The sequence below is a fragment of the Xenopus tropicalis genome, chromosome 8 (assembly GCF_000004195.4).
Source record: "Xenopus tropicalis strain Nigerian chromosome 8, UCB_Xtro_10.0, whole genome shotgun sequence".
Classification (NCBI taxonomy): Eukaryota; Metazoa; Chordata; class Amphibia; order Anura; family Pipidae; genus Xenopus; species Xenopus tropicalis.
Genome location: NC_030684.2, coordinates 109,819,667 through 109,948,565, shown reverse-complemented (window position 1 = coordinate 109,948,565; position 128,899 = coordinate 109,819,667). Strand labels below are relative to the sequence as shown.

General features: G+C 40.3%; 5 protein-coding genes across 8 annotated transcripts; 2 read left to right on the top strand and 3 right to left on the bottom strand.

The window, feature by feature from the left end:
- Nucleotides 1-22,288: 22,288 nt before the first annotated feature.
- susd6 (sushi domain containing 6) lies at nt 22,289-41,975 on the bottom strand. 2 transcript variants are annotated; one of them, XM_012968377.3, is made up of 6 exons: nt 41,820-41,975; nt 37,827-37,998; nt 28,670-28,867; nt 28,438-28,576; nt 25,697-26,124; nt 22,289-25,494 (listed from the first exon to the last, which is right to left on the bottom strand). In XM_012968377.3, the coding sequence occupies exons 2-6, from the start codon at nt 37,948-37,950 to the stop codon at nt 25,469-25,471; spliced, it is 915 nt and encodes a 304-aa protein (XP_012823831.1). In that variant the 5' UTR covers nt 37,951-37,998; nt 41,820-41,975; the 3' UTR covers nt 22,289-25,468.
- A 13,946-nt stretch (nt 41,976-55,921) lies between these two features.
- ccdc177 (coiled-coil domain containing 177) lies at nt 55,922-61,255 on the top strand. The gene is made up of 2 exons (XM_002935330.5): nt 55,922-56,161; nt 58,675-61,255. The coding sequence occupies exon 2, from the start codon at nt 58,677-58,679 to the stop codon at nt 60,714-60,716; it is 2,040 nt and encodes a 679-aa protein (XP_002935376.2). The 5' UTR covers nt 55,922-56,161; nt 58,675-58,676; the 3' UTR covers nt 60,717-61,255.
- A 6,745-nt stretch (nt 61,256-68,000) lies between these two features.
- plekhd1 (pleckstrin homology and coiled-coil domain containing D1) lies at nt 68,001-90,872 on the bottom strand. Its single transcript, XM_004917235.4, has 13 exons — nt 89,222-90,872; nt 88,950-89,043; nt 86,691-86,780; nt 86,483-86,559; nt 82,925-83,016; nt 80,978-81,030; nt 80,437-80,531; nt 79,658-79,751; nt 77,756-77,928; nt 76,798-76,930; nt 75,783-75,927; nt 72,588-72,731; nt 68,001-69,477 (listed from the first exon to the last, which is right to left on the bottom strand). The coding sequence occupies exons 1-13, from the start codon at nt 89,368-89,370 to the stop codon at nt 69,320-69,322; spliced, it is 1,497 nt and encodes a 498-aa protein (XP_004917292.1). The 5' UTR covers nt 89,371-90,872; the 3' UTR covers nt 68,001-69,319.
- An 11,258-nt stretch (nt 90,873-102,130) lies between these two features.
- Nucleotides 102,131-119,951, bottom strand: slc39a9 (solute carrier family 39 member 9). Of its 3 annotated transcripts, none has more exons than XM_012968276.3 (9): nt 119,842-119,951; nt 119,440-119,635; nt 117,346-117,463; nt 110,962-111,070; nt 110,326-110,511; nt 110,026-110,094; nt 109,658-109,743; nt 107,663-107,797; nt 102,131-104,447 (listed from the first exon to the last, which is right to left on the bottom strand). In XM_012968276.3, the coding sequence occupies exons 3-9, from the start codon at nt 117,439-117,441 to the stop codon at nt 104,217-104,219; spliced, it is 912 nt and encodes a 303-aa protein (XP_012823730.1). In that variant the 5' UTR covers nt 117,442-117,463; nt 119,440-119,635; nt 119,842-119,951; the 3' UTR covers nt 102,131-104,216. The 3 variants fall into 3 exon arrangements, with proteins under 3 accessions (XP_012823730.1, XP_012823729.1, NP_001008193.1); XM_012968275.3 differs by having other exon boundaries at nt 102,134-104,447; nt 119,370-119,635; NM_001008192.1 differs by lacking the exon at nt 119,842-119,951 and having other exon boundaries at nt 103,865-104,447; nt 119,370-119,474.
- An 88-nt stretch (nt 119,952-120,039) lies between these two features.
- On the top strand, nt 120,040-126,064 carry erh (ERH, mRNA splicing and mitosis factor). Its single transcript, XM_002935331.2, has 4 exons — nt 120,040-120,147; nt 120,357-120,444; nt 124,810-124,930; nt 125,616-126,064. Exons 1-4 carry the CDS (start codon nt 120,145-120,147, stop codon nt 125,716-125,718), a joined length of 315 nt encoding a protein of 104 aa, XP_002935377.1. The 5' UTR covers nt 120,040-120,144; the 3' UTR covers nt 125,719-126,064.
- The last annotated feature ends 2,835 nt before the right edge of the window (nt 126,065-128,899 follow it).

Below are 128,899 nucleotides of genomic sequence, written 5' to 3'. Positions count from 1 at the left end.
GGCCACCATCAGAAATCACGGGGCCCCTCACAAAAAAATTTTCTGGGCCCCCCTCCCACAAATACAAAGGACTCACAAACATGAGACATTGGTAGCCAGCAGGGCCCCCCCTAGTACATTGGTAGCCAGCAGTGCCCCCCTAGTACATTGGTAGCCAGCAGGCCCCCCCCTAGTACAATGGTAGCCAGCAGTGCCCCCCCCTAGTACATTGGTAGCCAGCAGGCCCCCCCCTAGTACATTGGTAGCCAGCAGGCCCCCCCTAGTACATTGGTAGCCAGCAGTGCCCCCTCACAGTACATTGGTAGCCAGCAGGGCCCCCCTAGTACATTGGTAGCCAGCAGTGCCCCACCTAGTACATTGGTAGCCAGCAGTGTCCCCCCCTAGTACATTGGTAGCCAGCAGGCGCTCCCTAGTACATTGGTAGCCAGCAGAGCCCCCCTAGTACATTGGTAGCCAGCAGTGCCCCCCCTAGTACATTGGTAATCAGCAGGGCCCCCCTAGTACATTGGTAGCCAGCAGTGCCCCCCCTAGTACATTGTTAGCCAGCAGGGCCCCCCTAGTACATTGTTAGCCAGCAGTGCCCCCCCTAGTACATTGTTAGCCAGCAAACCCCCCTAGTACATTGGTAGCCAGCACAGCACAGCCCCCCTTGTCTTGTGCGGCTCCTCCGGCGATGTTCTTCATTCCGGACAGCACTTCTGAGTGCCGAAAGACGCCAGGCCCTTTTATAAGGTTGCGCCCCATGCGTACTGACGTGCATGTACGCACGGGGCGCGACCAATAGGATTTACCGCTGACCACCAATGACAGGGGCCCGGAATTGATTAAAGGGGGCCCGAGCTACTAAGAAAACTGTAGCACCGCCGGGCCCCCTTTTAAAGTTAAAATCGTCTGGGCCCGGGACGACTGTCCCCCCTGTGCCCCCTGATGGCGGCCCTGCCTATGGCAGTCACAGCCACTGCCACCAATGCTTCTCAAAGACAAAAGCCCCCAGCCAGCGATAAGGCTAGGCGGGCTACACACAAGCCCCCACAGTGGAAGTCCGTGCCCCCACTGCATCCCCTTGCCCCAACACCAGTTGCAGTCCCTTCCCCCACCATACCCCCTAGCCCGGGACCCCTTTTTGCCACGGCCACATCCCACATCAACACTGGGCCCTCATCTGGCTTATTGCAGAGGGACCACAGCATGATAGAATTTGAAGAGAGGGAGCTTCCCCTGGAGGAGCTAGAGGACCCACTCACCCTGCCTATCCCCAGACCACATCTTCTCCACACAACTGGCCCTTTCCCCCCCCCCCCCCCCCATTCCCTGCCTGACTCTGCCATCTCTGAGTTCTGCTGCCACCACCCCTGCTCCCAACCAGTCACTCCCAGCAACTCGTGGGAACAACAACACCTCGGTTTCCCCAGGGTAATGGGACACGCAAGCGCCACTATTCAACCGGCGCACGTAGTGCGGTGTCAGACAGCTACCCAGCAATTCTTTGCTACGTGTAAGTTCAAACACGAATGTAACTTCTGCGGCGGGGCCCACTCGGCCCTGCGATGCTTTAAAAAAACCAGAGTGCCACCAAAAATTCCAACAGGCATTCGCGGCGAGGACGCCAGTGAGCATCCAAAAGATGTCGCCGTGGCTAGACCGGTACCACAGGAAGGGGGAGGCCACGTTAATTAGGGACGGCTTTACCTACGGCTTCTTCATCCCATTTACACCTAATTCCCAACCTATGTTTGCAACAAACCTAAAATCAGTCCCTGAAAACAAGGAGGTAGTGGCAGCCAAGCTGCAGAATGAAATATCGATGAGCCGCATGGCCGGCCCGTTTGCATCCCTGCCTTTCCCAAACCTACGGGTTTCCCCTTTGGGTGTTGTCCCAAAAAAAGAACCCGGAAAATTCTGGTTAATCCACCACCTTTCCCACCCAAAGGGCAAATCGGTTAACGATAGTATTAGCAGGGAAGCAGTGGCCGTTTCGTATGTGTCCTTCGACCGCGCGGTAGCATTAGTACATGAGGCAGGGATGGGTGCTCCTATAGCTAAGTCGGACATCTAAGTCGGACTGCTATCACCTCTTGGGTTGCCAGTTCGAGGGCCAGTTCTATTATGACATGTGCCTCCCCATGGGCTGCTCAATATCCTGCCGCTACTTCGAATGCTTCAGTACCTTCCTTGAATGGGTAGTCAGACAGGAAACTGGCCATAACTCAGTCATTCACTACCTGGATGATTTCCTGTTCGTAGGCCCCCAGTCAACCAACGTGTGCCAACTGCTGTTGAGCACATTCCAATTTTTCATGCAAATATTTGGAGTCCCCCTGTCAAAAGAAAAAACGGAGGGGCCAACCACCGTTTTATCTTTTCTTGGCATTGAGATTGACACAGCAGCACTGGTCTTCCGCCTCCCCGAAGACAAACTGCAAAAGCTAAAGGTGACAGTATCTGAAATCCAAGCAGCAAAAAAAGTGACGCTCCGTAGCATGCAGTCCTACTGGGCCTGTTGGTCTTTGTTTGCCGCATAATGCCCATAGCACGCGTTTTCTCGCGGAGGCTATCCCTATCCACGAGGGGTATGAAACAGCCCCATCACTTCATTAGAATTACAAAGCAACTACGTGAGGACCTGAAGGTCTGGCAAACATTTCTAGAAAAGTACAATGGTCACACCTGCCTCATGGACACTGAAGTATCCAATGAGGAACTGAGCCTGTTCACCGATGCGGCTGGCTCCACAGGATTCGGAGCTGTTCTCGCTCATAACTGGTGTGCAGAGCAATGGCCAGACAGCTGGTCAGCTGTTGGCCTATGCAGAAACCTAACCCTACTGGAGCTATTCCCCATAGTGGTAGCGGTAGAGCTCTGGGGAAAGCGAATAGCAGGAAAAAAGATATGTTTCTGGACAGATAACATGAGCGTAGTATTTGCCATAAACAGGTTAACCTCCTCATCCCTTCCGGTACTCACACTGTTGCGACACTTAGGGGCACATTTACTAACCCACGAACGGGCCGAATGCGTCCGATTGCGTTTTTTTCGTAATGATCGGTAATTTTGCGATTTTTTTCGGCGTCTTTACGATTTTTGCGTAAAAACGCGAGTTTTTCGGCGTCTTTACGTTTTTTGCGTAAAAACGCAAGTTTTTCGTAGCCATTACGAAAGTTGCGCAAAGTCGCAATTTTTTCGTAGCGTTAACACTTGCGCGCAAAGTCGCGCCTTTTTCGTAGCGTTAAAACTTAAAAGGCGCGACGTTTCGCGCAAGTTTTAACGCTACGAAAAAATTGCGACTTTGCGCAACTTTCGTAAAGACGCCGAAAAACTTGCGTTTTTACGCAAAAAACGCAAAGACGCCGAAAAACTCGCGTTTTTACGCAAAAATCGTAAAGACGCCGAAAAAAACGCAAAAAATACAAAAAAGTCGCAAAATGTTCATTTCCAATCGGAATTTTTCCAATTCGGATTCGAAATCGTGTCTTAGTAAATCAGCCCCTTAGTGTTGTGCTGCCTTGAACTTAATATATGGTTCTGCGCCCGGCATGTGCCAGGTCGTGTCAATACTGCTGCTGATGCCCTTTCTCATTTTCAGTGGTGGACCTACAGGGAGCTGGTGCCAACCGTGGTAGAGGAGGGAGCAGCATGCCCAGCATTCCTTTGGCGACTGGTGGAGGACAACTGCTGAGCCTGGTTAGGTCCTCCGTAACCCGAGCAACGTGGCAAGCATATGGTAATGCCTGGTGTGAGTGGCTCCCGTTTACCAGGGGCAGGGACTGCGAGGACAAATCCCAATTAGGCGACAGCACTATTGACTACCTCCTAGCTCTGCGAGCCAGGGGTTGGTCAGCAGTGTCCGCAAAAAGACGTCTCAGTGGCCTGGCCTTTTTCTTCAAGCGGTTAGGTTGACAGGATGTCACCAAGCAATTCATAATTAGGCAAGCCCTCAAGGGCTGGAGGCGCGAAATTAACAAAGGAGACACACGCAGGCCAGTGGATTTCCGACTGCTACAGTGCATGCAAGCCCCCCTGCAGGTCATTTGCAAGTCTCAGTACGAGACTGCACTATTCCAGGCAGCTTTCAGCCTTGCCTTCTTCGGAGCCCTTCGCATTAGCGAGCTCGTCCCCCAGAGCGCAAAAAAGCCAGGTGGCCTGAAGCATAGTGACGTGATAATAGGCCAAAATTTTATAAGATTCCGGATAGGCAAGTCAAAAACGGACATTTTGGGGAAGGGCTGCTGGGTAACTATTTCCGCCATCCTCAGCACCACTTGCCCAGTAAGATTGCTCAGCGCTTTTGCGGAGTTAAGATGGGCTGGCACGAACTTCCTGGCCCACGAGGACTGCACCCCGCTTACCCGCTATCAGTTTAGCCGTATTTTCAGAAGATGCCTGGAAAACCTTGGTTTAAATAGGGAGGAGGTCGGTACGCACTCCTTCAGGATCGGCGCAGCGACCGACGCTTACTTACAGGGCCTCAGCGAATCAGCTGTAAAATCAGTGGGGAGGTGGAAATCCGGTTGTTTCAATACTTATATCCGCCCTAACCTGATCGTTAACTATTTTTCTTCCCCCCCCCCCCCCCCAGGTTGCAGTACGCCAGTAGTTCTTTTGTTTGGGAACTCCTACCTCCGTCGGGCAGAGAGGCGGGCCGCAGTTCAGCCAGGCGGCAGGAACCTTGGTTTTCAAGGGGTTGACATGGTATGGAAGGGGATTAAAGGAACAGTAACACCAAAAAATGAAAGTGTATAAAAGTAACTAAAATATAATGTGCTGCTGCCCTGAACTGGTAAAAGTTGTGTGTTTACTTCAGAAAGTCTACTATAATTTATATAAATAAGCTGCTATGTAGCCATGGAGGCAGCCATTCAAAGGGGAAAAGGCACAGGCACATAGCAGATAACAGATAAAACACTATTGTATTCTACAGAGTTTATCTGTTATCTGCTATGTAACCTGTGCCTTTTCTCCTTTTTTCCAGCTTGAATGGCTGCCCCCGTGGCTACACAGCAGCTTATTATATAAATTATAGTAGTGTTACTGTAGCAAACACACCAGTTTTACCAGTGCAGGGCAACAGTGCATTATATTTTTATTACTTTAAAGCTCTTTCATTTTTTGGTGTTACTGTTCCTTTAACGTTTTGAAGTGGCTGCAAGTCCTTCCGGAAGTGTTTGCGTTCAGCAGAGTTTACAATGGCCCGCTAGTACTAGTCATCCATGCAGGAGGTAACGACCTAGGAGCTCTAAAAGTAGCCGATCTCATAACGCTGATTAAGTCGGATCTGGACCGCTGTGCCTCCTTGTTTACTGACTGACATCCTATGGTCAGAAATTGTCCCTAGGCTGGCCTGGAGGGGAGTCCGGGACCCAGCTGCGATAGATCGCGCGCGCAGGCTGCTTAACGTGAGAATCTCCTGCTTTGTTAAAAGTAAAGGGTGGGTAGCATGGCGACACACTCACCTGGAGGGTGAAACATTCAGATTCATGGCACCTGATGGAGTACATCTTAATGATATAGGTCATGATATTTTCCTATCCGGCCTACAGGATGGCATTGAGCGCGCACTAGGCCTCTTGGTGGGTGTATTTGATTGGTTGTATTTGTTCAGCGTAGGGATACATGAACTCCTCCTGGCGGGGGGTAGTCCTTGGTCATTTAAGTTCTGATGTTGCCTTATGGCTTCTACATGGCCACTGCGTTCGCAGTGGCCGGCATTCGTTAACAAAATGGTTTAAGATGTTTGGAAAAGTTGAATATACATGGCAAGGACTAATTTTGGAGGTTGTATTTGATAATAAAGCTGTGGCTGAACTCAACCCACACAACGTTGTCATTGCGTCTTTTGTCAGCTAGGTGCAACGGGCAAGAGTGATAATGGGAGGGAACAAGTCTCCACAGTCAGTCCGGTGTTACTGCCATCCACTCCGGGCTCCTAGTAATCCCCTGATCCCAAAATGCCTGGGTCTGCCTGTAGTACTAGCACTTATTTGCCAAACCCATTCTGCTGCTGTGCAACTCCCATTACCCCTTGTTACCAATGTTATTAATAGGGAAAAAAGATAATAAATAAACAAAAATTTGACACAAACGGGATGGGAGAGAGGCTAAATTGGAGTAAGTCCTGAAAACATATTGGTGGGGGGTAGAGAGCTCTGGGTTGGCTGCATATTGAACATCCCTTATATAAAATGGTATTGAAGCTAATGGGTCTTGTTACTAAATTAATTTGGTGCTGCATCATTGCTGCCAGCCAAACTATTCTTGCCAGCCACCTTCTCCTTCAACTACTCCAGGTCTGGAATCTGGATTGAGATCCAAAACAGGCCCTGACATTTCCAGTACTCAGAGACCCAAACAGCCCCCACCAGCCCAATAAATAGTGAGTGCCTATGGGATCTTACAGCAGCCCCTCTGGCATTTGCCAGAACCCACAGATTGCCTGACCCACTTTTACCCTGGCATGTGTAGTTTAATATATGTACATTAATATAATTGGAGTTGCCATAGTGCTGGCTTTGCGGAAGTAAAATAATGTACTTCTAGTATTCAGTGATACAGTGCTTTTGCATCTTATTATCTACGTCACCTCCTTCATGCTAATATCCCATATAAATTGTTTCTTTATGGTGAAAATTCTCTGGAGAACTTTTCTCTTGTGTGGGGAAAATACACTTGTGAATTTGCACTGAGAATTTAGGCCAGGAGAAAATTTCGTACTTTTCTATCTCAAACTATGTCATGTGTTGTGGAAATATGTCTGGTGAATTGTGATGAACTTTTGTCAATTCGTTTACATTATTAAACATTAGTAAACATGTCCCAGTGTCTCTGGGGCTTCAGTGTTTCCTGTTCTACTGAACTAAACAAATCATTCAGGTATATGGCTCGTAGCACCCACTAATGATCAGTATAATGAGCTGGGAAGTGATATTATGTCAGCACCATGCCTTGCCAGTAACAGTGCTGCGTCATTGTACTCTGTATTATGGCTGGGTCTTTTCTACTGGGCCTAATAATGAGGTGCTGTAGATAGTATGGTAAATAATATATACACATAAGCATTACAACTTAGAACTTAACACTGGCAAAATAGAGGGGGGGGGGGGGTCCATTAAGCAGCAACATCTAATTTTAAAGGCAACAGTATCACTTTGTATTTGTCCTGCACCTGCAGCCGTTGATATTGACATTTAAAGTTCATAAACAGCTGAAGGACCATAGATTGGTCAAGGCCTTACAAAATCGGTTCTGCCGTACCCACTCTCTGCCAGCAGTAATGACAGCCCAGTCACCAGTCTGTGAGCTCCACCAGAAAGGATCACAGTTCACCTTACCAGATCCAAGTAATGGAGGGATGAGAGTGGGAGTTCCCCCAGTTCTGCAGGGCAGCTGCTAGCAATCGTTTCAATAACTTTCTAACCCAAATTTGATACAATCATTATTAAAGATACTCTTTGGTCAATAGGTTCCAGGGCATGTATGAAAATCTCTCCTGCCTGTGTGCGTCTGACTTTACAGCATGAACATATGCAGTACATAATATTTACTGTTGCAAGATCTTGCTCTAAATAATAGATGTATGGAGTTTTGCAATTTGCCTCAGTGTCCACTAGAGGGTACTTATTTCTCTTATTTGATGATTCTGATGTAATATTTAATAAAGTAGTGTTTGATAAAATATTAAAGTGTGAACTCTCAAGATTCCAAGTGGGAATCTTGTGTGGCAGGCCCTTGGGTGACTTGAGTGACTGGGTGACTGATAGCCCTCAACAGGATTTCTCATCTGTATTAAATACCATTAAAGTGCAGAGAGGTTTGTGCATTTCCCTGGTGGATGTAGAAAGAAGCTGCTGAGAGCCCTGAATCCCTTATCAGACATCAGATACAGACAGGCTCTTTAGTGCAATAGCAGCTGGTCAGGTAAATGACAGCAAGGGCAGCTCTGCTTGGGACATTGCAAGCAGTTCTATATGCAGATAGGACCGTATTTATATATATATATAGAGAGAGAGAGAGAGAGAGGGCAAAGCTTAGCTGAGATAATTATTAAGAAACAAGACGTTATGAAGATACTATTAATTTTTTTTTAACACAACATTTATTAAGCGCCAACATAGTGTTGGGGGCAAAACCTTAATGCGCCCAAGGCAGAACATGGATCACCACAACCCCTCGTCACTCCCGATCCTCCTCACTTCCACACTCCACTACCCCCACACAATAAATTTCTCAGGTTTCTCAGTTTTAACATTTGATGTGTTGTCTCTGTAATGTTTTCAAATAAATATAAGGTTTAAAGGATTGCAAATCATTGCATTCTGTTTTTACTTATATTCTACTCAGTGTCCCAGTTTTTTTTTTTGGAAATGGTGCTGTCCAAATGGCAGGCCCTAGCGCAGCAAAAATCTGGGGGCATGCTGCCCGCTGCCTGCATCTGCACTGGGGACTGCAGCCAACCAATAAGGCAGTTTGTGTGAGGGGGTGGGAGATGCGAGTGTAGGGGGAGCGAGCGCACCTGGGGGGGAGGGCAGAGGGGACAAGCGGCCTATAGAAAATGGAAAGTTTAAGAAAAGAAACAAATATCTGGAATATTAGAGCAGAAAATGCTTGAAGAAGAAAAAAGGTTGGTATACTATAAGGATGATATGATAGTAGGAGAAAATACATAAGAAAATATATTGGGAAGAAAAGAAAGGCAATAGAAAATGAATATGTTGTTTCTTATTTAATTTACATCTGTAATGTATATGATTGTCGGACCATGCCCAGGTTGCTAGTAAGCCTAGTAATGCCTCTGTTGGTGATGCAGCAGGGGCATGGCAGTTAAACTATATTTCATGTTGTAATATGACAGCATTGTGCTATGTTGCTGGTGGAAGGGCTGCTTAGTGACAGTAGTTGCCAGAGGATACTTACAATGCCCAGTCAGCTCCTGAATGCAGAAACCAGCGTGTGATTTGTATTCTTATTTGTGGTCATTATCAGGGAATATAATGGGGCAAAGTGCAAATAAATGGAGCACTGTTTTTTTTTTCATTTTGCCTCTTCTTTCCATGATAAATGAGGTAGCAGCATCCGCTGCTCACTATATAAAAAATGTACTTGTGGTGCCAGAAACCACTGAAGCTATACTAATGAGCTTATGTTGTCAATACCTGCTTCCTCTTTGTAATTGGGGTGCAAGTATCCACTTCCTATCAATATAAACTGTTCCCCCTGCTTCTCACTATAACATGTGTTTGGGATATCAGTGCCCACTGATTTTATTTTTGTATAATCTCTTCTAGGTGCCCAATTTAATCCAAAACAAATGATGATTTCTAAATATGACAATTATCATTAGTATCAATGCATTATTTTTTAACTAACCCATTTTTTTCTCAGGGACCAGTAATAATGACAACAGAGAGAACTGTTGTTTTATACATCAATCATAGACTGCATATTAGGGTATATTATCTCCCAGTATTAATGTGTGGATCAGAACCCATTTCTCATCCTGACCTGATTTCAGTGGCTGTTAAGGCAGGTCTCACTTGCCATCATGTTGTGGGACTTATTTTATTTGGATATATAGGCATTCATACATAGGCATTCTATATAACTGGCTTTTTAGCCCATTTATCAAACTTACCACAATCGGGAAAATGTTCAAATAGATGCCAAATTGAGGGTGCATCAACACCATTGCTAAAAGGTACTTGTGCCCATACAGACTCCATGCACTGCTGCAAGTATTGCTGGGGGCACCAATGTGCATGCCTGCTCTGATGAATTAAAGGAACAGTAACACTAAAAAATGAAAGAGCTTTAAAGTAATAAATATATAATGCACTGTTGCCCTGCACTGGTAAAACTGGTGTGTTTGCTACAGTAACACTACTATAATTTATATATAATAAGCTGCTGTGTAGCCCCGGGGGCAGCCATTCCAGCTGGAAAAAAGGCACAGGTTACATAGCAGATAACAGATAAGCTCTGTAGAATACAATAGTGTTTTATCTGTTATCTGCTATGTGCCTGTGCCTTTTCTCCTGAATGGCTGCCTCCATGGCTACATAGCAGCTTATTTATATAAATGATAGTAGACTTTCTGAAGTAAACACACAACTTTTACCAGTGCAGGGCAGCAGCACATTATATTTTAGTTACTTTTATACATTTTCATTTTTTGGTGTTACTGTTCCTTTAAATATAACTGCACATATTGATGCAAGGGAAAATGAAATAACCTCCAGATTAGCCATGGCAGTAATTCTAGTTGCATTTGTGTCAATAGCTGTTACTGACTGTGCCAAGTGAATTGCAGGCTAATGTCATTAATAACTCTGTGTGCATTGGTGCTCTGGAAATGAGACTTTCTGTCTAAGTGGTGTATTGTCCAGGTTAGCTACAGAATTTTCAAACCTTACCATTTGTGCCAATGGATTTCTTTCTTCATAATGATGAAACATTATTTACCCAGTCGTGCAGCTTTAGTTATTTGTAGCGCAAAAGTTGAGATCTTTCTGTGTTACTTATAGTTAAAGGTTATAGCATACCCCTCCCATGGAAGGAGAAATAACAAGCGCAAGCCAGAGGAGGGAATCAATTTTGTTACATTTTAGAAAGAGTGAAAATCTGAAAACATTTGCAGTTTGTGATTTATATTTTATTCTCACTATTAATTCATGGTAGTATTATAGCAGGTAGGGCCAGGTGGGATCAAACAGCCTTTATTGTTGTGGCTATTTTGCAGTTTTAGATACAGAAATGTTCTGATTATCAGTATTTTTAGTGTGGACGAGTCTTTATTGTCACAGGTTTATTATTCTTTATAATCTAATTTTAGTATAATAAAAAAAAATATAGCTGTAAGCAACTTTCTAATATGTATTAAAGAAGAGTCATTGAAGCTATCATAATTTGTGTCAATAGCTGTTAGTGACTGTGCCAAGTGAATCGCAGGCTAATGTCATTAATAACTCTGCGTGCATTGGTGCTCTGCAAATGGGACTTTTTAGGTGGTGTACCAACCAGCTTAGCATTTGTGCCAATGGATTACTTATGATGCCACTTTCTTACCCAGCTGTGCAGCTTTAGTTATTTGTATGACAAAGCTGGGATCTTTCCTTGTTGCTTATATATTTAAAGGTTTGTACCATACCCCTCCCATGGAAGGAAAAATAACAAACGCAAGCAAATGAGGAAAGAATTTTATCAGAAAGGTCTATGTAAATACAGCCATAAGCACTCACAGAAACGCTGCACTGACTTCTCTATCAAAAGAAACAGGATTTTTTGTCTCTTTTTTTCCTGCACCGGAGTCTGTTTCTTAGGAATGTGTGATCTGAGCCAATCAGCAGGAAGCTTCCTCATAGTCTTACTAACTGTGCATGTACTGGGGTCTTGGTGCAGGAGCAAGGCATTATGGGAATTTTCTTTACAGAGTTCAGTGTTTTTTTTTTTTCCTATGAAGCTTCTGATCATCTGAACAGGAGAAATATGGGGAGACTTGAGATTAACTCTTTATTAGCCTTTTCTTCTCCTTTAAAATTTTAGAAAGAATGGAAATTTGAAAAATATGTTGTTTGTGGTTTATATTTGATTTGTGCTATTCACTTATGGTAGTATTATAGCAGGTAGGGCCAGGTAGGATTAAGCAGCCTTTGTTGTTGTGGCTAGTTTGCAGTTGTATGTAAGGGGAATGTTCTGATTACAGGTGTGGGACCCCTTATCCGGACACTTGTTATCCAGAAAGCACCGAATTATGGAATGCCCGTCTCCCATAGACTCCATTTTAATCAAATAATTCAGAATTTTAAAACTGATTTGCTTTTTCTCTGTAATAATAAACCAGAACCTTGTAATTGATCCCAACTAAGATATAAATAATCCTTATTGGAGGCAAAACAATCCCATATGGTTCAATTAATGTTTTATTGATTCTTTAGTAGACTAAAGGTATGGAGATCCAAATTACGGAAAGACCCCTTATCTGTAATACCCTTGGTCCCGAGCATTCTGGATAATGGGTCCTATACCTGTATCATTATTTTAAGTGTGGATGAGTCTTTATTGTCACTGGTTTATTATTCTTTATTATCTAATTTTTGCAAAAAAAAAAAAAAATATATATATATATAACTGTAAGCAACTCTCTAATATGTGTTAAAGGAGAGCCATTCCTGAACTGTCATGAAAGTTTAATAAATACATTTTGTAGTGTGATAAAAATTCTAACCTATAAAATCTGATCAAATGTTATTTCTTTTCTTGTCTATGATATAAATAACAGTTTATTTTTGTGTTCCTCATCTTAACACATTTTTCCCTGGCTGCAACAGACACTAATGCTGGGAGTGACAGACAGATTTCAGCAGGTCTAACTGCCATTCCAGCATGGGTCCCCATTGTGCAGGGTACTATTGACTAACAAGATGCTCTTTGCAGCTGAAAAATAATGCTGGAAAATAAAGGTTGGGGAAGCACACTAATAATGGTTTTTGTTACTATTACTATTTTAAATAAAAATAATTGTAGTTATTGATATTTTTGGTTATTTCTAAGTATGGTCGTGTTTCTGTTAGATTCTTCTTAGGAATGTATTATGTTCATGTAAATGAACATATACAAAATGTTTTGACTGCTGTGAAGGTTAAATACAATAAAAACAAAGAATGTATTATGTAACGGTTATGTGAAGTACAAAGGGATTTTAGTAATCACTTAATTATGGTTGATGTTTATGTACAAAACGAACAATCCAGTGTTTTTATTCTTTCTAAATTGATTTTTGTGGGTAGTTATGTGACTTTTTACTTTTATTTAAAAGAAACAAGAAGTGATCCTAACAGGTAGGTACTCAATTGGCTGTGTGAATAAAAGAGCTGAACATTTTCCATTTACCCCTTTGGTTAACTCTTTTACCCCCAAGTACTTTCCTAATATAGTAAATGTTATTTATGCCTTTCAGATGTCCCAGGAGAGTTGCATTATTCAGTTTTGTTTTTGCAGCACTGCTTAACTTACAGTAAATACCACAGTAAATATATAACCAATACAAAAAAGAACAAATGGTTTGTTCTGAAACCAGAGCTGTTTTTAGGGGTCTGAAAATAAAAGTGACTTTCCTGGTCTCTGGATATAGTGGAAACCCACACAGCAACTATACAGTAGGTTGATATACAGGAGTAATAGATGTGGTTGCCGGATGGCAGCAGTAACTCTTTATATCAGTGCAGCCAATCAGTAACCCTTCAGCAGTAGAAGTAAAATCTAGAGGAGGGTGCAGTTAAAATGCTATTGGTAAGCCAACCATACTTGAAATATGAAAATATAAGTCTGATGTTCCTGTGAAAAGAACCAAGAGTAATTCTGCAGTCACAGACATATGGAATTTAAATCAAGTTGAATCTAGAGGTCAGCACTGATAGCAGCATCTGGTATGTGATTTCTGGAATATAATGGCCCCACGCCATAACTGGAACATTCCCCAGTCTTTTTAAGGTAATGGCCAGTGACTGTAGATTATTGGTACTTTTTGCCATGAGCATACACATTCCTCAACACAGGGTAGGGGTAAAGATTTGTGTGCCAAGACAACGAACAAGGGATGTCTCCTTCTACAACCTTTGTACCTTCAGCTGTTTTTTTATTATTGTTTTACACATGCAAACAATGCCTATAATTACAGCCTATTTTAGTCATAGACATTATAATAGACAACTGCAACCTCAAGCATGATTCCCACCGGTGGCATGAGAATATTGCCTACATCCAAGGTACTCTGAACTGTATGATTTGGGTTTATATAATTATATTGCATTGCACCTTCAAATAAGCATATCAGTATATCATACCTCCCAGCATTCCCCATGGCTAATAATCTGTGTTCCCTCACAAGTGTTTCCTTACCAACATTTCCATTTGAAAAGAGAAAATAACAACTACACCTGACAGGGGCTGCACATATTTTGCAACATTTTTCAATACTTATCACTAATTTTTTCTATATCTTTCTGACCCAAATGAGATACAATCATTCAGCTGTTCTCTAGTCAATAGGTTCCAGGGCATGTATGGAAATCTCTCCTGTCTGTGTGCTTCTGACTTTACAGCACGAACATACATATGCAGTACATAATATTTACTACTGAGAGATCTCGTTCTGAATAATAGATGTATGGAGTTTTGCAATTTTCCTTTGTGTCCACTAGATGGTACATAGTTCTTTCTTTTTTTTTTTAGCTATTTCTGTACAGGGTTGCCTGGCACTTCAGTTTTCTGAGCCTTACAAGTCATAGTTCTGGGTGCATAAGACAACAAGAAAACAGGTACACTTTATACATGGTATATTGTTCATGGCATTGCACCACGTTGTGCCCAGTAATAGTAAATGAACTGTTGGATCTCTGGTCACAGAGTAGTAGCTTTCTGCAAAGCTACTGAACAAACATACACCATCAAAAATCACAGCTTTTTATTTTGGAAAGAAAGGGGACATTATCTACAAAAGAAAGTACAAAAGAGGCTCTTTTTATTTAATTGTTTAATAATTCACTAAGTAAAGGCCTTCTGTGAGCATTGTGCCTACATGTTTTTCATATACTTGGACTTTGCTAAAGCGTTTGATACAGTTCCTCACAGAAGGTTAATGATCAAACTGAGGAATATTGGCCTAGAACATAATATTTGTAATTGGATAGAGAACTGGCTGAAGGATAGAGTACAAAGAGTGGTGGTCAAAGGAAAATTTTCTAATTGGGCCATTGCTGTTAGTAGAGAACCACAGGGGTCAGTCCTTGGTCCTTTGCTTTTTAACTTGTTTATTAAAGGAAAAGTAACACTAAAATTCTACCCTGCTCCAATAATTGCCCTGTCCTTCCCAGCGTTTATTATTTTAAATGCTTTATTAGAAAATACCTCGTAAAATGTTGCAAATACGCCAATACGGCAATCCAGAATCCACTATGCAACGATCAACATCTCCTCCTAGCCTTCCTTATGTACAGGAAGTGCAAAGTTATTCACTTTGAAAGAAATAATATAAACGCGAGTTATCTACTAAATGGTAGTTTGTTGGGGGTATCCTTAAAGTGGTACTGACACCAGAAATAAAATCTTTTTTTACATCTATCATAACATTGTCTTTGCATGAGCTTTATAATTTTGCCATAAAAGTATTTCCTGATGCTTTTCCATTCCCTATCTGATCCCCCATGTTCTTCTATGAGGGGGCGGCCATATTTGTGCAGCAGTAGTCCGTTAGCATTAGAAGCTATAACTGACAGGCTGAGAAGGGACAGTCAAGTTGGCAAAACAGTCAGGTTTAGGGACTTCAAGTAACAATTACATACAAAACCAGCTCTAACAGTGAAAAAAGATCAACATGACCTATAGGTAACTTTTTATGTAGATTCATAATTTGAAAAGTCATTTTTTCTTGTCAGTATCAGTTTAATGGAGAAGGATCTGGGTTTTTTTGTAGATAACAAGTTGTCTAATGCCAGGCAGTGTCATTCTGTGGCTACTAAAGCAAATAAAGTGCTGTCTTGTATAAAAAAGGGCATTGACTCAAGGGATGAAAATATAATTTTGCCCCTTTATAGGTCCCTGGTAAGGCCTCACCTTGAGTATGCAGTGCAGTTTTGGGCTCCAGTCCTTAAGAAGGATATTAATGAGCTGGAGAGAGTGCAGAGACGTGCAACTAAACTGGTTAAGGGGATGGAAGATTTAAACTATGAGGTTAGACTGTCGAGGTTGGGGTTGTTTTCTCTGGAAAAGAGGCGCTTGCGAGGGGACATGATTACTCTGTACAAGTACATTAGAGGGGATTATAGACAGATAGGGGATGTTCTTTTTTCCCATAAAAACAATCAACGCACCAGAAGCCCCCCCTTTAGATTAGAGGAACGGAGCTTCCATTTGAAGCAGCGTAGGGGTTTTCACGGTGAGGGCAGTGAGGTTGGGGAATGCCCTTCCTAGAGATGTGGTAATGGCAGATTCTGTTAATGCCTTTAAGAGGGGCCTGGATGAGTTTTTGAACAAGCATAGTATCCGAGGCTATTGTGATACTAATATCTACAGTTAGTATTAGTGGTTGGTATGTTTATGTATGTGAGTGTATAGATTGGTAGGTATAGGTTGTGTGTGCTGAGTTTACTTGGAAGGGTTAAACTTGATGGACTCTTTTCAACCCTATGTAACAATATAACTATGTAATTACACTGTTTATCAAGGAAAAGGTGATGTACAGTGTTAGCCAGTCAAAAATGTTTACAGGGTAACCCTTTTGAAATAAAAAATAACAAAAGTGGTATAAAGGGGATACCTTTATTGGCTAACTAAGATAACCATAGCAAGCTTTCAGAACATTCTAGTTCCTTTTTCAAGCTGATTACAATGAAGCTGTGGTGCTCTCTGATATATATACAACATTCAGCTCATAGATCAAATAACCAGAAAAAAAGAATATATGTGTGGAAGGTGTTAACAAAGTCATATAAACGAGGGGGGGGGGGGCGGGGGGGGGGCTGCAAGGGACAAACAGATACAAACAGATAAGGTACAGGATAATGTGGATCAAAGTGACTTGATATAAATTAGGGTAAGTTACTGAAGTGTGAAGTGAATGGAATTCCATGTGATTAACTTGCCCAGTGTCTCTACAGATGTTGGTATTTCTGGCTGGGTGCAGGCAGTTCTTAATCTATATAATTTGCCATAAATCCAAGGCCCAGGTTCAGTCCCTTCTCCAGAGAGTTTTCATCAATTTATACTCCCAAACCTTCCTTTCATTCTCTGTTTTAAAGTTTCCCTTAAGGACCAAAATTCTTAAATCGTTTATGGAGTGGTGAGGGCTGTTAAAATGGTTCCCTACTGGTGTGTCCAGTTTTTTATTTGTTATGGTAAAGCAGTGGTGTGTATTCCTCTTTCTCAGGCTTTGGCCAGTCTCTCCTATATACAGTCCTCCTGTTGGGCATCTAGTGCACTGTATTAAGTACACCACGTTGGAGGAAGAACAGTTGTACTGGCCATGGATGTTGTATTCCTCTAATGTGTCCGGAATCTGTATTTTGTCTGAATTACAGACATGTGGGCAGGTTTTGCATTGTTTTTTGCCACAGGGATTGGTTCCATTTCTGTTGGGTTGTATTAAGGCACTTCTTGAAAAAGGAACTAGAATGTTCTGAAAGCTTGCTATGGTTATCTTAGTTAGCCAATAAAGGTATCACCTTTATACCACTTTTGTTATTTTTTATTTCAAAAGGGTTACCCTGTAAACTGTTTATCAACTAATGCAGTTTTTTCTGCCATGTTTTATCATGGTTTCACTGAGTTTTAGAAGATGCAATTAATACCATTTCCAAAAAAGTATGGACATTGTGCAAGATGTAAATAAAAAGAGAATTGGATGCCAGTCATTTAAACCCTATATTTAATTGCAAATAGCACAAAGACAACATATCAAATGTTAATGTTTTCTGAGGAGACCTATTGCCGTAGCTTTAAAAGTGAAATGTTGTCCCATTCTTCATATAGGCCTATATTTCCTAATACAGGATTTCAGCTGCTCAACAGTTCAACGTTTCATTTGTCTTATTTGTCCTTTCATAGCGTGCAGTGTGTAAGAGCTCCGTGTAAGGGCCGCGGTAGACGGGGAGATTAGTCGCCCGCAACAAATCTCCCTTGTCGCGGGTGACTTATCTCCTCGACATGCCATCCCACCGGCTAAAATGTAAATCGACGGTGGGATGGCATGTGTGGCACCGTGAGAGGAAACTTCCGCGATTTTGGGAAATCGCGGCGCCGCATGTGCCTTCCCACCGGCGATTACAAGCTGGTGGGATGGCATATCGGGGAGATTAGTCACCCACAAATCGTTAAAACGACATATAAATGGGGCAAAAATGAAATTTTAAACAATATTTTTTCCAAACATTAAAAATGGAGTAAAACTCAGTGTAACTCTTCCCGTGTTAGATGAATTCTCTGCTCATCTGTTCTGCTTTGTTTCCCCCAATCTTTATTTTCCACCTCTTGTAGGGGCACCATTGGGGAGATCAGTAGCATATGCATGGGGATTAGCAGCCTACTGTCAAAGGGACAAGTTTCTGTCTAAAGGTAGCCCTACATGGGCCAATTCTAGCTGCTGATATTGACCCGTCTATGCATGCATGTACACTAGAGGCCAAACTGGGAAGTTGGGCTACTTCACATGTTCCTAGTTGAAATCCACGATTAGTGATGAGCGATTTTTTTTGCCAGGCATGGATTCCGCATTTCATCATTGGCAATTTTTTTTGCAAAACTGCCTCAAAAATTCACGAGATGGTGGGGTGGCTCTACAGTTCTGGATGTACAATGGGCTACAGTTAAGTTGGGGAACTGGTGAGTTTGGGGGGGGGGGGGGAGAATCTGTACACTGGCACTAAAACTACACCTTCTCCAAGAGGTTTTACTTCCCCTGACAGGAAACAACACCTACTGGATATACCATATCTCATGCGGTGCTTCATTCATCAACTGAGATGAGAAATTGACTGAAATTTTAGTTTATAAAGCAAGTGTTCTCTCATATTGGCCTTTAAAATAGGCAGGGACTCTCTTCTGTGAAAGGCACAGTCATTATTTCCAGGCACAGGTACAGCCAAGAGTCACCTAATGGCAGACTGACAGAATTAGGAAGAACCAAAGACAAATTCACAAAAAGTGTGTAAAATGTCATTTAAAATGTGACAAAATGACCAAATGTAAAAACTCTGTTTAAAAGACAAATTCACAGAAGTGAAGATAGGATTTGTTAATAAGGTGGTAAATCGACAAATCTATCTTCACTTTTATTGCGTCTCAGTATCACCACTTTTGTGAAACCCCCCCATGTGAAACATCTCACCAACTGGCAACTGGTCAGTAACATGACTGGGACTCTGAGAAGTAAAGATGGGAGTGGTGCTCCACACTGCTCAGGCAAAGATTGCAACAATTTAAGAAGTTCCTCAAAGTGATATTGCAAGTATTTGGGGATTTTATCATATATTGTGTAACAGTTCAGAAGTGTTGCTTGTTGTTGGGGGCGGATTGTTGGGGCACATTGAGGGGCCCACAAATCTGATCTTTGCCCAAGGCCATGCCATTCTACCTTAGCCCCCCAACTGAATCGAGCCTTGCTAAAGTTGATGAGACCCAAGTTGTCAAATTTTAAGCAATGAATTAACGCAGTTTATAGCAATGCTGCATATGGCAACAAAATTGTTCCTAAAGTTGAACAACAGCCTTTTTCAAGTGCTTGTTAGAGAATACTGGAAGTTGTATTTAAACAAATGGCATGTTACAGGTTAGGCAGCACAGCTTTATGGGATTATATATATATATTATATAATAGACTAGGGAAGCAGGTAGTGAACATACAAAATTACCTTTTTGGTCTCTCCAGGCTGGAGCCAGTGCACTGCCCATGTCTTTGCCAGGCCAGTTTGTTGCATGTAAGGCCAACACTGGTGTTACTGAGACTTCATTGGCAGCTGCATTATAACATCACTACATAGTAACTGTTGTCACACTATTACCTGCAGGTTCCAGCAGACCAGAGATGGTAGATCCTCTGCCTTTTCTCCTTTATCCATTTATGCAGAATTAATAACAGGTTTTATCATTTAATTCCACTATGGTCTGTTTGCACACAGATGCACTACGTAAGCCACAGCTCAGACACAAGTTCTGTACAAACATTGTTTAAGCAATGAAAAAAAAAAAATCAATCCTTCCTGCAGGCTGAGCCATTTTGGAAAAGGGCATGAAGCTAAACACACTGCAAATGGCACTGATAGTGCATACAATTGCTAAATAGTATTTTACAAGTGGGGGTGTTGGGATTTAGGACCCTGTTATAGGAAGTTAGTGTATGCATAAATGTACTAGCAAAATATATTTAGGTGTCTGTTTTCTGAGAATTTTGTTTCTTTGTACACTCAATCTTCTCCATTTCATCTCTTGCTTCCTTTATTAGTATTGGTGCTTCCTAAATTCTTGTAAACAATTTGCATAGGTGCAGAGCAATGTTCTGTCAGTATAATAGCCTAGAGAGGAAGCAGCATTAGCAGCAGCTGTACTCTGCACCTGTAGCCTGGTTACTGGAGATAAATAAGCATGATTAAGCACTGGTGGGAAATAGGCTGCTATGTAACATAAGTAAACTCTGAGTACTTAGTACAGGTATGGGACCTGTTATCCAGAATGCCCAGGACCTGGGGTTTTCCGTATAAGGGATCTTTCCACAATTTGGATCTCCACAATTTAAGCCTGCTAAAAATCATTTAAATATTGAATAAATCCAATTAGCTTGTTTTGCCTCCAATAAGGATTAATTATATCTTTTTGGGATCAAGTACAAGGTACTGTTTTATTATTACAGATAAAAAGGGAATCATTTTTAAAAATTAGAATTATTTGTTTGTAATGGAGTCTATGGGAGATGGCCTTTCCGTAATTCGTAATTCTAGATAATGGGTTTCTGGATAAGGGATACCTGTAACTAAGATTCATTCACCAAAATACAATATATTTAGAGTAATAGGGTGGTTAGTAGGGTAGTTTCCTTGCTCTTTCTGATATAATAGCTTATTTATATAAACTGCAGTAGTCTTTTTGAGACAAACACACCAATTGTACCAGTGCAGGGCTACAGTACATTATACTGTAATTCATTTTATACACTTTCATTTCTTGGTGTTACTATTTCTTTAAAGGCACGGTGCTGGCAGCAATTTCCCTTGGTACCGCTCACAGATCTGTTATGTGCTATGTAAGAGCAGGATGTACCGATATGATGAGTAGGTAATCTTTATATCTAAGTACAGTGGGACGTGGGCAGTGTCACATTGCTTCCTTTGTATTTAATATTTTGTGTGTTAGTGTTTATAACAGTGTGCTCTCTTACCATAAAGGTGGCTACTGTTCTGATTATTAATAGAAATACACTCTGTTTTTATATTGTGGCTTTTACACCAGTGGCATAACTATAGGGGAAGGGTCTGTTCCCTCTGTAAGGGATTCCGCGGGAGATGCACATAAAATCGAGAGTCACCCGCAATTTCATGCCATGGATGACCCACAATTTTTTTTCACATTGCAGGCCACGTGTGATTAGCGCCCTTAAAAGGGTCAATAATTAGATTGCTAGTATACAGCCCTCTCCTACACCCTTTGTTATGTTAGTAAGAGTTCATTATGCAGGGGAGTTGCAATCTGTGCATTGGTAATTAAATTATCTACATCACAAGGGCCAGAAATGTCTGCTTGCCCTGTTTAACTCAGAAATAAAAACCATCATGAAATATCTCAGCACAAACCCTATTTATTGCACTCATGTTGCACAAGGAGGAAGGGGGTACACTGTCCCTTTAATAAGTGAAAGAAATAATGCTTAGCTGAGGCAGAGCGACGTACGGCTCCTTTAAACAACATAAATGTATGAAATGTCATCTTCTAATATGGCAGGAAATAACACAATTAAGGCATATAATTCATGTGTAAAATATAATTATAACTGAAGGAGTTAGATATGACTCCCTTTAATTCATTACTAGGCTTCCAGTAAATACAAGTCACATGACTCTTGAACATAGACTTCCCCATAATGCTAATAGGCTGTGTCTCATTCTGAGAATTGTCTGTGTCATAACTATTGTAATTGTCATAGAATTCTTTATGCAGTGTTATAACACCAGTCAGCACCAAGTATAGGATTTATGGTAATGTAGTTGAAGAAGAAAATGTGTCTGTTTTGTCCTCCTGGAGTTCAGCTGCCCCATAATAACTCAGTGTGACTGCCCCATACCCTACCCTTAAAGCATTGGGGGGTCCAGTACCCTTGGAAAGTCTTTCTCGACACATGCCGGCCACAATCATGTACAGTAATAAGTTGTTCCCTCCTGCTCCCAATGGTTATAATTATATACCCCTCTCCCTTCATATTTAACCATCCCTATTCTGCCCAGACAGAGGACCCATCTGTGACTGTGCTCTATCTAAATGTTAAGGCTGGCCATACATGGGCCAATATAAGATTTAGGCCAAGTTGGAAGCCTACTGGCCCCTGTGTGGGGCCTCCCTCATGCATTTGAGGAATACAGCTTGCAACATGTGCGTCTTCCTCTTGTATCACTTAACAGCCCTCAAAAGGTATTTTAGATAATCAAAAAGCATTACCATTCATTTTACTAATAAAATAGTTATCCTTTATTCCACAGAGAAGGCAACAGGGATCCCATAATAGTCTATGGAGACACCTAAGATATCTAATAAACACATGACATTGTCACTTCAAAAAAAGATTTAATTATTCTTATTTAGAAATGCAGTTATATACATAGAACAATTACAATTAAATTACTTTGTACAAATATTAAAATACTATGATCAGCCCCACAGCAATGCCAGGGTGTGATTTACTTAGGGCCATTGCTCTGACACTGTAGGGAATTCCAGCCACACAGACAGGCACACAGCATGCAGCGTGCACTATAGGTCATGTGCAGCCTGCAATGCTCAATGTTACAGTCAGGTAACAGGCAGCTCGCCACAGGGCTGTATGTCCTGGGATATCACAAGCGTGTGTGTACAGCTCGTACAAGCCAGATACCTCTGGGTAAGGGATTTAAATTCACTTCCCCCAAATACACAAGAGGGAGGGGTTGAGGAAAGAACAAAATAAAATCACAAAAGAAAGCAAAAGCCTCTGTTAGAGATCCTGCAAACAGGTATTTACACGTACAAATCAGTGAGCAGCGACACAGTTCAGGCAGACAGCCTCATATAATGCTAATGAAAATATTGCACATCAGAATCTGGGGCCTTTAACAGGTGAAGCGAGAGTGCAAAGGAAAGTGAATCTAACAAATAGTCACCTGCACCCTTTATACATATTAAGGCTCATTTATGAAAACAAGTGCAATGCACAAAAGAGCAGAGCATCTTTTTTACCCGCTCCATAGCATACTCCACAACTTGCCTGCGGTTTTTACGGTGCAAATTAGAATTGGCTTTGGTACATTGTGCATAAGTTATTGCACAGCTTTTTCTTAAAGTAAATGCCTTCCCTTCCGCTGCTCCAATGGACATGGCACGGGATTCAGTTCCGTGTGTAGATGCAGCACATTAAAGGAACCCTGGAACCTCAATGACGGTATTAATTCCAGGTCTCCCCTATAGCCATGCACCCTGTACTTTGCACCTTGAGTGCAATTCATTTCTGAACTGGCTTACTGGCCTAAGCACGAGGCACATGTATGGGTGCAACTGCCTTTGGTAAGATGTAAAGCATGCAAGATTTTATTCACATTTTAGTACATTGCACTTAAATTAATAAATAAGCCTTAAGTTTAAGCTGTTGCTTATGTAGAACAGTCTGTGCATAACTACAGTCATACATACAGGAATATGCCAAACACACTATTCACATGTGTGTTGATAACGGGATTGCAGATGCTTCAGTTTTAAGGGATACAGGACAGGAGCAAACTTAAGAGAATGAGAAGAAACATTACGTTTAACGGCCAACTGTAATGGAGTACATTGCAAGCTTTCCTACTCACTTTTGATTGGATAATGAGCCTATATATCCCAAACACTTGCTTTGCACTCCATTAATAGGTATAACACACATACCTTCTCTGTGATTTTCTAAGGCAAATCTGTTTCTGTTTCCAATTTATTGGCTTATATACTAACATCCTCTACTATAAAAGAAAATATCTTCTAATATACACACAGTGGCATAAAAATCCTATTTTCTCCATTACTCCTCCCTTTCCATATCTCACACTCCCTTTTAGATCTGTAGATCTTGCATTTCCAGCCCATCAAGTGTCTGCTCCTTCTTTCTCTCCGGCATATACTGCTGCTCAGGGGACATACCATTATCTTTTTCTACTTTCATGAAACCTTAACTCCATCCCATTCTTAGTAGCCCTGCAACTCAGCCTGGGCCCTCTCCAAGGATCTTCTTGATCTTTCCTGGTGAACCTTGCTCTTCTACCTATTTCCACTCTTGGCAGGCTCGGTTTCTCTCCTGACAGTCATGGCACCTCTAGTTTTTACTAGTCCTCTCCTGGGGTGCCCTACCATTTTCCTGCCTAGTCCCTTTTGTAGCAGGCCCCATGCCTCACCTCAAAACTTCTTGGTAGTTATGTTCTACTTCCAAATACCTGTTTGGAGTGCACTGACCCTTTCCTATGCACTGCATGCATCTGTTTTCTCTCCTGTCAGGCCCTGCACTTCTTCCCTGAATTTCTCCTAGCAGGCCCTGCACCTCTCCTGATGGATTTGGTCAATAATTCTATTCTTGTCAGGTCATGGCCCTGTCCTTCTCCCTTATGCTAGGCATCACCCCCACCTGCACTTCCCATGTCTTTCAGAGGACATCATTCAGAATAAGTAATTAGATTACAGGGTCTTTCCTGGTACACAGTTACCAGGGAAAAGGGCTGGAAATGCAGACCACAGTTTTCTACAGGCTCATATACAGAGATTTATAAATACTCAGTCATATAAAGCATTCATAAGCATTTGCATTCCACTTCACACCTAGTACTGGAAAGAGACTGCCTTTTCCTTCCATGAGATTTTCAAGTTTCTATTAGCAGCATCAGGAGACTGGGTGTGTTACAGTTTCCCCAAGAGTATAGAAATCCATGCACTTACTCTGCATTTCACAGAGTCAATTTGAAGCAAAATTTCCGGGCAACTAAAGAACTCAGAGTATGATGTTAATTCTGTAAAGTCTCTAATTCTTTGTAGAAGTTTTACAAAAAAAGGCGAATGGCTTAGTGAATCAAGATCCATGGAGCATTACAACATACCCCTTAGCCGCTATGTAAATGATTTTGCCTTATTTACCAAGAAGCAAAAAACATGGTGTATAACTTCAGCAAGCTCAGAATGCCAACATGCAATGAGGAAAAAAAAAACCTCAAGAGTTGTGGAAAGATGCATGCTAAGGACAATAATGGTGAGCCCTCATTCTTAGAGTGTAATGGAAGAAAATAGTTGATTTGAATAGGAAAAAAGCAACGGAGAAAGCGGACAACTGCTAAAGGTCAAGAAAAAAATGTTGCTCACAGGTACAGCCTGTGTACTGAAAGAGAATGATACCTGTACAGGAGCTGAACTACTGATGTGCTGGGCCAGCCAAAAGCAACAATTTATAAGGGATAAGTGCCAGGCAACATTAGATTCAGCCTGCCTCATTAGGAGTTTTGACATTTACATCTTTATATAGTCTACAATGACACACACATAAGGGTTTTACACCTCTGCAAGCAGCCCTCAAACTGTTGGCTCCACAGTGCACTTCCCTTGGAGCTCAGATTGTCTGCCCTTAATGAAGGCTGGAGAGAAGACAGAGAGGCACACTGTCAGGAACAACTGCTGAAATAGGAGTGCAGAACAGGACGATGAGGAAATCCTGCAGGGTGTTTCAAGGAGTCTATGGTTATCAGGCTTCTTTGAGAAGAGGAATATCTGGGGAGAAAAATCAGAGATAAGCAAGAAGGCTCGTTAAGAGCAAATACACAGAACAGGAAACAGTAACCACACAAACATGAAACACACAGCACCGGAAGTGTAAGGCATGCAGGCAGAGACACATAAAAAGTGTTACAGAAGAAACCACAGCTGTCAGACAGGTCATAGAACGGGCTTTATATAGCCTCATGAAACTCACCATCAGTATATTCTTCAGAGGACAGGGACAGCAGGCTCTGCACATCACTGCTCTCTGAGTCTGCACCTTCCCTTGATAGAGTCTGACTTTCTGCCCCAAGCACCCATTGAGAAGAAGAAGCCTGGTGGACTAGCACAGTTTCTGAGTGCTGTGAACAGCCAGCAGAGCTCTGACTGGCATGCCCATGGCTGTGACCTGTAGTGCCCGAGCCAGTCAAATTCCGGCCTGTAGTGCTGGAGCTGCAAACTGCTTGTTGAATATCCTGTTCTTCACTTGGCCCCTCTGATAGCACAATCTGTACACGAGAACTGGCAGATGGGATGCAGTTACCTGCACTACCATACACTGCTTCTTCGTAGGAAGGCAGAGCAACCTGTACGCCATCAACCATAATGGAGACCGGTTCTCCGGGCACACATGCTTCACGTCTGTGGGGTAAATAATATGTAAGAACACAGAAACCTTACTTTAAAGAGAAGACCTAACCGTAGCTTATACAGATCGAAAAAGGCTTTAGTTGAGACACACATGGCACACCAGTGGAGACACGTGCCAATTGAAACTGTGCTCTCCCTGCAGTTTTACCATTGCCCTCAATATATAAATTATTTTGAACTGGAAGGCACAAACAAACCCAGAATACTTGGTTAATTAGTCTATGACCACATGTTAAATGGTATCCTCTGCAACCGGTGCAATCCCACCAGCTGTAGACACCCCCAACCACTAAATGAGCAAATGAAAGTTCAGTATCTGGTCATGGGACAACTACCATTGGCATCACTAGCCAATGATGGAAAAAATAGAAATATTAAGAGCTTCCTACTCCTACCCCTCGATCTGAACTCTGATACGGGGCATTTCATATCAGAACCATTATACTGCACATTTATCTTATGTGGTGGAAGATCCCATCGGGCCATTAGTGACCCCAGTTACAGATACCCCACATCATCTGAAATTGCACCCCTGAATACAAGACCCTCTAATTTAAAGAATGGGATTATGGACGGGTAATTCTGACACAAAGCTTGCTCACAGCTTGACAAGTGGGACAGGTTATGTTATAGTTTATGAAGGAAAGGAGCATTCCACCAGGCATTAAGGCAATTGCCTTTATGGAATTTATTATAACATATTTTTTAGTTTGGGGTACACCCCATTCCTCAGCAGAAGGTCCTTAGTTGTACAACCCGAGGAAGGGGTGTTCCTGAAAGCTTGTGTTGAAAATCTACTATAAATTACTAAAGTTTTCTCAGTTGGGTTTATGTGGTAAAGGTGCATAAACATTATCTGAATTTCCAGAGATAAATATACATGTATTTTTTTTTCTATACCAACATACCTGATTCCATAAATTGGAAAAAAAGATGATACTCCTGTGAGTAATTTCCCAAAATTCCTTAGGCACACAGTGTAATGCAACCCACCATTGTCTTGGTCTACTGGTAAGGGTCAAGACACGGAGCTACTTGTAGCAGCTACTTTTTCACGGCTATTAAACTCCATATATAAAATGCCAGCCATAGACAATACTGAGAATTGCCTCAGCTAAAACACACATAGAGACAAAACAAGTAGCTTCTACTAGTAGCTCCATGTGTCTTCACCCTAAGTTATGGCTTCTTTGCAGAGAATCTCTGCTTCACCCAACATGGAAAGCAAGAGGACTTCATTTCCAAGACAGCATCACTTCACAATGAAACAGGATAAGGGAGGGTTGCATTATGTTTAAGCCTAATGCCACATATGAAGCAGATTCTCAGCTTGTGGACAAGCAGGCCTAGAATCTGCCCCTACGCTTCAAAAATCGTTTGAGGAACCGCTACTTGTGAAGAGAAATCAATATCACAGGTTCCTTTTAATCTGTGGAACACAGCATGTGGCTTTTCTACACAAGCCCAACCCAATGAGTTCAAAGAGGTTTTATTTTCTCTTTAATGTGAGATAGAGAGCTTCTTCGTTTCATGAACTATAACTGGATGCTGTGGCATGGAAACAGCTTTACGGCTGAATGCACACTATAACATTAAAAAATAAGCATTGTGCCAATGATATACTATTACAGAGCATATTATTGCTGTATCTGGTTTGTTTTGGGAAAGCTACTATAAACTCCCTTTTCTAAAGAAAAAGTCAATCTTTTTTTAAAAAAAAACAAAAAAAAAAAAAACCTCAAATTACTCTGTACAGCCCCCAGAGTAACATACCTTTCTCTCTGCATGTAGATTTATTTAGTTTCTCTATTACAAGCAGCTATATTAGTTACTTCCTTGTCTAGTTTGAAGCTCTGCCCCCTTTTGTTTAATGGGCACTCCTATCCAACTATGATAACCTCAAAGAGGTGCCTACTGCACATGTCTGAATGATTTTTATTGGAGCCGAGGCAATGAGCATCCCCAGTAAGCACCTCTTTGATGTGTTCATAATCCGAGAGAAGGAGTGCTCAGAAAGCAAAAGGGAGCAGCGCTTCATGCTAGAAAAGGAAGTCAGCAAAAGAGATGCAGTTAAGATGCTAGTAATAGAGAAATAAAATAAATCTGAATGTAGGGAGGAAGGTATATTATTCTGGGGGGGGGGGGGTAGATATATGACTACAGGATACATTGTTCATGACTAGGGGATAAACTCCTTTTAATACATTCTGTACATTTTCTATGTGGGCTAAAACTGTTATCTTGCAGTGTATTAAAGAAAATATTTGTTAATAGACAGTTTTTATGGGTGTAAATATTACTCACCTACTGTGGTGGAAAGACTTAAGTTTGGGCTGTAGCAGCACAAACAGAACAATAAGTAGCAAGATCAAGGCCACAGAGCTGGCAGTAGAGGCAACTATGGAGAGTGTTGGTACCCCAAGGCTGGAATGAGTATTTGTATCTAGAATCAAAGATAAACCATTCAAGTTACCAGTACAGAAAACTGTGGGAAGAGCATGAGTAAAAGGCATACTGACATCAGCCAGGGCCTTACCTTGATTAAGCCTGCAGCTGATCCCCATTGGTGGGCTCCACACTCCATTCTTGCAGGTTAAGAATTTGTAGTCACCCTTCAGCATGTAGCCTTCTGCACAGAAGTACTCAATCACACTACCAGATGTTAGAGGCTGTTCACAGTGTGGTGGATGACACAAGAACCCCCCATTCTCAGGTTCTGGGGGTGGAGGACACACTAGACAAAAGCAGGAATAGCAGAGAGTGAGTTATCAACGCTGACAACATTCTAAAGACATTTGCAACACAATAGGACTAAACAAAAATATCCCCTCACTGTACCGGAAAGTACTCCAACCACTGCACAGTTACAGTGCCCATTTAATTAGGAAGACACAATGCAGAGCCAATAAAGCTGGCCACACATGTGGCAATTTTCGATCTTTCGTGCGGCCCCAACCCTCCACTAACGTTCAGGGCTGAATCGTCAGATATGAAGGTAGAAAAAAATAGGATTTCTACCGCCTTCTGCTTATTCAGCCCTGAACATAGATTCTGCTCGGGCGCATTTAATGGTGCCCAATCAAAATCTTTTAACCCGCCCGATCGGCGAGTCATCCGATATCTGCCGTCTTCTGCGATATCGGTCGCCTCGCCGAGTTGCCATATATGCACCGAATATCATATGAAGATATTATCGGTGCATGTATGGCCATCTTAAATCTACATTGGTGGCATAACATGTATTCTCAATCATTAAAGGTGAAAAGGGATTTGGGTGATGCTGGAAGGGCTGTTTATGGTGAAACTGCTATGGGGCAGAGGGCAGGAAATTTTAGTTAATAAGAACCAAGGAAAGCGAAAGCTATCCCTGGCTTATTATTTACAACATGGGCTACAATGCACCAACAGTGAGTTTAAAGGAAAAGTAACACTAAAATTTTTTAAGTAAAAAAGCTATTCTACCCAGCACCAATAACTGCCCTGTCCTGAAAACCACTTAGTATTTTAAATGCTTTAATAGAAAATACCTGCTAAAACTTGGCTTCCTGTCAATTGAAGTATGGCAATACAGCGAAGGAAGGAGCAGCAATAACTATGTGACGATCGATTGATTGAGCCTAGCCTTCTTTCTGTATAGGAAGGAGTCAGGCTAGGCTCGATCAATCGATCGTCGTATAGTCGACGCAGCTCCTTCCATCGCCGTATCACTGTACTTCAATTGACAGGAAGCCAAGTTTTAACAGGTATTTTCTATTAAAGCATTTAAAATACTAAGTGGTTTGCAGAATAGGGCAGTTATTGGTGCAGGGAAGAATAGCTTTTTTACTTAAAAAAATTTAGTGTTTCATTTCCTTTAAACTCACTGTTGGTGGGGCATGTAAGAATAATTACCATGAAGAGAAAGGAGTGCCTGGGTCCCAGGACAATAAGCCTGCGTCACAATCTAGCACACAGAGGTTGGGGTGAACAGGGAAGAATGCTGAGGTCTTTGTATGCGACTGACTGAGCTCTATAAACAAAGGGCCTGTGTATTAAGGAGGAGAGAAGCAGCAGCGCAGAGAGAACGCTGGAATGGGTGCAGACAGGATGTGGCATTGCGTGTCAGGAACATGTTTTGGGAAGGGAAGATTCATGCAAGCCATGTTTATCTCCCATCCAACAGATGGCTTGTATCCTCAGGACTCCCCGTGTATATGCACTGTCCAAACAGCTGACATTTGCCAGTCCCCGACTGAAGCTACAGAAAGCTGTCTAAGCAGCACTAACTGCGATCTAAAGAGGCCACACGGAACGGCAAATGCTGAGTCAGAGCAGCTGAGAATTCACAAAGCTGCACTCCAGCTGATAAACTAGCCCAGCTTTGGGGAATGGACCACACTCTAGCATTAAAGGCACACTAACACCAAAATAAATAAAGTCGCACTAAGGAGCCCCCATCAAGTTATGCCCTCAATTTACGCAGAGTGAAAATATAGGGATTTTTACCTTTCTATTAATTTTGCTATGTTATAGACCTATTCTAAGCAACTTTCACTCTGTCTTTCTACAATTTTTGCATTCTTTTTAGTCCCTCTCCTATCAGCCTTCCATTATATATATATAAGCATTACAGGGCTATGGTTAAAAAATGAGGGCAGTAACCTTTGCTCCTCTGGTACTCTGGTAGGCCAGTCTGACTTTTATAAAAAAAAAAAAAAGTGTGTTTATGCGACAGCAGTATCTGTCTATAACAAAGCAGTTCTGTGCTATTTCAACTCTCAATAGAGGCAGCCCCCATATACAGGAAACATCTAAAAAACAAATACACATGTTTCTTGCTTGCCTCATTGGGAGTCTAATTTTCTTTCACACTGCAAATTAAACTGGGATCCCATGTGGCACAGAAAGTCCCCTGTGTCTCACAGACAGATGGCCGGGTTAAGACACTGCCTAAGGGGTCAGCAGATGTATATACTATGACCCTCTCATAGCAGCTGGCAGCAACCGACCCACAGACAGTCAGGCATGTGGCACTTCCATCTATGGACTAGAGTCAGCAGACAGCAAATTTAACAGAAAAAGAAAGGGATTCCCCTCTTCTATACTGTATTATTATTTTATTTAGAAATGTATTTAATTATTTAGAAATGTATTAAAACTGAGCACATTCATGTCATAAAAGGGATTCTGGCATGATTTTTATGTTATACTTTTTATTTCTAAATTACACTGTTTACATAGCAAATAATTCACTCTACCATTTAAGATTTTATTCTTGAACCAACAAATGTATTTTAGCTGTAATATTGGTGTGTAGGCGCCATCTCAGTGCATTGTGCCTGAGTCTGAGCTTTCAGAAGGAGCCAGCGCTACACATTAGAACTGCTTTCATGTAACCTATTGTTTCTCCTGCTCCCATGTAACTGGAGGAGTCCCAAGCTGGACTTGGATTTCTTACTACTGAGTGCTATTCTGATATCTACCACTTTTAGGGCAAGGACACATGGGGGGGGGGACTAATCCACCAGCAAAAAACTGTGCACGATTAGTCGCAGCGACTTACACAGTACCCATGGGCGTCCGCAGAAAATTTTCCAAGGGGGGGCAAGTAAGCTAGCATCATCCTGCAACAGATAAATATATATATATATATATATATATATATATATATATATATATATATATATATATATATATATATATATATATATATATATATATATATATATATATATTTTTTTTTTTTTGCAGGATGATACTAGGGGAGGCTAAATATGGCCCATACACAGACTGACCTACAGCTAATGTGACACTTAGTGGATTCGCTGCTGACGTAAAAAGTTAACCTCCCAACTACCTCTTGCCGTTCCCACTGACTCCCAGGGATACTGTACAAAAGTGCGGGTGGGGGTGCTTTTTTTTTTACCCTAAAATGTTTAGTATTAGTAGTAAAAGTATTCATACGCGCACTTCTGTTAGGGGATCTGCAAACATTTGTGTTTGTGATCAGTTAGCTTAAAGGGGTAGTTCGCATTCGAATTCACTTTTATTTTTAATGGTTTTTCAGTTATTTAGCTTTTTGTTCAGCAGCTCTCCATTTGGTATTTCAGCAGCTATCTGGTTGCTAGGGTCTTATTTACCCTAGCAACCAGGTAGTGATTTAAACAAGAGATGGGAATATGAATAGTTAAGGGGCCTACTTGGAAAAATAAGTAATACAAAATTATAATAATAATAAAATTGTAGCCTCACAGAGCAATATTTTTTGGCCCCCATTTGAAATCTGTATAGAGGCAGAAGAGAAAGGCAAATTATTCAAAAAAATTAATTAGGAAGACCAATTGCAAAGTTGCTAGGAATAGGCCATTTTATAACATACTAAAGGTTAACTTAAAAGTGAACCACCCCTTTAGATGTGTTTATGTTAGTTTTATAGCAAGAAAGGCAGTGGATACTGAATCCCCATTATATACAGTGAGATGCAGTCCGTATTTACAAACCCAGCACATTATATGCCATGAGGAGCAGTGGGTACTGATGGCAGATATTCAGGCCCTGGCACTATAACACTGGCACTGATACACAACATTGGCCCCACTGTAACTTACTATAAATGAACAAAACAATGACAAAAAAAAAAAAAAATAGTAAGTGCAAAAAACAACAACACATATATAAACACACAATGAGCTTTTTCAGAGGGAAAGAGTTAACTTACCCTCCATGTGTTAGGGTAGGGGATAGATTATAAATTATTATAGATGTCAGGCAAAAAACAATTTAATGTCAGCTAGTGATTCTTTAGAACTGTATAGTACCTGTGTATAGTACCTGTGTATAGTACCTGTGGGATGAAAACTGCAGCAAAAGTTGAGAGTTGGTTCTTAGGTAAAGTTACAGGGGCAGATTCTTCTTTTCAGTCTTTATTTCTGTTTCCAGTTTGCAAAATCTCCCGATCCCTGTGTGCATCTCTGCTCTGATTGGTCAATTTTACTGTCTGTCAAGGAAGCTGTGCTCTGATTGGAGAATCCACAAGAAGAAAGATCCAATCGGAGCACAGCAAAAACGGGCTTGAGGGCACAGTGCAGAAACGGAGTAAGGTTTTTGTTTTTTTTGCTACTTTTCCAGGGGGGGGCAAGTGCCCCCTCTTGCCCCCTTCTGTGGACGCCCATGACAGTACCCTATGGCAGCAAAGTCACAGTGCTGCCACTAATCGCCCTTACAATACAGGTGTAAGGGAGCTGCTATCTTGCTACCTTCCCACTGTTCTGCTGATCAGCTGCTGGGAGTTGCTCTATTAACTGCTGCCTTTTGAAAAAAACAAACATGTATTCCTTTAAGTTAAATATCAATATATTCTGGAGGCACCTACAGTGGTAATAGTGCACCTGACATCTAGCCTGCATATACCTCTCTACATGGCAGTATCGCAGCAGGTTTTAACTGAAAACATTCTTATCATCCCTATAGAATAAAGAACATACAGGCACAAGCCACTGGGCAGTGTAAGAAGTGTCACACTGCTGTAGGCAATAAAGAGGAAAAAGAATGTGCTCACACACAAGATAAAACTCTTAATTACAAATGCTGACATAATTAGTTGTACCTGACAATAGTTAGAACACACCTTCCTTTAAGGGCTCTGGCACACGGGGAGATTAGTCGCCCGCGACAAAACTCCCTGTTCGCAGGTGACTAATCTCCCCGAGTTGCCTTCACCTGCCATCCCACCGGCGAAAATGTAAGTCGCCGATGGGATGGCACACGCGGCGGCGCGATTTCGCGCAAATCGCCGAAAAAGCCTCGCGAGGCAACTTCGTCGATTTGCGTGAAATAGATAGAAACCAAACAAAGCACATAGCAAGTACAGCAGAACCTTGATTTTACATTCATCAAGGTACAACAATGTTAAATATTAGCATGTTTAAATTCAGTGAAATAAAAATTGTGTTTTCGAAAGCATGCATTTTAATACCAGCCTTGCTAAGCTTCCTAATACCATTAATCCTGTTAAGGCAAGAGAGAACCCTGACTACCCTATGTGCAGTACTGTCTATGGCTGGAGCAAATGCAAGAAAAAAAAAAAACCCACAACAACACTTCCATAGTGCAACCAACCTCCCTGAGGCCAGGACCAGATGAGAGACTGACAACACTTGGCTTGAAAAAAACCAAAGTTGGATTTTCCAGCAGTCACAGGGTTAATTTAAAGAATGTCATCCAAATAAATTAGGTCCAGTCATATCTGCAAGACACTATCCAAAAAAATAACTTCTACATAACAATCATCCCATTCTGTGTAGGCCATTAAATTGGGCTTAATGCAGACAATGCCCCCTTTTTCCACTGACCTCTGGCTCATTACAGTCAACTGTGTTTGCATGAGTGCACTCCATTTTGTTGTATTTTAAACACTGGCTTAATTATTCCTCATACTAAATTAAGTGCCAGCCTAAAGGGGCATTAATCCTTAGCAACATTAAAGCACAATAACAGCCCTAGCAATTCAATATCAATGTATAAAGCTGCTGTGTGACTTCCCGCTGCCCTATGCCACGCAGGTTCTGGCCCACTGGCTCTGCCCAGCTTAACTTCTGTTCTTTACTGTCTGGAAACTCCCTGTCATTTGTAGGAGATGCTTCATTCAAATAACTGCAGTTGAATATAGTACTGATATTAGTGTGATCATGTTTTTAAGTACCGTATACTATAGATCTTCAATAAGGCTTAAAGGGAAATCTACACCTTGTAGGGGAACCTACACTTGGTCAAAGTTTCAGAAGAGTTGAAAGAATGTTACATATGTTTCAACAGGTTCTAACACAAATGGCAGTTGAGAACAGTTTGGAGAGAAATGCTGCTTGTTTAACCTGCTCTAATTTCAAAAGCCTGCCACTCTTCATAAAATATGATGTACGTGACATTAGCGCCCATACCGAAGGCACCTTTAGGAAACTGATCATAGAATGACTGCATCCTATAGAATTGCTATGTCCTGGCAGTTTATGGAAACATTGACATCTGAACCTGTTAATGTCACAATACACAACATATGCATGTATGTTTAGCAGTAGAGTAGTAAAAGTGACATAAAACCTCAATAATTGCAAAGTGATATTACATACCCTTAAACACAATCTGGTGGTACTAGCATAGGATATAGGTAATAAAATGATCTCCGGAAGTTACTGATCAAGAACTGGTGAGAGCTAGCAGTTCATGTAGTTGGTACATGCCATGCAGAGTGTGGGCAAGTTCACACATATCACATACGAGCATACTGTAACAGTTCTCTTTCTGTGTAAAAGACCTGCATATCTGTGATGCAAATAAAGGATATTTCTGATAGTAACTGGGCAGAACGTCTGAAACACTGACACCTCAGCGCAAAGATAAGAGTTCCACAGTCAGACCATCACTCGATATGGGGTCCTCAGTGCACAGTTAAGATGCTCCGTGCGTACACCCCTCCAGAGGTGGCCTTTCACAGATCACGTAGTTTCACAGTAATTGCCATTCATACACATCTGCCTAGCAACTCATGGCAGCCTTTATAGACTGACCCCTTATGTTCTGTAGTACAGCATAATTAGTTATGGCTATAAAGGACAAAAGAAGCAGAGAAGCAACAGATGTAACAAAAGGGAAGCCCTATAATAAGGAGGTTTGTGGGTAACTAGAGTTAGATAGTGCCTCCGAATTTCAAACTCCTGGCCAACTGCTGTTTAAGGGGGAGTAGGTAGTGCAACGAATTACAGTCCACAGATAAGTCCTTGGTATAACAGGCTTGCAGTTTGAAAAAGGGAGGAATTTTATTGATACAGAGCTCATAATTACTCAGGGAAAAAACAAAATAATTTTACATTGGTAATTTATAATAGCAAAAAATTTTTTTTTTTTTTTTTTTTAAATTAAAAGTTTAGATATAAGACAAGTGCTATTTATCTGTAGCTCTGAACCTGCTTGTAAAAATTACACCAAATTTTAAACAATGTTCTTGGAACACAGCCAGTTAAGCAGTGAGGGTTAAACTGAGCCAAAGCAAAATTCCAGTGAGATCAAAAGATCAAAGTAAGAACATGTCATTGGGACCTGCTCTACAAGGAAACTAGAGTCTCGTTAAATCTCAGTTTCATAACCTTCTCATGTGAGCCACACCAGGTAGCAACACCCATATCATGTCACACCACAAGGAAAGAAAACAGCCATGAAACTGTAACCTTTTACTTATTGTTGGCTAAAAATAAAACCCATCTCCTACAAAACTGGAAGTTTACAGGTAACTCTAAGATTAAGATTTAAATAATCTGAGATATATTGCATTTGGTCTCTATTTTTTGCAGTTTTAAATATATATTTTTTACTATATATTTATAGTAAGGGACAAATCTCCCTTGTTGCGGGCGACTAAACTTCCTGATATGACATCCCACCGGTGAAAATGTAAATTGCCGGTGGGATGGCATACGTGGCGTGGCAATTTGCGAAAATCACAGCCGCCACGTATGCCATCCCACCAGCGATTTACATTTTCGCCGGAGGGATGGCATTTTGGGGAGATTAGTCGCCCGCGAACAGGGAGTTTTGTCGCGGGCGACTAATCTCCCTGTGTGCCAGAGCCCTTAGAGGCTACTACCTATAGCTGTTTAAAAACAGGTTTTATGTGTACTGTGGAGCCATAAAACATTGCTCTCCTCCCAGAAAACAATGAAACCTATTTATAGCTAGTTAATAATCTCCCAGCTCAAAAGAAGCCTATACACGGGCCAACGTAAACTGCAGATTTTTTAGCTGGGGGTCAAAAGCATTTATCAGACAAAGTGGACAGATATCTACTAGTTAGGTAACCTCACAAAACAAATGTATCTGAAGGTGTATGGCTAGCTCAACACAAAACAGCCAGATGTTTGCCCATATCATTCATACCTATATAAGCCTACTGCTTATCACATTAGCATAACAGTGCTAAAAAATGATTTTTTTTTTATGATTGGCTTTCCAATATGGAGCAGCATAAAGGGTGTAAAATATTCTTTTCTGGCAAACACTCTCCAACTAAAGCAAATGTGTATATTCTCTGAGTAGGGCTGAGATGCAGAAAGCAGATAGAATCCCTCCCAAGTTGCTCCTACAAAATAACTGTTGTGTCTATACAAAAGACACAGATCATGCAAAAATACAACTTAAAGAATTGTTTAAAATAGCAAAAGATTGCTAAGAAGGGTGTCACTCCGTCTTTGGTTTAATTCTGTACAAACCAGATGCTAAAATACTTTAAACAGTGTCTGGTTAGATCTATTTGCACAATAAGGGTGATCAAATAAAGCATTTCTGTATATTTATCTGAACGTCTAATTATAGAAGAGAGCGCTAGAAGCAAAGAAGGAACAGTATGGGTTCATTAATCAGAGCATTACTTCTTGCACTAAAATGGAGACAGAAACTAGGGTGTTACTTTCTCACTTCATATCAAGCAATTAATTCAAATTAGCTTTATTAAAGTGAACCTGCTAAACCATCATATCAATTTAGACTTAACTGCATGTTAGGTCACTTATCTGAGTTCAGCTAGGGCCACACTTTTAAATGTTTGATATCAGGAGAATATAACATATAAAATGCAATATCAGTTGCTCTTTGCAGTTCTGCAGTGACTTTTACTTTGTAAACACAAAAAGTCTGTATGTATAAATATATAGTAATTAAACAGTTACCTGAACTTAGTGCAAATGGCACAAAAAAATGAAAGAGGAGCAAGAGCATGTACAGCCTGAGTCTTCCAAAGGACCAAACACCAACCCAAGGTGGGCTCTCTGGTTCCATAAGGCCACCGAGCATCTAGCACTGCGCAGGAGAAGCAGCAGTACTGTTAAGCACAAATGGTGCCTGCATGGGAAAGAAAATATGAAAAAATAATTAAACAGATTAAATTAAATTTGCAATATTATTTAGTTTACTAATGCTCATATATACATTCAGCCCCACCAATGAAAAAAATCGTTATGCTGCAATATTATTTCTTTGTTTAAATACATGTACTTAGGGAGATCGTATGAAACACACTGCCAAATGCAAAGCAGTTGATACACCCAATACTGCCCATGTATGGCCACCTAATTGGAGGTTTTTTCAGATACATGGCTACATTAAATTGATAGGGTCAGAGCAAAGATACCATTGGTGGGAACCCAGGAAATTGTCACAGCAAGGCTCTCCTTCCCACTAAACACCTGCAGACTGTAATACAGCTGCTAGAGATGACTGCATACCTAAGGCCAGCCTGCCAGAGAATCAAGGATTAATAAAAAATAAATGTCCTTTTAGAAAATAGAAATGTAATAATTAAATGAAGCTTATGTTAAGCTCTTATGGCTGATTAATATGGGGGTGATTATGGTTACTGCAGATGGTGCCCACCCCAGCACTAATGGGTTCTGGGATAATGACACACTTGTCCTTTTATAAAAGCATCACCATCAGGCTGTTTTTAGCAAAAAATAGGCTTGCATTTGTCATGTGTACAATCTTGGTTATAATGTTTTAACATAATGTTGGCCAGCAATGTACAATTAGTTACTGTAGTAACATATAAACAGTTCTTTCTAGTGCCAAAAGCAGGCATTTATTAATTACAGGAAGTTACAGTACAGTATACAGCATTTTATGTTTTATGCGCTCACCACGGCAGTTCTAAATCTGTATTAGTTTTATTATTAAACAAACGCATACCCAGTGCCAAAATATTCTGCTGCACCTGTACAAAAGAAGGATGTATTTACAAAAAACATGGATTAGGACAACAACTGCTGGAGGTTAAGATGGCTTTGCTCATAAGAGCTGACAATCTAAAAGGTTTCCAGGAATTGTGCTGCTTTAGTGGGATATATCCCACTGTACATGCAATGGGTTGCAATATTCTATGCCAGTCTTGAACTACAGGCCATCAGTCAGTATGAAATGTGACACAAATGAAGACATAGTTGCGTTGCTTGCAGGATTTCTCAGGGCCTGTATGTATATTACAGACTTTTAGTAAATATATGTGGTTGCTGAATAAAAGAGAAACTGTACACAGACATGAAAGGGATGTAGGTTCTAACATAACAAAGCAGAATCTCTCACTGGAATGCTTGTGAAGAGAAAAAGAAGCACAAACTGTAGCTTTATTTGTAGTTTATTTGTACTGCAGCCACACACCTCTATTAGTTGTAGGTTTTCTCTGTCCTGTGAATGTATTATTATTATTATTAATAGCGTATTTATTGAGTACCAGCTCTGATTTTAATCTTATCTAAGCACATTCATCTACTATTAAAAAAGAGGCATTTCTAATTAGATAAAGATGCCAAATGGTGCCACAAAAACACTGTCATCATATCCAATTAAGGGCACATATAAACCAGGAAAGCCAATATTTCCCTGACGAGATTGCTGATCAATACCAAAATAATTAAGTACCTGAACTAAACCACATCCTAAAAAAAGTGTTATACTGCCCAATTAACTTTGTGTCAACAGTCCTGTGACAGATTGGCCAAAAAAGACACAAGAAGTCTGCCCAGGGAGCAGCTAACAATAACAAATCAATATCAAGGGTAGCATAAAGATATCAGTGGATCTATTTTACAGGAGGCAAAAAATAAAATAGCATATGCATTAGTAATGCTTCAGGAAAATCAAGTCAGGATGAAAACAAGCCAGTTCATTTTGTCTAGGTTAGACTATAAATATATGTAGACTCATCCATAATACAACATGGACAAATACCATAATTTAATATATAAATGGTATTAAAGAAAAAGTAACACTAAAAATTTTTAACTAAAAAATCTATTCTACCCTGCCCCAATAATTGCCCTATCCTACAAACCATTTATTATTTTGAATGCTGTAGTACTAAATACCTGTTAAATTATTGGGGCAGGGTAGAATAGATTTTTTTAGTTAAAAATTTTCAGTGTTACTTTTCCTTTAACATTTATATTAGTGAACCATTTTCTACCAGGGGTCAGGTTCAGTAAAGGATTTCTTGATTTTATAAGCTGCAGCATGCTAAAGAATGTTGAAATGAACTACACCCTACACACACAAAAGAAATGCATACAACATAAAGAAAAAACCCCCCACAAATGTCTGAAGTGAGAAATTACTGACACATGGTTTATTCAAAGGAATCAATTTCGTATCCTTATCAAATTTCAAAGCATCCCCACCCAACACACAGATGCAGACTGTGGAATTCTACAAGAAAGTTTTCTTGGTCATGTTGCCTTTTTTTTTTTTTTTTTAATAAACTTTAATCAACTCTATGCTTATTATAATGTCCAACTCAAAAGGGCTGATATTTGTGTAGCTTTAATTAATACTGTACATGAAAGAAGCTCACCGAAACATAGAGAAATGCAGCAGCCTTTAAACAAACCTCATGAAATAACAACCAAGCTGTATTTCACATTCTAACGCCACTCCAGTTTTAGTGGACTTACTTTACACCCTACTTATACTTATGAATTCAACATTTAATAATACGGACATCATAAATTAAACCTTATTTTAACACCTATCATAACATTCTTTTTGCATGCTATTTATAATTTTGTCATGAGACTATTTGCCGGTGCTTTTTCATTCCCTATCTGATCCCCCATGTTCCTCTATAAGGGTGCTGCCATATTTGTGCAGCAGGAGTCCATTAGCACTAGAAGCTATAACTGACAAGATGCAGTTATGTTGGCATATCACTTAAAAAACAATAATCAGCCACTTTTCACCTACTTTAAACTGTAAACCTCGTATATTTCTGACTCCACAAATGCTTAAACAGAATACCAGAATTCCTACATCTTGTATTTCATAGTTGCTTTAGGGCCACTTTAACAATACAAACATTACAGCAAGTTGGTCTGACAGGTCTTATGTTTCCTGTTCTCACTATACAGACTGAATGTGCTGGAATAACATAATAGCGCCTCCACACGCAAGCCCTTTAATAAATATCCACTTAAACTTGGTCAGGCAGCCTGCACGAATAAATACATAAATAATTCCAACATGTAAGTGTTGCAAGGATTGGATTTCAGTTGGATATCATTGGCTCTGGGGATGGTATAGTTGGTGCCTGAACAGAATCTGTGTTGTTTATATAACCCAATACTGTATCATCTCTCTGTATGCCCCTGAGGTTCCTTTATTTACCCCAATTCCTCTCACTTCCTGTACTGCATTTTGTCTCTTCCTCTTTCACTCTTCCTCTCCCTAAACTCACCCCACAGTCAGTGCCTGCAGCCTACTGGCCTGACCCCCTCTGTTCCTCATTACTTTTCACTGACTGACAGAGAAGGAAATGATAGGAAGACAAAGCACTCGGTGCTGTCACATGAAGGCAGAGAGTCTGGAGCACGACTTGTATGGGGCACAGACAGAATAAAACAAAATAAAGCCACTTCAGCAAATATACTGAAATGAGTTGAGACTGAATAGGACATGGCCCAGGCAGGGGCCAGCAACTCCCAGCAACTCTGACAATGGAAGCAGGGAGCTTTAGTTCATTAGCAGCTGAGAGGCACAACACAAACAGTGCCGTGTGTATATAAGGCATATACGGGAAGGCTACAGAACATCCCACTGCTTCCTGTGTCTGAGCAGTCACACAAACAAAGGCTTTTCCCTTCCGTATAAACACACACCGAGCAGGCGCTCCCACTCACCGGCCAGCCACTAGGGCTCCACACGGGTAAGTCCTTCCGGCTAAACCCCCGTCCCGGTCCCAGGCCCCTCCGAGTCCCCGCACTGCCGTCAGCTCGCAGCTTGCTCGGTCTTGTTCTCGGTTTGCTGCTCCCGGAAGTGGCGTCGCAAGCTCAGGGGGCGGGACACAAAGGTGACGCTGCATGTGTCGTCACGATGACCCTCTGCCAGTGCTGCAATACAGTCACTACACGCAGCTCAAGGGGCTCAGTCCCAGGCCGTCTGTCCCAGGGCTTGTGGCTGGGCTGTGACTGGGCTGTGACTGGGCTTGTGGCTGGGCTGTGACTGGGCTTGTGGCTGGGCTGTGACTGGAATCCTGCTGTGTGATATGCGGGTGTAGGCGCTGTCTTTTCGCTTTAAAGGGCCAGAAATATCATAAAATGATTTGTTTGTGGAGCGAAGAGAATCTTTGTCTTATTTGCAAATTGGGGCCCTAAAATGATTCTGCTGTAACGTCTAGTTACTATTCTGGTGTTACTGGCTCTGAGACGTTCACTAACTGATTGATATGAATATTTCCTATGGATGTGATTGCAGTGGGTTTGGTGCAGGAAACTGGGAGAGCCATAACAGCAGGCTGACATTTCATCCAGAGTATACAATCAGAAAGCATCTTAGACATCAAAGTAAGGCTAGGCCATACTAGTCATGGTTTTGAGCCTTAAAGGAGAAGGAAAGGCATTTTACTGCCAATAGATTCACCACATTAGTGCAAGCTAGAAAGCTATATGTATTCTGCAGAAAGCTTTACCTGTAAACAGCCCAAGAAGCTCCCTCCTTTCATATAAGACTGTAGCTGCCATTTTAGTGTGGTCTCAGGAGCTTCCTGCTGCAGCTCTAGCTGTTGGTAGCTCAGATCACACATTCTGATGGCATGGGGAGTGAATTCTTGTGGGAGGGGGGAGCAGGAGAGAGCTGTGCAGACTCTGGCCCTGGGAATGAAGGATTTCTCTGAGAGAGGAAGTCTGACACCATAGTACATGTGTACACAAAAAAAGACAAGACTTCCTGTGTTTCTTCTGATAGAGGCAGCGTTTCTGTGAGTGGCTGTACTTGCATAAACCTTTCTGATAACATTTACTTTGTTTTTACCTTGCCTAATCTGGATTATTGTTTACATCGTCAGCTGTTTCAGTGTCTACAAATGATTTGCTTGTGCTGGCTCGAAAACTGACTTGTACGGCTTCAGCAAACAAAATACCATTATAGGCAAGGGCAGGTCAAAATTATTCCCATCACTGGTGATTTTAACCTAGCGGCAGACTGGGATTAAAAAAACATAGCTGTCAACTCCCCTGTTTTTTTGGAGTTACTCAATTTAGATGTTTTTCCCCCCAGCCTCTCTTTCCCAAAAGCTATTCCCCTGGTTATGGCCATGAGCAATGAGCATTCCATAAAAAGGCCTTTGTGCATGTGCGCTAAGATTGTAGTGACAGCAATGGGCTTTGTCTGTAAAAGTGCCATTCAGGGTTGACATCTTTGCAAAATAGGTCCTGGAATTCCAAGTACAAGGAGGTTATTTGGCTCATGATGAAACTGTCCCTAGGGTGTGTGAATGTGATTAGGGACCTTAAACTGCAAGTTCCACCGGGGCACGGACTGATGTTAATGTTGTTTGTAAAGTGCTGTGACATATATTGGTGCTCTCTAAATAAACCATAATAATAAATGTGTGTGAAGCTCTATCCTTATTTTAACTGTAACTGTTTTTAATTACTATGTCCAGTAAATGAATGAACAGTATTTAAGAATTCCTGTTTGTTTAATGCCTCATCAACAATGACGTTTCAAGCTGGCCATTTATCATTTTACAAAAGCAGCAACCACTATGGGCATAGGCACTTAAGGATCTCCACAGGGGTCACAAAGTTTAAAATAAAAAAAAAAACTTTATTCAAAGTTACATTAAAACATGAAGCATCTCCATAAACCCTACGCGTTTCATGTCCTAAGGAATTAGTAACACCTCAGGTTGTGTGTGTTACTCCTTGATATATGTAATGCTGTTCAGCTTAATGAAACCTACTTGTCCTTGCACTATGCATTTTCTTTATTTTGAAATATTTAACATATTATAGCCATGAAATTAGCAGTACCAGAGGCTGTGTACTTATAATCCAGTATTCAGTATTTTTTTCATTATACATAGTAACATAGTAAGTTGGGTTGAAAAAAGACATACGTCCATCAAGTTCAACCATATGAACTTCACTTTGTACTATTTATATATATTATAAGCAGACTCAAAAATTTACTTGATTTATTTTCAAGCTATTTAAATTATTGAAGAATATACACTATTTTTTTTTATATATGAAGTGCAATATGAATTGTTTAACGTATATGTGATATTTACATCTGATCTATTTTCATGCTTAATGCATACACCTCTGGGATGAATTGTTAAAACCATCAGAAATTTTTGCAATTTTGCACCTGGTGGGAAATAGCCAGCTTTAAAAACTAGATTCAATGCTGATTCTATTATTATGTTCAATAATCCACAAAAAAACTGCAGGACTAAGAAGAACAATCAATTGACTATTCACACAAGGAAGTTTCCTCAAGGAAGAAAATCAGGAGAGGAGGCAAGTGGGCATCCAGACCCTTTAAAATAACCTTTAAGAAGAAAACAGACCACATGGAATTAAATCTATCATCAAGAGTGCTTTTGGATGTTGAACTGGAACTTTTGGGCAAGGGTCTTTCCTTTTGTCCATCCAGGAAATGTAATCTTTTTGAGACTTTAGTGGATATAAATAGATTTATTTGAAAAATGTTGATAAACATTTTTTTGACCACGAGGGTTCTTTTGTGTTTGCTGCCTTCTAGATTTAAAAATTCCAGTGGTATGTATTTTCCATTCTAACCTTGGAAGAATTGCAAAGTAAATATTGTGATGATTTGGTCAAGATAGGAGTAACAATGGGACCATATACCTGCACCTTTTGTGAAAAGTCCAGTTTTTATCCAACTTATCTCAGGGACTGAATCTCAATTTAATATGACTCCTCTACATCAAGAACATCTTACATTTTTAGAAAGACAGGCTCTAGGGGATCTAAAAAAAGATGACTCTATAGTTATCAGGTGAGCTGATAAAGGCGGCCTAGTGGTAATGAATAAATCTGCATATATAGCTGAAGTGTTATCCGACAAAGATACCTACACATTACTTAAACAGAATCCGATGAGTAATTTTCAAGGTCTCCTTTTTGAATTTGAACAAAATATATGGATCAGGGAGTAACTGATTAATCAACAGGTGAATTTTTGAAAGTTGCGTACCCTACAACAGCTTATATTTCATCACTTTCCCAAGGTACATACTGTAAATCGGATAGACCTCCCCTGGGTAGACCCATAATTGTGGGTATTGGTTCCCTTGGTAATTCCCTTACTGATTTACCTGGTTATATCAAGAATAGCGGACAAGTTGTGAAATTCATGAGTACTATGGAATAATGGTATTCTACTCTTTAAGGGGCTACTGTATATGTCTGTGCTCTTTATTCTGGTATACTACATGATTTGGGTTGTAAAGTAACTGAATTTCATCTCGAACGATATAGCAACTATGAGCACTTGTTGAAAGATTTCCGACTCAATGCCATATATTTCCTACTGACAAACATTTTTTTTCTACAGAAAAAAGGGACTGCCATGGGAGCCAAATGTGTCCCTTCTTATGCCAACTTATACACGGCATGGTGGGAACATATATTTATATACAGATTTCCATTTAGGAAATCTATTCAATATTATGGCTGCTACATAGATGATCTCCTTTTCATTTGGAAGGGGGAATCAAGCTGTTTTTTTAAGATTTTGTGGAATACATTAATACTAATGAATTTAACCTAAGGTTCACCTTTGAGTTCCAGACTACCTACATCAACATTTTAGACATTAGATTGGAAGGTATAGGAAGAGAACTTATCTGATATTTACACACATAAAGAGACTAATATTTCGGGACATTTTTCTTTATGTGTTAGGGGACTTGAGATATTTCAGTGTCCAGGGAATAGAGAAATTGGGTTTGAATATTAGAAGTGGCAGTTTTGTTAAATTGGTTCAGAAACGTGAGGCTTTCTGGATTTTTACTTGAATGCAGAGTTTGATGTCTCATATTATTATTAGACCAATATCTGTCTGGAACGCTAGGGTGAAACATATACACTGACTCTATTGCTTATTAGTATTGGATATACTTTTTATATATGTCTCTATATAACTTTATGTATATACTTACTAACTGTTTGTACCCTCCTATTATTATTTTGTAGAGATTTGGTTTGCCTTTGTCTTTATTTTTATCTTTGTATATATTGTATATCATGTAATAGGAATAAACTGTCCAAGAGTCTGTCCTATATGTCCCATAAGTTTTTTCTGATTGGTTGTATTTTCCGTAAATATCTACTTTCTATGGCTCACATTTAGCCCATGGCTAAGTGCCCTTAGGGCATGAAATACGTTGTAGGGTTTACGGAGAAGCTTCATGTTTTCATTTTAAAATTTGTGACCCCTGTGGAGATCCTTGAGTGCCTATATGCCTGTAGTTGTTGCTGGTTTCTCTTTATGCACCCAACGCTGAGGGTCTGAGGCTGGTGCACCTGGACCACCACTTCTACTTGGTGAGTGTCTTTTCACTATTGGTCATTTTGTGCCTTCATTTTTGGTCTTGCATCTTCCCATTTATTATTTTACATCAAGGTTAATTTGATAATAGGATGTACCTTATCCAAATAATCCAAAAATGAATGGAGCTTTTCTGCATAAACAAGAAAAATAAATGTACTTTCAAAATGTATGTATTGTTGTAGACAGGGACCATTTCAGCACCCACTGCACATTCTTGGGTTTGCAGAAAATACTCTTTAAAGCCTTTAAACTGAAATTGTTTTAGAGAGTTTGAACTCTAACAGCATACAAATACCTTTTTGTAGGTAGGTAAGCTGTTTATTAAAAAAAAAAAAAAAGATTTTGGTAAAATAAAAGGTGTAATACTTTAGGTGAGATAAAGAACTCGTTGTTGTTTGTGCTGAAACAAAACCTAAGGCCCTGGGCATACCAGGCTGATTTTTGGCCTGTGGATAAATGCAAGATGAGAATCAGCCCCTACATGCCAATCAACCTACCTATATGCCTATGCACAAAGCCATTGTGTCAGAGCTGGTGCAGGCACACAGAGCGGATTTCTATGTTGAAACACACAAGTGTTCATTTAGATGCTATTGGAGAGTAGGGGCTAAATCGCACCATACATTTATCCACAGACTGAGAATCAGCCTGGTGTGCCCATGTCCTAACTTACAGTTCCCATTAGTTAATAGATAAGTAGAATTAACACGTTATTTACCTGTGCTTTCTGTCCTTTGGGTTTGAGTCTGGGCTGCTTCTCTTGCCCCTCTGTATTTCCTTACTTTTATCGGATCTGTTGCTGGCTGTAAAGGCTGTGAAGAAGAAGTAGAGGATTGCTCCAGTTTTGCAAAGTAGGTCATGGGTTTCAGTTTAGTATCTATTTCATCTGTTTGATGTTTTATCAAATACCTTAATCTCTTCCTCGCATTTTTACAAGTTCATACCCCTCCTTTCTTGTAATAAAGTGTGTGTTTCTAAAATCTTCAGTTTCAGTTGCAGAATGTCCTGTTGTAACTTGCCTGTGTTCTGCTGTAAACCCAGGGGTCAGATTCCTCTTGCTCTAATTCGGGCATGATCTTCTTTTTCTTCATATGTACCTGTTGCTAGATGTCTCTGGTGCCCACCTGTTTTGCATACCATTTACCAGTACAGCACCTAACTTGTTTGCTTGCATTTCCACGATTGCAGCCTACTGGCTAGTCCAGTTTGTTGGAGGCTAAATAATGTTCTGGACTGATTTTTATCGTTTGTGCCAGGGCACCTTTGTTTTAGTATAACCTTAAAGCTGGCCATACACGCACCGATAATATCGTACAAAACCTCATTTCGTATGGTATTCGGTGCGTGTATGGCAACTCGGCGAGGCGACCGATAACGCAGATAGGCGGGTTAAAAAAATTTGATCAGGCGCCATTGAAGGCGCCTGAGCAAAATCTGCCTTCAGGGCTGAATCGACAGAAGGAGGTAGAAATCCTATTGTTTCTACCTCCATATCTGACGATTCAGCCCTGAATGTGAGTGGAGGGTTGGAACGATCTTTTGTGCGACATCGAAAATCGCCACGTGTGTGGCCAGTTTAAGATTATAGTGTTCAAAGACTTTACTGATAATTCTGTTCTTCCTAATCTGTGGCAATAGTTTGGGGAAAGTATTTTTCAATTTAACCCCTATAATGCCTGTTTACAAAGCAAAGTCTATACAGAATGGAATTGCAATTACTGCCAATAGGGAGTAAAACACAGAGCCGTGACATCTACCCAACTGAACTTCTGTAGAATGAAATAGAAGGCTGACCGTGAGTCAGGCCTGATTCCCAACATCAGTATCCAGCCTCTCTAACAGCTGAATTTCCCAACCAATCTTCCCGCTAAGCTGTGCACTTGTGCATGACAGATATTTTTAGTCTAGTGCACACAACAAATTGTGGTGCACCTTAAGAATTTTGTGTGAAAACCCAAAATTGTATGTTAATTTTGACCTCAGCACACTGAAAAAAGATTTTTTGTGCACAAAGCGAACATAGAATTAGAGGGTACACTGGTTCCAAAATTTAGCAAAAAGCCTTCCCAGAACAATAGATAATTTTATAGCAGCACAGGGAGGACCATATTAAGATAATTTTGGAAAGACAGGTTTCAGGTCACCTTTGGCCAAATAGTGTAGCTTTCTTGTCCGCATAGAGTATAGATACCAGGGCACAGGTACACAAGCTGTGTGTAGTGGGTACATCAGTAATAGAGCAACATTAATATTCAATTTACAAAGCCACATTATTGCAGCCTATGTATATCCATACAGTCAAATTAACTTACAAGTCAAGCTTGAAAATGTGGTAAGGCAAAATAATACCTCTGTCCAAAGAACTCTTGTGGCCAGTACACAAAGGAAATGTGGCAGTTGTGTTTGATTCTTTGTCTCTCCTGTGCTGGATTTTTTTTATCTAGGTAAAAGTGCTTAATATATATTGATATAGGAGTCACAGTTCTGTTTGTTATACTCTAGAACTTACGTCTAGCCTTTTGTAAATAAGCCGTTTATATATGTACTGTATATGTGCAGAAAACATTTCTCTTGTCTGACAGCAATGATGGGTAACAAGTAGGAGGCGTGTACATACACATTCCTCTCTGTGTATTGTAATCTCCAGGGGATGTGTTCATTTGGCATTGGAAGGCTGTTCAGCTTGTAGGAAGTATGGGCCAGGCATTTTAATATATGTTTTATTTTGTTGGAAAAATCTGCAGCTCAAAAGTACCATTTGAAAATGCTGTACTAAAAAATGGCTAATCATTCTGACATGAATAAACCACTTTTCCCAGATGTTATTAGAACAAAAGTATATTTTACACGCTTGGACTGGGATTCAAAATAGGCCCTGGTATTTAAGCAGAGGCTCAAACAGCCCCACCAGCCCAATAAATAGTAACTGTCTGTGGCATCTTATAGCAGCCGTGGGATGGCATACACGGCGCGGTGATTTGCTGAAATCACTGAAGTTGCCTTGAGAGGAAACATCACGATTTTGGCGCTGCGTATGCCATCCCGGCAGCGATTTATATTCTAGCCTGTGGGATGGCATTTCGGTGAGATTAGTCGCCCGCGACAAGGGAGATTTGTCGCGCGGTGACTAATCTCCCCATCTGTCACGGCCCTAAAAGCAATGTAGCAGAAATGTTTCTCGCCCAGGTTTGTTTGATCAACAGTTTCTATTATATTGTGTTCCAGGAGCCAGACCCAGCAGTGCAGAAATATAAACAGCCAGATACTGATTTCTGTTAATCTAATAACATATTTACTTAGTTTGTGTTTTTCCTGAACTGTACACCTACCTAGTGCATTCCTTTCTACCACATCTAATTTTACTATGGTTACAGGTTAATGTCCAAAAAAATCAGCAAGTCTACAGTAGTTAGCATTAACAGGTCTGCTAAGCAAACTTATCTGGACCTAGGATAACTGCCCACCAGGCAACCTGCACAACATGCTTACAGGACAAGGAAAGCTAGGAAGTGAACAGTGCTGCCATCTTGCCTGTATATGATAAACATCTCTCCCTAGATTAACCTTGCATGTGCAAGGTATACTACAATTTCCCAAACTATTATACTGGTCATTCATGTGTCTAAATTCTGATTGTGGGATGCCTATAAACTACAGGTAAGATCAAGCCTGGACTGGGATACAAAACAGGCCCTGGCATACCAAGTACACAGAGGCCCAAACAGCCCTCAACATCCCAATAAATAGTGAGTGTCTATGGCATCATACAGCAGCCATTTGCCAGAATCCACAAATGCTACTGCAGGCCTGGGTAAGATGGGCACTGCACGTGCAGAGCAGCACCACCCTTGTAATAAATTAAGCACTAAATTCACTGAGGAGTGTTTAACATATTGGCATCCCCAGTAAATTCAGCTTTCCTTGTCTTTTAAAAAAAAATTGCACATTTGTTCATGTAATGTTGTCCTTTTCTAAAAGGAATGCTATATTATTATCATTTTGCCATAAATCAGCTATGCATGCCATGGGCCAGCAGTAAAAGTTATTGAAAAGACTTTCAGATGTTGGCATATGAACATAGATTTTACAGATGGAAAATAAAGGTTTTTGTTTGTTTTAAAATGTTATTTACTCTCCGTGATATATATGTTGCTATGGGATGTGTGGTTACCAAACAGTGATTTTCTAAATGCCTTGTATGTGTATGTTGCCATTTGTTTTACACCTGCCATATACAGCACTGCAACTACTTCCTGAAATGCACTGCAGTAAAACTTTCACTTTTGGCCTGTAACCTGTTATTTAGAGGACAAAGGGTAATTATCTCTGAAAAACAAGTTCTTGAAAATGTGCTACCTGCAAACTTACTGCGGTATCCAGTTCTGCAAGGAAAACCCCTGGGCAGACAATTAGGAACATGCATTCTTTAGAAATCCCCCTCTCTGGGCAGCATTTAACTCTTTGTAGTAAGACGACAGAAATCACTATGTCTATGAAGATAGTCACCCCCAACCCACCCCCAAGGTTCAAGCTTGTTGGATGTTTTTAAACTTTGAACAAAAAAGGGGTAATTTGTGAATGAGTATACATTTGCTATTTAATAAATGTGATTTTTTATTATTTTTTCAGTTGAGCAGAGCTGTAAATCTAGAAGACAGGTTCCTAATGTAACCCTCTAAGGATTTTTATTAAGTACTGCTCCTGTTACAACCCAAGAACAGTGGTTGCAAAAACTTCTCATTTAGCTGTGTCTTTGTCTCTGCCAAATAAGATAGGCCCCTCTGAACAGCCCCCATGTAGGTTTGAGGTCCCACCTTGTGAAATACCTTGTGCCCCAATTTAGTACACTGTGTTCAGTGAGGCAGGACTAAAAGCAGGAAAGCCAAACCAGTGGAACCCCAAAAGTTACGTATCGGTATATTGGCAATTTGGGACTATTATGTGATGCTGGCCATGAAAAGCAGGGCATCAGCCAATGCAATAAGAGGAGTTAATGTATCACTTGTTTCTCTATGACTTCACGCAAGTTTCATTGGTCTTTAGTCTGACTAAGGGCATCATAGACATTTTTGTCTTTACTTATTGTTCATCCAAAGGAATTTTATTGTCCAGTGGTTCCATGGACATCTTTGTATGATATAATCATGTCAACAAAAGCCTTAAATTATTCAAGACTTGGGAAAAGACTGCAGCCTATGCTTAACACTAAGTGATGATCAATCTTTAATTATCTTCTGGCAGAGTGACATGTATTCTGCATTCATATTAAGCTGGTGGGTTAAAGGTGGGACTATTCTGTTAAATCCTGTATCACAGTGGAGCTTCTCCATGTCAGATGCTCCTTGTTTGCTCTATGGTGCAGAATATGACAGGCATAATAAAAATTATCAGACCTGGAAGCATATAAAAGGGAGAGTGAATGCAGAAACCATGTGGTTGGAGTTGTATTCTGGCCCATGTACTTAAAAGCTTTCAGTTCTGACTGCCACACTTTTATCTAGAAGCCTAGGGGTCCCTTATGAACAAAAATAATATGAAGCTGTTCACTTAAAGCTGCTCTTGACCTGGTCCATCAGACCCTAAGTACTGTCTGGAGCTTTATTGAGATCATGGTGGGTGTTGATACTGGCATCAACCTTATTTGGTAAAGCATAACATCTCAATGGATCTGCTCCCACCTACTTTATTCACCTTGTGGTTCTGGAATAAGCTAAAACATAAGCACAGTCTGATTTCACAGTGGTCTTTAAAGGAACAGTAACACCAAAAAATCAAAGTGTATAAAAGGAACTACAGTATAATGTACTGTTGCCCTGCACTGGTGCAACTGGTGTATTTGCTTTAGAAACATTACTATAGTTTAGTAAATGAAGCTGCTGTGTAGCCACGGGGGCAGCCATTTAAAAGAGAAAATGCACAGGTTACATAGCAGATAACAGATAAGTTCTGTACAATACAATGGTGTTTTATCTGTTATCTGCTATGTAACCTGTGCCTTTTCTCCTTTTTCCAGCTTGAATGGCTGCCCCCATGGCTGCACAGCAGCTTTTTATATAAACTATAGCAGTGTTTCTGAAGCAAATGTGCAAATTTTACCAGTGCAGGGCAACAGTGCATTGTATTATGATTACTTAAAAACATTTTTATTTTTTGGTGTTACTGTTCCTTTAACTACAGAGTATCTCCAAAACACCAGCTTTCCTCCAGGTATGGCCCTCTCTTTTTGTACAGGATGGGCATAAACAGGTTCTATACAGTGGGAGAATAGAATGACCCATTGACACATACTCCTCTTCCTTCCATTGCTAAAATAACCCTTTGCTTATCCAAATACTCCTTCAATCCTAAAACCAACTTGCTGCAAAATGAAACTTGGCTACAGCCCTTGAAACCTTAGCTAGATACAGCCTTCCGCAAAAAAAAGGCTTACAGTGAAACATCAGTTTTACATTTTACAGCATTTTTGTGGTCCCATCAGTATTTCATTCATAATGCATTTCCCTGATTTTACACTTATAGTAGAACCCTAGAGGTTCTACTGTATTTCTAGAATCTATAAAGTTTTCATTGAACCCACAGATGCCACCTCACAACGGCACTACATGACTAAATGGGACAACCTACTACAACATCCCATATCTGCCACTGACTGGACAGAGAGTTGGGAAAATGCCAGAAAAAATAGTTACCTATTTAGAATAAAAGAACACATTTATAACATATTGATGTTCTAGTATACACCTGACAGACAAATTTCAAATGCTTGCTTATTTATTAATAAGGAAAACTCGCTTTAATTAAAAAAAACAGAATATCTTGAATTTGCGAGTTTACAAACACAAGAAAAACTTGAATATCTCGAATTGAAAATATGGGCTGACTTTGCCTAGGACATCTCCCATTGACTGTTACATAAACTCGCAAGCTTTTAAATGCCAAAATGTTACATTCAAGAAGAAAGACCACTTGTAGTACAGGTCCAGAGAGCTAGAATCACAGCTTTTGCTGACTTCTTTTATCATGATGTATACTAGCCAATGTGGGCTAATAATCAGCAGGAATGCCATATTAGAGACAGTATTATTGTTACACAGAGAGTTGACAGGGCATAGGGTTGACTCCACCCCAAACAACATACAAATATATATGTATATATATAAAAAAAATGTAATCTCCTACATGGCAAATTCATCATTCTAGCTATAGATACTGCAGACAACACTGACTTCTAATTATCCTTGTAGCACATATGTATATTCAGTGTTGTGCTAGTTTTTATATGCAGGCATATAGTCATTCAGCTAAATATATACACTCAGGGGATCTGTTATTTGGAAACTAATTCGAATTTTCTCAAACGATTTCCTTTTTCTCTGCAATAATAAAACAGTAGCATGTAACTGATCCCAGCTAAGATATCAGTTCTTATTAGAGGCAAAATAATCCTGTAGGGTTTATATAACGTTTAAATGATTTTTTTCGTAGACTTAAGGTATGGGGATCCAAATTGTGGAAAGATCACTTACAGATAATGAGGTTTTGACCAAATTTTGGACCACGTAGCTAAAACCCAGCTATGATGTGTTTGATTGTACATTTATTGCACTAGAAGAGCCGAAATTCCGATTTAAAAATTGGAATTGTGGCTCTTTAAGTTACTCGGAGTGGCTTTTTGCCTCCCCTGGTAACTTGCTTGGCGCTACCACCTGAGGCGAGTTTCTCAATTCGCCTTATGGCAGTAAAACCCCTGCTTTTATATTATGTTAATTAACAAAATAGGCTTTAACAGTATATACATTATTTGCATTTTGTTTCCTTCAGTCTTGGAATTTACAATCACAGCAAGAAGGCAGGCACCATTTTATTAAGGCAAGCTTAGTATCACCCCAAAGTCTTGTTTATGTGTCAGAACCAGGGGACCTGATACCCATGCACAGACTACACAATTATAGACCGTGAGGACAGAGGGGAATGTAATGAGTGCAGTGACATCTAGAAAGTGCAGAATGGAAATTGAAAGTAATTGGCTGCCCTCTGCCTGGGACATGATAGACAGACTAAAATTTTAAATGACTTTAGAACAGGTATGACTGTTTTAATTAAATTAGGGTTTTATGTTTAATTTGCAAATGACTTTTATTGTATAACTTGTTATATCTGGGTGACAGGTCTCATTTATCCAGTGACTGGTTAATTCCCATATCTGATCTTCAGGCTGAGATTCTAGGAGTATGTTGGGATTCAAGATTTGTGTTCCTCAATGTTCTCTTTAAGCTGTGCACATAGATTTTAAGACCAGCGCACACAAAACAGTGTGGTGTACAAAAAGAAATTTGTGTGAAATCACAAGATTTTGTATGAAACCTGACCTGCCCACAAAAGCTTATGTTTGCACATAACTGATAAGGAATTAAATTTAGAATGAGATAACTCCCAAAATCTCACCCTTACTGGCCTTTAAGCTGAGATTCGATTAATATTGAGGGATGAAGATATTGTTCTTCCCCATATCTGGTGATTGGATCTCAGGCTAACTGCTCTTCAGGCTGTCTACCCCCCTTCCCCCTGCCTCAGTCAATGCTCAATTTGCAGAAGAACCCCACAAATTTAGAACTGCGTGAATATATTTATTTTGTAGTTTGTGACCATTAGCTTTTTTGTATAAGGAAAGAATATACCATTTTCTCATGGGGAAGGGCCAGCTCCTCTACCAGACTGAGAATCATATGGTCTAGGATAGGCATACAAATGTTATATTCACCCTGGTTGTAGAACCTGCCATGGTTACTATAGCATGTATGAATAGGCATTTACAGATGAGCAATTTAAATTCAAGCATTTGGCTGGTTGCTCTGGGTTATAAGACATGAGGAAACTGTGCACCTGTTATTACATAATCCTATACTCCACATGCACGGCTGACTTTTTCTCTTTTTGTTTCAGATGTATGCAGCTGTGGTATAAAAAGAACCTCATGGACTCATTAGAACTGGGCATTTTTATCCTGATTACAAATAAAGCACATACAGAGGAGTGGGATGTGCATCATGTGAACCATTTCCATTCAATATAAATCAGCTTTCTAAATTGTACCCTACAGAGCTGCAATAAGTGCTGAAATATTAGCTACCTTACCAGTTACTACTTCCCCTTTAAAATTGATGTAGACAAAGGTCATGTTATATGAAATCTTTCCAAACTGTGTAATGCACCCATAAGGCTGGAGTCCTTATTGGAAATAAACCAATGAACATGTCACTCTCAGGAGTGATGTGTAACCCCTATTGCCCGTTCTGAAGCAATTCCCACCACCTCCCTAGCAGTGCTAATTATGAATGCTACTCCTGATGATATTTAGTGATGGAAATCAACTCCTCACATCCCCTCCTCCTGTTCTGTGGCTATTCTTTTTTATTTCCATTCTCCCGACTGTAAGATTCCTTTTCCCTGGGAGCAAAATCCATTCCTTGATTTCTGGCTTTTCTGGTTATTGTCTCCCTCCCTCTGATCTGTGGCTGTTCTGTGTATAGTGATCCCCCCCTCTGATCTCGGCTCTTCTCTGCACTTCCCCACACCCTCCGCTATCTGGCCGCTCTCCACTACCTTGGTGCTGAAATCTCCAGCTCATACACACGCCCTGAAGCTTTGGCCGAGGCTGGTAAGTGATCAATGATTCATTGCATCATGAAATCAAGCATATATATGTATATATAATATTCACAGGATAATACACACTCCATACTTTTTATGTGATTACATTTTTAGCACAGTCCCCATTATAGTCTCATTTTAGGATACTGTGGACTGTAGAGCATCCAATTTCTATGCACTCGCTCCTGTGTCCTGCCAGGTTACTCTGCATTCCTTACTTACATTTGTGAGGCCAGCATCCAGACTGTATATTCAGCTGTGCATGGAAGCTATGCCATTTATTCGTATAATAATATCTAATTAAGTGGTGTTATGAAGGTAGATTTTCCCTATTCTTGCATACCCAGGATTTCATCTCTAGCAGACTGCCTAGCAATGTAGGTACATTCGGCAGATGGCAAAGCTATGTAATTGGGCTGGGATTGAGGACGCAGAGGGAGAAGAGAGAGATGAGAACATACATCTCAAGCTGGCTAACACTACAGGCTGTAATTCTCTCTAGGCATATCAAATTTCTTGCCTCCCAGATGTTGTGAACTACAACTACCAGCACCACCCCATATAAGTCTGAGAGATTCTGGAAGTTGCAGTTTATAAAAGCTAGGTTTCCACCACCCCTCTGACTCTGAATAGCAATATTTAGTACAGTACTGAAAATCATAGTGGAGGGGGCAACTGTCCTACTTTTAAAGAACAGGCAGTCAAGTGGCTTAACCATCTTGTGATTTTGCTTATTCATCTGCCTGTGGCCTCAGTTCAGCTACATATATTTTATGTTGTATTTTTTGTGTGTGAGTCTTCCAGTTTCTTTGCCAACTGGAGCATGGCCCATTTTTAGAATAAGGCCGAAAGGGCATATACCCAGGGTCTAAGGTATCATAGGGGCCTTTAGGGGACAATACTTAACATAAGCTTAAAGGTCATAGCTTGGACATTTGTTGGTTATCTTAATTTTTTCAGTCTTCAGTCTTCTGGGAGTGTCCTCAACTTCCAGATCTCTATAACTAAAGAGCACAGAGTATGTATTGAGAGATGCTGAGTCTAGGATCTTTCAGATCAGCAATTAATACTTAGTTTACTTTGTTTTTGCCTGCTGCAGCTTCTAATTTCAATATTTTCCATGCACACAGATTCCTAATGCCTAATTCCTAAGGAGGAATCTCAAAATACATCCCTCTAATGCATAGGTTTCAGACTTTTGCTATACATAAGAGATGAAGCCTCCACAGGCAGCAGTCAACTCAGGAATGTCATTGACTGCTGTTTTTGCTCTGTGCTTCCTAGTCAAGCCTTAAAGGACATGTAAACCATTCATTTTCCTTCCATGTATATAAGCTAGGCACATCTCCCCACCCAAACTACACCATTTGTATTGCATTTTTCCCCTCTGTTTGCCAGTATCATCACATTGTCCTACAAATAACAGCTTTTACTAGGCAGCCATTTTTCCCTTTCACATCATCAATGACATTTACTTCTACAAAGAACACACGTGCACTGTAAAGTTCATGCAATGGAGAATGGAGGCTTACACAGGCAGGACTTACTTTGAAAAGAAAAAAACATGTTTCTCCAGCAGAGTGCACAGCTAGAGCAATGTTTCTATGGAAACCAGCAGTGCTACCTCTTCATTGGCTCTAGACTGGAGGGTGTGTTTAGTAACCTAAGTTGATAAGAACTGAGCATGCTCAGTAAGCCAAGAGCCAAAGTCAATTCCTAAGGGAGGGAGCCAAGTGGGTTAGAGAAAGAGAAGGAATCCCAAGAAATTAAGGGGATGCTGCAGCCTTACTATTAACCTTTCAACATCCAGAGTGGCATTTAATATTTACATTTTAAAGAGGCTGTTCTTTTTTTGTTCTTTTAAAGTTTTTTTGTGGGGGGTTTACATGTCTTGCAAGGAGTTTGGATACTCTGGTGAGTGAAGTTTGGATACCCTTACCAAAATATAGAGTCTTCATGTGACGCATTACTGCGGGTAGGAAGCGCAGCACTTGCAGAGATTCATCTTGTAGTGCATCTTGTGGTTGATCAATGACTACTGAGTGCTTCAGTAAAGCACTCTATAGTACACACTAAGAACTGCCAAGCGAGTGGATCTTCTCCCGATATCACCACCTACAGGTGGGTGATATCGTGCTAATTTGGTCGTTTGGCCCTGGGGCAATCATATGGGGTGGAGACCCATAAATCAGGATGCAGTGCAGATATGCTTGTCCTACTAGGCTCTTAAAGGAATAGTCATCAGGTTTTGCCTAGCAAAAGTGTTTATATTTATAGGGGCTAATTCATCAAAGTACGAGTTTGAATCCCGAAATGGGAAAAATTCGGATTAGATACGATAATTTCTGATGATCACAAATATCACGAAAATGCTTACGAAAAAATCGGAATAGTCACCTAATTATGTACGTAGTCATGTAATTTGAAAAACATTATAGGTGTATGCATCATCTTTTCCTGCACTTAATATCATTCATACACACAGAATATGCAATCTGAAAATTTTTTTTTTCCTACTAGGAATGATCATGGCCGAGTCCACAGATGATCCAGGTGGAGAAGAAGCCGCAGGAGGGGTAACTGCCCGGCAGAGAGAACACTCACCCATGTTGCATTTGGACCTTTATAACTTTGAGTGCAATGAAGCAGAGGGAAGCCGCTATGTTCTGACCAGTCCACGATCTCTAGAAGCCTGTGCTCGCTGCATGGTAAAGCCAGTGGAACTTTTGTCTAGGAGCCTAGCTGATCTGGTACGTGAAGCACCAGGACGATCCATGCGGGTGGCAAAAGGTCTTTGTGAGGTATATGAAATAGAGCGTCAGAGAAAGCTGCAGATGTGCAGGGAGGAAAGAGAACGAATTATACGTCAAGAGAAGAGGAGAATCCTCCCTTTAATGATGAGCAGCAGCCTGGGACCACCCTCCAGTTCAAAGGCCCCATCTAGAGCAGAACCTCATTCTTCAACGGCTGCACAAAATTCTGATCTTCCAAAATCTGTAGGACAACAAAATAATGAACCATCAACCAAGAGTCAGACTCAGAAAAACACTAATTTGTCTAAAGGATTTCAAAAAACGAATCAACCCCCATTAAAGGGACCCCATAAACATCGCTCAAAAGTGTCTACAAGCCTCCAGAGAAGTGAATCATTAATATGCAATGATGTTCAAAACAGAGGGCCCACTGTTTCCAAGAAACCGATCTGTCCTGCTCCCCCAAAACACAAAAGTCAGTCCCTGGATTCCTTGCAGAAGGCAAGAGGTGGAGCTTCTGCAAAAACCTCCTCTGAGTCTACAACCTCCTCCTGTAGTGGGGATGGGAGGGCTGTGCAATTCATCCAGAGGTCTAGGACGCTAGATACTGTCAATTCCCTGATGGGTCGGAGCTTTAGTTTAGGAGATCTAAGTCACTCACCCCAAACAGCCAAGAAGGTGGAGAAAATGGTAAAGGAGGTAAAAAAGAGGGGAGTCCAAGAACTACCTCAGAGAGACAAGAAGATAGCAGCAATTATGATTGCCAAGCACCAGGAAGAGAATATCAGGAAGGAGCAAAGGTACTTGGCTCACATACAGTGGGACATACAAAGAAAGAACTCTGAACTCAGAAAGGAGCAAGAAGAAAAGGAAAGGCAGAAGGCCCTATTACATGGACAAAGGTCTTGGGAGCGTCATATGAAGAGTAGAGAAAACAGAAATTCTGTTGGAGAGATGAGTACAGCTTCCCTGACCCAAAGTAAAAGTCCCCTACTGGAGGAAAAAGGGAAAGACCAAGTTCAGGAATTAGAGAAGATCAAAGGTGAAAAGCTGGCGAACACACAGACAGTCAAACAAAAGAAGTCAAAGGAGGAAAAAAAGGAGCAGGAAGGAGGTTTATTTCAGGATAAGTTACTTGTGGCCCAGCACAAAAAAAAAGAAAACGAAGAGCAATTGCACATAAGTAAAAGCCTTCAGAATAAAGCTGAGAAGATGAAACACCAGGCTATGGCACAGGAGCTCACCCAGAAGAAGGAATATGAAACTGAGGAACTAAGGAAGACTCTCCAGAAAAATCTACAAAAGGCCCAAGAGAATGTAGAACAACTACTGGAGAAAAGGAACCAAGAGTTGAAGGAGAGGGCCCGTAAGGAAGAGCTGCAAATTCTACGGGCTAAACAAGCAGCAGAGAAACAAGAGCAAGGACGTCAAGAGCATTTGCAGAAACTGGCAATAGTTGCTGAAAAGAGACTGCAGCATGCTGCTCAAGTTGCTGAGGAAGTGGTACAGCACAAAGCAAGGAAAGCCATAGAGTGCCGACTGGAGAAAGAAAGGATACAGAGGGAGAACAGACAAAGAGTTCAGAAGAATGAGGATATGAAACGAAAGGAGCTACTGGAATCAATAGAAAAGAAGCTGGAAAGAAGTGATCATATATTCAGGGAAAGGCAGACTGTGCTTGACAATGCACGCTCAGTTGCCAGGGCATCCTTTAATATCCGGGAGAAAGTGCGAGCTGAAACAAATACTAGAACTTTTGATAAAATGGCATTTGAAGCTGAACTATATGCTAACATTAACAAAAAATGAAGGACAACATGATAATAAGAATAACACAGCTACGCCAGACACAGAGACCATTGTCTTACTAGACTACAAAAGAATTGCTATGCACTTCTGAATGGTTTAACTATTAGGCTATAAAAGGAAGTTTGCTAACTGCAAAAAGTTCAACATCACTTCTGGTACATTTACTAAGCCAAAGGTGCAAAAAATAAACCTCAAGAATATCTCACAGGAGAGGGTCAAGGGGAACCTCATATGAAATTAGTCCAACTGACCCTCAGCAATGCTGATTGCTATATCTTGTAAAACTGCCTTTGTTATTGTGCCATTGAGAACTAGAGGTGTCCTGTCCAAATCTCCAAATCAGTGCAGGATGTTTTATATTCAGGGACCATCACTGAAAATACACAACTGTCCTATTGTTGATATTTTACAAACCTCCCAAGCTAGTATAAAGTCACGAAAATATATAAATTCATTTTTTTCTAATAATTGTGAATACATTTTTTGAAACACTATTCACCCTGTTTTGACTACACTATATAAAAAGGTTTCTGAATCTGTATGGAGAAAGTTATTGGCCAGATTCAATTATATGAAAAAAAAATCTCATGGTTTATTACGTGAAAACCCAACTGAAGTCTAAGGGTAGTTCAGTATTTACTTAAGAGATACATTGTTCTCAATCAGTTGAATCTGTGCTGTTATTTGTGAAACCCCAACAATAAATAAGCCAGTGTGAGATGATTTGAACTCACCAGATGGGATGCTGGGCCCAGGTGCTTATGCTTGGACTATCAGAAAGGGGATTATTTAAACATAACTTTAACAAAATGCATGTACTACAATGTAGCAGATGATAATATTTTATTTACAGCATCCCCAAAACAACAAAAAGCAGCCTTATGTGTTTTTACCAAAATGGGACACTTAATAATGGCCTGTGATTTAGCCTATGATAAGCCAATTTAGTCATGCAGCAAGTAAAGCTGGCCATACATGCACTGATAATATTGTACGAAACCTCGGTGCGTGTATGGCAAGTCGGAGAGGCGACCGATATCGCAGGAGGCACGAAAGATCGAAAATTGCCACGTGTGTGGCCACCTTAAGGCTGCTCTTTTTTGTTTTAGGGTGTTATTCCATTAAATACACTGCTTCTTCTACATTGTGGCCCAGTTTCTGTGGCTGAATATTCCCATTGTTTTAGAGGTATTCAAAAAAGTTTCATTCATTCATTTTTTCATGGAGTAATTGACATGGCTTGCTGAGCCCAATTATTGCATTATGTATAGGAAGGAGTGTGGACTGTACCTTTACAATCCTGCCAAGGGGACAACAGCTTATTTATTCTTTGCGGGCAATAATTACACATTTGCTGTTTGACAGTGTGTCAGCAGATTGTTCAACCTGGAAACCCACCCAAATTGCCAGGGTGAGATCTAAGGGACATTTTTAAAGCAATGTCATAGAACACTATGCTGCTTTATTTACACAGTATTTGTTTTACTCCTGCTTAAGACAAATACTGGACAATCTATGATATGATACTAGGCCAGTTACAAGGGTTGCCACATTTTTTGAAAATGAAAAACACTTGCCTCCCTATATTAAAGAGGTGGTTCACCTTAAAATTAACTGTTAGTATGTTATAAAATGCCCAATTCTAAGCAACCTTTCAATTGGTCATCATTATTTATTGGTCATAGTTTTTTTTTTTAATTATTTGCCTTCTTCTTCCAACTCTTTGCTGAATGGGGGTCACTGGCCCCAGCATCCAAAAACTATTGCTCTGTGAAGATACAATTTTATTGGTATTGCTACTTTTTGTAGCTTTCTTAATATTCAGGCTCTCTCCTATTCATATACCAGTCTCTCATCCTAAAGCACTCTCTGGTTGCTAAGGTAACTTGGACCCTAGCAACCAAATAGCTGCTGAAACTCCAAACGGGACAGCAGCTAAAATGAAAATGAAATAACTAAAAAACTATAAATAATAAAAAATGAAGACCAATCACAAATTGTCTCAGAATATTATTCTCTACATCATACTAAAAGTTAATTCAAAGGTGAACAACCCCTTTGATAAGTTTCTTTCCTATTAATAACATTGGCATGACAAAACATGCCAGTAAAACATCAGGCGGGTAGATAACCTACCTTTTAAAAGAAAGTATATGATACTTATTGGAAGGGTTTCACATAGCCAAGGCATGTCTGTACTTTGGATTATAGGAGGCACATTGCTGCATACATCATTTTAAAAATTCCAAGCAGATATGGTTTATGGAGATTGTTTTTGCAGAGATCATTCTGTGTTGTTTGTTAATTTGTCAATGTGTTTGTACTATTGATGGACTCCTTAGGTGAGTTCTGATTTGGCAGTAAGGCTGTGTAACCACATTACAGTGCACCAGTGATCTAACAAGGTATTTGGGCACTTGGTACAGTGGGTATTTAAACAAAATGGACACAATTGCAATGTAGGCTGTGCCTATTTTATGCCATTATTTGTTTACTAATATAAGCACAAATAACTATAGGCACCTCAGAATTTATAGCAATGATGGCAAAACAATTGGCACAATCATAGTATAGGCTTTGCTGCATTGAAATGGAAAATTGCCCTGGATTTCTTAGCTACGCTGCATTTTGCGGTAGAAATGGCAGTTAGCTCTGACTGAAAAAGAGATGGGTGCAACAGGGTAGCTTCAGGGTTCCCAAACAGTTTGGAAAAGTGATGGTTTTCTATCAAAGTCTGTGTTTTAGAAATACATTTCTCTCAGTATTGCATATCCCTTAATCTTGAATTGCAAAAGTCAGAAACTGTGTGCAGCCTTTGCATGTCAAGGGATACTAGAACTTGTAGTTCAACAAGGGCTGGAGAATTACCTGTTAGTTATCATTGGGTAAGGCCAGGATTTATCTAGTTAACAGCAAAATCAGAAACAACATAGAATTATTGGCCAGAACTGGGAGACTGAGGGGCATTTTGAATAAACTACCTGTTACAAACTACTGCTATATTTGTAATGTCTTTTCCTTTATGTGCCCCCAGTACCCAGCAAGCTGAGTGCTGTTTGTCTGTATCTCATGTGTGCATGGTAGAAATGGTAACTTGTTGTGCTCTTTCCATGATAATAAGGAATAGATTACCAATAAAAACAAAAGATTTGTGATGTCTACATCAGTGCTGTCCAACTTATTACATGGGGCAGGCCAGTTATTTATTATATAGCATGTTCTAGGGCCAGATTAAAATACTGATGTTATACAGTGACGTATGTGGAGCCTTTGAGCAGTCTAGGGGCCATAGAAATCATTTGGAAGGCCACATCTGGCCTGCAGTCCTACAGTTGGAAAGCCCTGGTCTAGATTTATTCTATATATTTTATACAATACAAAGGAATATTTTCACAACCCCACTAATTATGGTGTTTCTATCTGGACACGTAACAATAATGTATTCATAATGTAGATCTTTGGTGATCCAGTGTGTCTGTTTATTGTCGTTTTTATAGATGTTTGTGACATGAGATTGTGAGCTTGTTGTTGTGTGTAAGTTGTGTCCTTTTCCTATATATTCTACATAGGGTCTTAGGATCTCAAACTGCACAGTGTATCAGTTCATTATATATATATATATATATATATATATATATATATATATATATACCTGGTTGCTAGTACCAAAAAAATGCACTGGAACAAGGACAGCACTCCTAGGATTTAAAGAATTGTGAACAAAATGTAAATGCAAAAATAGAAAGGTTTATTACTCGACGTTTCTGTCTCACACAGAAACCTTCATCTGGAGTGAAGGTTTCTGAGTGAGACTGAAACTTTGAGTAATAAACCTTTCTATTTTAGCATTAAATATTACTTGACCATGAGGGTGAAACAGTAGAATCCCTATATATAATATATATATATATATATTATATATAGGGATTCCACTGTTTCGCCCTCATGGTCAAGTGACTTGCTATTGTCCCTTATCGGCCAAATCAACTGTGTGACTCCTTCCTTAATTTTAATAGTACTAAATCAGTCAAATGCTGATGCTATGGTTAATAGACAAAGAAACAATATGCACATCTTGTGTTCTACATCTGAATTTTGGCTAATAATCATAAATGTATGTACTCATACATACATATGCTTATTTTACTTTTTCCGGCAAACTATTTTTGTGGCATATTTACTGTCTGGATAAGAGACTGGGCAGATACAGTATCATAGGGTGCAGCCATATCATACAAATTCACTGCTTCTTGCTATTTACTGATACTTGCCTGTATGAAATGATTATCCTGCAAACCCCCAGAATACCAGAATAACGAGTGTGTAATTCATTATAAGGCTTTCTCTCCATTCCCACAGAAGGACACAAAAAATAATTATAACTTGACCTCTTAATATTTTTATTGGAATTGATCTAATACAGGAACATACAGTGGCATTTAATCACATAATTGTCTAAAGTCTAGAGAAGGGGGAGATATATTAACCCTTTTACTACTGTCCAGCATAAAATCTGTGCCATCATCGTGACATGATCAAATAATTATTAAAGGAATAAATTCATTACATGTGTTAACAGCTTAACTGGGCTTCCTGGGATAAATTCTGGCATTTTCTCATTTATTAAATTTATTAAAGGGATTCTGTCATGATTTTTATGGTGTACTTTTTATTTCTAAATTACACTGTTTACATAGCAAATAATTTTATCTTTGAACCAACATGTATTTTTTTTTTTACAATACATGTGTATTTTTTTAGCTGTAATAATGGTGTGTAAGCGCCATCTCACTGCATTGTGCCTGAGTCTGAGCTTTCAGAAGGAGCCAGCGCTACTCATTAGAACTGCTTTCAGGTAACCTATTGTTTCTCCTACGTAACTGGAGGAGTCCCAAGCTGGACTTGGATTGCTTACTATTGAATGCTATTCTGATATCTACTGGGAGCTGCTATCTTGCTCCCTTCCCATTGTTCTGCTGATCGGCTGCTGGGAGGGGGGTGATATCACTCCAACTTGCAGCTCAGCAGTAAAGTGCAACTGAAGTTTATCAGAGCACAGGTCACATGGCTGTAGCACCCTAGGAAATGAAAAATATGGCTAGTCTCATGTGAAATCTCAAAATTAAATATAACTAAAATCTGTTTTTTTTAAAAAAAATTGGATTTCAATGCAGGATTCTGCTGGAGAAGCTCTATTAACTGATGCACTTTGACAGTTTTTCTTTAAGTTTTTCCTAAATTTTGGAAGTTTTTAACATGATTTTACTAATTTCTCAAATAATTTCTCCTTATTAACTATTTTTTTTTATCAGAAAGTGCTTTCTAGCCTTGAGCAGCTGGATCCCATGACGTCTGATGACCAAATCCATTCATTAAAATAAATGGACCATCCGGTTTAAGAGTCATCTTGGATGGCAGATAGGCCAGCTGTTATTCCTACATGTTCCTGTCGATAACACTCGGAGTGCAATGGACCTTGCCCAAAAAAAGGTTAGCTAACAATTCATAGGATATCCTATAATATCCTAGGCATATATGCGCACGGAGAAAACAACTTTAATGGTTTGCAAATGAAGTGTAAAAGTATTGGAGATATAGAGATAAAAAATAATTATGTAGAAATGTATCCTCAGTTACATAGTGACTTGCATGATCCACCCCTAAGAGGGGACACCTTTAAATACTCCATCTTTGTATTCCTTTGTGCGCAAATTTCTCAATCAAAACCTCTCACTAAAATAAAAGCTCTTATGATGATGGTAAATAATCCCACCTTATCTGGATGTACTGTAAGTTTGTCCATTTGAGCGTGTAAAGTGCATTTGGATATACCATGGTGGCTCTACAGTGATGTATAGGGGATTTTCATCAATTGAAGCTTTTAATGATGACAGTCCATGGCGCTTCTATGGGCTAGATTAAATTTGAATAGAAAAATTAATCTTGTGGTTTATCATGTAAAATCTATGGGAAACACTGGAACTGTATTAGGACATACTGTAAATTATTCTCATTGAATTCAATCTGTCCTTCTAATGGAAATAGTTTACGTTCATATGTCTGTTATATCTCATTGAATCCACTCAGTAATGGGTATGCTTCTACCTTCTGTTTCCACACCATTATATTTCCTTTCCCATAAAAGGGTGCAAGCACCTTTAAGAAGGCAAATCACTTTTTTTCACGCCACAGAAAAATATGTCTTATTTAGAAGCATCTTACTATGTCTAAATGCTCATTTGTCAACTGTACAATACATCCATTTTTTACTGTTTTATACCCCATAGATTTTACAGAAACCATTCTACTTATGGCCAAATACAATGAAACAAAAATCATCAGCCACGGTGACTGCAGTTGTTTCCCTTCTTTGCCGATTAAGTAGGAGGCATATGTATATATATATATATATGTTTAATTATCTTCCCTGTATACTGTATAGCACTAGTCACAAGCATCATGCCTTCATCCCACCTAGGTGCCATTATATCCTGAGCCTTCCCCATAATTATTGAGTATTCCCATCCAATAAGCACACTGCTTTGTTTAATATGTACAATCACTTTGCACTGTATGATTTATAAGGACTTGTGTGAAATACTATTTTGTATAAATAAACTGAGAAAAATGTCTCTTAATCAGACTGCTGAAGTTCTGTGTTAGAGGCAGTGCTGGTCTTATAAATGGCGGGGCCCCCTACACAAGGTGTTGCCAATTGGCACAATATTTCAGGGCTGGGTGGGCAAATAGTCCCTGCCTCTCACTCTCTCCATGTGACCGATGATGTAACTCTGCCTTTTCACCTCTCTTTCTCTTGTTCCATTGGCCCCCAATATGTCACGGCACAATGTGGCCTCCAAGCACTGGGCACTGACACACCAAGCATACTTTGTACAGTGTGAGACAGTGATTATTGCCCCTCAAGCACACTATACACTGTGAAAGACCCTGGGGTAGCAGTATGAATGCAGTGCCCACTTTATGTTAAATGTACCAGAACACATTATAAGGCAATCACTGTTGGGGGTGGGATGGACAGCTTTATTTGCCTATTCCTGCTGGTGCGGGGCCTTATTGGGCCCAATAAGTCCAATTGGCCTAAGGCCGGCCCTGGTTAGAGGAATATAAACACCAGAGCTGTCAGGGGGGGGGCGGGGTCACAGAAAAATACTTAACTCTGTGACAAAACAAAATTGGTATGACACTTTTGCGATGCCCCAATATCAGGAATAATGAACACAGAATTAGCTCTTGGTGTGAATGGTACACAAGCCCAGCATCATGTACAATGTACAAAGAGAAGTTTAATCAGAGGAATTTATGAACATTTTATTAAAGTCATGCATATCTACAGGAAAGTACAGAATTCCATGATGGATTCCTGTGTCAGAAGGTTTGCATAGTTATCTTACTAATTCAAAGTAAGGATAGGGAAGAAGTAGAGCCGTGCAGTGGTGGAGAATCATAGCCAGCGGAACTTTCTCTGCAGAAGTCTGCACTTATAGTCTGGGGTCCGACTGGGTACTGGCTTTTGCAGTATTAGTATTCTGCTTCTGGCTGTGTATGAAATAAGCAGAATCTAGATAGGTATTAGTTACAGTCACATGACAAATGGCAACCCTGATTCTCCCCAGATATCCGCTTTATCAGCAGCCTATTGGCCTATGTATGAGACCAAAATAATTGCCTCACTCAGTAAATGCTTAGGTTACCCGAACAAACATGTGGATTTTTGCAGTTTGCAGTAACTGACATGACGGCTGTACACCTGTCACTGCAGACATGGGGCTGATTTCAGTAACTGAGGTGAGCTGGCCAAAAGGGGGTCTTACTGTGAGAGACCATCTTTAGGGAGGAGTCTCTCAATCAAGGAAGCAGAGGCCCCCATTTGGGCAGGATGCAAAGAGCAAAAATTACATAAATCTGGCCTGTCTGTGATGCTGCTGTTATTTATTTGGAATTACCAGCAACCTGTCTACAGCTGAAGGTTCAGCATCAGCTGGAGGGTTGCAGGATAGCCATTAAAAGTGTCTTTGGTATTTTTATCTATGCTTTCTGCCTATAGGGGGCACCATTGATTATAAGACCCCCATGGCAAATGCTCTCTGTCTACCCTAAAACCATCTCAATGTTTCATGAACTATGTGGTGTAAGGCTTTCCAAAGAGTAAAATGGAAAGAATGTTCTGCATCTATATACCCTCATGCTTATTCTCTATTAATATGAAAATAAACATGAGGTAAGAACTACTTATACAGCAATGTATAAGTTCTCTACAACTCACCTGAATAAAGACATGAACCTGGCTAAAGCTTTGGATGTGTGAGCAATAACTACCACAGTGGCTTTAGCAGCAGGAATCCAAAAATAATCCACCAATAAATAGTACTTATATAAAAGAACCTACAAACATGATGGATTCCAAGTGTTTCTGTGACGCCATGAGAACAGTAAGTAGCTTGCTCCCTGCTGCGGTGGAAGCTTCCCAGTATGGTGATAATATTAGCATGAAGAAAGAAGCATAACAAGGAAGCACTACAGATAATACCATCAAATTCTCTATGTGGCACAATCCACCTTTAACCAAGTGATGGAACCAGATGTCACTTCTCCTGCCCCTGGGAAGATTCCTGCTTGGTGAAGATCTGGAATAGGGTTTGCCTGAAATGTTGGTCTCTGCTCAGATTTTTGGCAGTTTCCCTCAGGTTCTGCAGTTCACTTGATTCAGCCGGAGATATCAAGAAAGAGTGAGACTGTCTTACTGCAAGAAAGAGTGATATTCTCAGTGCAAGGTACAGCAACAGTGGAAAAAGGCCTCAGTGTGCAAGACATATAAGGGTGCTGCCATAACACAGTGCTGTTGTGTATATCGTGATTGGGCTGTACCAGTTTAACTGATGAATTTATATGCTAATAGCAAAGTCACTGGTTGGGAATGTTCCACAAATGGTTGGGCCATTAAAAATAAATTGTGTGCTCTCCAACTTGTGTTTATATGGCACAGTCTCCATTTTTCTGCATATTACTCTCTAGTTACAAATCTCAAAGGCATCTGTACTGCACTGTACTTTCTGTCTGACATCTGGAAGGCATGAATAACATTAATGCATTTGGTGATATTTCCAAGCTATCAGCAGATGTGAGTTATAATCTTCATCTGAAACATGTTTTTTATGTATGAACCAGTATTTTCCACCTACGTTTATCGTGTTTGCTCAGCGCTGAGAGGAATGTTCATGAGCTGGATAAGGAAACTGCCTGAAAGTCTAACAGTGAAAGGGTTAAGCAAATGGATGAACCCTTTCCTTCCCAGAGCTGGTTGGGTACCTACCTGTCAGGATTACTTCCTGTTGCTGCTAAGTGAAAAAAAGAAGTCATATAACCTCTTAATTTCCATTAAAATGTGATCCCAAGCTAATGGAACATGGGCCTCTAGGGAAACGCATGCCATGCCCAGACTGTTAGTAATCACTGTGCCAGAAAAGTGCTCCAGCAGATACAATTCTCTCATACACAAGTGAATTTCTTATAATTCCTTGCATTCTACAGCTGTTATGGCAGAGGGGTTCAGCCAAGTAATATTGTTTCCTTTGTGGCCCATGTGATATGCCCTTCTGGTAGGTAGTTATGCCACTGCATGTTTAAGGCGGCTGCTGGCCACTGATCTTCTAAGAGATCACTACCTGTCTCAGCCCATATTAACCTGCTGCAAATGCATTTTTGTGTACAGTCACACAGATGCATCTATCTCACCCTAAAAGCTGTGAAGAGATGCCATTTTAAAAAGGAATGTCCACAAAAAGCAACTTTCCAGTATACCTTTATTTAAAATTGGAATAGCTTTTTAGTTATTTGTAAATGTAATTTCTATTGAAAGCAGTTTGTAGGTCTGTTAATCAGCTGGCAATTGGTACATTGATTCTGCAGTCAGAACCAGAAGTGCAAAGAACAAAAAGAGACAGACAGATACCAATTTCAGCAGACAGTGCGATTACAAATAAAAAGTTAGTGGAAAGTTGCTTAAAGATAAAATATTCTTTAATTACTCAAAAATCAGTTGAAATGGTTATCCCCTTTAAATTACTGGCATGTGCTACACAGCCTACACACCTATATAAATGCATATAAAAGTATGTGCTTTGTTAATGCGCTTACAATAGATTTGGCGCACCTTTACAAATACACATAATGTTCTCAGGCTGTTGAATTGCATTTAGACAAGTATAATACCCCCACTTGCATCCAATTTAGCTTCTGGGTTCAGAGCTAACTGCAGATATGAACACATATACAAGTGCAGGTAGAATACAAATAATGCACTTATCATGCTATTCCAGACACAACAATGCAAATCATATGACAACAGTGTCGGACTGAGATGGAAGGGCCCAGCAGAAAACCCTGGACAATGGGCCCACTCTCAAACTTTAATTCCTCCTCAAACTCTTTATTATCCTCGACACTTTTCTCTGCATTCTATACTATATTCTTCTATCAAGCTTTCTTTTTCCCATACATAAATAGGGAATGACCATGAAATTGGCTAAATAGATAGAAGCAGGAGGGCCCACTGACACCTGGGCCTACTGGGAGTTTTCCTGGTATCCTGGTGGGCCGGTCCGACACTGTATGACAATGTATAGAGCAGACAGCTTTGAAGCCATACAAAGCAAGTTTATAGGGGTAATTTACAAACCCTGGGGGCACAAGCGCAGCAGAGCTAAGTGGCACAAGAGTGTAGCTCTTAGAACACACTTAAGAGCACTTGTGCCTCCAGGGTTGCTGCTTTTTGCACTGAGCGCTGGGTGTTCTGCACTAAGATGCCTTGGGACAGATGGTAAGCACAGGGCCCCATCGTGGGCTGTTTCTCCTGCCACTCCATACCTCACTAAAGATATGGTCTCCCTCTGAAAATGAAGGTGCTGTAACATACACACAACTGACATCCTCCACATACAGCCTCCCATGACACACTCTGTCATCTGTTTGCCCTGACTGAGGCCAAGAACCATTATAGATTATAAGAGATGAGGTACCCCTTCTGCAAAATAGAAACATAGATAGAAACAGAGTTACCAAACATATCAGATTCTAGTTACAAAACTTCTCAGTGATTTCTAATTTCCTTATATTGCACATTATTGTCCCATATTCCTCCACTATATTAGCATATGTGCACATATTCTCACTAAAAGACAACAAGCATTCACTGGTTGTATCTGTATAAAGGATGCTCACACTCACTCCTAATGATGTGGCATACTCAGTGTTGCTTTGCAGCTGCTAATACCTTCATTCCTAGTGCTGCTGCATGTATATATAAAATCTGGACTTTCCCTCTCCCCAGCTGGGCTTACAGTATTTGTACATACACACAAATAGGATCACTCAGATGGTTGTTTAACAAATAACAGAGCAAAGCAGCATACAAGTGAAAAGAGCAGCAAAAATAAGGTTCATATTAATAATGCCCATGCAAGTGCCACATTGTATGAAGTGGTGACATACATGTAGCTGGTGGAGTTGTGCCTGGGAACTACAAAGCTTTGTATTGTGAAAATGTAGCTTAAAATAATTCCTAACTATTTAGATATATTATTTGTGCCAAGAACGGTGGCTCCAATTTGCTTGAAGAATTGTACAATTGTACAACTTACACCCACTGTCTGCCGATAAAACATAATATTTTTTTTTTTGTTTGTTCCCTTTATCAGTGGCACAATGCCAAAGCCATGTTGTGACAGAAACACTGGTACACTCCACATGAGATGCAAATTTGCACACAATTCAAATTTTATGTGCCAAATATCTGCACAACGTGCCAAGCCATGCGGAGGAGCACAAACTTGCATCTGAGGTTCGGATGCTTACTTAATCCAAAATTGGTTCTCTGGCGATGGAAGCGACAGCTCTTGATGCGTCTGTTGCCAGCTCTGGGCAAGTAGACTGCATTTTTCATTATTGCAGGTTTCATTGCCTCTAACTCTGCATTCCTGATGCATTCCTCAAAGAACTCTGCATGGAACACACAGACACCACATAGTATAAGCCACTGTACTTTGTTATCCTTTATGTCATAATTCACTTATATTCTTTCCCATTATTACCATATCTCACAGCCACAGTGGCTGTATCACCATTTTGTAGCCACTTTGAAATTTAGTTAAAGGAGAAGGAAAGGCTAATAAAGAGTTAATCTCAAGCTGCAGGCATACCTTCAGTTCTCTCAATAGTGCCCTTAAGTCTTCCCATATTTCTCCTGTTCAGATGATCAGAAGCTTCATAGGAAGAAAAGATGCTGAGCTGTGTAAAGAAAGTTCCCATAATGCCTCACTCCTGCACCAAGAGCAAGACCAGTGTACATGCTCAGTTTGTAAGACTATGGGGCACATTTACTAATCCATTTTTCGTAATGATCGGTATTTTGCGATTTTTTCGTAAATTGTCGCGACTTTTTCGTAGCCGTTACGACTTTTTCGTAAATTGTCGAGACTTTTCCGTAGTGTTAGGTCTTGCGCAAATTGTCGCGACTTTTCCGTAGCCGTCGCGCCAAGTATGAAAGTTTCAGATTCATTCAAGCTTCAGTATCGTGACTTTCCTTGGGCCGGGTTGGAGCTGCAGAGAGCCATTGAGCCCAATGGGAGACTTTCCTTGGGCTGGGTTGGAGCTGCAGAGTGCCATTGAGCCCTATGGGAGACTTTCCTTGGGCCAGGTTGGAGCTGCAGAGAGCCATTGAGCCCTATGGGAGACTTTCCTTGGGCCAGGTTGGAGTTGCAGAGTGCCATTGAGCCCTATGGGAGACTTTCCTTGGGCCAGGTTGGAGCTGCAGAGTGCCATTGAGCCCTATGGGAGACTTTCCTTGGGCCAGGTTGGAGCTGCAGAGTGCCATTGAGCCCTATGGGAGACTTTCCTTGGGCCGGGTTGGAGCTGCAGAGTGCCATTGAGCCCTATGGGAGACTTTCCTTGGGTCAGGTTGGAGCTGCAGAGTGCCATTGAGCCCTATGGGAGACTTTCCTTGGGCTGGGTTGGAGCTGCAGAGTGCCATTGAGCCCTATGGGAGACTTTCCTTGGGCCAGGTTGGAGCTGCAGAGAGCCATTGAGCCCTATGGGAGACTTTCCTTGGGCCAGGTTGGAGTTGCAGAGTGCCATTGAGCCCTATGGGAGACTTTCCTTGGGCCGGGTTGGAGCTGCAGGGTGCCATTGAGCCCTATGGGAGACTTTCCTTGGGCCGGGTTGGAGCTGCAGGGTGCCATTGAGCCCTATGGGAGACTTTCCTTGGGCCGGGTTGGAGCTGCAGGGTGCCATTGAGCCCTATGGGAGACTTTCCTTGGGCCAGGTTGGAGCTGCAGGGTGCCATTGAGCCCTATGGGAGACTTTCCTTGGGCCGGGTTGGAGCTGCAGGGTGCCATTGAGCCCTATGGGAGACTTTCCTTGAGCCAGGTTGGAGCTGCAGAGTGCCATTGAGTCCTATGGGAGGCTTCCAAAATCATGCAAAGTCTGAAAGGTTTGCCCGCCATTTACGAGCGCTCAATACGAAAAAGTTGCGACAATTTACGAGCAAATCGTAACGGCTAAGAAAAAGTCGCGACAATTCGTGCAAATCGTAACGGCTACGAAAAAGTTGTAACGGCGACGAAAAAAATCGCAAAAAAATACGAAAAAGTCGCAAAATGTTCGTTTCCAATCCGAATTTTTCCCATTCGGATTCGTGGATTAGTAAATGTGCCCCTATGAGTCAGCTTCCTGCTAATTGGCTCAGATCCACATTCCTAAGGGGGGGAGTGAGTTCTTAGTATTCTTGAGGGAGGGGGGAGCAGGATAGGGGAGAGAGGAGAGAGCTGTGTGTCTCTAGCAGAGGAAAACAGACACAAGAAATCTTGACAGAGAAGTCAGTGCAGCGTTTCTGTGAGTGCTTATGGCTGTATTTACATAGACCTTTCTGATAAAGTTTACTTAGTTTTTACCTTTCTTTCCCCTTTAAAATAAATATTTGGAACTAATTATTTTCTAAAAAGACCAAGTAGCCCCCTAGGGCTCTTACACACAGGTATTTTCCCATGCATTCCCATGCAGTGGCTTTTTAATGTTTTTAATCAGAACACATTAGTTAATGGAGCACATTCTTTTGTATTATGCATGTATCCAAGGATCAGTGCTGAATGGCCAAATGGATGTAAAAATACCCACGTGTAAAAGCCTTTAAATAATTTTTCAATAGCTGTTAAAAGCAGGGTTGGCACCTCACTATATTATAACCACTTACAGATTAAATCCACACGCTGCATGCCTCACTGGGTATTTCATTTATGTTGCTTCACTGGTTTCTGTGCAGCCATGCATTATGTATCTAAATTCATTGCTAATTAGCAATACACCATGAACACATTACAAACCGAAGAGGCAAACACATTCCAATTATATATTTTCAATTTTTTCCCCAAATTAAATGCATAGCTAGTTACACATATTTTGGGACAGATCTATCAACATGTGAGAGAATTTACCACAGAAAACTCACCCACTTTCTATTCATTCCTATGGGATTTTTAAAATTGTATTTATCAGTGAGTGAAAGTAAGAGTTCACCATTTAATAAATAAACTTCTAAAAATCCAATAGGAATGAATAGAAAGTGGGTGAGTTTTTCTGCGGTAAACTCTAATCTCACATTTGGATAAATCTGCCCCTAATTATCTTGCAGACAGGAGTATTCTAAGCAGCTTTACAGATGGTTTATAGGGAGAGTCATTAAATACATAACACCCATTAATATTGTTGGGCTAAGTGTATTATGTAAAGGTAAGTACAATATACACTTTCATGCACAGGATTTTTATATACTGCTCCTTTAATGTACAAACATTAGTGCAAGTCTGTTCCAGTAAAGCAACCAGTTTAATTTGATTTCATTCTCTGACAACTGGTTGACTGAACAAAACACAGTACAGACTGGTTGCTATAGGTTACTGCACTGGAGAAAATCTGCACTTGTGCTGTGCCTGTGCACAGAGCGTAGCAGATGTATTAGAAGTAATGGAAGAACAATAATTGCAGTTTGGTAAATACTTTTTAGGTGACTGACATCTGCCCTCATCTTCTCTTCCTTGTCCCCATTTATCACAGCAGAATTGAGTTCAAGCTCCAGTCTCTTTAGTGCCTCTTCTGCCTCACGCAGCCTCTTTTCTAGGTCCATTTGGACCTTCAGCTGCACCTAAGGAAAAAAGACATGGCAGCCATGAAATCCAATTATACATTTCCAGAAGTTCAATAGGGAAATCTTAAAAGGCTATGAATACACCAGTTAAGACAATAATGTTACAATGGTTTTTTTTCTACACCGATCCAGATATAGAATAAGAATAATGAGATGGGATTGGGTGGAGCCTGTAATTTTTGAGAGCATATGGCCATGCAATTAATATTAATGTTTACTGGCAAAATGGGCAAAATCAGCACAAGGAATTAAATCTTTCAGCACAGATAGAAAAAGTATTGGGACTTTTGGCAAAATATAATGAATGTTTTAACCTGTACACACATAAACAGACAATATTACTAATGCCTACAGTGGGCTATTTTCCCTATGCCATGGTTTTGTTTAGATGGCAACAAATAGCAAAGATCAAAGATACAGTATGTAGTAATATGATGAACAGTGTCTCTAAACATGTGCTAAACTAAACCTCTGTTACTGTGTATTTGTAATGAACAGTTGTGCAATAGAGGGGGGTGAATGAGAAGCAACTGCACAAGGGCTTATGTGCAATAGTCCATTCCATTAGAAAACTGCTATATGAAGTGACCAATCAGTAATTTAACACACATAAGTTCATGGATTTATATTGCACATGGGGATGGGAGTCAATTTAGTTTTTATATTGCAGTATTTGTTCTTATTGTAAAAATGTACAGTGCCTCAAAGTACTATATGCTATGTGATAAATAAGACTATAAATACATGCATACATACATCAAACTTGGTGGTGGATGTGAAGCTGAAAGTATAAATACAACAAGGACAGGTGTAGAAGAGTTACCTGGGCTTGTGCCCTTCAGTTAATTAGTCCTGTTACTTTGCTACCTTAAGCTCTCGCTCTTTTTGTTCCTTCTCAGCAGTCAGCTCAGTCAGGGATTGCTGTAGGGCCTGGGACTGGGACACATAAAATGTTCGTTCTTCTTCAAGTGCTCTAAATTTCTCCTCATTCTCCTTCATCCTGAAGTGACAAACAAGGATATACTGTGGATTGGTCAGTTGGCACCTTTGAAGCAATGTCACCCTGGGCAATATCTAGCAGTTGTTACCCCAGTGTTTTCATGCTCTGTGGATGGGGAACAAAATTTTAGTAGTGCACCCTCCCCTCATTCAAAGTAAATGGGAATAGGTCCTGTTTCATTACATATCTAACACTTGCAGTTTGGCTTTTTTGAGAAATATATGCACCAGTTACTTAACAAGACAATGCACATACAGGTGATTTCCATTCACCTTGGATGGAGATGTGATTTCTAGTGTTTTTTCCTAACCCACAGAACAATAAGCACTGCCAAACACCAAGTGTACTATTAACCTTAGTATAAGACTATGTAAGGTAGTGACAGCCCTACAGTGAAAGATTTTGGAGCCACATGAGCTTATGCAGTGTTACCATAACCTCTTCCCTACATGTGACATCAGCATGACAATATATAAACCCCATACTCTAGGCCAGAGATCCTCAGCCTGAGGGAGTTTAACAAATAAAGGCCTGCAGGTTAAAGATATAGGCCATTATATGGACCACATGTATGCTTGTTTGTATCAATAGTCCTATAACAATAAAAATTCCTCATGTAATAGAACACGGACCCAGTAATGATGTTATACAGAGTGACCTATGATTTCTGGCTACTGGTAAAATAGAGTCACCACCATCCTCCAGGCTCCCTTCAGGATTGGCCATGTGGCTCAGCAACAGCTGGCAGGTCACAGGTCCTCTGCATGTAAATGATCATTCTCTCCATCTGTTTCTTACAGAATAATGATCTGAACCCTTGCCCACCTCTTCTCTGCCTGCAGCTTCTCTTCCAGCAGCTTCTGCATTTTGCTTTCAATTTGCTGTAGGTTACTTTGGAGACCCTGTGGAGGGAGCTCGCTGTGATTGGTTGGCGCTGGCACATGGCTCTTGGTGGCTTCCAATATGGCTAGAGTCCTCTGTTTCTCTACAGACAGCTCCTACAGTATAAAGCAGCAGTACTATAAAACAACAGAACAGCTGTTGTATTAAAAAGAAATGCATATACTATACAGAGATATATGTTCCCCCACTGTAATTGATAAGGATGTTAGAGGTCATCATAATAAGATATAATCATAATAATATAATGCACTGGCCATACCCTCCCCTGCTTTCCTACTACTTTAACTGCCTGTGCTGCTGCCCCCCATTCACCCTGGACATCTAACAAGCTGCCCCTCCATCACCCATAATGCAGCAGCCTTTGGGGCCATCTCCTTCATTTTAAGGCTCATATAGCTTTTCTCTTAGTCCTTATTAATAATTATCAGTGCTATTATTGCCACTGCTCTGACAGCAGTAGTAAGTTATAGGGATGGCGGCTGTGGTATGGCAGCTATAAAGGAGAGTATGAGGCTAATAGGAAGATATTGTTGTAGTCCGGTAACATCTTAAAACTTATCAACAATTAGTTTTGCCCTGTTTAGTACATTTAAAATGATGAAAGTAAATATATCATTGGTCCCATTGGATACAAAATTGGGGCACATTTGGCCATATGTGTTAACTAAGAATGAAAGTAATATTATGAGGATAAGGAGGTCTAAACATTATAAAGGAAAATATGTACATTTTATTTCTCAGGAAGTGTGAATTCTTACATGCACCACTGTGGCCTGCTTTGCAGGGGCTATATGCCAGCTAGGTGACTGGGTATCCACAATTTTTGTACAGAATGGGGAATATTTATCAACCGTGGCCTATGCCATTGATGTTTTCATAAAAATATAATACAGTAATAAGTATAGCTGCTATGGCAAAGGTGTGTACAGCGGTGTGTTCTACAGGGGGAGGGGCCATAGTTATTTTTGGTATATAATGTTTTATAGCTGACATTCACAGAACAGATTGGTGGGGAGCCTTGAGCACAAGGTGCCTTTGTAGGGTCTATCGGAGTGATGCTTCAGTGATATTATGCAGTTTCTTGGTTGCATGTTGAGAACAAGCATAAAATGGTGCTAGGAACAAAAGTGCAACTCTTTATTTGTGATAATTATTACAACTGAATTGCACTGACTTTTTGTCCCACTTAACACTTTGTAGGACCATCATCTTGAAAGTGTCAGGGAGAGATTTAAATGCAAAGAGAGAATATAGGGAATGTTAGGTAGGGGTGGAGCTGTGTATATCTGGGTATTATCATGAAATAGATTATTCTGATGCTGCCCCCAATTTTTATTCCTCTCTGGCTACCTTTCAGTAGTATCTAACATTCCCCACTGTAGGAAAATAAGTATTGGCTAAAGGAGAGCTGACTACTGCAATACAGTTTCACAGGTTCATGTAGTAAGAACAAGAAGTGAAGATTATAGCAAAGGACAGGGATACATTGCCTTTAAAAGCAATAACATTTGCAATAATTTAAAATGTGTAATATGTGTATATTTTAATGTTACTTAGAATAAAATTTTGCCTTTTTTCAGCAAAATGTGGGTCTATATTCCCTTTACATCACTGAATGAGTACTTGGTATAGGTGGGATCGTAAAAAGGATACATTTTGATAAATGAACTAGAAAAGGCCAGTAAGGGCACTTTATAGATCATTAGGTGAATAAATAAGACCATATATCAATGGTACTTGTACTAGATAGGCAGTGTCAGGGAAATGCATTAACCCATAAGACAAATGCAGTTCTGACTTTAGGGCAGGATATCATCTAATTACCTCCATTGTCTTCTGTAGATGCTGTGTCAGGCAGTGCAGCTCTTGCTTCTCTTCCCCGACCCCTTTTAGGCACTGAACTGTAATATCCAGGTCCCTGAGGAGCATAGTAGATCAGGGAATGAGTGGCATGTCATCAGGAATAGCTACTAGGCTTTACCCAAGGGATGTTTAACATGTGTCCCTCGAGATGGTGTCATCACTAGTCTGGAAGGGTAACAGATGGCTGGAATTCAGCCAATTCAGTCTTCCATTCTTCTTTTTAAGTACCATGAACCCTCTTTTTTTCTTTAACACCCCGTCAGCCAGTAGGTGAAAGGCAGTAGGCTGAATGACGTCAGTCAGTCTAAATCATGGGCCACATTTTTGAATTACAATTCCCAGAATACCCATCACCTATGAACGATATACCTTTAGCTAAATAATTTTATACCAGTCTTGCTTAATGCATTTATCCAATAGCACCTTAAATGGATAAACAGGGCTTAGATGCCTGAATCTAAATGTAAAGGGTCACAATGGCAGCAGCATTATGCACAGGCTCTACTGGCCACATCATGGGGCAGTTCTGAAATTGGCTCAGCAGATAGCAGTGAACTGATGTTTAGTGCTTTTTTAAGGCCAATAAAATTTCCTTTCCACAAATTTGGGACCAGTCCTATTTTTCTTAAAGTGTAAAGTAGTTGTACCTACCCGCGTTGCCTGTATCACTAATTATCAAGTGTTACATAGTTGGTGAAAAAAATAACATATACACAAAAGTACCCCAGGGTTAGACTCACTTCTTTATCTTCTCTTGCTCCAGTCTCAGCTCCTGTACCAGTTCTTCAAAGTGACTTTTTTCAGACTCCAGAATCTGGTTCAGTCTCTCCAGTTCCTATGTACAAATAAGGCAGACAACCAATTATATCTGTGTATTGTGCTGCTTGAAATACTGACCTTTCTACATATAATCAGTTACAAATTCTGTACCATTTCTGAAATAATTAAGTTACTCTTGAACTTTAATGAACCCTTGTAAAGGGGAAACTTTGCCAAAGGATGTATTAGACCAAAACCGTCAATCAAAACGGACTGCTACTCCTGTCTGAAGACAGAAAGAAGAGCAACAGACTGTGGGGGGGAGGGGGGTTGGTTAGCAAAGAGTAACTTGAATATTTTATAAACAGTACAGCATTTTTAAATGACTATATTTAAACAGCTTATGTTTCAAATTAATTTTCACTATTGTTCCCCCTGCACAGACAAACAGTATGTTAGTGGCAAAATTTACTATAAAATTATCCAACACAGAGATGTAGATGTACAACTATTCCCAATCACCTCTTTCTGCTCTCGCTGTGAACAAAGCTCCTCTGTCTCTTCCATGAGTTTATCTGCAAAAACATAAAACAGTTACTTCAGTGTATTAAGCAGCTTTTTTAGATATTTTCAGTTTTAATATCAGGGATATCCAACCTGCAGTTCTGCAGTTGTTGTTGAACTACTGAATTCACAGATGGAGGACTGCAGGCTGAATATAAGTGATCCCTGCTTACGTCACTGATGTCCCAGCCTCTCTGCCTGTTTTGTGGCCACACTGGTTGGTCTAACAAACTGCAAAATATTTTCCATAACAGCTCTTGCTTTAATGTTGATGCCAGCCTATTTATATAACAAGTTCTTTTTATTGGATCATACAAAGTTAACAAACAGGACTGAATAGAACGTTGGGGACCATTTACTACATGCAAGGGAGGGTACAAGGTGCAAAATACAGGTGCATTCCACCATGTGTTTTGCACTTTTCACCCTTCCCCGCACCTAAAACAAATTGCTGCGGGTCTCTGTGCTCCAAAACAAAGGAATGCAGTGCTGCCTGGATTTGTCAGTGCTTTATTTATGAGCAGCAGGCAGGGGTAGGTTCCCTATCATCCACAAACTTGCATGTCTGAATAATACCCAAGTTTGGGAGTGTCGGAAGGCATGGGTTATAATGGGGCACAGTACTTACTGACTAGCCTTTGGCATGCAGTATGGAAGCACTACCTTCTGTCACACTCTCTTTCTGGCACAAGGTGCAGAGCTCAGAAACAGCATGAAGAGATCTGCTGCAATTCTAGTGCAGGGAGCCTAGAAGTTAGGTGCTCCTTAATGTACTTGCACTTCACTTCCATCCAGGTTCTACATAAATGATCCCTATTGCCTTTTGATAAATATCCACTGAACTAATATATAAAGCTTCTTTGAATATTCTTGATGTAAATAAGCTTAGAACAAGAATAAGAAGTAATAAAGTGAGTTGTCCTTAGTTTTTGTTAAATACAGAATTCAGCATCCCAGTGCATGCAATAGCATAGAACAGTGCTGTCCAACTTCTGCGGTGCCGAGGGCCGGAATTTCTCTCACATACATGGTGGAGGGCCGCTAATGGAAGCCAGTTTTGGCCATTCCCCCATTTTAAACCACACCCACTCCAAACCACACCCATTTTATCACAATGGTCGCTGATATAAACCATCATTCATATGTTAAAGAATTATATTATGTCATATTAAGACACACCCTTAAATCCATATGCCTCCTCCTCCCCTGTGGATAGCACAGCAACCCCCAGCATATAATTACACACCTTAGGGACCATTTAATGGCTATTTCCAACTGCTAACAAACTCCCAGAACAAACCCCTGCCAGGTTCACCTCCCACAGGCAGCATAGGGTAGGCAGAGCATAGCACACACAGGCAGCATAGGACAGGCAGAGTTTTGCCTGTGTGTGCCTATGCTGCCTCTGGGTGCCATACTCTGCCTGTCCTATGCTGCCTGTGTGTGCTATACTCTGCCTGTAATATGCTTCCTGTGGGTGCCATACCCTCCCTGCCCTATGCTACCTATGTGCCATACTCTGCTTACCCTATGCTGCCTATACACAGGCAGCATAGGCAAGGCAGTACATACAATGTCTGAGGTGTGAAGAGGTGAACAATGGGGGTGATTACAGCCTGAGCCTGAGGTGTGAACACTGCAGGGGGTGAACAATACAGAGATTAAAAGGTGTGAACAACACAGGGGATTACATTTTTAAACAATACAGAGGGATTGCATCCTGAATCTGAGGTGATAACCATGCAGGGGGCCAGTTAATCACAGTACTGATGCCATTTAAGGCTAACATAAAGTTAAGCCATCAAAGCAGCCACACAGGTGGGGGGCCACACAGAGGGGGGTTGAGGGCCGCATGCGGCCCGCGGGCCGCCAGTTGGACAGCACTGGCATAGAACATGGACTTACCAAAATACTCCTGCCTCTCCTTAGCCAACTGCAGGCCCTGTGCTTCCAGACTCTCAATCATGGCCTCACCTAGCTGGGCATTTTGCCACGTCCTGTAAGTTAAATGCACAGTATTCACATACACCATTATTTGGCTTAGACAATCCAAGGCAGTCCAGTCTCTCATTCAAACCACTGCCTGGTTGCTTGGGTAAATAGGACCCTAGTAACCAGATGGCTGCTGAAACTGCAAACTGGAGGACTGGTAAGCATAAAGGTAAATAATTCAAACAGTGGCATAGTTAGTAATCACTGGGTCCCCCACAAAAATAATGTGTGCAAATCTTTGGTGACTGGGGATGGAGGATTCTGTGAAAAATTAATTTTCAAGCAAAGCAAGAAAACCACATATATATTGCTACATGGAAGAACCAGACATGTAATATTAGTGCTGGCACATTCTCTGTTTGTAAAACTTCCTCATCCAGCTAGTGGCCTTACTTGTCAATGTGTTTGTGTATCTGGTGTGACCCTTGCTTGCTTTTGTTCAGTGTTTCAATGCTGCCAGTCCAGACCTTAGCCAGATGTGCTGATTGTAAGCCTTTTGTTGCCAGCCCTGTCTTTGACCTGTTGAACTACTGGGCTCCAATTATCCTGCCTTTATCCAGCATGTGAATGTTCTGGTGTACCAAATTGTATTTAGCTCTCCTGTTACTTTCCAGCCTGCGTCAGCCCAAAGGGTAAGCAATCGGGTTACCCCTCAACATATCAGGGAACTCATTATGTTCTCATTTCTTGTGTATTTTCCAACCAACTTTGCCTGCAAAACTCATTGCCAGAAATGATTAGAGCTTCACTTTGTCAGACTAGGAAGCAGTACTGATAAAACTTTTAAAAGATGGCCAGACAGTTGTACAGAGTGTGCCAGTTACAGCTTTTGCCTAATAGGTCCATTTGCTGTTCTGTATGCTTTAGAGATTCCCATCAATATCCTCCACTTGATAGGATGAGACAGTATGACCCTTTCAGCATTATGGCATTGGTCAATATTTGTATAAAGGCATTTAATGACATGCAGTTCGCAGAATCCTTGGCCACACCATAGGTCTGACACAAAGGTAATTTCTCTCTCTGTGGAATACTTTTATGAAGACAAAAAAAATCAAAACAAAAACATTGTAGTGACTTTGCTACTAGCACTGCAGTAAAACAAAAACAAAAACATTGTAGTGACTTTGCTACTAGCACTGCAGTAAAAAAAAAGAAAGAAAGAAAAACAGGGAAGCACTTATGTAAGTAAACTTATATTGATTTGTAGTATAACCCCATAACCCCTGTTTAATATTTTTTCTTTCCTTTTTATAAACTAATGTGTGCTAAATTTGGATGCTTTTATTGATGTAACTACTGCCTTGTTTTTTTCCACTGGCATTTATTGGCTCATCGTTGTCCGTACTGCCAGCAGCACCGTTTTCTGCCAACACCATAGCGCAGTTTTCTCCAGCTTTCTTTTAGTGGTGGTCCGGATATCTAAAATAACCCCATTCTCAGGAACAGATTTTATCTAGGTTTTCATCCCAAAAACCTTGGATTCCTTGGAGGGCTGCACTTGGCCTACAGCCTCTAATTGCAAAGTCTTGTTCTAGAATAAAGATTTTGTTGACTTTGTTGTGCACAAGGCTAACACTTTTTGTTGGGAATCCCAGTGCACATTCTTTGTTCTTGGCAGATTTACAGCTGGCCATAGACCTTCCTTTTAATGACTGATGTAACCGTACTCCTGATGGTGATGTAACTGTCCCATTGTGAAATGTTCTTGTATCCATCCCCTGACTTATGCTTCAACTGCCTTTTCATTGAGTTGTTTGGAATGTTCTTTTGCCTTCATGGTGTAGGTTATGCCATGAAGTTGAATATTTAACACATTTATTTGTACTAGAATCACTTGAAACCCCTTTACCAAATATATGATATAATATAATATTGCTAAGCCCTATGAAGTTCAGACAAATTATTTTATTATTAAGGTGGGGCTCTGACTGATGCTCAATTTCAAATTTTATGTTTAATCAAACCATCATCTCCAAGGGTGTGGAACATGGGCCCACAAAAAGATTTTGTTATTGGGCTCAGCAATTTGGGAGAGTCCGACATGTCAAAGCTTTATTTACACAGGATTTCATGGTGCCACAACAATATGGAAATGTTCAGGCCATGTTTAAAGGAATAGTTCAGGGTAGAGAAGAAACTGGGCAAAATAGATAGATTGGGCAAAATAAAAAATGTTTTTAATATAGTAAGTTAGCCAAAAATGTAATCTATAAGGGCTGGAGTGGGCAGATGTCTAACATAATGGCCATAACACTACTTCCTGCTTTCAGCTGTTGGCAGTCAGTAACCAATCAGTGACTTGAGGGGGGGCATATGGGACATAACTCTTCAGTTAGTTTGCTTCTGAATCTGACCTGTGTGCTCACAAACTAAACAGTTATGTCCAATGTGCCCCCGCCCCCAAATCACTGTTCCTTTAAGTAATAAATGATATTTTAGTGGACTGTGCTATGATTAAGGGCACCCTTATAAAAAAAAAAAAAAGGAGCCTGGGACTATTTGGGAAACAACTGGGTATTCCAGCCTCTTAAAGGGACAGTATACATCCCTATTCAGCAATGGCTAAATATAAAGGGCTTGAACTAAACATACTTTTTGCTTTTTTTTTTTATTATTAGGAAATATCTAATTTTTTGTTATTTATGGCACTAACAAGAATATGAAGCCAATTTCACTTTAGGCCCTCCTGTCATTTCTTGATCCCACAGAACTTTAAAGGAGCTGATAAAAATAAACTACCAGTCCACTGAAAAGCCACTGATAATGAGTGGCTTCTTAAATATGGGAGATGTTTGATTTTTTTAAAAGTAGAAAGGAAGATCTAAACATATTGCCCTATTTAGAAAAGATGAGAGAGTGTAAACCAAAGTTTCAAGTTAGTTCTTCCACTAATACCAAAAAAATAGGAAAATATAGCTTTTTTTTAATTAAACAATAGGCAGAATGTTATTTTGATACAAGCCCTATTTATTGTGTTTAGCAAAGGTCTTTTCAACCTGCAGCCCACTGGCTCTTTTGGACTACAAATCCTATCATGGCTCTAAAGGATGATCGGAGATGTAAATCAACAACAGTTGGTGGTCTAATGGCTAGACATACCATACAAAATGAAAATACAAATCAATTTTTTAAAGAATATAATAGCATACAATTTTATCAAGGCCATATTTTTTAATAAAGGAGCCCCTTCTAAAACTGAGGATAGGACTTTACTGCCTTTTCTGCTCTGACATGAAACTAGTTCTGCTCCTATTTAATACGTATACTGTGTAAACTAAACAGACAATAAGGAAAATTGTGATTCGACTGAAGAATAATAAAGGTGAAATAAACCCCAGATAGATATGGCTAAGTAACCTGTTCCCCCTATGGCCCCCGCTGAGGATGTGCTGCACTGACAACATTTTCTAAATATATATATCTACAGACAGAACAAGCACATCAGATTGCCAAGGAAAGATGACTTACACCTTTCCAGATTCATGCAGCATTTCCAGCCACTGACTGTGTTCCAACTCAGATTCCGCAGCCAAGACAATGCTTCCCTGCAAGCAAAGATGGAAAGGAAGAACAGTGACGTGATCAGATCTATCACTATTTAGTGTATACACAAGGAACTGTTCAAGTCTATAGATGATTTTTTCCTTTTTAGAACAAAATTAAAGCTAATACTTACATGGAAATCTTCATGAGAAATCACTATTACATAGGGCATGTGTGGCTCTTCCTTGGCATTCACCATGCAGCCGCCAAGAGGTATCACTCCCTGAAAAAGAGGCAACCAATGATGGTACCATAATGAGAGGGATAGTGCATAGTTAAAAAATGCATTCACTACAACTTTAATAAGCTGGAGACCAATATATCATGCTACAGTTAATTGAGGAGACAGTCTACAATATTTAGTCCATATGATATAATAAAGGTATGTCAAGCCTGCATTAATTGCATAGCACCCAACTCCAAACTCTATTGGTATCTGGAAACACTAAATCACATAAAAACAAACACTCTATAACTCAATGGTACTTAATGATCAGATACATGTTGACAATACCTATAATAACAAAAGCATTCGTGTTTAAGTTATTCATATTGTGGCCTTGTAAAAATATATTTTTTGAGGTAAAATTGTGTTGTTATTGCATCAAATATACTTACTGGCCCTCAGAACCTTGTTTAGTTGGTCACAGACCAATTCTTTTTCACTAGAGTTATAGCGAATGCCAATTAGGCCCAAAAGAAATGAAAATAAAAGTGTTATGAAATAAAAAAACATGATTAGTACTCTGGTGCTATAGAGAATCAAGGGTTAACCTGTGCAATGGACTTCCAAGTGAGCAAGCTCCCTGCTCATCCTGTGCCTGCCCCACCCCGGCACTGTAGTGCTTGTGTCAGGCTTTGGACGAAAGCTTCTCATCAGCACCAATGTGTATATACACATAAAGGCCAATGTCATGTATTGGTGCCATTAATCCCCAGACCTCAGGGGCGCAGCTCATTACCCCACCTTAAGCATCTGAGCAGTAGCATTCACTTACAGTACTGCATCTGCTAACAAAACAATACTGTGAAACATTTGTGTCCCCTCATGTCCCCTGAATTCTGTACCCAGTTCTATGAAACATTTAGCTACAGAATACTTATAATGCACAACAACCTTTTAGAACATAGATAATCTATGACAAACTGAAGAAATGATAGATTTACATACTGGTGAAGGTACAAAGAGGACTCTTTGCAAAGATCAGTAGCAGTCAATGGGTTAACAGATCTTGGCTGTTTTGTGAGGGATTATATGCATCCATCTGGTCAGATAAATCTCTCATAGCTGTAGGCACACACTATATCTAGAATTCAGTCCAGGATTTACAGAAATATTCAGATTGAGAGGAATATATAGCATTCATCAGAACTGAATCCCTGGGCACTTATAACAAGAAGTGGCTGTTTTGGAAAACATCAGCTTTGTATTTCATAAAAACCTTGGTTGAATATACAGTTTCCAGCCAATACCTGTCTCTGCATGCATGTGTGTATGCCAAGTACTGCATAATATATAATACAGTGTAAGTAGGGTCTGGCAGAACTATCTTCATTGCGCTGTTTCCTTCTCAGGCAAACTCAGCCAGCCCCACAAAATATAGCCCCATTACATATAGAAATATATACAGTACAGGTATAGGATCTATTATCTGGAATGAGACCTGGGGTTTTCCAGATAGGTTATCCTTCCGTAATTTGGATCACCATAGCTTAAATCTGCAAAAAATCATTTCAACATAAAATAAACCCAATAGGATTGTTTTGCAACCAATAAGGATTCAGGTAGCTTAGTTACCATCAAATACAAGCTACTGTTTTCTTATTACAGAGTAAAAAAGAGAATCATTTTTAAAAATTATAATTATTTGCACAAAATGGACTTGGAGATGCTATTCCTGTAATTGGGAGCTTTCAAAGATCCCATACATGTGTAAGCTAATACACAAAAGAGTTTTCATTGACAGTTATAAAGCAGGGGAATAGGATAATAATAATTGACATTATTCGATAAACTATCTGGGTGAGCAGTTTAAAGATTCCAAGCCCAAATCACTCAGATGGATATTCTTAAAGGAAAATCAAAATAAAAGGTTTTTTTTAATGTATTTAAATATAATGTACTCTTTCTCTGGTACTCTGTACTGGTAAAATTAGTGCGTTTGTTTCACTATTAAAAGGTTATATATATAAGACTATGGGGGGCAAACAGTCAAGTGGAAATGAGGTTATTGGGCACATATTTACTTCGTAGATGAGCAGTGTAGAATATAATGATTATAGATATTACACAGTAAGATAAATAGGGGTCAGATCCCATTGACAGCTATCACTTTATGGCCTTACTGGCCCTTTAACAGAGCTTAAAGAATAGTCAGCGGGTGACACTCACCTTGGGGTGTATGTTAAAATATCTGTTACTTTCAAAATTCTTTCGTTCATTTTCTGCGTAGTAAAGCAAAAAACTGTCCTTTATTATAAAGAACCTGAAAGAACAATAAAGTTGTATTAAAAGGCATTGTTTTGGAAAGAGGGAAAGACACTGACTTAGATGCCTGCAGCAGCTACAGAACTATAGAGAAAAAGGCAGTGGTCTGTGAGGGGGCTCGCTGCAGTAAGGATAAACTCTGGCTCTTACAAGAGACTTTCTGCATCACTTCTTACCTTTTGGACCATTTGGCTGATTGCCTTCCAAAGGGCTTTTTCCATAGCACCCCCTGCAGTTGCACCTTGGTTTTGATATCAAAATTCTCTGGGTCTGTTGGGTCCATGGAAGGAGAGGGAGAGACAGAGCTTGATTTAGAAGTGAACATCCTGATTCAGGCGTGGTCCTGACTGAAGGCAGCCAGAGAGGACAATGAGATGTAATGGTTTGCCAGGGAGACGTAAGAGGATAAAAAGAGAGGGAGTGCATGAAAGGACTGAGAGGAGGGAAAAGGTAGACTCAGAAGAGGGAGGAAAGAGTGTGAGAATAGGCAGAACAGAGGCAGCTGCAGGAGACGTACAGCATGAGCAATATTATACAGAACAGCAGAATGAAAAGGGGAAAATACAGGGTGTAGTGCAAAGCTTCCACTTTCAATCAATAGCTGCTCTGCTGAGTCAATAGCTGCCTCTCGCACTGTAATCAGGAGATGGGAGTTCATGGCCATCTCTTATCCAGTAGCCAGTGACGGAAAGGCAAGAGCGAGAAATCAGAACCAGGGCAGTAATAGGAGATTCCAGATCCATCTAAATTAGTTGCGGCCAGTTATTCTCATAAAAAGGGATGGTGGGGGTAGAGGCAAAACATTTAGTCTCAGGCAGCACTTTCTGCTGCAGTAATGAAATAACCATTCATTTGATAGATATAATACCAACTATCTTATGTTACTGATAGGAAATAAGATTCTACAGAGCCATTAGAGCAGACAATTGTATAAAGTTTATTCAGGCTCTAGAAAGTCACAGCATGAGAAGCTGCATCTGGCCCTAGGCATCTATGTTTTTACTGCCAACCTAAATGCTGGTCAATAAAGGTCACTCTCTATAAAGTGCTCTATTCAGGTTCCTTCTATATACTGTAAGTGGCCTTTGCCCTCATTCAGCTTCATACACAATGCATCAGTGTAATTTATTTCTGACACCCAGTAAGGAGGCACCCTAACAAACCATGACTAAGAAATTAGTAGAGATGGATGATTCATATAATGCAGGGTTAAACTGGAAAACAACTACTACTTTCTGAAAATTCCTTGCCGCTCAGTGACAAAGGCAGCACTTACAGCACCCCATAAGAACCCTCCTCCCCATGCTAGTTTAGTGATTTAATAGCAATAATAATACAAACACAGAAAGCCAATAAAGAATATATTTAAGAGCAGGAACATGTGCTGCCTTCGTGAAGGGAAGGGGAATTTTTAGTAAGTCAATTATTTCCTATCAGACAGCACTTGCACAGAGAGGGTTAAGTAGCAGTACTATTAGGGTAGGTTATACAGCGCTTTTGCCACTTCCACCAATAGTCAATTTGAAACTTGCCCACAATGCTGTTCAGCATATTTGGTCCACAGGAACAACAGCTCTTTCAGCCCAGGAGGCTGACATTGTCTTTGACATTGTCCTTATTCAGGAAAAGGAATACAAAGGTTTATTAGAAATTCTGAATTTTTTTACACCTTTCCACATCCAGTGGATGAAGAAGAGCTTCCTTCTCAATCATAAGGTTACCAAAAAAAGTTGGAAATAGAAGTTAAAAGTTATTATTATAAACTGAGGACTCAAGTCTGAACGTTGAATTGATTCTTAGAATAAGGCCATTGGACAAGGGATTTTTCCCGGTGTCCCGGCAGCCCAGTCCGACCCTGTTTTCTAGAACAGGCAGCCATCTCTAAAAAGGTATTCTCCCTTCCTTTCCTTCCTTGCTTCATACTGCACATGTGTTTCATTCCCTCCCCCTCCCCTCTGCCAGATCCGCTTCTGATTGGCTGGTGGGCATGTGTAGCTCAGAACAGGAGACAGGATCAAGTTACACACATGCTCAGAGAATAGGAAGGCTGCCGCTGGCACCTACAGGAAGGGGAGAGAGATTTCAGTGATGTCACTGTAGTCTTCACACTGCTGTAGGCTGCCAGCACCATATCTCAGAGAAGCAAGCAGGGATCTGTGAATTTAGATATGCAGTAAGTACTTAAAAAGAATGCCTTTAGACTTACTTTAAATTTATATTAACCTTTCATTGTCCTTTAATAACTTGTCTTACTGACCAAATGCCGACAATGAACACTGACTTAATTAAGACAGATAGAACAATAATGCTACCTTCAGAGGCTTGAATGGAAGTTTTTATAAGGTGTTTAGAACTAAATCAAGATCCTATTTGGCTAGAGGGTGGTCTGGCAAAGCCATATTTCTAAAGGACCCTTTGGCACAACTTGTACCTTCATGGTATTTGCGCCAAATTCTTTACAAATCCTTCATGAAGAGATCCCAGAATGACATTAACAGGAACTTTCCAAGGTACATTTCTTTTAACACTACTTACGAAAAGTGGCCCATACCCTCTGGTATATCTTATTAGCAACGTTTCTGCTACTTTTCAGTGGAACATCAATACCAGGAGAAAATATACACTGTATTTTCAGTATATCCCTCTGGCCGTTGAATGAGTGGATCTTCTCTGAGAGGTGATGTCCAAGGTGCACTGACTATTGCAGAAGGTCTGGGCCACACTGGTGCAGTCAGAATTACCACTGATTTTACAAAAAAATGTTGGCAGCTATACATTCTGTCTTGATGCCATGAGGTCTGTACTTTTGACACAAGATTTCTTGATTTAAAGACCACTGCCCTAGTAGAAGCATTTCCTGCTTAGAAAATCTGCTAGAACCACTATGTCTTGCCAATAGGCACAATAGATTTGTATCTGCTATTTTTATAACATTTCAGTTCTTCTAATTAGGTCAGAACTTCTTGTGCCTCCTTTGTGGTTTAGATAGTAGGCTACCATTGTGTTTTTTGCCTCCCAAACAGCTTACATCTCCCAGGACTTTGCAGGAAAGGTTTTCAGGCTCCTGCTCCAAGACAAGTTCTCTGGTATCTGTGGTACCCACTACCCACTTTGGGTTGGGATAAAGAAAGTGGGTCCCCCTTTTTTACCCTTTCTCCATCTAGGCACCAGCTGAGAGAGGTCTTTCTTCGTGTTGGTATTTGTATTTTCATATTTATTGAGGAGGTTTTGAAAGGCTCAAGCTCATACTGTATGTACCTTTGCCCATGGCACTGCATCTGTTGCTGCTGACAAGAGGACTAACAAAATATGTCTTGCTGTGGATTTCAATCACTTAATAAGGGATGATGGATAAACACTGAGACATGAAAAGAGCTACTACCATGATTAAGCGAATATGCTCTTGGTTGACTTGATATTCCAAAGGGTGGGGCAGCAAATTGGAGATGTTAGACTGAATTGCGGCCCTTTATTACCACTATGAGAAATTTCTGAAGAGACACCCTTATTGGGACATACAAATAAGCATTTTGAAGATCCAGAGTTATCAACCAAAATAATTTCTCTCCTTCAAAGGGCAAACTAAAGAGTTTGTTTCTAATTCAGATTGCCCTTCTTGCTAAGGTAACAACTTGTAGACTCAAATTGTCAGTTGAAGTGAGTGCAGCCTCAATCAGTTCTAAATGAGATCATTGTGACTTATTACTTCATCCACAAGAAACACAGATTTGTGTTTATTAATACCAGCAAACAACTTGCTGGATTTTTTAGGGAGTTCTGACGTATCCCTTAAGCCCATATTGTCTCTGACAGCAAGAATCAAAGCATCAATACAATGTGCAGGGAAGAAATCTGCATTCTGTATCCCAGTGTCTGAATCAATTTGAAATCCTGACAGGTCTTCCCCCTTCTGAATTATCTGAAGATACATTTTCATCCAGGGGGCTAGCAGGTTGTTAAAGGTTCAGCCATGTTCTTTAGTGTACCTTTCATTAAATCTTCCAAATTAAGATTTTATTTTTACATCTAGTGCACGACCTCTCATCTCATTTTCTCCTCTCGTCCAAGAGAAGAAAATCTAATATTACATCCTGGTCAATTAATGGATGAGCTTTCTCTTCCAGGATTTTTTTCTCTTTATTTGGATCTTTATTATGATTTGTACTTTTATGCTGTCCTTTATTTTGCCTTTAGCCTCCATCTCCTCAGGGCAAATGTCAGCCATCCCAGTAAAACATAAATACAATGCGATCAGCCTTACTAAAGGATGATTCCTTTTTAAGGCTGAGGCTGTCAGCACTTACTGGTTCAGCAAAAACCAATGCGAGCTGGATCTAGCAAGGCATGCATCCAGGAGTGGCACTGAAACCCCATTCTGTAATAAAGCCACAACCCGGAAGCCCACTAATTGCTTGGGCAGCATATCCAGGTAAACAACCTGTATCTGATGTCAGCACAACGCACAGTGAGCTGGCTATTAGCATCCAATTCCTCCACACACAAAAGTCGGTACTCAGCGCCATTACTTCTCCCATTTGTGACATGCACCTACAGGAAAAAAGCAGAGTCTGACATGAGTACAATCACCTTTCCATGGCTTATACATGCAGCACCATAATAGTTAACAATCATTTGAGTGGTGCCTGTGCATAAGACATAACGTAATACCCAGGAATATGCACAATCCTGAATAGAGCGATGCGTCATAACCTGTAGTTAGGAACCCCCCGTCCACACCGAACTAGTATGGGGAGGAGGGTTCTTATAGGTGGAGGAATTTTTAAAGGGATGGCATGTTTTTTCCCCCCTATATATACTGTAGGATGGAGCATCTCTCTCTTTCTATGTAAGTGCTGCCAATACTAATGGGACATACTAATATAGTGTGCTTACTGTGTTCTTTCTCCATTCAATGATGGGAGAAATAGGCAACTTGTGGCAGTGCTGTACAGTGGAAATCATCACTGAAATGCATGCAGCTTAGATATAAGTTGCTAATTCATCATCACATACTGTAATATACAGTAAACTATCCTAAACTGAAAATTTCTCATTAAACAGGAGAGTGCTGCACTATTTTTGTAGACTGTATTAATATTACAGAAGCACTGAATTCCGAATTCGACAAATACAAAACTGTAGCCTTGGAAAGCAGTATTTTTTTGGCTGCTCTCCACATTGAGAGGTGGAAAGAGGCATAATATGAAGGCAAATAATTCAGCAACTATTAAAAATACCAACTGAAAAGTTGCAAAGAATAGGCCATGCTATAACGTACTAAACATTACCTTAAAAGGTAATCTACCCCTTTAAAATCACATTACTTTACATAGTTACATAGTTACATAGTTACATAGGGTTGAAAAAAGACCATTGTCCATCAAGTTCAACCCATCCGAGTAAACCCAGCACACAACCTATACTAACCAATCTATACACTCACATACATAAACTATATATACAACCACTAATACTAACTGTAGATATTAGTATCACAATAGCCTTGGATATTCTGCTTGTTCAAAAACTCATCCAGGCCCCTCTTAAAGGCATTAACAGAGTCTGCCATTACCACATCACTAGGAAGGGCATTCCACAGCCTCACTGCCCTCACCGTGAAAAACCACCTACGCTGCTTCAAATGGAAGCTCTGTTCCTCTAATCTATAGGGGTGACCTCTGGTGCGCTGATTGTTTTTATGGGAAAAAAGAACATCCCCCAACTGCCTATAATCCCCTCTAATGTACTTGTACAGAGTAATCATGTCCCCTCGCAAGCGCCTCTTTTCCAGAGAAAACAACCCCAACCTCGACAGTCTCACCTCATAGCTTAAATCTTCCATCCCCTTTACCAGTTTAGTTGCACGTCTCTGCACTTTCTCCAGCTCATTAATATCCTTCTTAAGGACTGGAGCCCAAAACTGCACTGCATACTCAAGGTGAGGCCTTACCAGGGACCTATAAAGCGGCAAAAATATGTTCTCATCCCTTGAGTCAATGCCCTTTTTTATACAAGACAGCACTTTATTTGCTGTAGTAGCCACAGAATGACACTGCCTGGAATTAGACAACTTGTGATCTACAAAAACCCCTAGATCCTTCTCCATTAAGGATGCCCCCAACACACTACCATTCAGTAGATAGTTTGCGTTTATATTATTCCTACCAAAGTGCATAACTTTGCACTTGTCAACATTGAACCTCATTTTCCAGTTTGCTGCCCAGTTTTCCAATTTTGTCAAATCGCTCTGCAAAGCGGCAGCATCCTGCATGGAACTTATAGTTTTGCACAATTTAGTGTCATCAGCAAAAATAGAAACAGTACTCTCTATGCCCACCTCCAGGTCATTAATAAACAAGTTAAAAAGCAAAGGACCAAGGACCTTTGGATCATGTGGTAACAGAAATTTTGATCACCCCTCCGGATTATATTAATTCGGAAAAAGCAGATTCAGTGCATCAATAATTAATATAAGCAAAAAATTGTACTTGTAAATATATATGGTTTCTTTCAAACCAGTATAAACCAATAGGAAAACACCTGCATGCAGAGAGATCATGTCCAGCCTACATCCCTCTTCTTCCAGCTTCCTTGGTTTAAGTCTTTAGCTGCTGTGGATCTTACAATCAACAGAACTGGTTCTGGATAACTTTAGTGGTTCATCAATGTTTATGTAGCAACACACCGTGTGGCACATCACTGAAAAGCTTAATCAGCATCTTCCCCTATAAATAAAAGATTCTCCATGAATAGGAAAGGTAAGTAATATGGTAAATCAAAAACCGATTGTTCTTCCCATGCCCAATGAATTTAGCACCCATGTTCTAGTTCCTTACAATACATTGCAACGTTAAAGTGTGATGTTCTAAGTAGCAAATGTAGGTAATTGGCTAAATGAATGCAAAGCCCCCAAAGCAAGACTACATGGGTTTTAGAGGAGACTGTTCTGAGTGGAAGGACCTTGGAAGGTAAAATGACTTCCCCTGCTTATCTCTAACAGTAAACAGTACTTTTCCCATTTACTGAAGTTTCTCCATTAATATGAATAATTAACTTATCCTTGGCTTGTGTGCAATGTTATTGGGCATAAGACTGTTAGTAGGACAAAGCCTTCAAAGCTCTCTCCTCCTGAAAGTATTTGTGTGTGTGTGTGTGTGTGTGAGTGTGGGGGGGGGGGGGGTCAATACACAAAACTGCAAGAAACCTGTAGCAAACACCTACAAAGTTCTTAGGTGGAACTGTTTGAGGCATTGCAGTGCTGGTATATACTGTATGTACCCATGTACAGGCCTTTTCTTGCAATTTGAGACATAGGTTTGAGCATACAGTCATGGGACTTGTTATCCAGAATGCTCGGGACCTGGTGTTATTGGATGAGGAATCTTTCTGTATTTTGGATCTCCATACCTTAAATCTGCTAAAAATCATTTAAACACTAAATAAACCCAATAGGATTGTTTGGCTCCCATACAGATTAATTATATTTTAGTTGTAGTCAAGTACAAGCTACTGTTTTATAATTACAAATAAAAAGGAAATCATTTTTAAAAATTAGAATTTGATTATAATGGAGTCTATGGGAGATGGTCTTTCTGTAATTTGGAACTTTCAGGATAACGGGTTTCCGGATAATGGATTCCATACCTGTACCTAAATGCATGAACTGATTGGTTCTGTTTTATTCTATGTTACTAGTCCTTGAGCAAACTTTGCATTGGTTATTAGAGTTTGGATTAACAACAGCAGTATTTTACCATATAAAACTGTATAAATACAGGATGAAGTATTTAGAATGCTGTTATGTGGAAAGCTCTGAAATACATCATTGCCATTTCCCCACAAAAAAAAGGTTCTTTATTTTTGAGTGATTTGCTTGTACTTACTTGTAACTAATCTGCATGAATCTATATAAGTGCAAAAACAAACCTATTAGGTTTTTATTGTATTTAAACATTTTAATACCCTTTATATCATTAGTAGGAACAAGTGTTAAAATATAAGTGTAACACTAAGGCCATATATAGACAAGACACATTGGTGGCTTATTTATAAATGGTTTTATAAATGGATAACTGCCAACTGAGAACCCCTATACAAATAAAAAGAGCTGTGCCCTGCTTTCACAAACTGTCTGCTTGCCCTTTGGCAAATATGCCCCCAAGTCTCTGCACTGCCATTCTTGCACTGCTGATGTTACATCCGCAATGATGCTGCCTAACCCTGGCAATGGAACTGGCAGACTATACGTACCCTAAAGCCAGCCTATAGGACATATGTCCAGGGGCCACCAGAATCAAAAGTTTTTGTACATATTTAGCCTTTTATGTAGCAGTTCTCCAGTTTGGAATATCAGCAACTATCTGGATGCTAGGGTCCATATTAACCTAGCAATGAGGCAGTGATTCGAATGAGAGACTGGAATGTGAGTAGTGAAGGACCATAGTAGAGAGTTGAGTATATAAAATTGCTCCCACTGAGCAGCAGTTTTTGGCACCTGGGGCCAGTCTCTCCCGTTTGAAAGCTGAAAAGAGGCAGAAGGCAGCAAATAATTCAAAGAATTTAAAAAATAACAACTGAAATGTTGCTTAGAATTAGCCATTCTATAGCCATATTTTCAGTACAGATTTGGGACCCAAAATGCTCAGGACCTAGGGTGTTCCAGATAAGGGGTCTTCCATACCTTCATTCTACTAAAAAAAAATGTAAACATCAAATAACCCCAGTAGTAGTTGGACCAAAATTAAATTAAACTGTTTTATTATTACAGAGAAAAAGATTTTATTTTTTTTTAAAATGTGATTTGATTACAATGGAATCTATGGGGGAAGACCTTCCTATAATTCAGAGCTTTCTGGATGACAGGTTTCTGGATAACAGATCCCATACCTGCATACACATGAGGAATGTCCACTATGCAGACCACTCCAGCTGTAGTCAAACTATAGCTGAAGGAACAAGTTATAAGACACATATAGGACCACACTGGGTGTTCTACTCATCCATGTGGCCCTTTCCTAAAGCATTTTCTTTAAATGTACTAAATATGCCATGTGAAAATCTACTTACAAGTAACAGAATATGCACTTTTATGATGGAAATATGCAAGGGCCAGATACCAATGGTTCCAACTGGCTGCTATATAGTTTTGGCAAAATACATCCTATATACAATACTTTTCATCATATGAATAATGAACAATCTCTGCAAAGTGCTGCATACATGTGTGGCACTATATAAACTAAACATAATATAAAAAAGAATGTGTTTTCCATTGTCAAATAGAAAAGTATCCAGCCAAATCATTCTGATATTTCCATGTACATGAGTGGGAGTTGCCAATACGTTTGCCACAACTAACAATTGCCCTTTACACTCTTCAGTCAGAATAGCAACATTGGCCCCTAGTGGTCATGAGATGAAGGCAAAATAGATATTCAGAATAAAATTAATGAAAGGAAATAGGGAGGTAACTGGTAGGTAAGCCCCACCATAGCCTAACATTTGATTATTCAATTGGCTCAACTCCTTTCTCAACAGGTAAAAGTGATTTTAAGTTTATTGCTATATACATTGTTGGTAGAACAAGTTTTATTTTGCAGTTGAACAAATGAATAAAAAGCCCCCATACCGGTAACTTCATAATTTTTACCTGATAAAAAAATATATTCCAGCCCTTTCCTGACAGTATCCACTCTAACCATTAAAGGGGTGGTTCACCCATGAGTTAACTTTCAGTACATTATGGAACAGGGGTCCCTAACCTTTTATATGTGAGGAGCAACACAAGCATGAAAAAAGTTGCTGGGGGGGGTTACCTAATAAGAGCTGTAATTGGTTATTTGGTATCCCTATGTTGACTGGAAGCCTACAGGAGGCTCACTTTGGCATTACATTTTATGCAACCAAAACCTGTCTTCAAGTCAGGAGTTCAAAACTAAACATCTACTTTGAGGCCACTGGGAGCAACATTGAAGGGTTGGTGAGCTACATGTTGCCCCTGAGCCACTGGTTTGGGATCACTGTTATAGAATGTCCTATTCCTATCAACTTTGCAAATAGTCTTCATTATTTACTTATTATATAGCAATAGTAGTATAGCTAAATAACAAAAACAGTTAGGCTTGTGTTAAGCAGGCCATACCCGCACGGATATTATCGTAGGAAACCTCGTTAGGTGCGTGTATGGCAGATCGAAGAGACAACCAATATCGCAAAGGCTGTGGATATTGGTCGTCTCGTCGATCGGGCGGGTTAAAATATTGAAGGCGCCTAAGCCTAAGTTTAGGGCTGAATCGGCAGGCGGAGTTTATATCTACAACAGCGGTGTGCAAAAATTGATTAGTACAAATTACTTTCGGTATGTAATACAACCAAAGGGGAGCAAAAATGTAATAATAAAATCTGCTTAAAGAGCTATGTCTCATGTGTGGATTGCATAGCAGATCTGCCCTGGGTCAGATGATCAGCAGATAGTTTTGATTGTTTGAGTCACTTGTTAGTGCAAGGACTCTCTACATTTTTTTTTTAGGTACTGTTTTATTACTACAGAGAAAAACTAAATCAGTTATAAAATTCTGAATTATTTGATTAAAATGGAGTCTATGGGAGACCGGCATTCCGTAATTCGGAGCTTTCTGGATAACGGGGTTTCCGGATAAGGGATACCATACCTGTACTAGCAAGTATCTCTCAGGTACAAGCTATGGTAAAACCCATGGGTTTAATTTATGTTTAAATTATATTTTCTATAGACTTAAGGTAAGAAGATCCAAATTACGTAATGACCCATTTGTAGATTGTAAGCTCTTTTGGGCAGGGCCCTCTTCACCTCTTGTATCGGTAACTGATTGCTTTATATGTTACTCTGTATGTCCAATGTATGTAACCCACTTATTGTACAGCGCTGTGGAATATGTTGGTGCTTTATAAATAAATGTTAATGTAATTATCCGGGAAACCCCAGGTCCCAAGCATTCTGGATAATAGGTCCCATACCTGTAACTTCTCTGTGGACAAATCAAAATTAATTTATTTTAAGCTTAAAATCTTTATGTTGTACATATATAGGAAAAATACTGATACCTTTTTAAAGTGGCCATAAATGAGCAGAACCATTTGGACATTGGGCTACTCTGCAGAAAGGAGTCATTGTCATAAGGGCTGTCCACAAATGGACTGACCTGTTTATCTGAATGGCTCACACCCAGCTGTAAAGAATGGAGGAGACATGGAGCTAATGAAGGATGGGGGGGGGGGGGTGGCTGTCTGTCAATCCACATGAATCAGTAGACTGCAACTTCTGTTTAGAAAACCTGCTGTGATCCAATGGGAGCCATAAATCAAATGGAAAAATATGAGCAGGCACTCCGATTCCCAACCCGAGCAGTTTCAAGCAGCAATTATAGCCTATGATTAAGTACCCTACTGGTACGAAACGCGTAAGGCTTTTGTTTTCTTTTTTATATATGGATTAAAGGAACAGTAACACCAAAAAATGAAAGTGTTTAAAAGTAATTAAAATATAATGTACAATTGCCCTGCGCTGGTAAAACTGGTAAGTTTGCAACAGAAATGCTACTATGGTTTATATAAATAAGCTGCTGTGTCAACACGGGGGCAGCCATTGAAGCTGGGAAAAAGGAGAAAAGGCACAGGCACATAGCAGATAACAGATAAGCTTTGTAGAATATAATGGGGTTTTATCTGTTATCTGCTAAGTAACCTGTGCCTTTTCTCCTGTAAATGGCTGCCCCCATGGCTACACAGAAGCTTTGTTTATATAAACTATAGTAGTCTTTCTAAGGAAAACACACCAGTTGTACCAGTACAGGGCAGCATTACATTATATAGTAATTACTTTTATACTCTTTCATTTTTTGGTGTTACTGTCCCTTTAAATAAAAAAACTCACATTTTTTAACCAAATATGACTGTTGCTGCTTGAAACTGCTCGGGTTGGGAATCGGAGTGCCTGCTCATATTTTTCCATTTGATTTATGGCTCCCTAAGCTGAAGGTCTGGGGCATGAGAACCCAGACCCACCTACACTACGGGTAAGATTTCTACACTATTTGGCTTACACTGTGATTATTCATGATATTTGTGATCCAATGGGGTCAGATCTTCTGTACAAACTGAATGCCAGTGGGGCCACACTTAAACTAGTAGTAAGGCATCAAGGATGAATTATCCATACTGAGCCATAATATTTCTGCATAAATGCCCAGTGTGTGAAAGACTGAGACAGAATATAGGGGAAAAAATCTGAAGCTTAAGCTTATAATGCATAAAAAATATTGCCTGCCAATTTGGTCACATTCATCAGATTTTTTTAAAGCCGGTAACTTTTACAAACTGTGCTACGATCTAAATAAATCAACATCAAATCGGATAAATCTGGCTGCGGCCTAAGGACATGTAAGCGTATTCCTCTTACATTGCAGATGATTCTTACCCAGAAAAGCCCATTTAAAGGAATACGTCATGAGAAAACATGTTTTTTTTTTTCTCCAGCAGAATCCTGCATTGAAATCCATTTTTTAAAGACGCAAACAGATTTTTTAATATTTAATTTTGAAGTTTCACATGGGGCTAGCCATATTCTACATTTCCCAGGGTGCCACAGCCATGTGACCCGTGCTCTGATAAACTTCAGTCACACTTTACTGCTGTGAGTTGGAGTGATATCCCCCCCCCCTCCCAGCAGCTGATCCGCAGAACAATGGGAAGGGAGCAAGATAGCAGCTCCCAGTAGATATCAGAATAGCATTCAATAAGAAATCCAAGTCCGGCTTGGGACTCCTCCAGTTACATGGGAGTAGGAGAAACAATTGGTTACTTTCTAATGTGTAGCGCTGGCTCCTTCTGAAAGCTCATACTCAGACACAATGCACTGAGATGGCGCCTACACACCAATATTACAGCTAAAATGAAATAAATTTGTAGGTTCAAGAATAAAATTGAGTATTGAAGTATCCCTTCAAAATATTTGAGTGAACAGGGTTCCATAACAACTTATATATTTACAAACATGACTTTTCTATTTATAAACAATGCATTTAATTAGAAGATGACTTACCATTTCATTAGCCAAAAGATGTCACACTCAAAATTTATTCATTAAAAAACAGATTTCTTTTTCTCGTTTTTACTATTCACAATTAAAGAAGAGATATAAGGCAGTTAATGTTGGAATGATTTCACATACATAAAGGGTCAACAGATATACAACTGGATAGAAACGGGCAGCCATGACTGGGACTGCATATGTAGGGTATTTGTCCTTCATAGTAGAACCAATTGCCTAGGGATCATTATATTCCCTCAGGGCGTGAGTGACAAGTAAAGGAAACAGTCAATATTGCACATCTCTGAAATGACTGGGTGTAGATATACTGTATGTCACGCTGAGGTCAGATCCAACAAATAATATCCGGAGAACAGTTTCTGGCCTAATAAAAGCCTGTTTCTACACGGTAAGGTTTCAGGCAGAATTGCAAGGAGACCAGTAATCGGATTGGATAAATGTAGAAAGCACAAGACAGGAGGGTTTTTTTTTGTATTTAGTCTGTATTTGAGTCTTAAAAACAGATAAAAATAGTCTTCCCTGACAATTGGCAGGGCAGGGATTTAACTTTTGGGTAGTAGAAGATGGTTTGCAATTTATGCCTCACAAGGAGGCATTTAAAAAGGGAAGTGCTAATATAGGGTTGAGAAGGGTGCCCTCCCCTAATACCCCAACATGACCAGCAGCCTGTGGCACACAGTACAATCAATGCTAACACATAGTATGAACTTTAAAGACAAAAAACGCTGGTTTGCCTTAATTTCAGGACAGATCCAATGCTGGACCTCCCACACTTTTCATTAAAAATGATAAATCAATGTATGGGAAGAGTTTATGATAGTTAGGTGGAATGAAAACTTGTCATAATGTATCTCTCATAAGATTACTAGCCACTACATAAGTTCTAAAGACTTATGTACAAAGCAAATCTTTCATCATCCTATCTCCGTGCAGCAGCAGCTTTTGCAAACACCCTTATGTAATGGAATGAAGTTAATAGTCACCATGTAGAACATTGTGAATCAGTTCATAAGGGCAGCTTAACCATACACACTCCAGGAAAGGAGATATTACAGTAGAATAAAGAAGATTTCGCATCTGAACACTGCTCTGCCCTAAAGATTTCACAAAAATACTTGGATTAAAACACTGGCTTTGTGGAAAATTGCAGGAGTTTTTCTCAGGAGCCTCGCCATGATTAGAAGTGAATGGTTTTCCGTCAAATTACAAAGGCTTGCTGGGACTTATTAGTGATCAGTTCCACTGAGTCGGTGTAGCCCAGGCATGCTGTGAATATTCTGTACAAATGCAGTCAATGCAAACAAACTTCTTATGGAAAGATTTCAAATGAGGGGAAAAACTGTATTGCCTTTGGTCCCAGCATACTGGAAAAGCTCTCAAACCAGGGCACTGGACCCATGAGGCCTTGTGTTCTTCACTTTCTCAAGCAGAGGTTATTCCAGGTTCTTAAGACTTCCATCAGACAGAATTGTCAGGACCAGCTTTAAAACGCTGCTTTAATATCTCACTGAAAGTATTATCCACGGGTGTCTAGGGAATTCTCACTACCATTTATTGACCCGTTTTGCAAAGCTCCCCTACATACCCAAAGTGACTTTTTGAGAAAGAGGTTTCCAGTGATACTGCAGCTCACAAATCTGGGGCCAGCTACACTGATCAAGGTTTCAGTTGGTTCACAACTCAACAGCGCTTACTGCACTTAACCTAAGGGAAAAAAAAATCTACAACCATATTTAAAGAGAATTAATCCATTGTTAAATACAAGAATATTCACTAACATTAATCTATGGCCCATTTGTTAATCCAACCATTATCTCAGACTGATGAAGGCGAGACAGCTGAATGCAGCATTAAGCAACCCAAAAAAATGTTTAAAAAAAAAAAAGGAAAAAAATCAGGATTGTATATACAGATTGATACTGTCACTAAATTGCAGGACAAATTAAAAGCAACCCACCAGGAATTTCCAATTCCACTAAAGTCATTTCTGATTACACAACAGACAATATCAATGTCCTGGGATCTGCCCTGCCAAATGAGGAGCTTTTCAACACACTGGCACTTTGTCTTTTATTTCCCATGTTTCAGTGTTGATGTCCTATAGATAAAACCAAAGGTATTAGGCATCCTAACACCAAGGCGCACACTTCCAGCCGACTCAGTCCTTTTGTAGCACCAACTTCTGGCTTGTGGCTATGTCCCATTCCTCCTACTTCAGGAAGGACATGAACAGTGGCTACATACAGGAATGTCCCCGCGGAGAAAAGCATAGCAACTCCAGTAGCATTAACCTCAGAGAGGGCCTCTTTACTGCTCTGTGGAAGGGAAGACAAAAGTTAAGGGAATAATACAAATTATAATAATTTTCTGTTGAACATATTATCATAACATAACAGCTTCCTAAAACAAAGGCTAATAAAAGTATGAGGACATAGGTTCCTTCTGCTGTATATTCAGATGTCTGTGTGGTCGTAACAGTGCAATGTTCTGCTGATGCCTGTGTGATATGTTTCTATCGAGACAATATATTGCAATATTATATTGCAGCTCCTACACAATAAATACAAGCATGGGACCTGGGTTAAGAAATCTTTCTGTAATTTGGGTCTTCATACCTTAAGTCTGCTAAAAAAGCATTGAAGAATTAAATAAATCCAACAGGGTTGTTTTGCCTCCAATATGGCTTAATTATATCTTAGCTGGGATCAAGTACAAGGTAGTGTTTTATCATTATAGAAAAAAAGGAAATCATTTGTAAAATTCTGAATTATTTGGTTATAATGGAGGCTATAGGAGATGGCCTTCCATGGAGCGGTTCAGTCACCCGTGATAGATCTCTGCTATTGCAGACGATAAACTGCTCCAAAAAGGCTTTCCACTGGCAACCATAGGAGTCACCAATGGAAAGCCCTTTGCATCACTTCGGTAATCCGAAGTCGCGATGTGAAGGGCTTTCCATTGGTGACTCCTACTGTCGCCAGTGGAAAGCCTTTCGGAGCAGTTTGTCTTCCGCGATAGCAGAGATCTATCACAGCTGACTGAACCGCTCCGTGGGTTCTTACCCTAAAGCGTTTTTGCCCTAATGGATGCTGCAGAGAATTAGCCTACTGCTTACCAGTGTGCTGGGAGAGTATATATAACCGATATATAACCGATAACTGACTGTCTATGGCAGGGCATTTTTTGGTGGTTAGTAGCTGTGAAAAAGTAGCTGCTACTAAGTAGCTCCATGTGTCCTCACTCTTAGGGCCGTGGCAGATGGGGAGATTAGTCACCTGTGACAAATCTCCCTAGTCATGTGTTGCTAATATCCCCAAAATGGCATCCCACCAGCGAGAATGTAAATCCCTGATGGGATGGCATACGCATCGCTGCGATCACCGAAGATGCCTTGATTTCGCCAAATCGCCGCGTATGCCATCCTACCGGCGATTTACATTCTCGCCGGTGGGATGACATTCAGGGAGATTAGTCGCTCTCCCCGTCTGCCACGGCCCTTAGGCTGATGGCTCACAGAGAGAGTTATTCACCTGCAATAGAAGAGATCTATTGTGGGCAACTAACTCGTTCCATGGGCCATCAGCCTAAGGGAGCAGGGCAGCAGTCAGCTCAAACAGAAACTTAGTTAATGTGTTGACTCCATTTGCAAACTCAGGGCTGAGTTTACTCTAAGATCTAGATAAAAATCCAAAACAAATAAAAACCCTTTCATCCTGTCCTTTGCACTGCAAATAGTGACCTCTTCTTGATATCACTAGTTTACAATAAACTAGCCACACAGTGATTTTTTTAAAGGAAAAGTAACACTAAAATGTTTTAAGTAAAAAAGCTATTCTACCCTGCACCAATAACTGCCCTATCCTGCAAACCACTTAGTATTTTAAATGCTTTAATAGAAAATACCTGCTAAAACTTGGCTTCCCGTCAATTAAACTACGGCGATGGAAGGAGCAGTATCCACTATGCGACAATTGATTGATCGAGCCTAGCCTGACTCCTTCCTATACAGAAGGAAGGCTAGGCTCGATCAATCGATCGTTGCATAGTGGATGCTGCTCCTTTCTTCACCGTATCGCCGTAGTTTAATTGAAAGGAAGCCAAGTTTTAGCAGGTATTTTCTATTAAAGCATATAAAATACTAAGTGGTTTGCAGGATAGGGCAGTTATTGGTGCAGGGTAGAATAGCTTTTTTACCTAAAAAAATTTTGTGTTACTTTTCCTTTAAGTAGTCAGCTATGTACCACTGAGCAATCAGTGTGGCACAAAAGTGAAAGCCAGAGCAACAGATGCACCAATATAACCCACTAAATAAGATTACGGGACAATGTGAAAAATTCAGTGTAAAAATTAAACTGGGTAAAATGGATAGATTGCACAAAATAAAAAAGGTTGCAATATAGTTAGTTAGGCAAAAATGTAATTTCTAAAGGCTGGAGGAGGCAAATGTCTAACATAATAGCCAGAACTTTACTTCCTGCTTTCAGCTCTCTAACATCTTAGTTAGTCAGTGACTTTAGGGGGGGCCACATGGGACATAACTATTCAGTTAGTTTGTGAGCATGCAGGTCAGATTCAAATGCAAATTAACTGAACAGCTATGTCCCATATGCCTCCCCCTCTCAAGTCACTGATTGGCTGCTAACAGCTTAGAGAGCTGAAAGCAGGAAGTAAAGTTCTGGCCATTAGGTTAGACAACTGCTCACTCCAGCCTTTATAGATTACATTTTTGTCTAACTAACTATATTTGAAATATTTTTGATTTTGCTCAGTCTGTCCATTTTAACCAGTTTTATTTTTATGATGAACTGTGTTAAGTGTTATATTTTAGTGGTCAGATAACCCAAGATCAGTTGAGTATCAGTTGAGATCAGTTGAGTATATCCTAAGGCACCCAAGAAAAGGTTTAGGATTCAACGAGTATTGTAACTCGTTTTTTCAAGCAGCTCCCCTGCTGAAGTGTAAAGTCTTCAGAATTGCATCTCATTCCTCTCACCTGTATTGGTCAGGCCAGGTTACTGCCGCTTAAACATGCAGTCGTCAGTATTTTTAACCAACAATCAACTGACCTGCAAATCCACTAGGCCCTAACGGCAATAACACACAGGGTGATTTTAAGGACCTTAAGCAACGCAAGTAACCGAGTATGAAATGTCCATTATCATTCTTTAATCTTCTATATGGCATATAGCCCATAGAGCACTTAGTTGTCAGATAATTGTCTTATCGGATATGTCTGTCATTTTCCAAGTAGCAATTGCCTGGCAAGCAAGGGTGCCCCTGCGTTTAGCAATTACAAATGTATAGCAACAATTTCAAGGATTTTGTCACCCACTTACAGATCTACTTATTTCTGTAAAGAAAAAAACATTTGAAATTGCTCTATTTGCCACTGCCCATACAGAAAATCTACAGGTATTTTTAATACAAATTTCATACTTTCTAAAATGGTGGAAAGTGTTCAAAAGTACAGTCTAATATTTATTTAGGGCAGCTCATTTGCTAATGTCACTGGCATTTTCAATAATCTCACCTTGCTTAGTCCCAAATATGTAAGCATTGACAGGACAGGAGCAGCCAAGGCAAAAACTAGCAAGTGTTTCCGGATTCGATTTCTCTCTAGCCCTGCATGCATGAGGAAAGACACTAGGCCAAATGCTGCTGGAGCCTGCAGAGTAGAAAAAGAAATTATTTCACACATTCTAAAACAAAATTCCACAATCAACACCACCACCACCATCTATAAACTAGGAACTAAAAAGACACCATCACAAATTGAGCTGGTGTCCCAGAGACCAGGACATTCAAATAATATGTGCGATATGTAGAAACCAGGCGATGCATAATCGCATACTGGGCATGACCCAGATTCTATGTCAAGAGAATGTACATACTGATTGAGTGTCACAGACTTTGGGACACTTGACATGGCTGCCTGCACAGGGAGTAGAAACCCAGTAGTGCAGAGAATATAAAAAGCCAGACAGTTACCGCTTACAATAGCAATTACATTTACAAATTCAAAAGAGAATAAAAGCCTGCTCGTGGCCCGTCTAGAAGCTTTCACTCTTAACGGCATCACCAGGGACTCAAAAAAACCACAGGTAGCACTTATTTTGGCTAAACGTGGAGCAATAATGTTGGCAAGCTCCATTTTGCTGTGTTTTTGGCCCTCTTTAGTGTGATCGCAGACATGGACCATGTGTAGTTGATTAAAGATTTCGATCTGCTTAAACTGTGCATATTCCTGTGGGAAGAGGACCCGGAAGCATCACAAGATGATGCACACCAACCTAGCTGAGCAACCAGAAAAGCAATACCTGCTGTCTTGCGAGTTTCCAGTGGAGCGGTTTGAGGAGACTTTTGGAAAGGGTCTAGAGTTGATCTCAGGGTTTCTCTCTCTTCCCCATTTTTCAACTTTTTAATATATTTTTTTTTATTAATGTATAAAAGTTGCTTAAAATTACGTTTTCATTATGCAAAAAACTTGGAGGAGTTACAAGAATGTCTTTATTTCAAATGAGACATAAGCAAATCTTTCTAAAAAAAAATGTGCAACTACAGATAACAAACAATAGAACATTTTTAGAAGAGAATGCAGCAGAGTTGTTACAATACATTCACTGGTGCTGCAAAATTCAAGCTACCAATGTTTATGCAAATAAATATAAACAAGTAAAGGTAGCACTACTAGTTCCAAACGAGTGGATCCAGTTACAGTGGCCGTACACAAATATCCGCACATTTGTCAAGGTCAACAAATGAGCAGGCCTGATATGCGCAACTTGTGGTGGGCGATACCGGATTAATCCAAATAAATGGATGATATTGCCGGAATAGAGGCCATTGGGATGAAGACCATATCAACGTGCCAATGCGCTCCTAGTCTTAATGGATTTTTAAACCTGCCCTATTAACATCTGGAGGATTCTTGACTAGATATTCATCAGATAGGCTTGTCTAAGGGCCCTATACACAGGACGATAAACTGCAGATTAAACCGTTGGCTGCTTTTATTGGCCTGTGTAAGACCACCTTAATGGTGAAGGCACACAGAGCTACTAGTAGCAGCTATTTGTTGTGGCTACTAAAATAGACAATGCTGATCATTTACTGATAACTGTCTCTATGTGTGTTTTAGCAGAGGTAATTCTCAGTACTGTCTATGGCAGGGTATTTTCTTGAGTTTAGTAGCCGTCCAAAAGTAGCTGCTACTAGTAGCTCCGTGTGTCTTCACCCTTAGTGTTTGGCTAGAGCCACAGACTGCATCAGTTACTGATTATGTTCTTGAACAGAATTTAGTACCCTGCCTGTCTAATATCTGAATGACCCCCATTAAGATATGCATTCACATATCTATCAGGAAAGGGAACAGTTTGGACCCATATACAGGTCAATAAGGGACAATCTCAGTAAAGAGATGGCAAACTACTTCTGTACAACACCAAACCAGTCTTCAATCTAAACAACAGTTTTTTTGAGAATGAAAATTCCAATTTTTTTTGTAATAGCATTAAACAACACATACCTTGTGTAACATAATTGCAACAAATACAATTAGCTGTACACTAGTCTGTGAGGTAGAAGCTGCAGCACCCAGGGCAACGCCATCCGCTGCAACATGAAAAAAAGATTTTTCACAGAATAGTCAAAATACACATTAAAGGTGCACAAACGCAAATGCCTTATTAATCAGTGTAGTTTGTAACTGTTATTTGGGCTTTGTAAGAAACAACAAATACATGAAAAATATGCCAGTACAAATTGTCCACAGTAGTACTACATAATTAAGTTTATATATACATAACTGCCATCATTTAGGGACAAAGGTGTTTAAAATTAAGCTTCATGCTTTTTTAAATAAAATTAACTTTTCTAATGCAATTTTGCACTCACCTGCCGCATGAACAACAAGGCCAAGGGTTGTTGTGATTTTGGAGCTGGCTGCTCTTGCTGCCTCTGGGTCTGGAGGAGAAAATCACACTGGTGTAACACCCACAGAATCCAACTGCCCAAGATACCTTTGGGCTCTTCACAAACATAGGTTCCTGTAATCCATAGCAAGCAATCTGACAACTGGTTTCACAGTCTGCATTGCTGTAGAGTAGACTGATCAAAGTTAATGACTGATTGGTTGCTCTGGGATACTTGTACATTTTAGAACTTATGTTTACAGATCTTGTTAATCACACTTACCATCTGCAGAATGCATATGAGAGGAACCAATCTGGTCTACAAGTAGCATGAAGACAAATCCAAGCACAAGCGAGACCCCAATGTAAGCGTGTAAATTAGAATGATCATGTTCATGAGCTGCAGAGATCTCTGCTCCTGTTTCCGCATCCTTCGCCTTATGGATGTCTCCCATATCATGGTGTTTTGCTGATAAATATTGGAAAACACTGAATCAAAAATAGTGAGTAATACACTCCTATAAATGCTGTAATCTATAGCAATCGAACCAGAAATTGGGAAACACATACATTTATATTCCTTATTAATAGAAAAATCTTATAGGCAGAACATGGTAAACTAAATACCCTTCCATTACCTGGATATTTGCTATTAAGAAACTTCTAAGATGTGCACATTTATCTGAAACAGAAAGTTTCTATCCTTGCAACTGCATGTTTTGCTTTTCACTCAATGATGGAACCTATTTCTATTTGCAAGCCTCAGTTCCAGAGTGTTTTCTTGATGCACTTTTTACACAACTTCATTTACCATGTCCTGTCATTAGGCTACATTCAGCTTTACATTTATAACTGGTGCCTAGTACCCTAAATTGTATAGACATAATACAGAATCTACAGTTTTCTAAAACACACCAACCTTCTAGTACTTCTTCATACAGAGCATGGACTCCTTCGGGTACAATGACAGCTAATGCAGTCCCACACAGCAGACCGGCACCAAGGACAGTCACCAGCTTTAATTTTTCCTATACACACAAAGCACAGGTTAAAACAAAGATCAAAGAAATGTGTGAGATGTAAGATTTACCTAAAAATATTTTTGTTGGTGAATATTTTACATGACTGTGTTCCTTTTAAGGGCTCTGGCACACGGGGAGATTAGTCGCCCGCGGCAAAACTCCCTGCTCGCGGGCAACTAATCTCCCCGGGATGGCAGGCGCGGCGGGGCGATTTCGGGAAATCGCCGAAAAAGCCTCGCGAGTCTTTTTCGGCGATTTGCGCGAAATCGCGCCGCCGTGTCTGCCATCCCGCCGGCGACTTACATGTTCGCCGGTGGGATGGCAGGGGGAAGGCAACTCGGGGAGATTAGTCGCCCGCGAGCAGGGAGTTTTGCCGCGGGCGACTAATCTCCCCGTGTACCAGAGCCCTAAATGACATGGTCCCTCTTAAACGTTATAAAACCTTACTCTGTTTACTCAGCAAGTTTTCATCTCTGCGGGACACTGCTGAATCTTAAACTTCAAACACAGGCTGCCCTTGTTCTGTGATTAAAGACGTGTGAGGCAAAGCTTTCCTATACCTTACTAAATGATGGAGAGCAGAGTTCTGAAGGCTATTATCTTGGGAGACTGGCTTGGAGATTTACTGTACTTCATGCCTACAAAATACAAGGCAGAGAGACGCCCTTGGGCAGCAATCACAAAAAGTGCTGGTGGATAATTGCCCAAAGCTTCCAGCACAAGCCATGGAAGGCCAGGAAACAAATCATTATCTAGTGTGTCAGTTCAAATGGAACATTTACTTGGCAAGATATGCGGAGTAAAATTAATTCAATCTACAAGCAAATTTGGTCTCTTTGCAGTTTGTATATTTTAATCCCCCATGGTTTTTCACACACAGATAAATTTGTGCTGCCCAAAGTAGACACGACCATGACAAATGTATTTATGGTGGCCGGTGGCCATACACATTACAATAATGATATTCCCTGTGACCAATGGTTGCAGGAAAGATTGTTTGTAGACTATACTTATGTTCAAAGCTGAATCGTCTGAATCTGATGATTCAGTACTAAACATTGGCCTGTGCTCACAACGATCAACTGATATCGGTCACCTCATCTCCCACCATACACTTACGAACTATCATACAAAACTTTGATAATATCGGTGCATGTATGGCCACCTTTAGGAATACTGAAGGTGACAGTCACCTTTCACCACATCCTCTGCCTGAGGCAGCTCATGTCCCACATAGCTTCGTGGGAAGCTGGGACAGGTGGCTAGAGATATTCCCCCCCTAAGCACAGCTGTGATTAAAATGCCCAGTGTGCCTTAGTATCCTTGTGCCTTACTTTTAGGGCCGTGACACAGGGAGATTAGTTGCGCAACTTTGGCGCGACTAATCTCCCTGTGTGTAACGGCCCTTATGTAACAAATGAAAATGACAAAAAAAAAAAAAAAAGTAAATTGCTAAATTGTTTTAAAAAGCACTAAATCTACATTTCCAGGTGAAATTGTGTTCTCTTTAAATTACACTGTTATGCAGATATTAAGAGCTAAAACAAGTGTTGACCTTTTATAAAGAAAAAAAAGCAAATAAAACAAATAAAAGGAAAACTCTCCTTTTAATTTAGTATTTAACACAAGCAGACAGTATTAGGCAAACACTCATAAAACAGCCTTTATGCCACTGCAGGGCACAAGAGCAAAGTTTCAAGTTTCAACACTCTCTGCCAAGCTTGTAAATTGTGGTGAAACCTGAAATGTTGCTTTTGTAACCACAGACCTTATGGAATAAATGTAATTTAATTTACATAAGTGACAAAAATCAATTTAAAGAGATAATATGCTCATATCTTAAAAGCCCATTATATACTGATTATATTAAAAAAGCATTTGGCCTAAATGAAAAAAACATATTCGTAGTGTTTACCTAATCGTGTATAATGACTTTATCTGAGAAAAAAGTTATCACTTTTTATGGCTACATGGGGGACACTATTACCTGTTACCCATGTAACTATTTCTATTTCCTGTCTGGCAAACAGAAGGAAAAGGATCAATAACTTTATTTGAATGGTTCAAAAACACTTAGCAATATTAAACAGTGCTTATTTTTTCTACTCTGCTGTGCATGACAGTGCTGGGGTTGAGAGTCACTATCCAGGGCACTATCAAGTAGTTTGTATGTTCTCCCCCTGTGTGCATGGATTTCCTGAGAGTACTGCAGGCATACAGGCATGTTAATTGTTTTCTGACTAAACTGATCGTAGTGTGTGTAAATGTGATAGGAACCTTAGGGCCGTGACAGACGGGGAGATTAGTCACCCGCTACAAATCTCCCTTGTCGCAGGTGACTTATCTCCCCGAAATGCCATCCCACCAGCTAGAACAGTGCTGTCCAACTTCTGTTGTACCGAGGGCCGGAATTTTCCAACCTACGTGGTGGAGGGCCGATAATGGAAGCCAGTTTTGACCACTCCCCTTTTTGAAACCACACCCACGTTATCACATGACCATACCCATATTAATAGTTGTAGTACAGCAAAAACCTGCCATACTCTGCCTGCCCTACCCTGCCTGTGTGTGCCATACTCTGCCTTCCCTACCCTGCCTGCGTGTGCCATACTTTCACTGTGTTTGCCATTCTTGGCTGGTTTGTGCCATACTCTGCCTGCCCTATGCTGCCTGTGTGTGCCATACTTTGTTTGCCCTACCCTGCCTATGTGTGCCATACTCTGCCTGCTCTATGCTGCCTGTGTGTGCCATACTCTGCTTGCCCTACCTTGCCTATGTGTGCCATACTCTGCCTGCTCTATGCTGCACAGGCAGCCTACAGTGACACAATGCTGGCACTGCTCCTACAGTCTGCACAATAACTATATATTAAAAAACTTTTTAATTGCAGTACCACCTCAGTATATGTTCTTTTTGTAGTGTGCAGGGATTATTTGTGGGTTTCTACTACTCCTGAGGTGTGAACTGGGGAACAATGTGGGTGATTACAGCCTGAGGTGTGAACACTGCAGGGGGTGAACAATGCAGAGATTAAAAGGTGTGAACAACACAGAGGATTACATATTTAAACAATACAGCCTGATTACAGCCTGAATCTGAGGTGAGAACCATGCAGGGGGGGCAGTTAATCACAGTACTGATACCATTTAAAGCTTACACAAGAGTAAGCCATCAAAGCAGCCAGACAGGTGGGGGGCCACGGGCCGCCAGTTGGACAGCACTGAGCTAGAATGTAAATCGTCGGTGGGATGGCATATGCAACGCTGAAATTGCGTATGCCATCCGTATGCCATTTCGGGAAGATTAGTCGCCCGTAACAAGGGAGATTTGTCGCGGGTGACTAATCTCCATGTCTGTCACAGCCCTAAGGTTCCTATCACATTTACACACACTACAGTCAGTTTAGTCAAAAAACTACCGACTGTAAGCTCGTTTTGGGCAGGGAATGATGTATAATCTCTGTAAATCACTGCGGAAATGTGTCAGAGATATATAAATAACAGGGAATAAAAAATAAACTATAACAGAACAGTATATTGTGTACACAGACAAATCCTCTACAGATTGAGAAAAAGATTTAAGTCTGACCCAACAGGTCTAACTACATATAAAAGGATAATAAACCTTAAGCCAGAGAAAGCAACACTGCAGATCCCATTTATGCATAAATACTGTTACTATCAAAAACAAAGTACTGCCTAAATATATTAAATGCCAGCTGTCACGCAGCAAGTAAAAGACAATCAGCACCACAACATTATTTGTATTTAAACTGGTTGGTTCACCCTTAGGGTAGTTTTTAGTATCTTCTATTGTTGGCACATTTTTAAAGGGTCTTCATTTTTTATAGTTTTTGAATTATTTGCCTTCCTCTACTTACTCTTTCCAGTTTTGAAATGGAGGTCATTGACCCCGGCAGCCAAAAAAAAACTATTGCTCTTTAAGCAATTTTATTGTTACTTTTTATCACTTATCTTTCAGTTTTGGCCCTCCTCTATTTATAATCCTCTCTCTTAAAGGAACAGTAACACCAAAAAATAAAAGAGCTTTAAAGTAATAAAAATATAATGCACTGTTGCCCTGCACTGGTAAAACTGGTGTGTTTGCTACAGTAACAATACTATAATTTATATAATAAGCTGCTGTGTAGCCCTTGGGGCAGCCATTCAAGCTGCTAAGCAAACCTGTGCCTTTTCTCCTTTGAATGGATGCCCCCATGGCTACATAGCAGCTTATTTATATAAATGATAGTAGACTTTCTGAAGTAAACACACAACTTTTATCCAGCACCTAGACCTAGAACGGCTGACAGCTCAAGAAAACAAAACTAAACTACTCTCAAACTCCTACAAAATCCTGATCGCTAAAAGATATGACCCAAGACCAAGAATCAAGCTTAAATGGCAAACCTCATGCAGGGCCTCATTTAGACCCCGAGGACTGGGACAAGGTCATTAGTAACTTATGCAATCCAAGGACAATAGAAGGATGATCACACTTAGTTGAATGTACAAATATTCCTTACCCACAGTGACGGTGGGTCCAGGTGCTCATGCCCCAGACCTTTCAGCATAGGGAGCCATCATGGAAAAATCAAAAATAGAAACAGGCAGGCACTCCGGATTTTTTTCTCTCAAAACGTGGAAAAAGGCAGCCAAAAGGCTGCCTTTTTCCACGTTTTGAGAGAAAAAAATCCGGAGTGCCTGCCTGTTTCTATTTTTGATTTTTCCATTATTAACTTATACCAGCCCTTAATAAGCACAAGGGACAAGCTTATACATTTTAAAATTATACACCAGACCTATCTCACCCTGCAAAAGCTGCACGTCATGGAGAAAACCGAATCAGCGAACTGTCCAAGATGCAAAGCGCATATGGCTAACTTTATACACCGGATATGGGACTGCCCCGTAATACAAAAGTTTTGGCATAAAGTTACAGAATTCATGGGTACAGAACTGAATCTCCCCCAAGTGTTCAATCCAACCACCTGCATACTGGGCCTCCTAGACTCACTGGTACACAGAAGAAACTCTAAATTACTAATGAGACTCTTACTATTCTACGCTAAAAAAACCATCCTACATTGGATGGGCCCGTCACCTCCAACACTCCGCAGATGGATTACCCTGGTCAACTCTCAATTAGACCTATATAAACTTACCTATCTTGCCAGAGGATGCCCGGCAAAGTTTGAAAATATTTGGTCTCCTTGGACTGACTCACCAGCTACCTTATTGTAACATTCGTTACTCTCCTACCCTCTTTCTTTCCCCCCCTTCCCCACTTCCACTGTTGTTGTAAAACTCAATAAAAATCAACCTTTAAAAAAAAAAAAAAAAAACACACAACTTTTACTAGTGCAGGGCAACAGCACATTATATTTTAGTTACTTTTATACACTTTCATTTTTTGGTGTTACTGTTCCTTTAAGTTAAATTGGATTGTAGCAAACAGATAGCTGTTTGCAAACTGGAGTGCTGCTGAACAAAAAATGTAAATAATTAAAAACCCACAAATTATAAAAAATGAAGGCCAATTGCAAACTTTCTCAGAAAAGCACTATCTACTTCATACTTAAAATGAATTTAAAGGTAAAGAAAATAACTGCCATTTTTCTCATACAGCATTTGGTGGCTGTAGAATATGTATATGTGTCACTTTTAAACTTTTAGGTACTTCCTACAAGAGCTATAGTGGGCAATTTTATGCCATTTTCAGCCAGGTGAAAGTGATGTGTGTGTCATTAGTCTAAGTTGTATTCAGTGGAATTATTTTTCAAACAGCAGAGAAAAACAGAACCTGTCTATTACCACCTGAAACCAGTTTCCATTGTAACCAATGTCAGGAGACGCAAGTGAATCAAAGGCTAAAAAACACCTGTGGAAAAAATACTGTGTGTAATCAGCCTAAAGCTACACAGACCACGACAGCTTGGGAGGAGCTGTTTGGGGACACCAATTATATCTTGGTTAAACACAGCAGAGATAATAGGAAACATGCTGTAATAAAAATCAGGGCATTTGTTAAAGAGTAAAAATACACAAGGCAATTAGAGTGTTTTGCAGCTCTGTCAGCAAAATGCTTGAATTCACCTTGGGTGCCACTAGCTGAACAGAAAGGTGATTACATCTCCAGAACAGTAATAGTGCTATGCAAGCCATATCAACAAAAAAAAATATTAATTGCAGTTTTGGTCACTGCTATACTTTTTATTTATTTAAAATATATTATGTAGGCATGGAAACGGCAAAAGGTGTGAGTAATTGAAAATGTTTTACCTCAGAAAAGTTGACTGCAAGCGGGATGATTCCTGATACGTAACATCCCACCAGCATGGCCAGTGAGAGTAAGCTGATTGAGCTGAAATCATCCATGTCTGTCCTTGTTGAGTATTCCCTGTGGGGTAAATCAGAGAAGGTACAGTAGTTACAACTCTAAAAATGGCTTATGAGCAACATCTACAACAACATTAAAATAAACTATGATAAGCTGCTTTTGTATCAAGGCTACAGAAACTTGCTAGCATCATGTTGAAGTCTAAATACTGAAAAGCCTTTATCATAAAAAAATGGATTATCTGTTTATTGTTGTGACCCATTCTGATCCAGAAGAACTGGAAAAGCCAGTGTATTCCCTCACGATTAACAGTCTTAATATTCCTTGTTGTAGGTCACACTGCTACAATTATGTAGGCTATTTTAGGGTAATTGCATGTGCCAATCTGACACATAAGGTACTCACAGGGAAAATGGCAAGTAGTGAATACTCCATCCACACCTATACCTGCTTTCTTTGGAAGGGCATGACAAGTGTTCTCTCTATGGCAGGCAATGGGAATTGAGAGGAAGAACTTTTTAGAAACACTAGCCTCAGTGATGTTGCCACCTGTCACTTCCCAGTGCTAGAGAGAGAGAGCTATTTATTTCATTCTTTTCTTTAGGAATCGGTCACAGGCAATTAGCGACATTTTGATTGGAGTGGTTCGTCCAGACAGCCAGAATAATGCCTTGTGTCCCATTAGAGATTTAAAGCAACATTAACAGTTTGTACAATAAAATTGTAGCCTCACAAAGGAATGGGTTTTTTTTAGCTGCTGGAGTCAATGACTCCCATTTGAAACAGCCACAAAAAGAAGACACTGAAGACCAGCTGAAAAGTTTCCCTACTAGTAAAAGTTAACTGAAGGCCAATACAATAGTGCTCTCTCTGCACCACACCGTTTCTGCTATATGCCTTTATTTTACTTTTCACAAGAGACATTTTTAGGGTTGCAGCTTTTCCATTCACCCAAGGCTGTAAACTACATTACGCCTGGATCCTAATTACAACTCTAAAGGGGGAGTTCACTTCTACATTAATTTTAGTATGTTACAGAATGCCCTTAGTAACTTTTAAATTGGTCTAAATGTTTTATTTTGTATATTGTTTACATTATTTGCTTTTCTCTTTTGCCAGTATTCACATGGGGGGGGGGGGGGTCCCCCTGCGGTTAAAATGACCTGGATGGATATAGTTCTATTGTTACTGCTACTTTGTATTAATTATCCTCAGGCCCTCTCCTATTGCTTTTTCAGTCTTTTGTTCATAGCATGGACTAGTTGCTAGGATAAATTGGACCACTGTAACCAGACAGGACCTGAAAATTTCAAACTGCAGGAGTTGTTTAACCATAACCTAGATAATTGAAAAAAACTACAAAAAATGAAGGCTAATTGCAAACTGTCAGAATACCACTGCCTACATTTAACTCAACGTTAAATTTAAGGTGAACTACCCCAGTAATGAACAATCATAAAACCACTTGTTAAAGGAAGCGTTTCATTAGCCGCTAACACACTTTCCCCTTACTCTCCCATAAACCTATTGTGTTCCCCATGTCTGTGGGGGGTTCCACTACTCTTAGTTAGACAGTGAGCTCTTTGGGACACCCACACCTACCAATTGATATCCCTTAATGCTATTAGTAACTACAGCTATTAATAGAAAGATTAGATATAACCTTCCTGTGCAGTTTGATGCTTATCCTTTGCTATGGTATGTACTCCATGGTCTCTCTGATCTGTGCTCATGGAATGGACATGATGCTATGCATACTGGGGCCAGTATACAACTATACAGACACATAGTGGATATAAATTACATTTACCTATACTATTGTCATTTACAAATAGCCTCATAAAACATATACACAAAACTACTCCCTGCCTATACTTCAGCCCATGGCAGGTGTAGCTCAGCAAGACTTGTCCCATTCGAGGTTGCCAATCAGTGCACTATACCGATAAATAATGTAGGTACTCACACACTAACAGACAGGCACAGCCGGTCCGGAACAGCTCAAACCGAATACGAACCACAGGGCTATTCCTTACCGCTGAGCCCAAAAATCTGCTCCGGCTTGTTCAACAGACTCTGACAGCCCGCAGGAACCTTAGTGGCTCTCGCACATACGCACCGCCATCTTGCTGTGCCTCAGAGCCGCGGCTGCCATGGTGTCATTACATGAGACTACTTCCGGGTTAGCTGGACAATGGCGTCACAGTAGGGAACGTAGATAGACGGACAGCGCTGCGTGGATAGAATAAACATAAAGACAGAGACACGCCCCTTTGTGGCGCACATAAGCATTTAGTAGTTACAAACAGGCGAAAAGCGTCGCAGAAAACGACATAAACTCGTATAACAATATTTACAATTAAATGTATAACAATAAAATATATAACAATAAAATATATAACAATTAAATTTAACTATTATATAGTTTAAGGCGTTACCTCCATCCTCTTGTCTCTTTGACACATAGCTCTTGTACTTTTTATTCATTATTGTAATGACCCCTTGTTTATTATTGTGCTGTTGCACAGCGATACATACATACAGCGCTATATAAATAAAATACACGTACAGTCATATTACACCCCGAGCCCTTATTAATCATGGCCGCCACGACCTCCCATACTAGTCTCGCTGTATGATACCTGGAGCGTTTAAATCTAACTACTTCCGCCGGAAACACGACTTTCCATTTCCTGCTTGCTGCTTCGGGTGCTAAGTTGCGGTGTGTAGAAAGCGCAGATATGGTGAGTAGGAATGGCTGCTGGGCGGCGGGGCTTGTTAGCGGGTGAGGGCGCAGAGAAGCAGCTGCAGGCCGCGGCGGGCTCCTGAGTTCCAGGGGGCGGGATGCGCGGCCCCATAATGTAGCGATGGAGGCCCCCCTCGGCCCGGGGCTCTGCAGCTGCTCCTCTGCTTGTGTTTTGCCTGTAGAGCTCACACGGCCTCTCTCTTGCAGTCTCACACAATCCTACTCGTACAGCCCACCAAGAGACCCGAGGGCCGGACCTATGCAGACTACGAGTCGGTGAATGAATGCATGGAAGGTATGTTAGCCTCACATTTATTGCTTGATAGGAAGGGAAGTGTAGCTACGGGTTACTCGCACTCTATACATTCCTTACAGCACGGGGTTTTCCGCCCAAACCTCCTTTACTGCCCAGGATTTAGGCAGCCCCCCCCCCCACATTCATTTAGGCAATTATCACTGTAGCCTTGATCAGAGCTATGTTTTATATCCGCTTTTTCTGATATCTCCAGGAAATAATTGTTCCCCCCCTCCCCCAGCCCTGAGTATGTAACTGACCTTTATGGTGGCCATACATGGGTTAATTTTGGCTGCCGATATTGGGCCTTTACACTAATTCTGCAGCTTATCTGCTTATTGGGCCTTCTTGACGACGTCTGGCCTGAAATTGGGCAGATCTCAATCGGGCAGGTTTGATTTTTCCATCAAATCGGGACCGCATCCACCCGTGCCTATACTCGCTGTTTTCTTTCGATTGTTTGGCCCCAGGGCCCAACAACTAGATTAGCCCAATAGTGCCCACCCTCAGTTGGGCATATCGAGAGAAGATCAGCTTGCTTGGCAACCTTGCGAAGCAAACTAATCTTACCATGTATGGCCAGCTTTAAGGTGGCCATACATGCACCGATAATACGAGGTTTCGTACGATATTCGGTGCGTGTATGGTATGTCGGCGAGTCGACCAATATCGCAGGAAGCTGCTGATATCGGCCGACTCGCCGATCGGACCAGTTTGAAAATTTTGACCAAATTCTGACCAAAATCTCCCTTCACCGCTGAATCGGCAGAAGGAGGTAGAAATCCTATTGTTTCTACCTCCTTACCTGCCGATTCAGCCCTGAATGGTGTGTGGCTGATCTGACGATGTTTCGCACGGGGCATGTAAGTATAGTCATTCTCCCCAAATCTTACCCCGACTGGCATTTAGTGTCTGTCCCATTTAGGTTGGCCAGCCCCAGTTATATTTGTATAAAGATTAATATTTCCTTAAATTTAAAGTATATAGTGACTAATGTACCCCTTCTTATAGATAAGATAAACATGACCTTGTATTTTCAGAAGGTGTATATGGTCATGTGACTCCTTGGTGACTTCTATTATCTTCATAAATGTTAGTACTGGGTACATCCTCAATACAATCTGCAGGCCTTAGGGGTCAAAGGCGGAATCTGGAACCTAAACTCTCGACCAGCACTTGACCTGTTAGACCCCCCCTTTGAACCCCCGGGGTTATATTGTGAGTTGCGGGAGAGGATCCCAATGTGTGAGAGGCAGGAGGGCTCCACAGATATAAGTGGTGTGGGGGCCCTGTGGGTAGCATAGTTCCACCTCTGCCTCCATTTTGTTCCCCTCCTCACAGATGTGGGGGATAGTTGCCAGTATGCTGTTCTTTTGCTCAGGGTGGCTAGGGGGCATAGTTGTATCCATGCTTATGTTTTGTTTACCTCCCTTTTACAGTTCCCCTTGTTCCCTTTCCTCTGTTTGCTCCCCACACTTTCTCCCATGTGTCTGCCCCCCCCCCCCCCCACACTTTCACTGTTCTCCATTTCTTCAAAGTCCTGTTTCTTCTGGAACTATAGTCAGATCTGCTTTTCCCTTTGTTGCTGTTGAGCAGGCGGTTAGGTGGGAGGGTCTGGCTGTTCAGTTTGGTGGGGACGCAGTAAAGTAGTTGATTCAGGCCTGAGGGGCCAGTGTTTGATTGAGCGGGTCTTGAGGAGGCAGACAATCCGGCAGGAGAAGTTATACTACGGGCAGGCAAATGGTCTCTAGTTTAGTTTACAATGCCGTAGGGAATTGGCCAAACTGTAGATAATATAGACAACAATGTATCGTTATTGTAATTTTATAACAGGGTACATTGTTTTCATAATTCACAGTTTTCAGTAAGTCATGTGACAGATTACATCACTAAGCACCGAGTATAACCTATGACATCACTAAGCACACTCTGTAAGCATATTGGCTACAGGATGTTTATGGCTCTTGAGTATATTAAAAGTTCCATAACCTGTATAAAAGCACAAAATCCTTTGGCTTTTTCACCTTGGCAAATTCTAATTTTTTTAATTTTGGAAAAGGGGGTACATATTTTTTTGTTTATAATACATAAGTTTCAATGTGTCATGTGACACAAATAACGTTACTAAGCACTGTTTAAATGGATGTTTGACTCTTGCGTATTATAAACGCCTTGTGGCATTTTTCTGCTGTCTAAGCCTAAATAGCACAAGTGGAACCTTGGCTTTAATAAAATTATGTGCCTTTCTCGCAAGTGTGCAAACGCAAAGATTTAACATATTTCTATATAGAGAAGTAAGTAGATTGTTCTTACCTTGACCTTCTTCCCTACTGATCATAAAGCCCAGATTTAAATCACCTCCCTGTTGGAATTAATCTTGTTATAATCCATCCTTTGTTGAAGTTAAGGAACTACTCAAACTCACTGTAATGCGATAATTATTTATTTTGGGGATGATATGCATCAGACGCGGCACCACGTGGCAAAAGATGTAGCATTGATTTAATTGATTCTTGCTGCTGCCTTCCTAGTTATACTTGCTTCTTGGGTGCTTTTGTTCTGGTACATGTATGGGATCCCTTATCCGGAAACTCATTATCCAGAAAGTTCCTTATTATGGAAAGGGCACCTCCCATAGCCTCCTTTATAAGCAAATAATTATAATTGTTTAAAATTATATACTTTTTCTCTGTAATTATAAAACAGTACCTTGTACTTGATCCCAACCAAGATATAATTAATCCTTTTTGGAGGCAAAACAAGCCTATTGAGCTATGTTAACTTAAGTTATAGAGATTCATATTATGGAAAGATCCCTTATCTGGAAAACCCCAGGTCCTGAGCATTCTTGATAACAGGTCCCATACCTGTACCACAAATCAAATGCTGCAGCTTTTTCTTACTCTATCCATATTTTACAATTTGTTTGGACAATATTTACAGTAATGTGTACAGTATGGTTAATAGCAATAAAATGGTACATTGAAACACGCGCTTAGTTAAATGGACCTGTATCACATATATATTGCATTTGTTTGCTGGCTGAATTACTGTGGTAATACAATAATAGGTCCCCCACAGCAATCCATACAACTTTTCCTTGGATGGGTAATCCTTGGTTTATCCAGTGGGATGTATGGTTATAAAGCTGGCCATACATGTTACAATTACGATCTTTCCTGCGACCGTTGGTTGGTGTAAATGGGACAGTGCTGTAACTGGGAAAACATGCTGATCTGCCGTGTTTCAAATTTCGGCCCAAAAATGTACAGTTGTAGGGCAGGTCGGCTGATTCTAGCAGAGAATCCGGTACATGTGCATGTTATTTTGAATTCTGCGCCCTCTAGCGTTTGTCTTCATTATATGCAGTTGGGAGACTGGGGTGTGTAGTTAGTGTGTCAGGCACCTGTTAGTGTGGTATTTTACAGTAATACATTTTTTTGTTTTGATTTTTTTTTTTTTTTTTTACAAAAATCCTATAGTTTTCCTGTGAGAGAAGTTGATAATTCCCACAGGGCAACAAGATACAAGTGCTTTTGGACTTAAGACATAATAAACCTGAAGGCACACAGGATGTTTTCTCTTCACTGATGTACTTCAGTTGGGACAAAAGTGCTGTCTGCAGCCTGAAAACTTTTGTTTTGTTTGTGTGGGGTACACAAACAAAACAAGTTTTCAGGCTGCAGACAGCCAGTACTTGTATTTTTAAGTGGTTCAATTTAGGGAGGGAACAGGGATGGTTTTTGGGGCATTTCTCTGCTGGGTGAAATAAAGGTGGAGAAAATTTTCTGTCAGAATAACTTCTTTATCAATACAGATACTTTAAAAGGGCCTGTACATTAAAAGCTAGAAAATAAAATGTTGTTCCCATATTCCAGTAGATACGTAGAATCCTGGTGGCGCACACAAGGTGCATTTGCAGTGCTCCATGCCCCATTATCGCCCATGCTCATTATATTGACCCATCCTGGAATGCATCATTGTGTACCTGCTAAATATATTACACTTACTCTGTCATACATAGGTTGCAGGTTGGACTTTGTGAATGGATTGTGTCCTTTTTATTGATTAAAATATTTCTTGCCCTAGGTCCTCTACTGAACCACTGTAACCACTTTTTACTATAAAAACAAGTAGCCATATTTTCCTGCATAACCCACCTGCGTTCTTCTTAGTTGATCCTTATAGAAATAACCCATGCAAGACTTGCCTCTTACCCCATAGAAAACAAAGAATCCTGTTTTTGGCTGCTACAAAAACAAACAGCCACCTTATATTATAGTTCTTAGCAACAGGGCTGTGTTTTTTTTTTTTTTTTGTGATATTATACTCTACTCACCATTTGTTTTTCATTTATTCTTACAGGGGTTTGCAAGATGTATGAAGAGCATCTGAAGAGAATGAACCCCAACAGCCCATCCATCACGTATGATATCAGCCAGCTGTTTGACTTCATTGATGACCTGGCAGATCTTAGCTGTCTGGTGTAAGTATTTTGTACTAAGGGAATAGTGTGGATGCGGTCATGTGCCGTTGACAGGAAGCTATAACTGGGAGCGTGGTTAAAGGAGAACTAAACCATCGGCCCCCCTCACCTCTCCCTTCCCACAGTCATATGTAGAAAGGTGCCCCTATTTGAAATCCTGAGCTAAAATTGCAGAGCTGTGCAGCGGAGTTCCCAGGCACCACCTTCTGTCCATTCCAATGCTCTTCCTGGCTCTTTGCTGGCATGACCCTGCAGAAGCATGTGCATTTGGGGCTAGTCATGAATTAGGTTCAACTGCACAGACTTTGTGTCGCCAAAGAGACCAGAAGAAAGGACAGAAGATGCTGCCTGGAAACTCTGCTTTGCTTTTTTAGCTCAGGTTTTCGTATAGGGGCACTTTTCTACATAATAGACTGTGGAGAGGAATTTAGTTCTATAAACTAAAGTATCCAGCATTCCTGGAATGTTGTTAATTGATGTTGCAGGTCCTTATTCTAACTCTGCAAAACTGGGTATATAGTGAGGATGGGTTGCTAGACCACCCTGCTGTTGTCTTTGTACACCCCATATTTTTGCTATTTATTTATATATTACATGTGTCCTTCTGCCCCTAAATTAAGCCCAATATAAAAGTTTTTGTTATTTATACTTCCTAAGAAGCTGTATTTTTTTTCATCCTCTATAGGTATCGCGCAGACACTCAAACATATCAACCTTACAACAAAGACTGGATAAAAGAGAAGATCTACGTGCTCCTACGCCGACAGGCCCAGCAAGCAGGAAAATAAGCCGAATGTTTTAAAGATGAAAGTAGTGGGAGTTTTGTTTTGTATTATAGTGGTTTGTCTTTTGTTTGAACTATAGGGGCCTTGAGTGATTTAGACCAATGTTGGATGTTATATGTATAATGCTTTTTTTTCTATAAAAGAAATATTGAATCATATTTGAATCAGCAAAGACCAAGAAGCAGAGCCTGCCTGGTGGAAACATTAACCAGTCAGGCCCCAACTACTGTATTCTGCACACTATAGTGTGACTGGTGGTCTGCACAGTGCATTCACAGACACTCTTTTGGCAGGATAAACCATGCCCTAAAATTTTAGTGGAAAAAATAAATGCTTGAATAGATTCTTAGTATTGTGTGTTATTTTTTTTTTCTTGATTTTGTTGCTTCCATTATACTTACATCGAAATATATAAATAATTATTTCTTGTTAATAAAGTACCACACAGTTTTAAGAGCACTTCACAGAGAAAAAAAAATCTGTGGCAATTGCTGTAAATTGAATAGAAGAATCTGCACCAGAGCTGCCTTATTTAGTCTTTCGCACATTTTCCTTCTTCTTGCCCCTCTTTCACCTCCACCCGCCCATATGCTATTAATACCCCTCCTGTTCCATGCCCCATATGTTGTCTGATTTACTCCTGTCTACAAACCAATCAAAATCATATTAATTAAATACTCTGGGCATGATGTCATTTATTGCTGGGGCCACTAGATCACTAAACAGTTGGGTCACTGTAATGCTGGGGCCACAGGGTCTTGGATTGCTGCACGTTACTGGGGCTTCAGCAAAAGAAAAAAAAAGTTAGTTACAAACCTTTGGTGTAGAGGACGTTTAGAATCAAGTCTGGGCAGATTTTTATTTCATTATGAATACAGGAAGGGAACAGATCATAAAGCTCATAGAACCATAGGATGAGTTCTAGTTCCTGCAGGGAGGCTGCATTACAGTAATGTGTATTTCACTTAAAGGGGTTGTTCACCTTTAAGTTAACTTTTGGTATTACTTAGACCAAAACAACTTTTAAATTGGTCTTGATTTTTTGTTTTTGAATTATTTGCCGCATTCTGACTTTCAAGCTTTCAGATGGGGGTCACTGACCCCAACAGACAAACTATTGCTCTGTGAGATTACAATTAAAATCCGTCCCTCTCCTATTCATATTCCAGGTCCTCATTCTGCTAAAGTAATGTTGACTCTAGCAACCAGATAGGGCTGAAATTCCAAACTGGAGAGCTTACATAGTGTAGAAATCACCCAATCCCCTCTTAAAGGCATTAACAGAGTCTGCCATTACCACATCACTAGGAAGGGCATTCCACAACCTCACTGCCCTCACCGTGAAAAACCCCTACGCTGCTTCAAATGAAAGTTTTGTTACTTTAAAGGGGGGCCTCTGGTGCGCTGATCGTTTTTATGGGAAAAAAAAGAACATCCCCCAACTGCCTATAATCCCCTCTAATGTACTTGTACAGAGTAATCATGTCCCCTCGCAAGCGCCTCTTTTCCAGAGAAAACAACCCCAACCTCGACAGTCTCACCTCATAGCTTAAATCTTCCATCCCCTTTACCAGTTTAGTTGCAGTCTCTGCACTTTCTCCAGCTCATTAATATCTTTCTTAAGGACTGGAGCCCAAAACTGCACTGCATACTCAAGGTGAGGCCTTACCAGGGACCTATAAAGAGGCAAAATTATGTTTTTATCCCTTGAGTTAATGCCCTTTTTATATTAGCAGTTTGTTTGCTTTAGTAGCCACAGAATGACACTGCATCCTATTAAGGATCCCCCAACAAACTATCATTTAGTGTATAACTTGCATTTATATTATTTCTACCATTTAGTGTTTTGGCATAAAACTTAGTTCTGCACAATTTAGTATCATCAGCAAAAACAGAAACAGTGCTTTGTTTGTCCTCCTCCAGGTCATAATCATCAACTAACTATTAGCCACTAATAACACTGGGCCAATTATTTACCACCACTCTTTGTAATCTATCCTTCAGCCAGTTCTTTATAATATGTTCCAGGCCAATATTCCTCAATTTGATCACTAACCTGTGAGGTACTGTATCAAATGCTTTAGCAAAGCCCAAGTAGATGACATTCACTGCCATTCCAGCATTGAGGATCCTGCTCATCTTCTCATAAAAGGCAATTAAATTAGTCTGGCAAGATCTGTTACGCATAAAACCATGTTGGTATAAATATATTATTGTGATTTGCAATGTATTCAAGTATCCTATCCCTTATTACCTTTTCCAGAAGCTTTTACCTCTGATGTCAGACTGAGAACGGGATCCCTTTTTAAATAACATAACATTAGCAATTCAACAGTCTCTCGGCACCATGCCAGACCTCAATGAATCCTGAAAAATTAAGTAGAGGGTTTAGCAATCATAGAGCTAACTCGTTTAATACCCTCAGATGAAAACCATCCAGTCCTGGACCTTTGTTTACCTTTACATGTTCAAGTCTCTTTTGAATTTCCTCCAAAGTGACCCATGCGTCAGTAGTTATATTAATAGCATCTATTAAAAGGGAAGCCTTGATTCGCTGGCTCCTCAGTTGTATAGACAGATGAAAAATAAGAGTTCAGAATTTCTGCTTTTTCCCTGTTCTCATCATCAAAGTGATAATAAGGGTCCCACCCCTTCTTGCTTCATTTTTTTACTATTTACCTTTTTAAAAAAAAGTTTGGATTCCTTTTACTCCTAGCTGCAATATCCCTTTCCATCTCTATTTTAGCTTGCCTGATAGCTTTTTTGCATGCTTTATTTGCTTCCTTGTACCTGATGAAAGTTTCTGTGCCAGCTAACTTAAATGCTTTAAAAGCACTTTTTGTCTTACCAATGTTACAACACTTTTATCCAACCATAAAGGTTTGGCTTTGTGATGCCTCTCCTTGCTTACAAGAGGAATATACTGACCTGTATACTTGTTAAGCAACACTTTAAAGATATTCCTGTGTTTAAACCCCGTGAAAGCCTTTCCCAGTTGACACATTGCAGAGATGCCCTTATACTGGCAAAGTCTGCACGTCTAAAATTGAGTTTTAGTTACTCCCTTATAGAGCTGTCACAATTCCCTAAATGCTCACCCACACAAATGTTAGAGATGAGTTCAGTGTTATTAGATATCACCAGGCCCAAAAGAGAATTCCTAGTAGGTTCTTGAACTGTCTGA

Excerpts from the sequence above, each read along its gene's own strand:
- slc39a9 (XM_012968276.3), bottom strand. The coding sequence starts at position 117,441 with ATGGATGATTTCAGCTCAATCAGCTTACTCTCACTGGCCATGCTGGTG. Across the intron at positions 111,071-117,345 it reads TTGCAGTCAACTTTTCTGAG|GAAAAATTAAAGCTGGTGAC; the intron begins GTAAAACATTTT and ends TTGTGTGTATAG. Across the intron at positions 107,798-109,657 it reads TTGCAATTATGTTACACAAG|GCTCCAGCAGCATTTGGCCT; the intron begins GTATGTGTTGTT and ends TCTACTCTGCAG.
- susd6 (XM_012968377.3), bottom strand. The coding sequence starts at position 37,950 with ATGCTCGGTGGCCTTATGGAACCAGAGAGCCCACCTTGGGTTGGTGTT. Across the intron at positions 28,577-28,669 it reads CAGCTGCAGGCTTAATCAAG|ATACAAATACTCATTCCAGC; the intron begins GTAAGGCCCTGG and ends CTTTGATTCTAG. Across the intron at positions 26,125-28,437 it reads AAGTCTTTCCACCACAGTAG|ACGTGAAGCATGTGTGCCCG; the intron begins GTGAGTAATATT and ends TTTACCCCACAG.
- erh (XM_002935331.2), top strand. Across the intron at positions 120,445-124,809 it reads GGTGAATGAATGCATGGAAG|GGGTTTGCAAGATGTATGAA; the intron begins GTATGTTAGCCT and ends TTATTCTTACAG. Across the intron at positions 124,931-125,615 it reads GCAGATCTTAGCTGTCTGGT|GTATCGCGCAGACACTCAAA; the intron begins GTAAGTATTTTG and ends CATCCTCTATAG.
- plekhd1 (XM_004917235.4), bottom strand. The coding sequence starts at position 89,370 with ATGTTCACTTCTAAATCAAGCTCTGTCTCTCCCTCTCCTTCCATGGAC. Across the intron at positions 79,752-80,436 it reads GAGCAAGAGAAGATAAAGAA|GGACCTGGATATTACAGTTC; the intron begins GTGAGTCTAACC and ends TATGCTCCTCAG. Across the intron at positions 72,732-75,782 it reads AGATGTCAGTCACCTAAAAA|AGTTCTTTGAGGAATGCATC; the intron begins GTATTTACCAAA and ends TGTTCCATGCAG.
- ccdc177 (XM_002935330.5), top strand. The coding sequence starts at position 58,677 with ATGATCATGGCCGAGTCCACAGATGATCCAGGTGGAGAAGAAGCCGCA.